Source organism: Anolis carolinensis, chromosome 2 (assembly GCF_035594765.1).
Source record: "Anolis carolinensis isolate JA03-04 chromosome 2, rAnoCar3.1.pri, whole genome shotgun sequence".
NCBI lineage: Eukaryota > Metazoa > Chordata > Lepidosauria > Squamata > Dactyloidae > Anolis > Anolis carolinensis.
This window is the reverse complement of record NC_085842.1, coordinates 219,420,646-219,564,824: the sequence shown is the minus strand read 5'-3', so window position 1 is coordinate 219,564,824 and position 144,179 is coordinate 219,420,646. Positions and strand designations below refer to the sequence as shown.

The following is a 144,179-nucleotide window of genomic DNA, read 5'->3' as shown; positions in this document are numbered from 1 at the left end:
GATTATCTGCTTTGAAATGGAAGACTCAGAGTGTAGACTCAAAGGGCCTTCAGTTTACAAACCTTTTTTTCTTCTGCTGTACACTGAGGTATCTGGTTAACCTTACACTATTGTTTGTCATTGTATCTGAATATTAGTTTTTGCAAGTTAGGATTCCAGAAAAAAAAAATCAAAACATGTGGGGGTGGTTTCCTGGTATGTATAGTTTATGGAAATCGTAGGCAAGATGGGATTTCCTAATTCACCTCTACTCACTGCAGCTCTGCTCACCAATTGAACATTTGATCCAGAGGGACTCCCGGGCATTTTGAACAGGCTCTGAAGGCTCATGGTGGGTGCAGTTTTGTGAACAAAATAGGACTCTATGCATAGTCTAATGCACATCAAATATAATTTGCTACTAAGTAGAAGTGGAAGACTTTAACCATTTCTTGTGATTGAGTTGTGCTAGAAAGGGTTGTGTAAGGCATCTGATTTCTTGTACTGTATATATGTATGGGAAAACCATGATTTACTACTAAATTCCAGTAGTAACTATAACAATATTGGTGCACATACCTGCTGTTGTCCAGATGTTGTTAGGACCACTAGCCACCTACTTTATCCCTTCTCCAGCTCTGAAACGGCCTACCTCACAATCTCTCTATTGCAACATTCTGGCAATGGTGGGTAGGATCTCTTTGGCTGGATCTACGCTGCTCGATATCCCAGGATCTGACTCCAGATTATCCCAGATTATCAGACAACCTAAACTCATATAATCCTATTCAAATCAGATAATTTGGAATCAGATCCTGGGATATGGGGCAGTGTAGATCCAGCCTTTGTGGCACTTTTCTCCCTCTTATACAATGTTGCCTTTCTTTTCTGGTGAGATCACAGAGGGCCACTTCACCTAGCAGCAGACAATCTTTCACCTACCAACAGCCAAGCCAGTGACATCACAAAGGGCCACTTCACCTAGCAACCGCTTTTGTGGTACAGACAGAAAAACATACATACTTTGACTTTTATATAAATAGATGAAAGAAAAGCATGGTTTTTTTTCCCAAGTGAAAATCCAAGCAATAAATGTAACACTGTTAAAATAAACCTTGGTTTGCTATTAAGCTACATTCTGAAAGTAACTGTAACAGTATGAAAAATTGAACCAATATAAAAGAGCTACTATGCCTTCAGTGTTTTGATCTTTGTTTCCTAGGCTTGGAAGTAGCCTTACATTGTAACTCGTTATTAGTAATACCTTTCATTGCAACACATCACTTGTAACACTATAGGTTGTTGGGCGCTGTTCTGAGTTCAAATTGTTGTTTTATATACTAGTGGTTTATATTTTCTATTGTACTGTGTGTTTATTTTATGAGTTGCTTAGGCACTTTGTGCCATATGTAAGCTGTCCTGAGTCCCTTTAGGGAGATGGAGGCGGGAGACAGAAATAAAATTATTATTATTATTATTATTATTATAACACATTCATTTTGGCATGTAATAAACATGAAACATTCTTCCTGTTGTACTGGTAAACAAAATCATAAAACTATTATGTCCCTCATAATAAAAACACAGTTTCAGCCATTACCCACTGCAAAGCATGGCATGTGTTCCCTAAATAACACATCACACCATATCACATCAGGTCAAAGACATATAAAGCCAATACATGTTTAAATCCATCAGTAAATGCTGGAAAAACATACAGTAGAGTCTCACTTATCCAACGTTCTGGATTATCCAACAGAATTTTGTAGTCAATGTTTTCAATATATCATGATATTTTGGTGCTAAAGTCATAAATACAGTAATTACTACGTAGCATTAATGTCTAATGAACTATTTTTTCTATCAAATTTGTTGTATAACATGATGTTTTGGTGCTTAATTTGTAAAATCATAACCTATTTTGATGTTTAATAGGCTTTTTCTTAATCTCTCCTTATTATCCAACATATTCGCTTATCCAACATTCTGCCAGCCCGTTTATGTTGGATAAGTGAGACTCTACTGTAATTCAAAAATAACCTGGACAGGCCTGCCAAAGGGGCTGCCAAAGATCTTCTGGGAGGCCATTCCACAATAAACAGACGGTCAAGTTCTGGATGGTTGAAGTAAATTTCCCCCAAAGGACCTAAGTATATAGGGTGGATTGCAAAATAGAAGATGATCCTGAAAGTAATCTGAACCCAACCCAGGTGGAGTTTTAAAAGTAATAACCAGCACTTTGTACTTTGCTCAAAAAGTAATAGCCAGCCAGTGGAGTTATTTTAATATTGGTGTAATATACTCACTTCTGGATGTCCCAGTAACCAATCTTTTTTATGGGGGACCTGTTGTTAAAATATCTTGTTCTGTTTTTCCTCCTGAAGAAAACTCTGGGGAAAAGAATATGGGATGTAGCAGCTGGGAGAGCCCTGGTGGCGAAGTGTGTTAAAGCACTGAGCTGCTGAACTTGCAGACCAAAAGGTCTCAGGTTCAAATCCCAGGAGCAGAGTGAGCGCCTGCTGTTGCTCCAGCTTCTGCCAACCTTGCAGTTCGAAAACATACAAATGTGAGTAGATCAATAGGTACCACTCTGGCTGGAAGGTAACGGCGCTCCATGCAGTCATGCCGGCCACATGACCTTGGAGGTGTCTATGGACAACGCCGGCTCTTCAGCTTGGAAATGGAGATGAGCACCAACCTCAAGAGTCAGACATGACTGGACTTAACGTCAGGGGAAATCTTGACCTTTACCTCAAAATAAATAACAGGTGACATAAACATGAATTTTAAATCTCAGAGTGTGCTTCAAGATTGTATTGTAGATAAATGTTTCAATACTAATAATACTGCATAATATTACCAAGTGTGTGTCATATTTTCTGGAATTTGTAGCCCATATCCAGCAGAGGGTGCTATGAGATTATGCTATGCACTCGGTAGACACTTTGAATAGGGTCCAGAAACTCATCGGCAGCCAGTGGAGCTGCTTTAATAGAGGCAAGGTCTGCTCCCTATAACCAGGTCCAGTTAATAATCTGGTCATTTACCTTTGCACTAACTTCAGTTTCTGAGCCGTCTTCAAAGGCAGCCTCACGTAGAGTGCATTAAAGTAGTCCATTCTAGATGTAACTAAAGCATGGACCACTGTGGCCAAGTCAGGCTTTTCGAGGCACAGTTGCAGCTGGCGCACAAGTTTTAATTTTGCGAAGGCCCTTCCAGCCACCACCGACACCTGAGCATCAAGCGTCAGCACTGAGTCCAGGAGCACCCCAGACTGTGGACCTGTGTCCTCAGGGGGAGTGTGATCCCGTCAAGCACAGGCTGCCACCCTATACTCCAATCGGCCCCATAGCTGACCAGGAGGAGAGCAAGCTTGTTTTCTGCTGCCCTGCAGACTAGGACACGGAACAATGGCTTCAAACTACAGGAAAGGAGATTCCACCTGAACATCAGGAAGAACTTCCTCACAGTGAGAGCTGTTCGGCAGTGGAACTCTCTTCCCCGGACTGTGGTGGAGGCTCCTTCTTTGGAGGCTTTTAAACAGGGGCTGGATGGCCATCTGTTGGGGGTGCTTTGAATGCAATTTCCTGCTTCTTGGCAGGGCGTTGGACTGGATGGCCCATAAGGTCTCTTCCAACTCTACTATTCTATGATTCTATTATTCTAGGAGGACCTCCAGCTTGTCTGGATTAAGCTTCAGCTTGTTGAACTAAGACTACTGTATTACACAAATCTAATGGGCACCATGGAGCCCCGGTGGTGAAGTGTGTTAAAGCACTGAGCTGCTGAACTTGCAGACCAAAAGGTCTCAGGTTCAAATCCCAGGAGCGGAGTGAGCGCCCGCTGTTGCTCTAGCTTCTGCCAACCTAGCAGTTTGAAAACATGCCAATGTGAGTAGATCAATAGGTACCGCTCCGGTGGGAAGACAACAGCGCTCCATGCAGTCATGCCGGCCACATGACCTTGGAGGTGTCTACGGACAACGCCAGCTCTTCAGCTTAGAAATGGAGATGAGCACCAACCCCCAGAGTCAGACATGACTGGACTTAACGTCAGGGGAAATCTTTACCTTTACCTTTAATGTGCACCATAATTTTCGCAACGCAGTTTAGCAAATAGGGTAAACCTTGTTCTGAGAAAAGTCTGGGAATTATAGTTCTGTGAGGAGGTGGTAGCAGCAGTAGCAATTCAGAAGAAACCATTCTGACCACTCCAAGTGAAACGGCAGACAAAGGCTTTGAGGCAATGAGACCTTTACCTATGCTCACATTCTGCTGTGGTTATATATTTTCTTATTCCTATTTCTAATATGATTACATTCAATATATGTTTTCCGATACAAGTATTACGTTTTCCCAATATACCTTCATCACAAGGATTCTTTGAGAGGAAGCTCCAGTATTTAATACTGTATAAAATCATCAGTTCCTCCAAAGTTTGCAGTGTTTTAAGAAGGACCACATGGTAGAAGCAACCAAATCTTTACTGGCAAGGAGCACATAAATACTTAACATACTGCTATCTGAATGTAGTTTTCTTGTGAAGAAGTAATGGAATAATTGTGCTGATGCAGTTAAGGGAACCAGACGTTATGTAAAGCAGGAAAAATGGGAATATCGATTTGTCATAGAAACAGGCATCAGGTGCATCTACACTGTAGAATGAAAGCAGCTTTGACATCACTTCAACTACCATGGCTCAGTGCTATGTAATCCGAAGATTAGTAGGTTGGGGCCAGTACTTTTTGATAAAGAAGGAGAAAGACCTTGTAAAATGACAACTCCCCTGATTCGATAGCATTGAGCCATGGCAGTTAAAGTGGTGTCGAACCATTCATTCTATAGTGGTTCTCAACTCAAGATGTTTTGGCCATCAACTCCCAGAAATCCTAACAGTTGGTAAATTGGCTGGGATTTCTGGGAGTTGTAGGCCAAAACACCTGGGAACCCACAAGTTGACAACCACTGTTCTAGAGTAGGGGTCCCCAAACTTTTTAAACAGGGGGCCAGTTCACGATCCTTCAGACCATTGGAGGGCCGGACTATAGTTGGCCAATGAGTAATAATAATAATAATAATAATAATAATAATAATAATAATAGGGGTTGGAAGAGACCCCTTGGGCCATTGAGTCCATTCCCCTTCTGTCTTTGTGCACCGAAAGCACAAGCAAAGCACCCCTGACAGATGGCCGCCCAGCCTCAATGTTAATAATAATAATAATAATAATAATAATAATAATAATAATAATAATAATAAAGAGGGTTGGAAGAGACCCCTTGGGCCATTGAGTCCAACCCCCCTGACAGATGGCCACCCAGCCTCAATGATAATAATAATAATAATAATAATAATAATAATGGTTGTAAGAGAAGAAGAGACACCTTGGGTCATTTAGCCCAATCTCCTTCTGCCCTTGTGCCATGGGGGCTGGATAGATAGCTTCGATGGGCCGCATCCGGCCCCCGGGCCTTAGTTTGGGGACCCCTGTTCTAGAGGGTAGAGTAGATAGACCCTAGGTTAGAGTCAGAATCTCTCTGTACAGGCTGCAGGGGACAAACTGTGACTTCATTACTATATTGTAGAAAAGGAATAGCCTTGATGGTATTGATTCAAGTATCCAGAGATCCCACAGTCTTTTGATAAGGCCACAGACCTAGCCAAGATCAGTTAAAGGGGCCAGCAAGTCATGTTGCTTCAGAGCTATTGTCAGGTGAATGGTGAATTCTCTCCTGATTTTGCTTTAGGTTATTCACCAAACAGTAGCTGATCTCCTTTGAGGGCTCTCATGTCCTCATTGGTTACAGATCATCTGGCAAAGGACCAGGTCAGACTCCATTGTGAGAAACAAATATTGACACTCATCAGCCTCTTCTAAGCATGGCAAATGTCACCGAGAAATATACTGTGCAAGGAATAGCTGGGATAGTCACTTGCAACCCAACGAAGCCCAGCACTCTTAACTGATATGATACACTGGGTTTCTGGCAATTTCATTTAAAAAATGCTATAACTGACCATTTTCTTTCAGAAGTGATCTCTTGTAATGGCACACTCTGTTTTTACCAGCTTTAATAAAATATTAGAGAGAACTAAGAAAGCATATAAGGGAGAAAACATTATTTTTTATTCTGGTTTGAGCACTTCCCGGCAAGGAATTCTTCTAAAATTGTATGATATTGCAAGGATAAATGCACATGTAGTGAATTTACCTATCTATGCATTTATATGGATCTGTAATTCTAATGAAACACTCAAACTGCAATGCCACTCTAGCTCCAAGCATCTTTTGTCAAAAATATTTTGCAATTGTTATATAGCAGAAGTGTATTGGACCTATGTTATATTATTTGTTTTTATACTGAGCTTGAAACATCCTACACATGATACTTACTTAGGCGATCCCTCATTGTCCGAGTATGATGGCCTTCCAAGTGTAGCGTCTTGGCAGTGGATACGTAGGTGACTGTAGAGTCCTTTTCTTGACCCGAATGTTATTCCGCAGTGAGGGCATCGGTTTCCAGGTGGAAGGCATTTCAGTTTAGGGTTGACTTGACGCACCCTCCTCTTGGCACATTTCTCCCTTTTGCCCTCCATTCGTGCCTCTTCAAATTCCACAGCATCCTGGTCACAGCTGACCTCCAGTTAGAGCACTCAAGGGCCAGGATTTCCCAGTTCTCAGTGTCTATGTCACAGTTTTTGAGGTTAGATTTAAGACCATCTTTAAATCTCTTTTCCTGTCTACTAACATTCCATTTTCCATTCTTGAGTTGGGAGTATAGTAACTGCTTTGGAAAGCGGTGATCGGGCATTCGGACAGTGTGGCCAGTCCAACGGAGTTGACTTCTTGGACAATAACTCTTCCCATCACCTTTGCTACTTATGCTTCCCCTCCCAGTTCCCACAGCTTAAAAAGTTTAATTTTTATATTACTATTCCCGGATCCTCCATCAGCATGGCCATTGTTGGTTGGTGGATTCTGGAAACTGTAGTCTGAAACACTAATCATTCACCCTTACTCCCTTCCTCATTTCGGGACTGAGAATGCCTCAAACCACCAAAATTTAGCAGCTAAGTTCTTCCTAGTTGATAGTTCTGATATTCTTAACCACTGGTTATAAATTCTGATTGAGGAAGCCACAGTTGAGCTGTAGGGGCGTCCCTCCTCCCCTTTGATGTCTTTCCTGTTGCTTTCAAAACTGTGAGAAGAGTTATTGAGATGTGGTGAACTATAAAGTTAAATAAACATCCCATTTAGCCAATACTAAATGTGCCCAGCAGACTCGTATTTTTTATTAATTACAGTAAAATCAGAGCCTCTGGTGGTGCAGCGGGTTAACCCGCTGCACTGCTGAACTTGATCCAGGGAGCAGGGTGAGCTCCTGCTGTTAGCCCCAACTTCTGCCAACCTGACAGTTCAAAAATATGCAAATGTGAGTATTTATTTTATTTATTTACAGTATTTATATTTTGCCCTTCTCACCCTGAAGGGGGCTCAGGGCGGATCACATTATATACATATAGGGCAAACATTCAATGCCCATATACACATAGAACCGAGACAGAGACAGACAGACACAGAGGCAATTTAACCTTCTTCTGAGGGGATGTTCGATTCTGGCCACAGGGGGGAGCAGCTGCTTCATCATCCACTGTGATGGCACTTCCTCATTCCAACGTCGTAAATTAGTTAAATTTGCCTCTTTACTTTATAAGTGGTACCTTATTTCTTACTTGATAGATGCAACTATCTTTCAGGTTGCTAGGTCAGCAACGAGCAGGGGCTATATATTTTTTAATTTTTAATTGACAGGTGCTCACCCCGCCTGGGCTGGCCTCGAACTCATGACCCCATGGTCAGAGTGATTTATTGCAGCAGGCTGCTCACCAGCCTGCACCACAGCCCGGCCCCAATAGGTACCGCTTCAGCAAGAAGGTAACCACGCTCCATGTAGTCATGCTGGCCACATGACCATGGAGATGTCTATGGACAACGCCGGCTCTTCGGCTTAGAAATGGAGATGAGTATCAACCCCCAGAGTTGGACACAACTAGACTTAATGTCAGACTCTTATCTTTACCTCTTACAGTAAAATCTCAGGGCCTGGTCCCGTGTCTCCAGTTTCCATGGTTCACCTTCAATCAAGAGACAAAGAAGCAAGTTCTCCAGTTTTTGTGGCCTCGGCTCCAAGCAAGAGAAAAGCGCTGTGTGCAAATCTTCCACGCATCTAGTCACAGATCACTAGAACTTCAAAGATTTTAACTGATATTTTTCCTACAATGTGCAAAGCCTTTCCATAGGGCTATCTGTATTCATTTAATTGGCCTCCTTTCATCTCAGTTATTGTAATGTCGGGTCTCACTCTCCACTTTGCATTCATGCAGTGGCTATAAACAAGTAGGTTAAATGCCCCTTGTCTCATCTTCCTAATGAGAAGGAATGATGTCTTAACTTCACTTTAATCCAGGAGCAGCCATTCACCTAGGATTTCTGCTTTAACTTCGCAACCAGAAAGTGTGTTCCTTTTCTCTTTTTGTCTTTGTGTGTATGTTTGAATGACAAGCTGTAGGCTATTGTGGTTAATAATGAATGTGTAGCTTATACGCTGTGAAATGCTGTGAAGGAGACCTTATTGGTGGGAGGGAGAAAGGATACAAAACCGAAGCTTGTCTGACAAAAGACAGATGGGGAAAGATATCCTAGAGATATGGCTAGGATTGCAGGGAGAGGGGGGAAAAGATAGCTTAGAGATAGAGAAAAGCTGTCATAGGACACTCTGCCAGGGGAAGAACTGGTTGGATTTTGGCAAGCTATGAATGACTAAATAATTCAGAGGCTAATGTTTGATCTAATTGTGCATTAATAACATTCTACTTGTTTATTTTTTTTACAGCAGTGTCTGGGTATTTCTGTTAGGTTTTGAGAGAGAGCCTGCCACATCTACAGAACAGACCCACTAAGCCACATAGGGGTCACCTTGAAGTCCAAGTATCCAATCCATGATGTGATCTTGAGGGGAGATGGGAGAAAGTCTCGGATACAGTACATATTTATTTATTTACATTATTTATATTCTGCCCTATACATATACATAGCAAAACATTCAGTGCCATTAGACATACAACATATATAGACAGACATATATAGACAGACACAGAGGCAATTTACCATTCCAGCTTCCGGCTTCATGAGGGTATGCTCGATTCTGGCCCAGAGCTGGCCCTAGGTATTTTTCAAGTGTAGGCGAACAGAATTTTGGCGCCCCCCCCTCAAACCAATCACTGAAAAATAAAAGCGTTGGATAAGCGAAAATGTTGGATAATAAGGAGGAATTAAGGAAAAGCCTATTAAACATCAAATTACATTAAGATTTTACAAATTAAGCACCAAAACATCATGTTTTACAAGAAATCAACAGAAAAAGCAGTCTGAATTGTGCCCCTGTATGTTTTGCGCCCCAAGCGACCGCTTAATTCGCCTCATTGTTGGACCGGCTCTGTTCTGGCCACAGGGGGAGCTGCCGCTTTACTGTCCACTTGTGACACCGATTCTTTGATGGAGTACTTCCACATTCTTCCGCACACTGCTGGAGATTTTATGGTGTCATAAATTAATTAAATTAGCCTCACCGCATAAAACAATACCTAAATTTCCTACTTGACAGATGCAATTGTCTTTTGGCTGCATAGGTCAACAGCAAGCTGGACTATTAATAGTCGGGAGCTTACTCCGTCCCGGGGTGGTTCGAACTCATGACCTCTCAAGCAGTAGTGATTTATTGCACCTGGCTACTAAGCAGCTGCACCACAGCCTGGTCTTGGCGTCAAAGAAATCTTGGCATCTTAATGGATCATAAGTTGAACACGAGCCAACAACGTGATGCAGCAGCTAAAAAAGCCAATGGGATTTTGGCCTTCATCAAAAAGAGTCTAGTGTCTAGATCAGGCATGAGGAAACTTCAGGCCTCCAGGTGTTTTGGACTTCAACTCCCAGTCAGCTTATCGGCTGTTAGGAATTGTGGAAGCTGAAGACCAAAACACCTGGAGGACCAAAGTTTACCCATTCCTGGTGTAGATTAAGGGAAGTCATGGTGCCCCTCTATTCTGCTTTGGTCAGACCTCACCTGGAATACTGGGTGCCACAATTCAAGAGGGATATTGACAACCTGGAATGTGTCCAGAGGAGGCAACTAAAATTATCAAAGGTCTGGAGAACATGCCCTGTGAGGATCGTCGTAAAGTACTGGGCATGTTTATCCTGCAGAAGAGAAGGTTGAGAGGAGACATGATCGCCATGTTTAAATATTTGAAAGGCTGTCATAAGATAGAGGGAGAAAGCTTGTTTTCTGATGCCCTGGAAACTAGGTCTCAGAGAAATGGGTTCAAATTACAGGAGAGAAAATTTCTGATCATAAAAACTGTTCAACAGTGGAACTCTCTGCCTCAGAGTATGGTGGAAGCTCTTTCCTTAGAATCTTTTAAACAGAGGCTGGATGGCCATCTGTTGGGGTTGCTTTGATTCTATATTTCTGCATGGCAGGGGGTTGGACTGGATGGCACTATGTGGTCTCTTCCAACTCGGTGATTCTATGAAAAATGAGTGCCAGGAGTCCAAACCTGAAGCTTCAGGATCTGGAGGAACGATTCATCACACCTTGATCTGAGGTTTTGGCCCAAAGAATCTCAGGATCTAGCACAATCCTGAGCTGGCAATCCCGAAGTACATTTGCACTTTAAAATTAATGCAGTTTGATACCACTTTAACTGTGAAGGTTAATGTTATGTAATCCTGGGAGTTATAGTTTGTTGACGCACCAACACTCATTGGCAGGGAAGACTAAAGACCTCATAAAACTACAGACCCCATGACTCCACAGTACTGAGCCATAGCAGTTAAAGTAGTCTCAAATTGAATTAATTCTACTGTGTAGATGCACTGTTCAATTTCAGGGACATGTTGCAAACGAGGGATGAGATGGGCTTCCAGTTGATATGTGTTTCTTAGCCATAGGCAAGAACCCAAGACAAGGAAACTGCAAAGGACAGCCAAATTGAGGCAGATCCAGTTGGCAATGCATTTGCCACCTGACAAAATATATAACTGTTTTAATGTTGTCGGCACAGTGTGCTTCTAGCCTGCTATTTTACAAGGTAATTTGTAAGGGCTCATTGCCTCATTTAGACGTCTTACTTATCCATGTAGATCTGCCATTCAGACTCTGCTAGAGTGTTAACACGGCCACTTGGACCTTTGACACTTATATCACATGGACACAAGACCATAGCCTTTCTCGGTGGATTAATTAACCTGAAGTCCATTATGTCTGCATGTGTCAATCTACTTGGCTGTGTAGACAGCTCCTCGTCTGGTTTGAAATGCCAATTTACAGCACTTAGCCTATTATTAACATTTATATTCTGGCTTTCTCCTGAAACAGAAATAGGAAATGCTTTTGGACTGTGACTCCTACCTTCATGTTCCCTGTGTTGGCTAAATCTGATGGGAGTGCACTCCAACAACAACCAAAGGGCCATCCCATTACTTTTTCCTGGATTAGATCAAACAATATCATTCAAACTCCGATTTTTTTCTCTGTACTAGCAGCCAGTCAAATGCCATGGAAAAATTATTGGTTGAGGCACGATGCTCTAGGTATGATCTGTTCCTGCTCCAGGATTCATCTGTCACTGAAATATCTTGTTTCTAATAATAGAAACCTAATTTGGTTTGTCAGTGCTAATGTCCATCATTAAACCCTATCCTCCATGAACATCTTTAATGGAGCCATAACAGCCAGCAGACTATGCTGTGTAGAACAGCTTAGAAAATTACACTGCTTTTTATAACTGCCATACATCTGCATTATAGGTTAAAGTGAAGCACAGCTTTGCAACATTCACACTTGCCTCAAGCAGACAAGAGTTCTTTCTCCCACCCTGGACATTCCACAGATACATAAACCCTACTTGCCTAGTTTCCAACAACCTCACAACCTCCTGCCATAGGTGTGGGTGAAACATCAGGAGAGAATACTTCTGGAACATGGCCATACAGCCCGGAAAATTCACAGCCACCCAGTGAAGCACAGTTCTTCAAATGTCGAGAAATTGGCCTTACTCCCAGGAAAAAGTATATAAGATTATAGCCTCCAAAGTGTTTTTTTAAGTCTTGTGGAAAAGCAAACAATAACATGTGCACCAAAGGTTTAATTATATAAATTGTATGCATATTTTGCTTGGTTGCACGTAAAGTAAACACACGTAAGCCCCGTCCCAGGAAATCTCTGAGCACCTAATGTTATTCTAAATCTTTGTGCATTGAAAATCTACATATTCAGTGTGTTGTAATGTTTTGATCATTGGAGTAAGATTCTGGGAGACCAGGGTTCAAATCTCCACTCAGCAATGGAAATTCACTGGATGACCTTGGAGAAATCCCACAAATTTAACCTTAAAGCAGTGGTTCTCAACCTCTGTGTCCCCAGGTCTTTTGGCCTACAACTCCCAGAAATCCCAGCCAGTTTACCAGCTGTTAGGATTTCTGGGAGTTCAACATCTGGGGACCCACGGGTTGAGAACCACTGCCTTAAAGGAAGGTGATGGCAAACCTCCTCAAAATAAACCTGAACAAGAAAACCCTTGGATAAGGTCAGAGTCATCAACAGCTAATAGGAGGCTCTAACCATAGCTATAGTAGTTGCACAGGCCATTTCTTTGACTTGAAACACTGCACGTTATTCCTCTGCCACAAAGCATCTTAGAATATAACATTGCACTTTAGTTTAAGTGGCCCCTCCAGGCCATCCTCTCCTCCATCCCAGTGGTCCTTTTTTTCTGTGATTCATATGTTATTTGAGAGATTATATTGTTTCTGTTTATGTGATTGTTTTAGTCAATTGTTATGTTTCTTTTCTTTTCTTTTTTTGTATTCTTATAGCGTTTTATAGTGTTTCAGTGTTTTATTGTACAATGTTTTATGCTGATTTTATATTGGAAACCGCCCTGAGTCCCTCTTGGGAGAGAGGGCGGTATACAAATAAACTTTTACTTACTTACTCTTGTGAACATGCTATCAATGCTAACAGACTTATTGATAACTGGCAAATTGAGGGAGAAAACATGGAGGCAGTGACAGACTTCGTATTTCTAAGCATAAAGATTACTGCAGATGCAGACTGCAGCCAGGAAATGAGAAGACGTTTACTTCTTGGGAGGAGAGCAATGACCAACCTCGATAAAATAGTGCAAAGTAGAGACATCACACTAGCAACAAAGGTCCACATAGTTAAAGCAATGGTATTCCCCGTAGTATGAATGCGAGAGTTGGACCATAAGAAAGGCTGAGTGAAGGAAGATAAACACTTTTGAACTGTGATGTTGGAGGGAAATTCTGAGAGTGCCTTGGACCGCAAGAAGATCCAACCAGTCCATAGTCCAGGAAATAATGCCCGGCTGCTCACTGGATGGAAGAATATTAGAGGCAAAGATGAAATACTTTGGCCACATAATGAGAAGATAGGAAAGCTTGGAGAAGACAATGCTGCTGGGGAAAATGGATAGAAAAAGGAGGAGGGGCCGACCAAAGGCAAGATGGATAGATGGTATCCTTGAAGTGACTGGCTTGACCTTGAGGGAGCTGGGGGTGGTAACAGCCAACAGGGAGCTCTAGCGTGGGCTGGTCCATGAGATTACAAATAGTCGGAAATGACTGAACAAATAAACAACAAACAGCAATGTTATAATACTGAGCCCAGTATCTATGATCCAGGAAACTCTGTAAATTGACCAGCGGAGTGTGACTGCACAGCCAATGTGGACTTCTGTATTCAGTACATGAACATCTGTAAAACTATGGAATGGCTTGGGACATTTGAAGTGGGATTATGCACCTGCCCATATGCCTGCCTCCACTTTAGCCCTCCTTAAAAGCTGAGAGATGCTTATTTTTATGCACTAGGTGTTATGGTTGAGCCTTCGGGCTCCGGTAATGAAAGAAGGGGTCGTAAGACTCCTCGAGAGTCAGACACTCTCGAGGAGCGTGAAAGGAAACAGCTCCGGGATTTGTTTGCAGAGTCGACAGATGAGGACTCATTTGAGGGTTTTTCTCAGGGTTTGGAGGAAGAGATGGCCAGCTCGGAGGAGGATGATATGGAATGGACTCGTGTGAGGGAGGATTTGGGTGTTGGGGAAACAGGCAATGAAAGCATGGGAGGTGATTGGCGGGTTGCAGGATCAGACCCATGGACTGGTTGGAGGGATGGAGCGGGATCCACAGCTGGGGATGCTGTGGGGCGTAGTCGAAGGTGCTTAAGCTCTGATGAGGATGATGATGTTGGGGCGTCTGGAATTGGGATGGCAGCTGACAGCGATGATGAGCTTGAACTGTGATAAAATGGGGTTTGGGACCAATGTCTAATTGCGTTGGGCAAGGTAATCTGGACGGATGCTTGGGCTCTTGCTGGGGAATTTCCTGAAGACGGGTGTGTTTCATTACTGGATACGTAAGTTTACCAAGGACGGGGCATTGACGGCGGGAGGAACTGTGTGGGGTTTTTCTCTGTGCAACTTGTGTTTAATCTTGATAGCTTGGACCTCCGTCGTCTTTTTGACGGGCAATATCTACTTTCACTGGATTGACGCTGGACTGACTGACTACGATTCCGGATTAACCCTTCTGCTGGCTATCGGTGTGACCTTTGGATTCCTTGACGACTACGCTTGGCTTTTGATCTTCTGGACCGGATTGGGACCCTGCTGACTGCCGTTACCCTAAACCTGAATCTTGACTACAACCACGCTCTCGTTCGCTGCAGGAAGGAGTAAACAAGCCTGGTTTACTCCCCTGCTGTTCCTGAGTAGCAGAGAGGAATCTACCACCAGTCTTTTGTTTACATTCCAACTCCTGTTGATTCTCTTTTGTTTGCATTGTTTGCCAAGCTGAAGTAAGCTCTTTGATTTAATCCGGATTATACTCCTGTTTAACCCGGTTTTTCCCTTTGAACTGTTTAAGCTCAAACTGAGCTGCTTTTTGGTTATTTAGCACACTGAAGTCAAGTGTTTGCCCTGTTCTTTGTTCCTTACGGGCGTTTTTAGTTCTGTAACCTCAATAAACTGAGTTTTGTTTTACTTGCTGGTGTTCTGTCTATGACACTAGGTGGCACCAGATGTAGTAATATGTGAGTGGCATCAGAAATTTAGCCTTGTGGGTGAAAGGCAACTATCTTGCCTTCCTTAGTGTTGTGTTCTCTAATCCAGGAATGAGAAAGGTGTAGCTCCTTCCGTGTCTTGTTGGCTTGCTATTTACATCAACTCTAGCATTCATTACAAATGGACAGGGATGATGGGTGTTACAGTCCAACAACAACTTGAGAGCCAGTTGTCATCCAGCCCTGTTCTGTTCCATTACGATATCCTTCCCTTCAGAAAGGTTGAATTATATTTCAGCACCGCTTTGTATTTCGGAAGCCTCTTGAGGACAAAATCATTGCTCTTTCTCTTCTGCATCAATTTTATGGTAATAATTACCTTCTCCAGCTAAAAGCTATTTATTTCATGCTCGCTTACAGTGTCGGGATTGGCTAATCGAGTAATTTAGCTGGAATCTTTGTAATTCTCCTAGGTTTTTAGCATCACCAGACACAGTGATTACTGGACCAAGGAAATGACTTAACATTAAGCCGTGCCAATTTGAAAATATCACGTTGAAGAGGCCTTGTTAGATTTGCCCTGAGGCCGATGCATATTGACAGCATTCAACTGGTTGCATTAGGGCATCCACAATTAACCTTCTCTTACCTTCACTATCACCAACAATTTCCATGTAGGTACAGATATAGGCAACTGAAAGTAAGGTTTACACTAGACAGTAAAAATATTGGATTTGAAGGAGAACAATCAGAATTTGAAAAAGGTTTGTGTATAATGAAGAACATCTTATTGGAAATATATATAAAGTACTACTGAAGATGGAAACAGAAACAGAAATGGTAAAGGAATGTATGATTAAATGTGCCCAAAATGTCAAGCACAACATAAGTAAAGCTAAAGGTTTCAAGAAAAAAGGGGGGTTGTTTTTATACAAGGCTTCATAATTTAACCTGTTAGAATCTGTGTACGGCATTTATAAATAATAACTATTTGGCCAGAAGGAAGAATGGAATTATATATCAATGTCTCCAATCCAAGGGACGGGAAGTCACCAAAATGGGAGGGGTGGGAGAAGGGGAGGGTATATCCAAATACGAATATTGTATAGGTGTTAGGTAGTATTTATTGTATTGGTTCATGTATATATACATGTACATAAATATGTTGCATTGTTCTTTATGAATATGTAAATTGAAAATAAAAAACATTTAAATGTTGGTAGCACCTTAAGTTTGGGCAAGGGTGGGCAGGAACAGAATTCAGAATTAGTCTTCAGCCCATGTATCCACTCTTTTTGACATTGGGAAGGTGGGAGATGGATTTCTTTTCCCCTTTTGGGTGAAATATGGGTCTGTTTATCAACATCTGTCAACAAAGAGTTTCACAGATCTTGGAATGTTGTATGGGACACTACCATTTGATGGTGATGGGATTTCATGCTCCTGTAAGATGAGAGGGTATGCTGGTGGCAACTATTCTGATTGTAGGGTCTCCAATGTCAGACAAGGTTTTTGCTGAGGAACTAGACTAAATGTGTCAAACAGCCACTGGGTAACAACAGTATGTGTGGGGGTGACATTAACTAAGAAATTTTCAGATACAATGGCAGTGGCACCTTAGCTAACCCTTGTTAAGATTACATAGAAGGAGGCATGGTAAACCTCTTTTGAATGTCTTTTAAAAAACCTATAATGAAACCATCTAAAATTAAACAAGAGATAGTGCCAGAAGATGAAACTCCCCGGTCAGATGATACTCAATGAGCTACAGCAGAGCACAACTATGAGTGGCACTGTGGCTAATAATGCAACTGGACTCAAATTTCAAGGATGTTCACCTGTTAAAATCCTCAGAGGTGAAGGTACAGTCCAAAGGTTGCACAAGACATCTTAGAAACATGGAAGGTCTAAGGAAAGTGAGACATATAAGAAAACAAGAAAGGGAATATATAAGCATTACAGTATTTAAAGTGAACAAACTGAAGTGGACATGAATGGGACATTTTGAATCAAAGAAATACATAGTGTTTTACTCAGGAAATGAGAATAAATATGGTGGTGTGAATAAGGAGAAGAGATGTAGAAATATACATTCCAATCCCCAAGATAGGAGACCCTCAGTATAGCAATAACCACAGAACCACTAATTTTCTATGCAAGCAAAGTGATGCTCAAAATTCTACAAGAAAGATTTTTACTATATATAGAATGAGAAGTGCCAGGTGTCCAAGTTGGCGTTAAGGGAAGGAAGTGGCACTAGGGATCATGTTGCAAACATAAATTTGAAAATGGAGAGCACCAAACAATTTCTGGAGAAAATCAACCTGTGAGTAGAGCAAAGCCTTTGACTGTATAGATCAAGCCTCTTCAAACTGCAGCCCTCCTGCTGTTTGGGTCTTCAACTCCCAGGAGCCCTATCCTGCTTGTTCAATGATCAGGAATTTTGGGAGTTGAAGGCTCAAACAGCTGGAGGGCCACAGTTTGATGATGCCTGGTGTGGATTGTGAGAAACTATGGATTGCCCTTAAAAAATGGGTGTACTGCAACATTTGATTACTCTCATGGGTAGCCTGTATTGAGAACAAGAGGCTATTGTTAGGACAGAAGACACAGTAATTGAATGACTTCCAAGTAGCAAGGAGGGTTGGGCATGGCTGCATTTTACCATCCTATCCATTTAGCTTACATCTTACATACAGCAGGATTAGAAATTGACTAAGGACATATGACAACTGGAGAACACCAATAATTTAAGAAATACAAATAACACTATACCACTAGTAGAAAACAGCAAAGATTTGGAAAGTGCAAAAGTGGATTTATTGGTGCACATCAAGAAAACAAAAATAATGACCACAGATTTGCATCATTTTAAAGTAAACAATGAAGAAAGTGAAATAATTCAGGATTTTCCATAGCCTGGCTGTCATTAATAAGAATAATGGCTGCTCTTGTGAAATTGGAATACATTTTGGAAAGGCAGCTATGAAGAAACTAGACAAGCGTCTGCAGTGTAAAGATAAATTGTATCATTTAATACTAAAGTTAGGATTGTCCCTGCCATTGTATTGCACGTTTTTTTAGCCAAGGGACCAAAAGTTTGCTAAAACATTACTTTCTAAAACACACAGTCTTTACTATCATCTTGCAAATAATAAAGCATATGAAAGTTTCTTTTTTGCACTCCCAGAATCCCCAATCCAATTTAGCAAGATCTCTGGCCTTGCTGGCTGAAGGATTCTCCAAACTGTAGTATAAAACATCGTTTTTCCAAGCTTGGAGATCTGTATCCTGTAGGAACACCTTTTTCAAAAGTGTAGGCTGCATCTCTCTCACAGGGGTTTATTCCAATAACCGATTCAGGTGCGCAGCCAAGCTGCCAAGTTGTTACTATGGTTCCACCAGCCCTTAGGCCAGGCTTTGAAAATGGAAAGTGATCCTGCCTGAAATATAACTGAAACAAAAGTCTGATAATTATTTCTGGGATTGTAGCCTCTTATGATCAGATATAATTGTTTTTATCCATGAATAGTCTAATTTGTTCTGTTGGAAGTAAAGGTGAGTAGAAAGATCTCCCTCTTGAAGAATATGGCCTCCTCTTGTTACATGAAAGAAAGGCTGTTTTCAAATTGGTAGCACTTGAATTTATCTTCAATCCATATTTGAGGGAGAAAGGAAGGGTGGTTGTACTAGGAAGTGGGGATTTCGGCCCAAATTTGTTGACAAATCATGATTTTTAAAAATATATAAATTGTGGTTCCCAACCTTTTTTTGACCAGGGCCCACATTGATCAGGGCCCACTTGACCAGGGACTATTTGACTGGGGACCACTTTGACCAAGGACCACTTGACCAGGGGCCACTTGACCGGGGACCACTTTGACCAGTCCAATGAAATTTTCTGAATCAGCACCCCAAATAACCCCAGGAACAGGCCTAAAAATGAACACACCAAGTCAGCTTTGCAGAAAGGAGCAGAAATAAAATAAAATAAAGAGGAAGGAGGTTCGTGGACTGGATTTTCATTCTCACGGCCCACTCTGGCCGCGGCCCACAGGTTGGAAACCATTGCTTTACATAATGCTGCGGATGCTAACAATGTATGCCGGCATCATAAAGACCAAAAATGTTTACTTGGCATAACTATTTATGGACTATAGCCCATTTCATTGAACAGGTGGTTGCAACCATTGGAAAGCCAACACACATATGTTTTGATGGGTTAAAAAAAAAGGATGGAGAGTTGTGTCAAAAAGAAATGAAATGCAAAATACTTCAAACTGTGGTCATTATATTATCAATAATTGGCAAAACTAGTTGGGTGATAATAGACATTCTTGCATTTATGGGTTACATTATTACCTTAACACATATGTATAGGCCTAAATTTGATTGTGATTACTGACTAGAGTAGACTCACTATTCAACAATGATAGCTGAGACTATGCAACAGGATTGCTTCCAGAGTTCAGCAAAAAGTCCTTGTCTTGCTTTGTGTCATAGAGAATACAAATTGTTCTTTGATGCACTGAAAAGTAGAAAGACTAGACAAAGGCTTTTTTCCTTTTTAAAATGCATGATCATAATAGCAATGATTAATTATGTATGTAATGTTTAGGCAAGATAAAAAATGAAAAGTCAGTTTGCTGGGGGATTTAGCAAGAGCAGGAGTCCTTGTAGATTGACATCCTAACACAACACATTTACTGAACACTGGCAGTGGAAAAGAAAATTGGCGATACACAGCCTTCTTCAGATTTTACCAATAGCTTTGGAAGTTTAGGATGATCTCCTTCCTAGGTGCTTTCAGATCAGTTGGTTCTCAACCTGTGGATCTCCAAATGTTTTGGCCTTCAACTCCCAAATATCCTAACAGCTGGTAAACTGGTTGGGATTTCTGGGAGTTTTAGGCCAAAACACCTGGGGACCCACAGGTTGAGAACCACTGTCTTAGATTATCAAGAGTCTTTCCTAGGCCTGAAAACTAACCAATTGTGATTAATCGAAGTTGATCAGTTCCAGTATTCAATTGATCTTCAGGCAAAACACCAACAGATGAATTACAAAAGGGTAGGGTGTGTGTGTGTCCAGTCTGGAACTCTTTCTCTGCCCTCATTATTATTGAAGGCTAGAGGGTGGGTTATAAACAAATATTATGATCTGCCCAATACTAGAAATAGATAAAATGCAGATTCATTATGGAACCCTATAAAGGAAACGAGTGGAGAGGCTATTCAGGCAGGGGGGAATCTTTTTAATCCTACCGCTGCCACCAATATAAAGGAATTGAGCGGAGAAGACACCAAATATAATAGAAGAGAGCTGACGCCAAATATAATGTACACACTCTCCACTCTACTCACGCACACGCAAGCACACGTATGTGAGAAGCGAGGGTATACCGTTTGATTTTAGATTTTCTTTTAAAATGGTAGCTGCCACCAACCTAAAATGTCTTTAGGATTTTTGTTGTTAAATGTGTCTGAGGCAAACTTCTCCTATTTCCTGCCCACACTGTTTCCACCCCAGGCTCCCAAACTGATGTTCACTATGAGGCTTTTCTGTGGTATTTTATTGTTGTATCACTGGAACTTTTATAAAGGTTTCTTGATGGAAATATACACTGTGGAGGCTCTTGAAAATTGAAAATAGAATAAAAATTTATTTTCTTAAAACAGGCAAATGATTACTTCAGAAAGGTTCATAAGCGCAATCGGTTACAGACGTTCTTCAGCTTAACTTAGTTATATGTTTCAGATTACTTCACTTAGTTTCAAACAGCTCCAACCAACCTATCTATCTATTGGTCACAAAAACCCTTGCTCTATTTGCTGAGAATAGTCACGAGTTCCCCTGGGTTGTTAATTAACTCTAACCTAGAGTCCTTCTATTAACCAGCCCAGTAGTGAGAGTCAATCCCTTGAGTTATCTTCCCCCCAAGAGATCCAAACTGCCTTACCTAGCATGTCAGTTTCCACAGCTTTCAGTTCTCTTTCACACACCCTCCAAACTGCTCTTTCCTCTCCAAACTCCAAAACCAAACTCCTCTCTTCAAACCCTAAAACAGAACTGCCTGGAGCTCTTTTTTTTCTCTGCACTCTAAGACTTGGCTCCTCCCATCTCCTCTGGTTGGCCAATCCTAAGAGTCTCTCTCTAAGCTCCTCCCTCTTTCTAACCACACTCAAGATGGCTGACTGGCATTCCTCTACAAAATGGAGGTCTGCCTCACTCACTGTTACCTGGGCTTCATTCCAGGCCTAAGGTTCACTACAAACCCCCACCCCATTTCCTATAATTTGAATACTTCAAATCAACATCAGGGATGAATACGGCATGGAAGCCAACAATTTTTCAATTGTCTCTATCACCTTGGGAGCTATGTGAAAAGCAAGAAATGTTTTCATTGAAATCTCCATTGCTGAAAGCAGCACATTTCCTATTTAGAATTTTTTATTTAGGGTTTCTGTATTAAGGAAAGGTTATTTGGGTTCATACATGGACTTAGAAGTGTAGTTCCCAAGGTGTGGGTTGATGTTGGACAACAACTCACAGAATACCTAATGGCCATGTTGGTTGGAGTCTCTGGGAATTGAACTTCAACAAAATTTGAGGATCTGACTTTGGGAGTCACTGCCCTAGAACATTTATAGTCTAATTTCCTCCAGTTTTGGCTAATTCTTTTCAAGTGTTGAGTTCAGAGCTTTGGTAAGAGAGATTTCTCCTGTGCCAGCAGTCCACTACATTGAGTGGTAGGCAGAACAGGGAGACAGGTTGCCCTGGTTCAGAACTCAAACTACAGTAGAGTCTCACTTATCCAACATAAACGGGCCGGCAGAACGTTGGATAAGTGAATATGTTGGATAATAAGGAGGGATTAAGGAAAAGCCTATTAAACATCAAATTACATTATGATTTTACAAATTAAGCACCAAAACATGTTTTAGAACAAATTTGACAGAAAAAGCAGTTCAATACACAGCAATGTTATTTAGTAATTACTGTATTTACAAATTTAGCACCAAAACATCACAATGTATTGAAAAGATTGACTACAAAAACATTGACTACTAAAAGGCAGACTGTGTTGGATAATCCAGAATGTTGGATAAGCGAATGTTGGATAAGTGAGACTCTACTGTAGTGACAATCAATTAAGTTAGAGTTTCATATATCCTAAAATAATATATATTTTTGGCTGGAGTTACACTTAAAAATGTACCTTTTCCGACTTACATACAAATTCAACTTAAGGAGCAAACTTACAGAACCTACCTTGTTCATAGCTTGGAGCCTGCCTGTACTGGGAGTATTATCCGTAATTTCCATTATAATTGCAAAGTTCAGGTAAAAGACCTACTAGACAATATTTAAAGACCCTCTGAACAGGATGGCGCATCATTAGGATTATGTGCCGATTTTTTTTGTTTATTTGTGGTTGCGGATATCACAAAAATTATGAATGGAAATTTTATTTCATTAATCAGTTACATTTGGGTATTTTATGTATGGACCAAGACAATTTTTCTTCCTCCAATGTGGCCCAGGGAAGCCAAAATGTTGGACACATAGAATCATAGAATAGTAGAGTTGGAAGAGACCTCATGGGCCATCCAGTCCAACCCCCTGCCAAGAAGCAGGAAATCGCATTCATAGCACCCCCGACAGATGGCCATCCAGCCTCTGTTTAAAAGCCTCCAAAGAAGGAGCCTCCACCACGGCCCGGGGGAGAGAGTTCCACTGCCGAACAGCCCTCACAGTGAGGAAGTTCTTCCTGATGTTCAGGTGGAATCTCCTTTCCTGTAGTTTGAAGCCATTGTTCCGTGTCCTAGTCTGCAGGGCAGCAGAAAACAAGCTTGCTCCCTCCTCCCTATGACTTCACTTCACGTATTTGTACATGGCTATCATGTCTCTTCTCAGCCTTCTCTTCTGCAGGCTAAACATGCCCAGTTCTTTAAGCCTCTCCTCATAGGGCTTGTTCTCCAGACCTTTGATCATTTTAGTTGCCCTCCTCTGGATGCTTTCCAGCTTGTCAACATCTCCCTTCAACTGTGGTGCCCAGAATTGGACACAGTATTCCAGGTGTGGTCTGACCAAGGCAGAATAGAGGGGGAGCATGACTTCCCTGGATCTAGATGCTATACCCCTATTGATGCAGGCCAGAATCCCATTGGCTTTCTTAGCAGCTGCATCACATTGCTGGCTCATGTTTAACTTGTTGTCCACAAGGACTCCAAGATCTTTTTCGCACACACTGCTGTCAAGCCAGGCGTCCCCCATTCTGTATCTTTGCATTCCATTTTTTCTGCCGAAGTGAAGTATCTTGCATTTGTCCCTGTTGAACTTCATTTTGTTAGTTTCGGCCCATCTCTCTAGTCTGTCAAGATCGTTTTGAATTCTGCTCCTTTCTTCTGGAGTGTTGGCTATCCCTCCCAGTTTGGTGTCATCTGCAAACTTGATGATCGTGCCTTCTAACCCTTCGTCTAAATCAGGGGTCCCCAAACTAAGGCCCGGGGGCCGGATGCGGCCCATCGAAGCCATTTATCCGGCCCCCATGGCACAAGGGCAGAAGGGGGTTAGACTAAATGACCCAAGGGGTCTCTTCTTCTCTTACAACCATTATTATTATTATTATTATTATTATTATTATTATATTTTATGACACAGCAAACAAGATAGATATGCTGGATTTCATCACAAAATTACATTATTATTATTATTATTATTATTATTATTATTATTATTAACATTGAGGTTGGGTGACCATCTGTCAGGGGTGCTTTGCTAGTGCTTTTGATGCACAAAGGCAGAAGGGGATTGGACTCAATGGCCCAAAGGGTCTCTTCGAACCCTCTTTATTATTATTATTAACATTGAGGCTGGGTGGCCATCTGTCAGAAGTACTTTGCTTGTGCTTTTGGTGCACAAAGGCAAAAGGGGGTTGGACTTAATGGCCCAAGGGGTCTCTTCCAACCCTATTATTATTATTATTATTATTATTATTATTATTATTATTATTATTATTATTATCATCATCAACATTGAGGCTGGGTGGCCATCTGTCAGGGGTGCTTTGCTTGTGCTTTCGGTGCACAAAGGCAGAAGGGGATTGGACTCAATGGCCAAAAGGGTCTCTTCCAACCCTCTTTTATTGTTGTTGTTGTTGTTGTTATTATTATTTTATTGTATGACACAGCAAACAAGATAGATATGCTGGATTTATTATTATTATTATTATCATTATTATTATTATTATTGCTCGGTGGCCAACTATAGTCCGGCCCTCCAACAGTCCGAAGGATTGTGAACCGGCCCCCTGTTTAAAAAGTTTGGGGACCCCTGGTCTAAGTCATTAATAAAGATGTTGAACAGAACCGGGCCCAGGACAGAACCCTGCGGCACTCCACTCGTGACTTCTTTCCAAGATGAAGACGACGCATTGGTGAGCACCCTTTGGGTTCGTTCGCTTAGCCAATTACAAATCCACCTAACCGTAGTTTTGTCTAGCCCACATTTTACTAGTTTGTTTGCCAGAAGGTTGTGAGGGACTTTGTCGAAGGCCTTACTGAAATCCAGGTACGCTACATCCACAGCATTCCCTGTATCGACCCAACTCGTAACTCTATCGAAAAAAGAGATCAGATTAGTCTGGCATGACTTGTTTTTGGTAAATCCGTGTTGACTATTAGCAATGACTGCATCTGTTTCTAAGTGTTTGCAGACCACTTCCTTAATGATCTTTTCCAGAATCTTGCCTGGTATCGACGTGAGGCTGACCGGATGGTAATTGTTTGGGTTGTTCTTTTTTCCCCTATACTATGCTGAACACACCTAATCTCATCAGTTTTTGGAAGTTATGCCAGGTCAGGACTAGTTAGTAGCTGAATGAGAGAGCACCTGATAAACCAGGGCTCTCCAGTAAAGAATCCCATCTGAAATCCAGGAAAGTTGCCAACAGTCAGAACTGATAATGTCAGCCAGGATAAACCAGTGTTGTGACTTAATATAAGGCAGACTGTTATATTATAACAGAAATATGAAGTATTTAGGCCCCGCCATGTGCATTATGAACCAGGGTTAAAAGTCATGTTTGGGCAAGGAAACCCCTTGGGTGATACTTGGGAAATCATGTTCTCTCAGCCTCAGAGGAAGGCAATGGCAACTCACCCTGAAGACACTTTGTCAAGAAAACTCCAGGACAGGGTTGCCATAAGTCAGAAATGACTTGAAGAGCACTTTCCTAACCTGTCACAGCATGTATTCGTATTGCTTTCACTTTCTATCCCATACAAAGAATATCCATAAGGGAAAAGACACATCCCAACCTGAAGGGCATTAAGAATTGCTTATGAAAATATCCTACTATGCTAGTAATCGAATTCAGAATATTTTGTGCCTCAACATCACCTTCAAATATTATCATCCAGATGAAATAAACTCAGTGCTTGATTCCACAGTATGTGGCCCCAAACATATGTAGGAAGCTTAACTGAATGACTGGTCAATGAAACGATCCATAATTTAGGGAATTTTCAGGACTGCACATCTGTAATACTCCAGGATATCTAACCTACCTTTATGCAAATTGTTACTTACCCAGTTTGTAATAAACAAAGTGGGTAGGAAACAGCTTTGCTTGACAACCAGGGAGAATCAAAAGAAGCAAATAAAATGAATGGACAGAAATGACCCTATAGAGCAGTGCTTCTTAAATTATCTGATGTGGTGGTCTTGTGGGTTTTCTTCTCCAACACCATTTGCTGCAACTGTTTCTCTTTCCTGACTTCACAGCCAATGGTTCATAGCCTGGCACCAGTACCTGAGGTAGAACAAGTAGCTAGCTGCATATCAGGACTAAAAGGATAGGTAAACTTTCTTTAGTTGGCATGGAACTGAGTTATACTTTAAAACCAATGAATTAATCAATTCATTGCTGAATCAACAATGAACAGACCTTAAAACAGACCTTAGGAAAGCAATGTAGATACAGGTTGAGTATCCCATATTTGACATTCTTGATACCAGAAGTGTTTTGGATTTCAGTTTTTTTATCACCTTTACTTTAAAGCTCTCTCATAGATGGATGGACTTTGATGTCCTACATGCAAGTTACCTAGGAAGTTTTCCCTTTCTAATAACTTCAGGAAGACAGAGATGTTGGGAGTTCTGTCACTGTTAACATCAATGATATTAAAAGTAAAGCATAAATCACATCAAAGAGTTGACTTAAAACACAAAAGAAGATAATCTATTCAAAGTCTCCTGTCTCCAAAGCAGATCTGTAGAAATAGACTCTCCAGCACAAAGGCCTGGCGATTTTTATGATCTCAAGAGAAACCATCTGAGGAGAAAGGGTAAAACATTAAAACACATAGCAAAACTGCACAATACTGTAAAATTGCACATGCTCACAGCATCTTTTTCTTCTTTTTAAAATCTGTTTTTTTACAACCCCTTCCAGAAATACACTTTGCTCCCCCAGCCCCAACATAGCATATCAAGAATATAGTAAGTATGCTACATGAGGTAGGATTGAATTTACAATCATACATGTACCACTGGATTGATGGCCTGCTCCAATAATATAATTAAGTCTATTGTATACAATTTACTTAGCTGTATCATTGCAGATGGGAGCTCTTGTTTCTTTGATGTTGGCATTTGAAAATAAGAAGTATTCTGGAGGAAATCAAATCTTGTAAACAGGACAATGCCTGTATGCTTTATTTCTGTGAGTATTTGTCAGGTTGTTGGCATTTAGAATATGACTGTAATATTTTTGGGAAAAAACAGCATTGTCCAAAAGGCATACCCTCTTGAAATCTCTGTAATCCTATGATTTATTGTTCCAACACATTAATACTTGACCAGTTATGTTGACCAGTGACATGCCAACTTTATGCTTTGTAGGGTATCTGAGAAGATTCAAAGTTGCCCTTATTTCTCTGCAATGTACATCCAGTGAGAAGAGTATCTCTGCATGTAGACCATAGGGTCTTCAAACTGTTTAAGCAGAGGGCCGGTTCACGGTACCTCAGACTGTTGGGAGCCAGTCTACAGTTTGACAAAAACATCAACAAATTCCTGTCCACACTGCACATTCTCATTTGTAGGGGAGGAAAGAAAAACAATACAACATTTTGAAACGAACAATTTTAACCAACATATACTTGCCAGTATTTCAATGGGAAGTGTGGGCCTGATGAGATAGTCAAGTTAATTAAGACTGTTATTGTGTGCCTTTGAGTTGTTTCAGAAAAGGGTGACCCTAAGTCTAAAGTTTAGGGCAGGGGGCGGATAAAGGACCTTGGAGAGCTGCATTCGGACCTCGGGCCTTAATTTGGGATCCCCTGATGTAGATGAAAACCTGGGCACACTTTTGTGTACAGTCTCCAACCTGTGCAGAATTCTTTTTTAAAGCCTGAGGGAAATATTAGCCACAGAAAGTTTTAGACACCATGTTAAGAAACCAAATTTATTTGTAAAACAGGACCTGTATATAAAAATGCTGCACAATCAAGGTATACAAAAATACAAAATTTTTGTTTCTGATTACAATTCTAGTTGCAAGTTCAAACCAAAAATCATCTCTCTTCCTAAGGGAAAGCAGGAAACACAAGCTTGTGGAACCTGGCAAAGCAGGAGTTTTGATGATATCGAAGTGAGCCAAATCTGTGCCTCCTGTCTTGAAGGATGATTTCTGAAACTAAGGTTAATGGGAATTAACCTCAGTGGAGCCACAGTAAGTGACCCACCACTTTCCTTGCTTTGGAATCCAGCGTCTGTGGTTTTCAAGCTGTTGAGCCCAGGTTTCTTTCTCTTGTTGCCAAACCCATTGACTTAAGCAGACTCTGTCTGAAGTCCAGTTTCATGGGAGAGCCACCGTACTTCCTTCCCCAAATTAAGGCTCCTCTTAACTCTCCTCCTAAATATTCTTACAGTAACATGTAATATATACATTGAAAGAGATTTAAAGCAGTGCTCTAGTTTAAGCCTAGACTAATGCCTTGGTTCCTGCTAACACACAAGCATTTCAACCAACAGACCTAATGAAGGATCACTATTCAAGCTGGTCATGTCCAACAGGTGACATGAAGGTGCTAGCAGGAACAGAGGCCAATCTAGTTTGCTAGTCTTAAAATGCACTTCCACAATTGGTTTCTGTGACTGATAAAGAAAGGGTTCTGCTTTTTTCTTAACTGTCCTGAATTTTATTGCAAGTAGTCTGAAAAGATTTAGATGTCAGATGATTGATAAAAAATGAAACTGAAGCATTTAGTTAGACAGCAAAGACCACCAATTAATTACAAAATGCTATGTTTTCTTCAGCAGCAATTTTTAAAAATTTGATTCTTTAAAGGAAGCACAGAATCAAAACAGCCATTTGTTAAAAAAAAATCAAAACAGAAAAAAACAAAAAATTGGTGGCCATTCAACTCTAGTGGGTGTCTCTTCACCCATTTTTGCAACCGTTTAGCTAAGCTTATCTAGAACAACAGCTCTCTTTTTCAAAAAGATTTTCTTAAGGAGTGATCCAACTATTGAGGCATTACTTCTCTCTTTTCCACATTTGCATTTAGTGCAATAAAGTTTAAAAATTCTGCTCTGAAATATTTAACTTTACATTAACAAAAATAGTTTTCTTAAAAAAATTGTAACAAAAAGGAATATATAGCATAAACAGATCATGAAATTATTCTCTGCAATTACACTGTAAGCATTTACCATTACAAGAAGCCAAACAATGGAATACTAGCATTCATTATGAATTAAGTTTCAGGAATGAAGAAAGGAATTTAACACACAAAATATGGACAAGGTCTTGTTACTGGATAAAACGAAAGCCAACAGCCAGCAATGAAGCTCTTCAAAAGGCCTCTGGACCATCCATGCTGATAGGAACCAAGCCCTGTCAAACTTTGGAACCTTCTGGAAAGCAATGGTAATTGTGTTTCTGCTGTTATGATTTATCCATACACTGTAGCAAGCCTGCAAAACTTATGGCTCTCTGGGTGTTTTGGACTTCAGCTCCCACAATTCCTGGCCGTTGGACAAGCTGCCCAGGGCTTGTGGGAGTTGAAACTCCAAAACCTGGAGGGCTACAGGCTGTGCTCAATAGCCTTGCCTACACAAATAACAGACGAACTGACCAAAATTGTTCGGTAACTATATTACTTCAGGGCATTGGATGTGGGAACATTACAGTTAAACATTTTCCCCTAAAAGGTCACCCCCTCCCATATTTGTGTGTTTGACTTTTACAGATTTGATTATTCGAGGATTTGATTAATGTACTCTTTCTAGGAGTCCCTATGTCAATTTCCGTTGAATTCTGACCACAAAGTTGCACTAGAGGACCTATAGATTCCTAGGGAGAATGCTTTGCTAGATGTTTGTCCTTCTACAAGATTCTATGACCAACTTCTGAACAGAGTATTGGAGTATCTACAAATGCCTACAATGTTCTTTCAGGTAAAAATTATAGTGTTTTAATAGGGGTTTTAATCCGTTTCTTTGGCGGTCCTCTGTGCCTAACCTCAGTGAATGTGATGGTCTACTGTAGCCTGCATGTAAAATAGTATACCACATCTGAGAGAAGGGTTCCAATAACAATCGACTTAACAAGTCAGCTTTCCATATGTAGTGATTTTTTGGGTGTGTAATCAATGTGTTCCAGTATGAAACTCCTTACATCAACAATCTGCAATTTAATGTTGTACTTTCCTGGAACAGCATTACTACCTCACCTGTTGTTCTATGGTATCTACATAAAGAATCAGCCAGCATCCTGAATTCTTTCCAACCACTCTCTCTAATGGATATAGCTACTGAGGTGCTCCAGAGGGCCCTGACAGTGCAATTCCTATGGATATGGTAGGTGTAGTCTAAAATCTATACAGCCACTTAATCCCATCTCAAATTAATCAGAATGCTTGACTATATGGAAGTTTGGCTATCTAGAGGCTCTCAACTCATCTCATTTCAGAGATAACTGATGGGCACTAAGATTTTCAATGAATGACCACTAGACCAAGTCTTGAAAGCAAACCAGGAGTAGAAAATTGAAAGGCTTCATTTCATTCCATTGTACACAATTAAATTACAACATTCCAGATCAAAAATGAGCACTATCTTACAAGATTAGGGCATTAATCTGCCCATTACCAAGAGAACCACTCACATAAACGTTTCAAGATCACCTACCAGGTGCAACTAGATGAAAATATCTACTATATATCAAATATCATTTTTAAACTCATCACTCATCACATGATAAAAACTTCTATTGCTACTGAACCCCAAAAGTAAGAAATGTTTTCCAGAATGGACATTTAACATGATTGAAGAACTTTAATTCTTTGAATTAAGAGACCTAAATGATATTCCTATGTGTTTTTACAACACAAAGGGGAAATAATAGAAATGGCCTGGGTATATGAATAGGGCTGAATTAAATTTTTAGGCACTAGAAAGGGGGGGGGGGGGCTTAAAGTGCAGCATGCATGGGGACTAGAGATTGCTCAACGCTTTTGTCACCTACACTTTTTCTTCCACCTCTCCTTCCCCTGACAGGATGTAAGCATGGGGAAATATTGTGAGGGCAGGAAGAATCTACAGCCTGACCTGCACCCTTGATGCAGTTTAAATATCTCCCTCCCATACTTAATAGGGATCTGGTATTTCAACACACAATTTGGGCCACTGTAAAATCCACTTTACTCTTAAAATAATTAGATATGCTATTTTTTTCTTTAAACAGTTACACTCTAGAAGTGTGGAAAGACAAGAAAGACACAAATATTGCTTTCTGGAAGCTTCTGAAGTATTCATGTGGCTCTCAGGTACTATGAGCATGAATGTACAGAGGCTCTAAGAACTATGATAGATACTAAGGCAGTGACATTTTAAGAAGATATTTACCTGCTCTTTCCCACTATACTCCATTAATTACAAAACATATAATGAAACATGACCAAGAAATGATGTCAATAGTAAAGAAAAAACAAACAAATGACTTACAGTACTTTTTTGTATAGTTGTACAGCTTCTCTCTTTACTCCTAGCATCTTTCCATGTAGTCATGGATGAATAATAACAGAGCATAGCTAAGGCTGAGCTTTAGATGCCTGTTATTCATCCACTTATTTAAAAGAATTTGCGTAGTCGAAAAGAACAATGGAGTGCAAAGGACAATATTAAATTCAAAGGGAAAACTAAAGTAACACAGGACAAAAGTTGCATATAAAACTTGTCCTCCCTCATATGCCTTTAGTTTGTCCTTCACAGATTCAGGGGCTGTCTCAATATCTAAATACCTGAGGAGTTGGTTAGGTTATTTTTTAATGCATTAGATATAAATTGTCAAATGTGTTAATGAGAAAAAAAACTGAATAGGCTGAACTTTGAGAATCCTATTAGCATCCCACTGCAAAAGAGCAAGCAAAACCTAACATGATTAATGTATTATTCATTTCCGTTCTGAAAAAGAAAAGAAAATTTATGAAGGATTTGTCCCCTCTAAACAGTCATTATCCATTGAGTTTTAAAGAGTTATGCTCATTAAAAATAACTATGAGGGGAAATGATTTGACCCACTTGTTATTTCAAATTTGCATTCTTGCACAATACCTTTCAAATATTATGTTATCTTTCTCTAAATTATGAAATATCTCAATCTTTTTACAATCATAACATTGCACAAACCACAATGATTAGATTTTTAAATGGAGCAATGATAAAAGTTGCTTGTAAAAGCCACCCGTATGAAAAGAGTACATGTTTCACAAAAATAATCATTAAAAAAGTATTAAATCCCTGTTCCTTTTCTCTGATTTTGGCTGCTTTTTAAATAATATATATATATATATAGATATATATAGAGATAGATAGGTAAGATAGATATTGTTTTGGAATGTCAATGGTTTCCATAATGGCTGGCTCGCTTCAAGATGAACTTGCTCCAGAAGCCTAGAAAAAAAAGACAAGAAAGTTCTAGGTAAATGTTTTAGACTGTGAATACGAAATTCATGTTTACATATATAGAAAAACATTAGTACAAAGGAACAGTAGTATTTCTGAAAATGTATCTCCGGACAAAGTTCTAGAAAGCAAATCTAAAACAATATTCAGTTTGCTAAACAATAAGGGGAGTTTCAGACAGAGAATATTGTTTTAATATACATGGTATCAGTGTAAATGTTATGATAGGACAGATCCAGGCCTGACTTTCCATGAACAGAATAAGAGGAGTTGTGCTAGATGAGACCAAAGAGCTATATTGTATAACATTCTGCTTTCACCCATATCTATCCAATACATGGCATTTGCTATACTATATTATACTATCCACACAATTAAGATGGAAGCAAGTCATAAGATGAAAACAATCTGACCACTATTCTTTCTCCTCAGATCTTTGATTTGATATCAATGTCTTAGAAAATATATACTCAAGTAATTTATTACTTGCTGTCTGCCTATGTGGTACAGAAAGTTATAAAAGTATAGGCTCTCAGTTTTAATAGGATGAATTCTCTTAACACAGAGGACTGACTTACCAACCCTATGGGTGCCAAAACATACATTTTCTCTCTCTCTCTCTCTCTCTCTCTCTCTCTCTCTCTCTCTCTCTCTCTCTCTCTCTCTCTCTCTCTCTCTCTCACACACACACACACACACACACACACACACACACACACAGATGTTCAAACTCTGCTTTTCCATAGACAGGAAAATAAAGTCAAACATAGGTTTAAAGCATCCACATTTTCTTGAAATTTCTCCTATTCTAGATGCTGTTTTGTTACTGGAGTTTGAAATTGAATGGCGTTACAATAATGGTTTTGTTCAGATGTAACAGCAAATGATGGTTTAATGTTATGGTGTTAAAGTTTTGAGTCAGTGTGGTCCTCCTCTTTTATCCTCTGATGTTGATGTGACAAAGAGACCGGAAACATCCACATCCCAAACTCAGGACACTTTAAACAGGTTAGTTAAAATTCCATGACCACAAATCATTCCTTAAACATGCTTGTTGGAACTGTAGTTTGGTTCAGATTTAACAACAAATGGTAACCAGTTTAAAACAAGAGTCTGTAAGTAAAAATAACTAAATTGCATGTTGCAAATTTCTGCAGCAATCTCTCTCTGTATTAGCATCTATCTTACTTCCACTTGTACCATCATGATGAACACATTCAAAACTGTTGTGTAAAAAGGGAACAATCTGCCTATTGAAAGAATCAATATATAATCTAACATTTCCAGCATCTTCTATTGCTCCCAATAATTCTTTTCTCACAAAGTCACTACCTGTTCTCAGCTCCCCGTGGGATATAATAAAAGTTGTAGAAGTTTGTAGTTGCAGAAGTTTTATTAGTGCATTATTAGACAATTAGCTTATGTTACTTATGCCAGGTCAGTTTCTATGACTGATTTTATTTGCTCCAAATATAGCATATGAGCTAGCTCCCAAATGTCCCAATTGGATGAAAGAAAATACACAAATAACTCCATTTTGTTTTATTGCTCTTGGACTTTTCCGATTTCTGAGAATTTGATGGCTTACTTTTAAAAAGTGGCTCCCTTTGAAAGTAAAACAAGGAAGAGTTTGAAACTGAGAAAGCCATATTTGTCCATAAGACACAACATCAAAATACAGAAAAAGGAATGACAAGGAGAGAAGGGAAAAGAGAATACAAGAAATATTACTTTAGCAGGTTGAAAGGAGTAACTGCATCCACTTCCTTGGTTGGTGGGGATGATTACCTTAGAAATGAGTGCCAAAACTAAGCTAAATAGAGCTTGTTTGTTTAGATGGAAATAATCAGGGAAGTGAAACAGCTCTCATTCTGAATCACCACTGATCTCCACAACCACAGATACTAGGAATTCAGTTACAACAAGCAGAATGGTAGAAAATACACATATTTACAATTTTTGCTCTTTGAAGTCAAATGATTCACAAATGCGGCCATAATACAATTATCTACTCAGTGTAGGCCCATACAATAAAAGTTTAGCAAACATTATGTCAGGCCCATCAACATATTTGATAGAATTCAGGCACAAAAATGTCATCATAGAAAGGACACACAGGTACTTTGTTGGTTGTGCTTTACACCAGGAGTCCTTCAAAGCAAGGGCTATTTCTCCTGCATGTGTCCAGCCCCTAGGGCACTGTCAGTGCTATTAAACATCTTTACTGCTGGGCTCTGAGGTTACAGAAACATTGCAGAAGAATGAAGATACAGTTCCTTTCAGCTTACTTTTATGGGAGATGGTCTCAGCTGTGACAAAAACTCTGCCATCCAGGTGATAGGCAAGCTCACAAACAGAAAAAGCAAAACATCCTGAGTGACACAAATGACAAAGACTTCTCCTGAAGAAGCACAGTCAGTGAAAATAGAAAGAGACAGGAAGTACAAATGAAACTCTTGGAAGAGAGCCGCCATCTCTTCCCTTGGACCTACCATTGGTTTGAGTTCCCTGCCTTCAGGTCCACCTCCCCTGCCAGCTTCTTTCATTGCTTTTCTGCTGTTCTCCACAAATTCCTAAAGTAACAGTTGGGGAAAAGTACTGTATCATTTTTCCATACTACAAATTCCAGGATAAAAGGGCTAACCTTCTCCAAGGCAATGATTCTTGTGGTTTAAAGACGAATAACTGTCGCTAGTGCTGTTTCGGTTAGTCATTTAAACCAGGGGTTCTTAAACCTTTTCCACTCATGATTCCTTTCTACCTAAGTTTTTATGTGAGTCCAGGGATACAGGTCCAGAAAATAGGTATAAAAATCAAACATTTACTGATAATAAATCAACATTTGAAAGGCTAAGCTAATTATTTTTTGTGGAGTGCAGCTGAAGCATCTTCTGCAGACTCCAGTGCAAACCCTGCACATTGTTGCTAACAGATTTATGTAAATGGTGCCCTTCAGAAACCTTTTACTGCTGCCATTTTTTTCATGAACCCAACATGACCCTGTTAGGGGTCAGGACCCACGGTTTAAGAAATACTGACTTAAATCACAATAAAAATTGAAGACGATATTGAAAAGCTTAATATGACTTTGCATTTGGATTTTATGTTCAAGATACTACATCATTTCTCAGGGCACCTTTTACATTTTAACTGGAAAAATGTCATGTGTTTTCCATAATGCAAATGATTGCTGCATGGGACTCTCCCAGAAACTGCTGGTCTTGATATAGATGCTTTCAAGCATTCCCCCACATGTTGGATGTAAAATGTTCCACCCCCCAAGTCTAAATCAATATCAATATCAATATTCAGTATCAAACTCAAACCCAAATCAAAAAAATCATAAAAGTGGTCCTTAGTATGTGCAAAATTAACACCCACTATAAAGTTTCTACACTTTATAGCTCCTCATATTTAAATACTGGATAGGTACAGAATGTGAAAAGGCACTTACCATAAGAACTTTGTCCATATAAAACTCCTTCCCTGGGCTGCCATCATTATATTTAGTGTCAATGGCAAAACATAAGAAAAGGACATCCACAACCATTTCATAAATCGACAGGAAGCAGTGAGCAACCAAGAATGCAAACAGGCAGACAATGATAAGTGGCAGGACCCATACTGTGTAGTCTCGCTGGTAATTCAGTAGCATGATCCCTGCCAAGCCTGTGCTGCAAACAATTAGGACCTAGAGAGAACAAACACAGGTTCTAGTTGGCCAGAAAAATTATGAATGTCTCAATGCTGCCGAGTTTTCTCTTACTAAGACTGATTTTTAAATGTCACACTAATTTATTCTATTTTTGTAAGTAATGAGAGGTAGGTTTAAATTAGAATTTGACAGAATTTGTCATCACAGTTTGAAAGGTTTCTAATGCTACTCCTGGGCAATATGGGAATAAAAGTATAAAGCATTGGTTATGATCTTTAAAGCTCTACCATGGTTTGGGACCAGGTTACCTATAGGATCAGCTTCTCTTGAATAATCTGCCCCAAACATCTATGGAACATCCAAATGTGAGTTGAGATTTTTAATGCTGACATGAAACAAGTTCTGCTAACAACTGTGGGATCAAGACAGATTGCTGTGGGAGTGATTGCTCAGGGAGGCCAACATTTGCCAATAACTGATGTAAGTCAGGGACTGAAAAAGTGCAGCCCAAGAAATCCATGCCAAGCCCCCTCTGAAGCCCTCAAATTTGTCTGGTTGTTATTCAGTTTAGAACCTGTAGATTCATTAAACAAATCGGCGTCATCAAAGGAAGGTCTTCAATGACTGTCCTAGCAGAAGATGAGAGGTTGGATAAATGAAGCCAAGCATAGCAGCAAATTGCCACCGCATGAGCCAGCATTTTACCACAAGTGTCAGCTGTGTGCTTCAAAAGCTGAACCTGGTGATGCATCAGGAACAGAGCCTCCTGCTGGACAGCGTAGTTTTGACCTTATCATCCAGACAGTCAAAGAAAGGAGCAATAGAGTCCCACAGATGTCTCTGATTTTCCATACAGGCTTTGTAGGTCCAGATGTGGGCCAACAACGCAGCAGCAGAGTAGATCTTCCTTCCAATAGCATTGATCTTATTATCTGCCGGCGTGGAATGAAGACGTAGTTCGAGCGAGACTGAACCTTGTCAATAATGATGGAGTATGGTTTTGGATGATGTGAAAACTAAGGCAAGTCAAAATCATCAACTTGGTACCAAGTTTCTACTTTCCCTGAAGCAGGCAGCAGAGAGAAGGAGTTGGACCAGGATCACTTGCAGCAAGTAAGGCAAGAATGCCTTGGTTCTGACGACTGAGCAGGAAAGCAGTACCCCAATGACAAAGACGAGCCAGCCTCTGACCAAGAAGGTGAATGGGGTTCATAATCTTCATCAATGATGCACAGAATACCCAATTATGTGATTCACAGAGACCACAAAGAATAAGTTATTTTCTGCCAGCACCACTGTCTGTAGAAAATCCATGTTCCTCAGAATTCTCCCTCATTTGTAAAAGGAAGATTAGTTTGACTTTAATATCTTATTTTGCTCTATCTTTAATATATCTTTTAGAAAATCAATGCAAGCATTTTAACATTTCTTTTAGAATTAGTTATCAAAAATCCTAATTTAATGAAAAAATATTTCAGTGCATTTTCAAGTGTGAATCCTGGTTTTTTAAATGAAAGATACCTGTGAAAATGCATTCTACTTGATTTTGAAACCTGGCTTACGCTAAAAAACAAACTGCTTGATAGGGGCAGTAGTATTTAACTAACGGTGAGGGAGAATTCTACAGTGCTATTTTCATTTCATCTTACTGTGTTCTTTTCATCCATTTGAGAAATGTACCCATTTCACCATCTTAAGGATGTTCTCTAGGACCTTGATAGTACATGGCACATCCATTTCAAAGAAACCTCACAGTGCAGTCCAATAAGCTTAAAGCAATTATATCTAATTATTCACTCTCTCCTACTGTGATTTATTGACTTGTTTATTTGTAGGATTACAAATTCTCCTCTCAGAAACTCAATTGGCTCTAGTGTGAATTAGTGTACAATAGGAAAGGATAATTTATAACAGGTACCTCGGTGCCATGGTACAGATTTAAGCATGTTTGATTCCCAAGTCTATTGTTGTGAAGCATTTTTGTTATTGTTGTTACATGCTGTCAAGTTGCTTTAACAGACTGCAATTCTCTGAAGAAAAAACTTCCATGAGCTCCTGTTATTAACCTGACGTGCTTTGGTCTTGCAATCAAGGCCATGGCTCCCTTGATTAAGTCCATCCACACAAATTAGACTATTTCTTCCCATACTGCTTTCATAATAACTTCAATAAGTGACACATGTCATCCTATGATATGCACAAAGTGCAATAGCCACACCTTAGTCATTTTGGCTTCTACTAAAGAATTCAGATTTGATCTGCCCTTACATCCATGTATTTGTCTTTTTGGTAGTCCATAATTCTCACGCAACACTACATTTCAAATGAGTTAATTTTTCTCCCTGTCAGGTTTTTCAATATCCAGCTTTCATAACCATATATTGAAATACGGAATGGATTATCCTGATGTAGGTATTTAATTTCTGCATTTGAGGATTTTATCTAGCTCCATCATAACTACCCTTCAATATGTGTCTTCTTCTCATTTAAGTCTTTGCTATTTTCAGTATTCCTTATATTACCGACCCCCTTATTTTCACATCTCCACCTTCTGAGTACCTGCTTTCTGTATAAATGTTTCTGCAGATAAATTAAACAAGTAGTTAGTAAAATACACTCTTGTCAAACCTCTCCCAACTGGAAACCACTCTGTTTCTGCATGTTTTTTGTCATGAGAGTGCACTCTTGTCCAGAGTAAAAGAAATGTACTTTGAAAAATGTTCAAAAACCTTCCGGGACTGTAGGGGAAAAATCATCAAAATAAGGTCTTCTGTTCACTGTATTTTTAACTCTTTTACTTCCTATCCAGTTTCTCCTCAGTCTATTAATTGAAATGGTCAGACTCAATCACCCTTTGACTTCTCTTCAAAGTGGAAATAAAATCATAAAAATATAAGCTTATTGGGGGCAGGGAGCATTCTTTAGATCCTGCAATCTAATATCATGGCAGGAATTCAGCTTCCTATTAAATCCAGCTTTTAATTAATAGTTCCAATGTACTCATTAAATTAATTATCCTGATAACTAAGGCTATTACATGTCTGTCAGTGAATGGTATTTTACTCTCATCCTGAGAACACTTCTTAAGGACAGGCTTTAATGTCATAGGACTCTGAAAGCCATTCACTAGCAGCAATTGCAATCCAGGGACAATCTCACCAGATGAAAATCATGGCAAAGATAACAAATACTAAGAGGAGACTATAACAGAGGAAGAATAAAGTGAAGAAGTGTGATGAAGTGATATCACATAGAAGCTCAGAAAGGCTCCTAGTCCTACTGTAACTGCAGTTGATGAAAAACGTACTGAAGGAAAGGTGTGAGCCTCACTAGCATAAGATTCCCACTAAAAATGCTTCACTCATTTCTGGAAGTTTCTGAAGTGGCTCTGTGCAGTTGCAGGACAACCACTATATGTGGAGCAACTGGCAGTGAAAAAAAAAGGATTTCCAGTAGTTGATGACCAAGATTAAGTATCTTTCTGTCAATTCTGACCTTGACAACAGAACTAAACTAAATAGTGGAACCTTAATTTTTTAAAAAATCCTCAAAAGAGAAAGGGAATATACAAAAGCATACAAATTATACACATCTCCTCAAAACCATACTTGCACACTTTTATTTATTAATTAAATTATTTCTATTCTATCTCATGTGAAAAAGTCTCAAAATGACATACAGGTAAATGTCCTGCATAATTTATACATGATACATTGAGTACCTCAATATGATTACTGTAATGTACTAAATGTGGGGCTGCCTTCAAAGAGTCTTTGAGAGACTTCAGTTGGCCCAAAATGAACTAGATAGAGTGCTCATATGAAACTGAGATGCTTTTAGAACATTTGTACTAAGTATCAATGTATTTGGGGAACTAGTCAAAGGGATAGTAAAGTACTATATTCCCCCAGGAAAGGCATTTGTTCTGACAATGTGCCTAACCTTGCTTTCCAGAGATCCTGCAAACATGCTATTGTATGAGCTAATGAAGAAACCCTTTTTTGCAACTTCACACCAATCTCCTTTCTCAAAGGTTCATGAAGCTACCTTTTTTTAAAGTCTCTTCTGTCACATAATGACAATTTTATTGGGTTTCTTATTAACTTCGGTATTTTAAGCGAATGTTTTATCTACTATCTATCATGCTGATTATTCTGTTTTAATGGTTTCTTTGAACACTACTTTGAATGTCACTCCGTTAGGGGAAATACAGGAAACGTTAAAACAGAGTAAGTAAATAATCAACTATTTTGGCACAGGATTTATTTTCTTAAAAAAAAACTCTACAAGAACACAATGCTTTGAATACACCCAAATAAAATGTCTGAGATTAATTCACAACATTTTTGGCTCAATCCTACCTTTCCAAGAAAGAGCATGAAGTCTCCCACTGTATTTATGGCAGCCACTCGCAAAGCATTCTCTACTAGTATCACAAAGGCATCCTTTGCTGAGGTGCAGAAGTTGGTGCTGTTGATAGCAGTGGCTGTGTATGCATTCTAGGTAAAGAAACAGGTAGTTTCATTGGTTAGATTATCTTCTGCCCAAACTTCCTCACTTTTAGATACCTTCACAGACATTAATGTGAATTTTGTCAAGAAAATCACTTCATCACTTAGGGACATTTAGTACACATGTGACTACAAAGAAAGGATAAGAAAATATTAGATTGAATTTCTGATTTAATCAAGTCAATGGGACTTGAGATAGCAATGATAACATCATTTCTGATGGCTCTGATGGCTTGGATTGACGTGTCATGGTGTCTATAGAACTTCCATTGTGCAAGCGGTTTCACAATTCTGAAACACACAAAGATAACTTGCAATACTTTGTCACGCAAATGGCATTTATGTTTTTATAACTATGCAAAATAGCACCACCTAAAACAACAACATATGTGGGATTTTTATTCTGTCGAGACGGGTTTAGGCCAATGTGTCTGATTTTTCTCTAAGTCACAAAATCGGGATGCAAATTATTACAGTTAGATTAGAGCAGTGGTTCTCTACCTGTAGGTCCCCAGATGATTTGGCCTTCAACTCCCAGAAATCCTAACAGCTAGTAAATTGGCTGGGATTTCTGGGAGTTGTATGCCAAAACACCTGGGGACCCACAGGTTGAGAACCACTGGATTAGAGTATGTGTATGAGAGGGAGCTTTGTACAATTTTAAATCTCGATCTATTTCAAATAAGACATGATGCCTTAGATTCTCATAAATTGTGTGTGGAAAGTATGTGCCCCCCCCCCCAATGTTTTTTGGACTGTAATTCCCAGAAGCTTTTGCAGGAATAACTACTGGTGAGAGATGATGGGAATTGTAGTCCAACAGCAGCTGGAGGGATATGCAAATCCCAAGTCATTCACTCCAAATCATTCCACGCAAGCTCTCTAAAATTAGAAGTGACACACTGCTAAATGATTACTATTCAGAATGACTTCAAGCTGCTTATGCAAAACAGAGAACACATATTGACATCTAGCTAAACCACAGTGTAATATGACATCTGAATACAGCTATTGGATATTAACTGGGAACTGACCCATAAGGTCAAGTGCAACAAGACTCCTCTTGTTAACAGAACTGCAATGCATGACAGTGAATTACTCAGAGAAATAACAAGAGAAATAGAGGGAAAAAAGAGTATAGAGAGAAGGGGGGGGGGAGAGAGCATATTGCCATTATTTTTGAAGATATAAACTTTCAAATGGATGGAGGGCCTAGGATAACATTCATGTATCCATTTTTCAGGATTTTAACCCACTTAAAACTGATTGGAAAGATGGATGTGAGGGTATAAGGATGTATACCCTCACATCTGGTATACAGATGTGAAAAACAGTACATTAAACTAAACTATTTACACAATAGTGACAGAATGTTGGTAGAGCAAAAGAGGAAAAATGGTAAAACTGCAACACAATATTAAAAGAAAATCCTTACCAAACCGATATGTATTGAATTATTATTAGTCTATTGCAATTCATTGTACTTTTCTTTCGTGGAAATGCAGGATAGGAGGAAATGTTAAGATTGCAATAAATTGCAATAAACACACACTGTGATTTCTCCTGTCAATCACTGCACAGATTTGTTTCAGTACTGATTGCATCACTGTGGCTTCTCATCTAAACTATTAGATTTTCTCTTATATACAGTCAATGACCTTTGAGAGATCACAATGCACCTTAATTTAAACAAAGGCTCTACACATACAGCACAAAGGTGAATTTAAATAGTAACACACCAACTGATTACCCCAGGGAAAATATTTCATCCTCCATTTTAAATTTGGTTTAAAGGCTAAGGTTAAACTTCCCAGACTTTTCTTTTTTAAACGACAAGAGACCATAACATCTTACCTGATTTAAGTAAGTCAGGCACTTTTCTAGACACCAAAGGCAGCAAATGCAGGCTTTCAGAATACATCGAGCACAGGCATTTTCCTAGGATAAGGAGAGCAATAAAACAAAAAAGGAAATTTTAATGGAAGAAAGGAACCATTACATGCTCAGTAATACTACAATGTGGAATGCTTTTTAAATAGCAAGATACTTCAAATACAAAATTTATTTTACCCTGGTATTTTTTTTTGCACCGATAGCTCCAAACCGAGTTTTAATTTGATGCTTCTTGTAGCTAGATGCTAGACAAACGTTTTCTCTCAATGCAACCTCATCAGTTTATTCAGAGAAACCACAGTGTGAATCAGGTGGTAGAAGGAACAAGAAGCAACTACTTTCACAATGGCAACCATATCCAATCAGATTTCTCTATAATACACCTCAGACTACACCAGGCACTTTGGACAAGGTTTTGGGGCCCACACTATTCATTATCCCAACTCCTACAGTGGCGAAAAATTCATTTTTTTTCTGCACCACAACCTGAAACCACAAAGAAATCCTGTTAAACCCCACTGTGCCTGGCATTATTTCCTGGGCCATTTCTCAAAAATATTGTAGTAATGCCAAGAACATTGGAATACTCTCTCTGTATTCATCTCTGAAGTACATCGAAGTACTGTGGTTGCAAAGGATGTACCCATGACAGCAATAACCCATCTTTTTGAAACAGACTACGCTTTAAATCATGAGAGAAATCTAATAATGTCACATACAACTCATACTACATTTGGACACATAAATAGTCCAAAGACAATATGCAATTGAAAGATGTGCAGTCAATAACGACAATTATTCCTTCCTCACTGTTGTTTTCAACATCTTATGGCTCCCTGGAAATAGTTCTTTTTTGAACCCAAGAGGCTAAATAATGGAATTCTCTTATTTACTAGAGAGAAAATATAATTTTTCTTCTAAGTTTTCCTTTACTACTTTGTTTTCTGGGGTGCTGGTTCTATAACAAAATTTGCTGTCTTATAGACTGAAGCAAAATAAGGAGTTATTGGCCACAAGTTCTGTGTGTCTGGTTTTTAGAAGGATCTGGTTTGTCAGCGAGAAACCTAACACTGAACTACTCAGGCCACAGGTGGACAACAATCAGTGGCAGATGGCTATGTATATCCTGGTGAGACCTTGGCGGCCTTGTCTTTACATTGTCTGTTCAATTCTTCCTATCCAGCTCCTCTCCCCAATGTGTAATATAGTCCCCACAAACATCTGTGAGGAAGTCACAAGCAGCTATGTTCTCCCACTTTTGTCTTTCCTTATCTGATTTAACACTGTATGGGGTTTTTTTTTTCAAAACATGAAAAAACTACAAAGAAAACTAAAGCAAGCTAGAGGGGGTAATAACAGGCACAAGATGGCTAATTAAACCTTGAAGGATTCAGGGGGTAAATGAGCCACCCTTTCTTGAGAAAATTGGGGGGATCATAGGGACTCTGGGGCATAAAAATGGCCATGGAGGGGCTGTGTGGAGCTAAAATAAACCTTTGCTTTGACCCACATTATACCTACATTACTGAAAATTTCTTCACTTATTTTCACCAAACAATCCCAACATATGTAACAAACCCCCCTTACTTTTCCTTTGACTTGCGTATGAATATACATTAGTATCATCCGTGGAATCTTCACTAAGGTAATAATGAAAGACCCTTTCGCCACAGTCCCTAGGTGGTAACAGATCAAGCGATTGACAGATGCCAAAATAGGTGTGAATGGCAAATTTCTTTTTTCCCTGTGTGGATGAAAAAGAAAAAGAACCTCGCAATGATATCATATACCAGGAGCAGTCAAAATAGCTATGACTCAGCAGTCAAATGAACAACGAAGGACTTTTAAAGGTTATACATTTGATGGTTGTGAATCCTGTACCAATATAAATTACAATGATAGCTCTGTACACCAGTTTCAAGGATGACTGAGACTTCAACCTGTAAAGGCTTTGCAGAAATATAAAGACTACATGCACATTAAGGAGGCAAAAACAGCCTAGCAATATGTCTTGTTTATGATAGTGGTAACTAGTCTCATACATTTCTTTGCTCTGTCTGCGTCTTCATGTATCTCATCATGTTGGTCCCAATTGGTTTTGCAATCATTCCAAGGCCACGCTTCATTAGCAAAGTAAGACTTTCACTACACACAGAATCCAAGTTTTGTGAGCATTTTGGTAAACAAAACTAAAACACCAATTTACATATATGTAAATAACTTTAAAATTATTAAATTTCCCATGAAAATTTAAATAGAAGCAAGCTCCAAAGATTTTTGAATCCAGCTTTAAGCCCTGTGTGCTGATTCAGACATTAATCTTCACTGTGCATAAGGACCAAGCACTCATCACTTATTCATCATTACTGCAATTTGTATACCCTCAACCTTGGGAGTAGTTCAAATTAGTTTCTCATTGCATCTTAATTTGGACATTGTTTTAATAACTGTTTAAAAATTTAACACTTTGAACAACAACTCTTAGAATTCTCAATTCTGTGAGCTATAGCCCCAAAGAATAATTTTTCCCAACTTCTGGTTTTAATACTGATGCTAGTAAGTGAAATTCGAAAATACAGATGCTCAGCGCTTACAGCATTAAGAAAACATGGTGAAATTGTCCCCACTGCCCAGAGAGAGTTAGGGGACAGTGTTTTTGGACAAAATATAAATCCTTTAAAAATGTTGGGAGTGAGGGATGTTGGAAGTACTGGCCAACAAAAAGCCCATGCACCACATTGTCACTGCTTGTTTAAATAACCCCAAAGACCTCCACACATACAAACACACACAAAGGGAGGATCATGTGCACACGTATCTGCTGGCAGTGTCATGTTTTATTAAGGTGATAGTGTCTGAGCCAACGTCACAGGTGTTTATGATTTTTATTGTTACAGTACAAATGGTAGCAAACTAAAACACAGATCCGTACATCTTATGTAACAGGAAACTGTGGTTTATACTAGAATCAGATAATCATAGAGTTGGAAGAGGCCTCATGGGCCATCCAGTCCAACCCCCTGCCAAGAAGCAGGAAAAACTACCTATAACAAAGTCACCACAAAAAAGGAGAGGAGTGACTAAGGTCCTAATTCTTTATCAGCAGTACCATATTTAGAAAGCTTTTTAGACCCTGCTTATGGGAAGTCTTCTGTTTATTGCAAGTCACTGACTTTCAGATTAAATTCCCACTGGTTTTAGAGGTTACGGTTTAGTTGGTATATCCAGGTTCTAATTCGTAAATGTGGCAGATCTCCCATGGTCATTATTTTTGGTCTTGGCTAATTATCTCTGAGAAACAACTGTTCTTCCTTCTTAATGCTGTTTTTGTAAATATGCTAACATTGCTGGAGTCCTGAAACTTCTTTGGACAGAACTCCATAGCCACAATTGTTACTTGGCAATGATAATTTGAGAATCTAGAGAACTACAGACAAGCAAGTAAATTTTCCAAGTGACAAATTTTTAGGTGATCCCTCAAAACCTATGTTTGTTAATCAGCTTAAGGCAATTTCTTTAAAGATAAGAACATGCAAAAACCATTCATTTTCAGAAGGCTGGAGAGGAAATGGTCAAGTCAAGTCACAGAAGGCTATGGAATATGACAGAAGCTAAGCCATGCCAAGAGGCTAGCACATACCTAGTTCCCTCTGGGGCTTAAGATGTTATTTTAATCCTCTTCATCCATTTGGGAGTGGTCCATCTGCATGAGCAGCCTAAGTCATGACGTGGGAGCTTCAAAGGTTGCAGAAACTCCTTCAGTTGACACATGCTGCTCTCTCAAGTGTCAAAACTCAAATAAACACTCTCTCTAATAATCTCTGAAGATTTAATTTAAGGAGGAACTAGGAAGAGAGTAAAAATCTCTATTTGGGGGGAAAGGACCTTTAATCTACAAAAGGCACTATGTATTACTAATTTAAATTGGTCTATTCAGGCAATCTCCAAGTTACAAACATCCAATTTACATATGACTCCTAGTTATAAACAGGAGTGAGACAACAGGAAAAAAAAGAGGAAATCTAACCCTAGGAAGGGAAATTCACTCCTGTAAGAGTTATCATGGAAGAAAGGTGTCTAAATGAAAGCTTTATCACCCATCCTTGTTTCCATGACAACTCAAAACTGTCAAAAACCAATTGTGAAGGGGACAGAAAGTGAGGTGAAATCTTCTGAACAGGGGCACAGACAGCAAAACAAACATTATCTTTCCCTATGCTATCCAAAACTTTAAAAATATTTTTGGATGGAGTTACACTTAAAAATGTATCTGTTCCAATTTATATATAAAATCAACTTAAGAACATACCCGCAAAACCTATCTTTTTGTAACTCGGGGACTGCCTGTACTCAGAAGAGGTCTTTATATCTGCTTTGTTTTTTTTTCATTCTTAGATTATTAGCTGCATAATGGAGCATTCCTTACCCACCCTTCAACTATAGTCTTACTTCCTGTCAAGTACCGGCCTGTTTTCATTATATAAAATGAGCTCTCAAAGTCAGTCCCCATTAAAGTAGAAGTACGAAATCAACAGAAACTTAGTAAGTAACATCTATATAAGTTCTATTGAGTGATTAGGTTTACTTATACAACAGGACTAGAAACTGAACTTGGGCTTTTGAAAAATCTTTTGTGTGGACTTGAAAAAAAATAGAGAGCAACTACAATGAATGTAAAATAATAATATAATAATAATATATTTTGCACACCAGGTCAATGCTTGGCTCCCCTCCTCTACGTGTAATACACCAGAGTATGGGTTATTGGGGCCATGCTATTTCCAGTCAGTAAGATTGCAGCTGGTATAACTTTGAATGAAAGTTGGATCATGCACACAACATGAACCTATTAATTTAGAGAGGCATTGGCCAGGGGTCAGGAACTGCATTGGTCTCATATGGAACAGTGGAGAGGTGCATCCCTGCATATATTTTTTAAAAAGTGACCCTGACATTATTGGGAACCTTCCTGACTTATTTTAGGACTAAAGGGGATGAGAACATACCATTTTTTACATGCTCCCAAGAAGTATAACAAACATTTTTGCAAAATAATTGCAATAAGAAATGTTTGTGCAAAAAAAATAAAATAAAGAGACCTTAAAATAGCTAATCCTCCCTCATGCCCTCACCCAAAGGACGATATCTCACTGAATTCCATAGGACTTATGGGTGAGAATGCATGGGGTTTACATTATTTGCCCAATCCAAGATACCAAGTCTTTTAATGATTGAATTGTGTCAGAATCTCTCACCTTGTAAAATAATACGTCACAACAGCTCCTGCTACAGTCATCTGCTGACAGGCAAGGATAAATTCACTGATCCAGACTAAACCCACAACATGATACCACCACATATACCTCAGTGGGCCTGCAACTCGGAATTCCACAAAGCCCTGCTCATTTTTGACCGGGCTACCTAGAAGAAGAAATAAGGGAGCGGAAAGGAGGGAAGACATTTGAAAAATTCATTCTACAAGAAAACATCATTTTTTATATTCAAATAAAGATATTACATATACATTGCACTGCATCATTTTATGTGATACTCAAAAATTCTTATTTTAAAAATCCCACTTGTGTCCTTATCTTTAAAAAATTGCCTTAAGCTGGTTAACAAATATCAGTGAAAATATTACAATAAATCAAAACATATTCGGTGTTGTCAAACAAATAAAAACAGTCAGGATATAAACAACTCATCATCACAATATTGTATCCTGCAAGCTCTGTAGAAAACGTCTTTAGTAAAAAGTAGAAGTCAAACATATGAGACCAAATGCACTTTCTTCAGGAAGATATACCTTAATTGTAGTCTCACAACCAGAGATTCCTCTCATGGATAAGCACCCACAGTGTGAAAAATGGCAGGAATGCAAAGAGAGCTCCTGAAACTGATTGAAGGGGTTAGACGAGGACATCTGGATAGAGATGGTTTTTCAGATATCCTGGCTCCAGACTAATCCTAGGGTGCATCTACACTGTAGAATTGATGCAGTTTGACACCACTTAAACTATAATGGTTCAATGCTATGGAATCCTAGGAACTGCAATTTTACAATGTCTTCAGCCTCTTCGCCATAGAGTTCTGATGCCTCACTAAACTACACCTACCATGATTCCGTAGCATTGAGCCAAAGACCGGGCTGTGGCGCAGGCTGGAAAGCAAGCCAGCTGCAACAAATCAACAAATCACTCTGACCAAGAGGTCATGAGTTCAAGGCCAGCCCGGTGCCTGCGTCTTGTCTCTGTCTCTGTTCTGTGTCATGGCATTGAATGTTTGCCTTTATGTGTGCAACGTGATCCACCCTGAGTCCCCTTCGGGGTGAGAAGGGCGGAATATAAATGCTGTAAATAAATAAATAAATAAATAAATGGCACTTAAAGTGCTGTCGAATTTTGTTAATTGTGTAGTATAAATGCATTCCTAGTCTTAAAAGCTAAAACAAGCAATTCAAACCAAGTTTAGAAACCAAACTATGATTGGTGAAGATCTTAAAATACTGTAATATGTATGCCCCTGACAGATCTGGCAATCAATGATTAAAAGGGGACTAAGATGGGACAATTAGTGTTGTGTTTTATTGCAGAATCCACACAGATCTAGACCTAAAATATAGGCATTCTACAACATTGTAGACTTGTAAATAATGTCCCCAAACCTCAATCATCGCCAATACACGTTTGTTTCCTAAAATTAAACATCTGGGACAGTCTAACAAATCTAATGATCTTTGCTATTCAGGTCCTTCTTAGTTCAGTTAACATGAGTATTGAGAATAAAAAACATCCAAGGAAGATTTCAGCAAACTATGATGTGGTAAAGTAGAAATGACATGATCCAGTTGTCACTAGGTTATCTTCATTTAGGGAAAATTGAATTTTTTGAAATAAAACAACTGAATTCATGGGAAGTAGAGAATATACTACAATAAATGAAGTTCATTTTTAAAAAATATATATTTTATGCCCACCTTGTGTTTTCCACCTCTAGGTCAAACACATTTAAGTCTGCACATACAACCCCTCATTTGGGTATAGGAAAGTTTCATATACTGGAATTTTTCACTGGGATGATAACCCCACAATGCATAGAAATTTATTTTTAAAATTTCTATTGTAATTGTGAACAAATGTATGGTCCAGACACCAATTTCATAACCATATGAAGGTATGAGGGCACAATTATGACCTCCTACTAAAAAAATGTAAACTGGCAATGCTCAGGAGTTTGCTTTTCTTTTGGTATAAGCTTTATTCTAAAACAAATACAGGGGCCTGCAATTAATTTAAAAGGAGAACTGCCACTCTGGTAGGTTTCCAGTAGCAACAAAAATAATTCTCTATTTTTGACACACACACACACACACACACACACAATTTTGACAGATGGCAAAATAAAATGTTTTGGTGCGACAAAAATGGCCTTGGATGCATGATTCCCAGCTCTGTCCATAAGAATGAATAATGTGCCTATAATATTCTGCATTGACTGACGTTTTCAAGCACTATTCCTCCAAAAGCTAATAAAAAATGGAGCAATTCTTGTCCATCTGCATTTGTGGTGAAACCACAAATCAATAAATCCACAAAAATATTGCCGATTATGTGCTTATACACACAAAAAACCACAAACCATGCCTTGTTTTGTTTTCTTGTCAGTTGTTTTAAAGTATGTGCTCAATCCCTAAATTTAATTTACTTATAAAATCATAGAATCACAGAGTTGGAAGAGATCTCGTGCCATCCAGTCCAACCCCCTGCCAAGAAGCAGGAAATCGCATAAACAGAATACGATGAAATTGCAGAAAATAGCTTCTAAAACATATAGAACATACCTGTGGTACCTAGGAAGAGCAAGACTGTGATCCAATATACCCAGAAAAGCATGAGGGCAAAAAAAGTCCAAAATGGCTGGAAGACGAGCAGTGGCAGGTGAATGAAGACCTTTCCAGCCACGTGGAACAAGGCAATTGTGAGAGATACTCGTTTACGCATAACTAACATTATCAGCAGTAAAATAACCTGGAGAAGAAAGGAGATTCTACATCATATTTTAGACTATTTTTATGTACTGAAGTCAAATAGCCTTCCTATGCAGAACTCCAAATCCAAACTTCACATATAGTAGACTTGGTCTCTGACAAAATGGAGGACATTATCCTGACATTAACAACCACCAATTAAAAAAGTAGATATTTAGGCCACTGCATAACACACTTGATACAAACCTGGATTTACAACAGAGTATACCTCTGAAGGAAACTTGCACACACTCTTTTCTAATCTATCTGAATGATAAACATCTAATGTTTATATTAATGTGTAAAATGAGAGGATTCTTCTGTATACTTTGTCAAAATTAGTTTTGGTTAAATAGAGCCTAAGATGCTGGATTTAAACCTGTATTTCTAAAGGTTAAAGGGATTCGAACATGATCAACCCTGGAATTCAATTGGTGACCTTAGGGCAATCATTTTCTCTCAAAACTATCTATTATCACAGGATTGCAAAAAAAGGAAAGGAAAGAAAAGAAAGGGAAAATAAATGAAGTCTTGACATACATGTATATCCTGTCTTCTAAAAAGTAACATCTTGTTAAAGAGTACATATAACGTCATGGGAAACTAGTTATTTGTACCATACTATCCATTCAAACAGCAAGAACATTGTATTATTTACCTGCTTTCCAACAATTTTGATTAAATAAAAAATTACTCTTGTCTTGAAGAGGATCACTGTGAGCACACGAACAAACATTTATGATGAAAATTTAAATATACTGTAGCATTTTGGAGACAATCCTCATGCACTTGTCCCCTCACATCACTAGCCAATCCACTCATGGCTCTACAAAACAAAACACCAGCACTGTTGATACACTTTCTCTTACTGTTATGAATCGGCTTGAACACAAGAAAAACACGGAATGTCAGTGAGAGCAGATTCGTCTGTTTCTGTTTCATAACCAGTCAAACTGTTCAGATGGGCCCAAAACTAGGAGATAGCCAGAGTTTGGACTATTCCTCAACACTTAAGGTGGCATTGCCCTGCATTACCCTGCATCAGCTCCCTGCAGTGTTTGGCCACAACTGAGCTAGTTCAGGGCCCACCCAACCTATGTGGTCAGTGCAGATGTTCCCCATGACTAATCAGGGATTCAAAACCTGGTCTCCCAGCATCCTAGCTCAACTCTAAAGCCAATAAACCATGATAGCTCCTATACACAAACAATTGAAAACGAAATAAAAATACACACCCGTATGAATACATTTTCCTACATGGAAAAAACTACATATATTTGTACTGCACTACATGTATTCATTGTATCCAATATAGTTTATTTTTGTGTACAAGAAAGTCACAATTTGGAGATGTGTCATAATGCAAGATAGGATAGCAGCAATTGCTTTCTATTCACCTCTATGCAGTAAATGATGCTTCTTCATATAAGAAGCATATTTAACTGCACACCCATTAAATACTTACTGTGAAGACAGTAGCTGCAATGGCATAGATCAAGAGGGCCTGGCGATTGTCTTTGGCTATTTGAAGTTGATCAACAGTAAGAGTGTCACTGGGAGTCTTCTGCTTAGCATACAGCCACCACAATACTCCTGTGCCACCTGTGTCCATTAAGAAGAAGAAGAAGAAGAAGAAGAAGAAGAAGAAGAAGGAGGAGAAGGAGGAGGAGGAGGAGGAGGAGGAGGAGGAGGAGGAGAAGAAGACAAAGAAAAAGAAAAAGCATACTTGCAGTTGCAGTTGATATGCATGAGGCATTCAAGAAACACAATGGCTATGGCCAATTTCATTTTTTACTATGATAGTCTTAGTTGTACCTGTCATACTGCAACATAAAATGTGAAGATAAAATTGTACTTGTCAACAGGGATTGCCTCTGCAAGACATAGTGAAAATACATTTTCATTACAAATCAGATGGAGGGAAAGAATTCCAAGCAAACCAGCCGACTGACTGAGATATGATGAATAACAGTATTACCAGAATCTGAACTGGTACATAATACTGCTACAGCTACGCTATTCTTACGTTCTCATGGCTTGAGATCAGCAAATTACTCTTTCCATTGTATTCCACTTTTTTTGACAATGGGAACTAGGATGATCATTGATTGCTGCTCTGATGACTGCTGAAACAATAGTTTGTTCTCAATCTCAGACCCATTTTTGCCACATGAAACCATTTCCATTATATTCAATAAATACTGGTTTTCCTATCTTTTTGTAGAGCCCTTCAAGCACAGCTATATATTTTAATTATGATTTGATGGATTTTTGTATGCTTTTTTGAGTATATTCTGTACGGTTGGAAATACAATTCAAAAATTCTGTAAGTTGGATTCTATCATCTACAGTTTCACTTCACTTCACTTTATTTCTTAATTAGTCGCTCTCCACCAGAGTGCTCCGAGCGACTTACAATTTAAAATATCATTTGAATTTTTTTGAATTTTTTTTACATTCTCAAAAACAAACCTTAACTTTGCCATTTTATTTAAGAGACAACATTTTAGTTAAGAGAACCGAACCCCAGTGAATACCAAGGGTTCACTGTACCATCTTCTTTGGTGAGGTCAACCTGCCCAGGCATCCTGATGTGGGAAGATTTTTATTTTATTTGTATTAACACAGGCTAGAAGAAAAGGTCTGTTCGGAGGTGGGAATTGCTGCTCCTCATATTCACCACTGTCGGGTATCTGCCTTTTCTCTGTCACATTTAACAAAGGCCTCATAAAAAATAATTATGCAAGAGAGGCTTTGCTACAATAGCTTCCTACAATGAATTAAGAGTAAGTTCAATCAATATCACTTTCAAAATGTCATCGCCTTTAATGCTGTTTCACTATTATTTTCTTCCCCACAACTTTTGTATTTTTATGCTCTATAAAGTGTTATTCCCTGACTTCATTCATGACAAGCCATTCTATAACATAAGCAATGCCACTGCTTTGATTCTTTATTAGTTTTATCCCTATTTAGCCTAATGAAGCCCTAAACCCTGATAATGACCAGACAGATATTCTTTGTAAGAGCATAACTTTTAATCATTCTCAATATTTCATTGGTTGCAAATCAATTGTTCCTCACATAGAAGGTGAATGTTTCAAAGAGGCAAGAATAATTCAGAGAAGCATCACACTCTTTTAACTGGTACAAAACATAAATTCATACACAAGAGCTATTTTCAACAATGAATCAGAGGGGCAAGTTTTGCCAACAATGGGTCCTCCTTTCTTTTTTAATTCCTAAATTAAAATATAGGATTACCTAGTATAGACTATTTCTTGATCTCAACTCAGACAGATAATCTAGGCTACTCAGTCAATTTTGACCTGCATTTAATTGTTAATTTAAGCTGAATTTTACCTGTGTGCAATTGTTATATGTATTTTAATAGTGCTTTGTTTTGCATCATTGTTTTAACTATGTTGTACCCCGCGCTGAGCCACAAGGAGACACAAGTAATAAATAAATTATTGTTATAGTTATTTTTACATACACAAACAATGGAAAACGCTATCTTAGCATAAAGGAGACAACACTAACAAACTGTGATTAACACTAACAAACTGTGATTAAAAAACCAGGAGCAGGCTGCACAATTACATTCTTCTGCTTCCAATATGCCCTTTCTGAGGCATTTATTTGATCCTTCTGCGATAACTGTGGTTAATCATCACATTGTCATCAATATTAACAGTGATTAGGACCAATCCAGATTCTTCCTTAATGTGAATTTAAGACTTCTTTCAAATCTTCATACATTTTGGCACTAAATTTACCTGTGATAATTTAATGTTTGCCTGTGATAAATGCAGTGTAAATTCTCCTACAGCCCACTTGCTCCTGGTTTATTTAAATAATTCAGAGCACTCTGAAAACAAGGAATGAGAATCAAGTCCTCTGTTACTTAGTTTAATAGTCTTTCCCAAGACTGCAAAACTGACAATGAATTTGACTCTTCTCTTGATGTTTGTTCTTCCCTTTCTTTGGCTATCCATATTTCCTGCTGGATTTCACTCACCAAGGGAGCTTCTAGGTTTACAACTGACCAAACTGTACTGGGCTTTTGAAAGCACTACAGCAAACATAATATTTTATTCGGGAAGCCATGTTACATCTGTGAGCTCTCTGGTGCTCCCGAGGTCATTTATGGCAACAGACGAGACTTGCTCAAGAGTTATACTGCTTCCTTACTACATGAAAAAAAAATCCTCCTTCACTAATTGTAAAACAAACATTAGAGAAGAGGATTTTTAAAGAGAGTTTTATTTTCTCTGTCCAAATGTTTTCAGATGTCTAGGAGAAGTCCTGTAAATATCACTCATACAAATATCCTGTCCAGACAATGGAATAATAGCCTTGTTATACACAGATAACCTGTTTACCAGATTCTCACCTTGCCCTTCCTCACCTTAAATTTAAAAACATAATATGCACTTCAGCACCTGAGAAATGAAGCCCAACACCTACAAATAAACAATACAAAAGGAAAGGGAGAAGTGTTTCCAAAATAACAAGGGATTTGCCAAATTTGAAGAATGACAGAATAGAAGCCTAGTACTGCTCATGAAACATGTAATTAACTTCTGGAATTTAATAATATAACATATTTGCATGACCATCAGCTTCAAAGGCTTTCAAAAGTTATTATGCAAATGGCTGGAAAGCAAGTATACACCAGTTATTAACAATAAAAGCTAAATGCCTCTGCATATCAACTGGAAGGGATTGTTGCTTTTCTATCCTGTTTGTAGGTATATTGACTACATCTGGCTGAGTGCTGCTGGAAACTGGATAATGGGAGTTCTTGGCCTGATCCTGCAGAGCTATTCTTAGTTTCTCAACAGACATGCTACCTGAGAGAAAGAGTGCATTGTTTCTCCCCTTTTCAAATTTTTTACTGCCAGCTGTCAACATGAGACATCCGTTCTATAACATTCAGGAAAGTGAAAAAAAAAATCAGAACAAAAAGACCAGTAAATTATTTTCTTATTAACCTTTAAAACACAACAATTGAAAACTGCTACAGGGATCTTTTTTAGGTTCTATTGTAATGCTATCCATTCTATGTTCAAATGGGGATGGGTTGGAAATTTCTACATGTCCTGCAAAAGTCTAAGAAAACAAGACAGTGATCACCATCTCAGGTGAGATGAAGACACAATGGTACTGTGGTTTGTAAATAGGAAACTAACCACAGGGAAGAACAATTCATTTCTATCTCACGTATACAATAGCAAATGATTCCTGAAATGGGTTGACCACCTAAAGATTACTGGAGAGTGTCAATGCGAACATATTTCTATATCACTATTAACTCTGACACTGTAGAAGGGTTAGGGAGAAATCTACTTTGAAAAAAAGAGAAGTATCCTAGAAACTAGCTACCAATTTGAAAGCCATGGTTTTCTAAGTCAGCACTGAATCTGCATTAAATAAGGTTTTGTTAGGAGACAGAAAAATAAAGTGATATAGCTTTTCCCCTGACAAGTGGGTTGTGAAATTTTGTCAAATAAGCATGACTGCTACAGACTGTGGTAAAAGGCACAATGTGATGACCTTAACTCATACAGCAGGTATTGCCAAAGGCAAACATGCCAGGAGGACACAGTAGACCTGCTTATTACGTGAGCTCATTGAAGGCAATTTCATTCCTACCTAAAGAGTTCTGAATACTATAGAACAGGAGATTTCAAACTTTTTCAGGTGCAGAACCCTTTTTGAAGGAAAAGTTTATTGTGGAGCTCCATGAAATGCATATATATTATATTATATATTACATATAATGTAGATACATCAGGCATGGGCAAACTTTTGGACACAGGGGCCACATTACATTTTAAAATTTGACAGACGGGCTGAGCCAGTGGCAGATGGATGAAGAATTTTGTGTGAACTAATTGAAAAAACATGAATTCCTATGCACACTGCACATATCTCAAGAAAGAATACAATATTTATAATGAAGAACCATTTCAACCAACATAAACTTGGAGGGGGAGGAGGACGGCGGGCGAGGAGGGAAGAATGGAACTCCTGACTGTGCTTCAATGAGCTCTTACGGCTCTGCAGAGCACAGTTTAAGAACCACTGCTATAGAATCACTCTGAAGGATGTAGAAAATAACTAGAGAAGTATTTTTTCTTCATCTCCAGTGTAATGCTATAGTCAACATATAACAAAAGATCTATTGAAAACTGACCAAGACATTGTTCATTTCAGGTAAGAAAAATAGGGTTCCAGTTTACATGAAAATCGTATTACACTAAGGATCCTGGAATGGATCCGGCATTTAATATGAAGGACTACTGTACTGATTTCCATGACACGTGTAACATCTACAATGACTTAGCGCTTTAATAACAGTGCTTTAATAATATTCATTTAAAACTCTCCTTACACTGGCCTCTAAAGGCAAGCCTTTAAACAAGGAAGAATAATAGAATCATAGAGCTTGAAGAGACCTCACGGGCCATCCAGTCCAACCCCCTGCAAGAAGCAAGAAAATCTCATTCAAAGCACCCCCGACAGATGGTCATCCAGCCTCTGCTTAAAAGCCTCCAAAGAAGGAGCCTCCACCACACTCCGGGGCAGAGTGTTCCACTGCCGAAAGGATTATGGTCCTTTCCTTGACTATATTCTCAGGATTAGGAAAGGACCCAATTTTAAAATTCTTAAGCAAAAGGCCTTTGCTGACAAATTTCAGCTTTCATAAAGTAAAAAAGCAGTTACCATGCAAGGTCTTGAGGAAACATAAAACAAGAACAGCATTTCTACAAGAAAAATGGTCAATGGCTTTCAAAGAATGAGGGGGGGAAAGGAAAATAAAGTATTAATCTTACATAAATGCAATCTTAGATGACAGATTAGTTTCTGAAACTTACCTAGTGATCCTAGTACAACAAGTATTGTTAAGATCCAAACAAGTACTCTTGAGATATATCTGATTATCACCATCATAATCATGGAAAGCACTGCAGGGCAATAAAAGAGAATAAGCATGGGAACTATTAGTTCTATCTTAGTTAAGAAATATGACTGCCTGAATATATTTGCACATTACTGATATGATTGTAAACCCCATGAAGTTTTGAACAAAACTATTCAATTTCTGATTTTCCAATTGAACAAAACAACCCTGTATGAACATTTACACACCATGTTTATTTATATATCTATTTAACACAGAGATGTAGACATATACAATGAGAGAATAAATATGACATGACAGAACTGCAAGTTTACTATCATGAGTTGCAAAAATACTGCACAACTCATGGTGAGCACAATCCAAATGGTGCATGCAGACAGGCAGGTTCAACAAGCACTATTATTATGTCAAGTGTGAAATAAGATGATACGATTGTGATCAAAAACCTATATTCTATATGTTATCCAGTTGCAGGTTTTTTTTTTAAATAGAGGTCATTCAAGAAGTTCTTTTTACTGCAATATTCTACTTATTTAGTTTTTCATTTGTTTTAGAGCCAGAAGCTTCCATTTGTTTGGACTCCGTTGGGAGCCATTGTGGCATTATATACAAGATGCTTGATAGACAAGTTACCATGGTTTTTAAAAAGCATGGAAACTAACTGCTTCCAAATTTTAGGCATCAGCTGGGAAACCACTACTCTCAGGAAGAACTTGCTGGTCATGCACACTAGAGAGAAGCAAACTGAGTTAGGAAATGTAGAATAAATTCAAACTATCATATTTAAAGTAGACTCACTAAAATCAATAGGTGAGTCATAATTACTATGAGTCCATCTCTGTATGCAAGTGTATACATACACATATGTAAAAATACAACATGGTGAATGGAGAATGTATCATGAAACAGAGATCCACTAATGAATATTGACAAGTCGTTTAAATGAGGTTTTGAACACACACAAGTGAATATTGATAAGGGAGGGGCAAAGGCCTATCCATTTTTTTGGGAGATTCTCTAATTTTAAGTGGAATTGTCAACATTCACCGTTTTGGAAAGATATTCACTTTCCATTCACCATGACATATATAAAGTAGAAAAATTGGGAGTGGAAGGTTTGTAAGTAAAAGGAATGCAGTTTGAAGTGACTAAACATATGTAATGTTGAAAAGTATTACGAGATTATGAATTTAATTAAACTTAATGGCTAAGTTGATTATATAGGTATTAAAAGTTTTCCATTTGTATAGCTACTTCAAAATGAATGGCATTGAAGTGTTTCTTCAAAATCTTAATTGCCTGTAAAATCTACTGTCTTGGTATTAGAGATAGCTGTGTCAACAATTTTAGCGATATATACAACACAAATTCCAGTGTTTAAGTAGCTTGATTTTTCATTGTTAAACAATGGGGCCATTAGCATTTTCTCTGTGTTGGGATCTGTTTAGTAATCATCTTAATTGAACATTTAAGTCAGCATTGAAAGTTAGAAATGTATATACATTTATAGAATATATTGATAAAAGAGTAAAACAAGGATTAATGATATTAAAATTTACATGTAGTAAAACAGCTAATTCAAGTTTTCCTCCATTAAATTATATTTAAAGCAATGTGCTTTAGCTTCCTTATAAGATATATAGCAATCTAAGAATTCAGATAGACAAATTAGAGTATTTATGCTCTTGCCTCCTATGCTTATTTTGACAACCATTAAAAAAAAGTTAAGAAATCTTAAATTGGACTACAATAATCTATTTAATTGACAGATAAACCACTAATCAATTATAAAGGGCAATTTTATGTGACAGCTAGAATAATTTGAACCCTTCCTCTGTTCTTTTTTCATGTTTGCTATTATTGTTCCTCATTCTATTGCAATGTTGGCACCATTTTTTTTAAGTTCACTTTTTTCTCCTTCCATTATCTAACTTAAACCAGTCAAGGAACAAGATGATGTTAGTAAACACAAACAAAGATGCACTGCTTCACTATGAAACTGTGCCAGAACATTCATTCTAGTGTGCATTCAAGCATACACCTCGAGAACAATATGGCATAGAGGGTTCACTATTGGATGCATTTTGATATGCATGTGGGTCAACCTTCCCTGTTCACTGTAATAACTTTATTTGGATTATTCCATTGAAACAACTGAAAAGGGGGTAACTAAATGGGAGTAGGATTAGGTAAAAAACACCAATCAATCATGGTGTTAAAAACAGAGATACCCATTTATTATTTATTAACAATGCTATTTGGGATTTGTTTCTATAACATGAAATATGAGAAAATAATAAAGACAGCCCCCTCCTGCTAAAAATGAGTAGTAGATTTCTTTATTAAAAATTTAGGATTTTCTACATCTCATGTAATAGAGACAACAGAGCATCTTATTATATATTATGATAGTATATAGCTTTATTACAATATACCAGAGAAATCTATTTATTTGTTTTCTGTACAATATTCCACTATTGCTCCAAAGAGAGCTCAGAACAGCTTATGATGAAGGTGGACTCCTAATCACATAGCATTAAAAGGAAAGGCCTATTTTAGCTCCAGAGGTGGAACTGCATAATGTTCTGTTTTCACCAGTTATAAGCAGATGATTTGTCTACCAAACAAACCCCAACTCAAAATTGGTTTATCAGTCTTACTTTAAATTCAAGTCCCTAACTACATTATGATTTAAATATCTCTGTTCACTTAGCAGCTTGATCCCAAATTAATTAAGAAAGCATATTCAAGAGCCCAACTACAAGCCTTCTGAACTGTGTATATTGCGGAATGGGCAGGGGGAGTTGAAGGTGGCAGAGGATTCAGTGTCAGCAAAAATCCCCACATCAGTTATATATAACTGATATATAACATAAAACATATATTCACCTGGAAAGAAAATCTAATTCAGCTGCTAGGTAGAAATATAATTTAAAATAATCTCTTCTAATATTTAATACTGAACATGCTTGCTTTTCAATATTGTAGGAACAGAGGATGTTCACATTCTCCTGCTGCATACTACAGAAATGGCTAAGAAGGAGAAAAACAATTACCTAGTGATAACAAGCAAAGTCCCAATATAATCTCTCTGCAGGTCATTACTCCACTAATCAGCCTGTGCAAGACACTACTGTCACTGACAAAGGTGATCAGGGCCTCTGCAAACTTGGCATAGCAGGAAATGTTCACAGGAGCACAGCGATGGAAGAATGGAATAGGTGCACTGGTGATACAAGAAAAAAAATCAGAAAAAAAATTACTCCTATGTAATATAAATGCCACATCAACACACAAATGGAAGGTGAATTGATGCAATACACTCCACCCTCATCAACACGCTTAACAAGGAGCTGTGAGATTAATGTAAAGGTGCTACTGTAAATGAGGATGACTGTAATGGGTCGTGATGCACTTCTTAAGAACGAAGATACCCTGAGGGTGGAGTGTACATTCAGATGTTTCCCGACCCGTCATCTTCAAAGGCAAAGCAAAACCCATTTCACCCAAATTAAACTTGTTTTCAGCTGCACTTTTCAAACAGAGTTGCCTATTTAATTGTATTTTAAAAACCCTTGTAAATTAATGTATGTTTCTTTTTTTTAAAAAAAATTCAATCTGTTATGAATACACATAATAGAGAAGCTCTGAGCTACTTCCTGGAAAGAACTCAAGACTGCAGTAGGCTTGCAACTAACAGATTTACATAACTCAAAGATGTAATACTCAAGAGGCTATTTGCCTTAGAGGAAGCATGGACATAAAAGCGTAGGGTTTACTTTACATGTACAAATCAGAATCCAAACAAGCGAAATGGGGTATGGAAAGAATATCTTCTGGCCACAACCAATATATTATACTGAATACTTTTCTGCTGGCCTCTAAATATTCATAAGTAGAAAACCAAGATGAGGTGGGGCTGGAGCTAGAATAGGTCTTGGTGTATGTGTACACTATTCAAACTTGTTTACACACATAATTTCAGTAGTAAAAGTACTAAGACACAACTGTTAAGATGCAAAAACCAATCTGTAATCTAATGTGGTCACCTTCTCACAAAATAATGACAAATGTTGTATTTTACTGGCTTTCATTCTCACATGGTATAGCTAGAAACAAATCTGGTACCTGATTAAAACATGATTTAGTTTATTCCACTGCCCAACTATTCGGCATTAGCCTCACTCCTTTCCCAATGCTATATCCAAAATTAAATGTGGGTATCCAGGTCCCATTCCTATCCAACTTTAAAGCTTCTAGCACCTGTGGCTTGGAGCCATCAATTTTTCCAAATGACTGGATGTCAATTTGCAGTTCTGAACAACGATTGTTTTCAGGACACCAAAAGTCCCACCACCTCTCACAAATTAGAAATGGTCTCTGTGTGTATTCAGCTATGGGAATCTCTCATGGAATGTCCCAGGAGACTGCAATGGGAACTCTTTAGGACCTAAATCCAACATAGTACAACATGGTACAGTGCCACACTGGAAGTTACTTCGTTTCTTTTCTCTCCCCAGGCATGGGTGGTCCGCGAGAATTCTCAGGGTGGTCCATGAGAAAGCCTTACATCTATTATTTAAACTGTTATGTTTATTCATATCATGATCTGATCACCATGCTCAATATATCCCATATGCATGGGGGTATTGGGATAACGATACAAAAGGTTTGCTTGGGCAGATCCTCTCTCACTCAGACTCAGCCCCCCCCCCCCCCCCCACCACCACCACCAAAATCCTGGCTATAGGCCTGTCTCTCCCTAAGAACTGTCTAAAATTAGCATCAAAGATGTTGTCAGCACTCTGAAATAGGTTTTGGGGTACAGTGGGAGGAAGAGACTACCTCTTCCTAGTTTTGTGGATCCAGCAACAAAAGTATAGCTCTGATCCTGCCCTATATAAACCTCCCTTCCCTAAACATGGCTAGGCATATCCAGTCATCAGTATTTTAATATGGTATTAACTCTCACTATTATAACTGCAACTTCCTCTCATTTTAATTATTCTCCACTTTTAATTTAATAGCCAGCTGCATTGCTGCTGCCAAAATTTATAGCAGACTGTGAAGTCTGCCTATTTTTAATTTTCAATTTCATTCACAAGACATTCACATTCTTAATTGGAGACTAGAACCAACTCTTTCATATTTAAATTACAATTTTATTTAACCTCCAAGTCCTTTCTCTGAATTAGTTCTGGTTGCTTTTCCTTGCCAGATTAGGCAACCGTATGGAGTCCTCAACTGGACGTCTTTCAAAAACACTCAGCTTTCACTTCATGCAAGCAAAGCAGAATATGCTATCATCAACTTTCCTTCTCTGTGCTTTGTTTGTTTGTTTCCTGCAAGGAATCATATTAAGATAGTCATTTTCTAACGGTTAATCCCAAACTGAGGAGACATTACTACCTGCTAAGGTAAAGGTAAAGGTTTCCCTTGACATTAAGTCCAGTCATGTCTGATTTTGGGGGTTGGTGCTCATCTCCATTTCTAAGCCGAAGAGCCGGCGTTGTCCGTAGACACCTCCAAGGTCATGTGGCCGGCATGACTGCATGGAGCGCCGTTACCTTCCCGACGAAGCGGTACCTATTGATCTACTCACACTGGCATGTTTTCGAACTGCTAGTTTGGCAGAAGCTGGAGCAACAGCGGGCGCTCACTCCGCTCCCAGGATTTGAACCTGGGACCTTTTGGTCTGCAAGTTCAGCAGCTTAGTGCTTTAACACACTTTGCCACCGGGGCTCCTTTTTACTACCTGCTATATCTAGATAATTTTTCAGAGTCTATACCTCTATATAACAGTTTAGTTTTATTAAATGCTTAGACCGTAAGTCTTTCACATATAAGGTAAACAAATAAACACATGAAAAACAGATTATTAAATGCAATATAAAATATACCATTTAAATTCTATATAAATCATTAAAATGCTACATATATCAATGGCAAGGTATGCCCTTAAAATACTACATATGATACTGCATAGACCAGCACCTGCATAATTAAAAACCAGGTAAAACCAGGTAATCAAAAGGCAGTTCTTCATTATAAAGTCTTATATGAAATAAAGCATTACTCACACAAACAATAGGCTGACTGGTAAACTTAACTAAATTTACAACTTCAGATTCTGCATGGGAACTATATGGCAAGCTGCACATTTAAATGATTCTCTCCACAATAAAGCTAGACTTTCTGTACAAAAAAAATAAACATCCGGGACAAAGTTTAGCCTTCTCCCTACCATACTAGTTTTCTAAAAACAGAGTTGTTGTTACAATTAAGAAACATTCAACCTTATAAGACACCCTCCCTCTTTATTAAAATCCTGATGTCTATAATCACCAGGATGTGTCTTGTTTTCAATGCTCAATGGGTTATGCATCAAATGAGACCTTCCCTGGCTCAGAATATATGCAGATTCTGAGCTTTTAAAAACTGGCAAGGAGCCTAGGACAGGTGGTTTTCCCAAGGCACCTCAATACTCAGGCAGGATATCTCTGAAATGCCTTGAAATAAACCACATTTTTGTCCAAGGCCACCCTGAATGTAGCTGCCAAAAGTTGCTCACTGTTGGTTAGAAGCAGTACTCTTAAGGAACAGTTTTATTACCTCTTCTGCTGTATGTGGGAACCTGGGCTACACTAATATATTTCGCTCACAGTCGTTAAACTTTCTCAGTCATGAAGTTATATCTTTCTCAGAGAATGTTGGGAAAGAAAGAAAAAGATCTGAGTTTAACAGAGACAAAAACAAAACACCCTAAGAAACAAGTTAGGCTAAATTTTACAACAGGTATTTGTATGCAATGAGATGGCAAATCCTGAGTTTAGTTGTTCTCAAAACACCTTAAGAAACAAGTTAGGCTAAATTTTACAACAGGTATTTGTATGCAATGAGATGGCAAATCCTGAGTTTAGTTGTTCTCAGTGTGTACAGTAATTTAACCATGAAGGCAGAATCCAAAAGGGTTTTCAACAGTGGATTTCAGTGAAGCCAAAAATGGAACTGAACTCTGTTCTCATTACAGGTCCCTTATGCAACCCCAAAACCATCTCTTGGACTGGATTTCAGAAGGTCTGGATGCTTTGAGGGAGGAGGGGAGGCAAAGATAGTTTGAACAGGTGGAGAACACCGGGTTTTACCCAAATCTATTACCCAAGGTATGCTTTCCCAGCAAGCATTCAGACCATCTGGAGGGCCACCACAGAGATAGTAGGGGTAGTGATTTCTTTCGCAAAATAATGGTTTGTACAAATATCAAATATGGCCCACTAATCAAGGCCCAGCAAATGCATTCATTTTTAAAAAATTAAAATTGAAAATAAGCTATTTCAAATCAGAATAGGAATAAGTGAGATGCTTATGAAATGTTACTTGGGATGACAACTAATTTTCATGGTTGTTTCAATTGTCATCATAGTCCTTTGGAGAATGAGACTATTCCCTCCCCAAAAAGGCAACACATATGGCCTGGAAAAAAGTATTATCTGTGTTCTCTATCATGTCCCTCTTTTAGTATAGTATAGTTACTCATTATTTCCCTGAACTCCCTTTTGGTGAAGAGACTGATTATCCAGCACATCTGAAATTACCTGGTTTTATGTGTAGGAGACAAAATTTAACTTTGCAATAATGAATAAAAAATGAGGTCAGTGGTTACTACATGATGTCTTGGAATAAATGGGACTCTTGAGAATTTAGCACATGAGACCATTTTCTATTTCAGTAGTTCTGGCTTAGATAGGTGTGACTTCCACTGGCCCTTGTTTAATAAGAAGCAGGATAATACATTTATTCAGAGTGACTGCTATTTTATTAATGGTTGTTGATTATATCAAAAAAATATTCTATGCCTTAATGGAACTGCAGTTTTTCCTAACATTCCTCCTTTAATATTGATCATAACTCAGTAAAGGAGTGGCTGGATATTGTATATAAGATTCCGAAAAGTCAGAAATGCAATTTAATGTTAGCATGAAAACAGAAGCATTTAAGAATGACATTTCTTTGGCCTGTAAAACAGTAAGAAAACCAAGGAATTAAAAGACTCCTCCCCTTGTGACCTTTTAGTCCTTCCACTAAAATGGGGCATGCAAGCATCACAGAATTGGCTGAGCCCTTGTAAAAAGTATTTGAACACAAAAAAGAGCTCCATGGGTGAGCAAGGTTCACCATAATCCTTGGGTATCCTCAGCATGTACGTTTCTATTATTCACTCATAGTGTTGCATGGTCTACAGAAGTTGCACAGCCTAAATATAAAACTTTGCTGATACAGAAACTGTAGGCCTAAGATACAAAAAGAAATTTTATGAAGGAGAACAGAAATTCTATTTAGAGAATTCTCATATGAGCATCACATTTCTCGTTCTCGTCAGAAGTACAGAACGTTAACTTTACTGAAACATCTACATACTTCACTGTATGACAATAGTAACTGTGAAAGATGTATGTTTATCTTCCAACATTATGTCCATAATACTCTCAACTTTGATGAAAGCTCATTTTTCATTTTAAAAGAAAATATTTTAGTCCTCCATTCAACAGAGGTAAGTCTGAGAACCTAGTTTCTACTTAGATACCCAAGACCAAAAGAACTGGAAAGGCAAGAGCTTTTTCACTTTTCACAACTTAGTGTCCTTCTTACACCACGATTTACTATCAATTTCCTCATGAATTCTACTATTTTGCAATTAGTACAGAAAGATACAATACAACCTGTTACTATTCTTATTGATAGAACTGATTTAATCAAATAAGATTAGAAAAAAACAGGCATTAGAATAAATCATGGAATCTGCATAAATGCAATAGGATAATTTAAACTAAATTTTGTGAATTGAAATGAACATTGGATTTGCAAATTTCACTATATGTATAAACTTTGTTTACTTGGCCTATAAGATATTTCTGCACTGAGGATAGATAAAGCCGTGAATGAATATAATCACAAATTTAAGCAGTCTAAAGATTCAAATTAGCAACTGAGACAGTAAAAAAGTAGCTGTTTTTATGTTTGGACTAAACGACCATTTTCAAAGAGTAACATTTAAGGCTATGTGGCTTTATTGTTTTCAACAACCATAATAAATTTAGTAGCTTTCAATTCAGTAGCTTTCAAAGAAACAGCTGTGTTATGACCTCTTCACACGACCCTTTTGTTGCCCCACCGCCCTTTCTGTCATCATATGGCAAAAAGGGGAGAAAATGCCTTTCTGTGCTTCTCCTTTACTTTGGGATGAATGTGGGCGGGGCCTGCCATGCATCATGTGATGGCACACACTAGGCCCCATCCTATCTGAGCTTAAAAGTGGGAAAACGGGGCAAAAATCCTCCGTGTGAAGAGGTCCTTATTCTCTTGCAGCATAAAAAGCAGGAAAGGAAGAAGAGGGAACAAAGAATGCAGAAGCACCTTTAAAACTATCTGGTGTTTATTTTATCATGGAATTTCATATATGCAGTAGAGTCTCGCTTATCCAACCTTCACTCATCCAATGTTCTGTATTATCAAATGCAGTTTGCCTCCCTCCTGGATCCACAGCTGTTTCTCTAGGCAGAAATGCGAAGCGGGCCTCTTCGTGTGCCAGGCGCCCGCCGGGAGGGACAAGATGTGGCCGGAGCAGACTTTTCCCATTGGGCACAGCATCCGGCCTGCTAGGAGGAATTAAGGAAAATAGGCTTTTCCTTAATCCCTCCTTATTATCCAACATTTTTGCTTATGCATCATTCTGCCACCCCGTTTATGTTGGATAAGCGAGACTCTACTCTGTGTGTGTGTGTATGTGTCTGTGTATAAACCCACTTCTTCCAATGCAATTTCTTCCTCCCCCCCCTCCTTTTTTCTCACAATAAACCAATGTAGCATATTATTTATGAGAAAATATTACAGGCAAGCAGCTCAAAAGATTAAGTGCATGTAGTACAAGTCTCTATACGTATAAAGGGGAACAGGTAATTTTGACTCCAGTTTTCACATTCTATATTGGGACACTCAGGTACAAAATTTTAGAATAGACAAAAAAAAAAACCCCAAGACCCATAACCAAACCACTATCACTTGAGTGAAATATAAAAAAAGAAAAATATCACAACTTACAACAAAAACAACAAAACTTTTCATGCACATGCACCAAACACTCTCTTCCCCCCACCAGCTACTTCCTAGAATTCAAACTTAACAGTGCCTGTCTCCTTCAAGCGACAGGCTGGTTGGTAGCAATAAAATCAACATAGCACACTTTTAATGTATTTTTACTTTTAAAGAAGTGCATTTGTTAGAAGGGACGCTTATCAAGATACCCCATGGTGTCGTGCTCAACTCTCAATATGACAATGGAGGCATTTAACATATTTACAAAAATTGAGATTGGACACAAGAACAAGTCATAAAGGAGTATGTTTACCTCTCTGGAACTGGGAGCTTGGGGCAAAGCTTATCAGCCCTTGGATCTGTAGTGTATTCAGATGGCTTTAGTTCATAGCTACATAAAGTAGAACCTGTTTAAAGAACAAAAAATAAAATTGAGAAATTACTTGATGAGAAATGAGACTGATATTGAGATGAGAAGCAAGAACATCAGTTGCAACACTCCACTCAGTAATAATAGATGCAGTTCAACACAACTCTATGAGATGCTAAAGGAGGTATGGGAAAAACATGGTTCTCTCAAGGCAGTTTTCACAACCCTTAACACAAAATTCCTTTGTCCATCTGCACCTCTTCCTGTGACTTACCTCTTCTAGAGGTCTCATGACACTGTTCCAACTTTTTAAATATAAAAAATAACATTTTATCCAAAACTAGCTGACCTCTATTTCTGGTTTTGTTTCTTTTTCTTTTGGAAATTTTAGCAGTCCACATAATTCCAGAGGACCCCAGAGTGGAAAACTGGCCTCAGAATCCCTCTGAATTGCTCATGTAAGGAAAATTTTATTTTCATTTCCAGAAACACTTCAGATAAAGATAGGTTTGAGACCATTCTATTTGGGTTTTTTTAAAATAAATAAATAAAATCCTGGAATCTACCTGAAGGAACCCAGTGTTCTCACTGCATGCACTGATCTTATCAGACGCTAAAGGTTCTCATTATCTGTAGTGTGGAAGTTTTGATAATCCAACATACCCATCTTCCACAGGACTGAGCACTGCACCTCCTTTTTCAGAGGCTGTTACAAACAGCCTCCATATGGTGAATATAATAAATTCCTTTAGACCAGTGAGAGAATAAGATAAAATATACAATTTCTTCCATGGAATAGTGTGTTTCAAAACCCATGAAATTGAAGTGAAAAATTTAAAACATCTACATGTTTATTGATAGGTTTCAAGAAATTTAAAGACAAAAGGAAAAATTAGGGCTGCTTAGGTGGATCTGAAGAGCTCAGGTGAGGACTTTCAGGTGAGTGGTCGGCAGAAACAGACTGGCCTTTGGGGGGTTGGCCCTCCCACATGGTGACCAGAAAATCTTTCGTTTTATAATTCCTGCTTATAAAACGAAGTGGGAGGACCAACCCAACAAACAGGATGTTAGATTCATCTCTGCTGGAAAATGTGTGAAATACCCACTTCTTGAAAGTATCTATAAAGGAATGAATATATTGTTCACTCCTACAATAAGCACACAATAGATCACAACAGATCATGGGATTGGATAATTACAGCTATAGAACATTTCATTCTGATAGCTGCGTTTGGGCAAGTCACACTCAGTCTCAAAGGAAGGTTATTTATTTATTTATTCGTGTCAGGAGCAACTTGAGTTGCTTCTGGAGTGAGAGAATTGGCCGTCTGCAAGGATGTTGCCCAGGGGACGCCCGAATGTTTTGATGTTTTTACCATCCTTGTGGGAGGCTTCTCTCATGTCCCCGCATGGAGCTGGAGCTGATAGAGGAAACTCATCCGCACTCTCCCCAGGTGGGATTCGAACCTGGCAGCTTTCAAGTCAGCAACCCAACCTTCAAGTCACTTAGTCCACTACGCCTTCTGGGGGCTCCTAAAGGAAGGTTAGGCAAACCTCCCTTAAACAAATCTTGAAAAAAATCTTGTGATAGGGTCGTTTTAGGCTTGCTGTAAGTTGGAAACAAACTTAAAGGCACACAGCAAAAAGCTGTGTTTAAGCCCCTGACCATACAGAGATAAATGAGCATTGTTCTCCTAAATCATAATATCATCTATAAAGTTGTTTAAAACCATAACTATAACTTGATACCAACAGGAAGCAAGCCTGCTAAAAGTATACTTAACATTTATGCCACTGAGTTCACATTGCCTTGGATCATTTATTGCCCCTCTATATCTTAGCAGCACTCTTTTTTATCACTGTAAAATCTCAAGGTCTACTGTGCCCATCTGAAAACAGCTCTGTTTCTGATTGCAAAGAAACTACTGAAAAGGCTCTGACATCTCTATGAATAACAATATAATCTTTAGAATTTACCATTTCTCCAATGTCTGTTTCAACTGAGGAGAAAAAAGATCCCCCACAAACATCTGTAATTCACAAGCCACTAAGAACAACAGATTTCAAACATCCTGTACATTGAGGATCATTTCTATATTTATATGTGGTGCCTAACACAAATACTCTGAATGGATTTTGGGTGCATGCACTGTAGTGATTCTGAGGTATATTTTGATTTGTATGTGGTATCAGAATCATTTCGGATTATATAAACCAAGAATACTGTCCATAACAGGTTAATAATCAGACCATGGGACCCTGAATTTCTGTGGACACTTGGTAACATTTTTCCATTACTGATTTTCAACTGATAAACTTGTTTGGGGTGAGATAGATTGGGGTAAAATATAGTAAAAAAACAAGGGGGATCAAGGAGCTCTCAAATATATTTTGAAGTCCCTAATTCAGAATGAAATTAAATCTGACATATGGCATAGAGACTAACAACATAGGGATTTAAATCAGGATAATCATCACATGGGGTGGGATGCAAAACAGATCAAGCAAGTCAGAGTAGTACCTCAAAATATAATCTACTAAAAACACATCCTAAAGGCAAATAAAAAAAATACTATGAGTTCTCACTTCCGATACCCAGTTAAAATCAGTTGAATTTATAATCCATTATCTAACATTTTAGAAAAAAAAATCACTCTCACAGGCCCTGGTAGGTAAGGTGCAACTTGTTACAACACCAACTTACCTAAAATAGATGCTCACCAGCAGACCAAGGTGCCAATTTTGATTCTATATCTATTCTGGCAATGCTAATGCAGATTCTAACAATACCGCCCACAACATTAGGGATTATACACTTGTTCATCTTTTAATATGATGTACATCATAATTTGCCACCAAAGCCCTACAGCATTCTAGAGGTCAGGAGTGGGGCGCAGACTTCCAAATGTTTTTACACTGCATCACTCATAAAGAGAACCAATGCGAGCGCTGATGAGAACCAAAACAGATCAGTGGGCCAGAATTGTCTACCTCAGCTCTGTGTCAAAAAAAGAAATGGACAAAAATTAGAAATGGCAATAAAGAAGGAGTGGGAAATCATTTCAGCCTCCCAAGGAATTCTGCCACTATACTTAAAAGAAAATTGAAGAGACATCATGATACTAAAAAGCTAAAGTGCATCATATTCTTTGGAATATATACTTGTACTATATACTGGCAGTCCCCAAGATAGGTTCTGTAGGTTTGTTGTTGTTGTTGTTGTTGTTGTTGTTGTTGTTGTTGTTGTTCTTCTTCTTCTTCTTCTTCTTCTTCTTCTTCTTCTTCTTAAGTTGAATTTGTTTGTAAGTCGAAACAACTACATTTTTAAGAGTAACTCCAGCCAAATATACAATATATCTATATATATATTAGCTTTGGATAGTGCAGAAAAGGGTTAACACCTCATGAGGTGTTTGTTTTACTGTCTATGCCCCTGTTCAGAAGATTTCGACTCACACTGTTTCTGTGATAATAGGCTTTTGAAAATTTGGCTTGTTGTGGAAACAAACATTGGAAAGAAAGCTTCAGTGGAGACACTTTTCCCCATGATAACTCTTTCAGGAGTGGATTTCCCATTCTAGTCATAGATTTCTCTCCCTGTTGTCTCACCCCCATTCTTAACTATGAGTTGTTTGTGAGTCGGATGCTTGTAACTTGGGGACTGCCTGTATTTCATGAATATGACAAAGAATGTCGTATTCCTCTAAATTATATGCCATAATACATTCATCAGTTTTTAAGATGGCATGGCACTTTTGTTTTTGTAGCAACAGACTAACAGTTAATTTATTGCACTCAATTATCAAATGACAGCTTCTCTCAATCATCCTTCCATTGTGAAGCTGATTTCCAACTAAACTCGTAGCCATGTGTATATTTTCAGCATCATCTATACATATGTGGTTATTTAAAGTTCTCTTCAGATAGTAATCACTCAGACCCAACCTACCTGGAATGTATTCAAAACAAAGATTTCTCATGAAAGAATAATTAGCTATTGTCACAACATTTTGTTCTTTATATAAGATCGTATAAATGTATTCCTTCAATTTCAGATAAATGGCAGTTTCATTACCACAATTGCCAAGCTGACCACTAATTCAAGATACAAGTCTTTAAAATGGAATAGCAGACGGAAAATACCATCAGTTCAAACCTAAAGGACAAAGAAATTATTTTCGATTTGCTGAAATCCTAAATCCTAGCTCTCAAGAAACAAAAAACCAGGAGGAAATTTAAAAAACCAGGAGAAAATCAAACTGTTTGGAAGATGGTGGGCAAATCTTTGCAAGGTTTATGGTCATTCAAAGTATCATAATGTATTATATTGTGAACCTTTGGGTAGAAAACACTCCCATTTCTCTCACTTCTTGATAGTCCTTCAGCACACTTCTAATGGGCCCCAAAATGCTCAAAAGCATGCTTTTGTTCACTTTCAAATAGACAGTCACTGATGCAAACACAATCTATGAACAAAGGTACTCCCTACTCTCAGCAGCTGAGGTCGTTCAAAACACATTGTTTCAGATTTCTTTTTCTACTAAGTCTTTTTATATCGTCTATATAAATGTACATGACAACACTGACAGATACAGACAATTCTAGGCTATTAGGAGGAAGGACTCTGCCAAGGACCCCCACACAACACTGTTGAACCGTGAAATATCAAACCAAAACATCTTATGTATCCATTACAGCTTCTCAAAATTGCATTTCTGTTGAAATAACAATTTTGGGTCACCTGCCATCTGGCAGAAATCTAAGGGTTGCAAGAAACCATTTTCCCATACCACTTTAACTACCAATCCTGAACCGCAATATGATTCACATGCTTGAAAAAATACTGCTGAAAACGATGAGACTTGTTTCAAACAAACATGCACAGAATTGGACCAATAACAACAAAATCAGCATCATCAAAAATGATTTCATGGCTTTGCTAGCCAGTTTCCATTTGTTTCCCTTTGGATAGTCATTTAAACAATGACTAAAACAGATGACATTGTAATAATTTTCTAGATGCAAATAATACTTCAATTCTAAACACAGCAGTAAGTGTATGCAGTATAAGTAACAGATTCAATTAGAGGTGTGGGGTTTTCAGACATCCCATGACACTGACACTATTTATTTAAAAAGGTTTCTAATCATCGTCTTAAAAGGAAATCTTAAATGTTTCTACAGTTCCAAGTTACTCTACTGAAGGTTAAAACAATTTAAGCTGAATGTCAGACTAGAACTCTATTAACCACTGTGATCATTTATATCAAAATACTAAAATTCGCAACATTATTCTGTGATCATTTATACAAATATAAAAATTATCTGGAAACAAAATATGTTTTAGGAGATAATGTAACTAGGAATGTTTACACTGCGATAATAAAAGACAGAATCCTTCTCCCACAATTGCTAGGGAGGCAAGAAATTGTGACTTAAGGGATTGTCCACTTTATACAATGGGTCAGTCGGTATCCTTTGGGGTTTGATTCCAGGATCACCACCCACCGCCGTGGATACTGAAATCCTATTATATATAATGCTCTAGTAAAATGGCATCCCTTAGATAAAATGACACAATCAAGATTTGCATTCTAGATTTTTTAAGGGTGTATGTGATTTTTTTTCAAGTCTTGGAGAGCCGAACCCATGGATGCAGAAACTGTGGATAAGAACGGCTGACTGTATTTACTAAATATGGAAGACAAAGGACTACCCAAGATTTTTTGATACACTGTATTTAATAGCCCGTTTTTAAGCTCCAATTAAGTGCATCTATCACAATGCTTGGCATCATATACATTGACAGTATAGTCTTCTACTTTCTGTCCCCGTGAACTTGTGATTTCTGCACTGGCTTCCTGGTTCTTGACAACTCATTGTTTATCCCTTTTTTCAGATCACAAAACAAAATTGGAACCTGGCTTCCAATCCTGATTTGCAGACAAGCTATGTTTTGAGAAAATCAGTCGTTAATTCCTATATGTAAAACAAATTAAATCAGAACTGGAATTTCCAAATGTTTTTATGCACAATATTTTTGGCTTCCACTAGTTTGATGAATACTGAGACTAGTCTCCCTGACCTACTATTGTCCTGGCCATAACGATCACATCTAGGCTTTACAGTTATTTAGGGTCAATGTATATACATTCATTATTGATTGCAAACAAGCAAGAAACAAAAAGTGGCAGGAAATTAAAGCTGGACATTCAATGTCTCATAACCTCATCATCAACAATTTAAACATATTTAAGGGTGCTGGGCTGCATTTTTCGGCCATTAATTCTGGTATCCCTTACATATTCAGCCAAGCACATCCTTCAATTCCTTTGTGTGTTGCACTTCTTGCCATTTCAATACAGCCAGGGCTTTGGCATTTCAAGCAAGGAACTCTACATGGACATTTAATTCACCAAAACTCCTACAATTAGGCATTTAATTCCTCAATCGAGTAAGCAGACAGCCTCATTCTTCCGGAGCACAAATAACACAGCACTTCTAATGATACTGACAGGAGCAGATACAAACTCAACAATTGCCAGGAGTCTATGTTTTAATCAGTTTCAAAAAACATTTTAAAAATAACCTTAGAGTAATTCCATACTATGAAACTAGCTTTTGGAAAGTTGTGGTTAATGAGAAGTACAGTAGAGTCTCACTAATCCAAGCCTCGCTTATCCAAGCCTCTGGATAATCCAAGCCATTTTTGTAGTCAATGTTTCCAATATATCATGATATTTTGGTGCTAAATTCATAAATACAGTAATTACAACATAACATTACTGCCTATTGAACTACTTTTTCTGTCAAATTTGTTGTATAACATGAAGTTTTGGTGCTTAATTTGTAAAATCATAACCTAATTTGATGTTTAATAGGCTTTTCCTTGATCAGTCCTTATAATCCAAGATATTCGCTTATCCAAGCTTCTGCCGGCCCGTTTAGCTTGGATTAGTGAGACTCTACTGTATCATTTTTGTAACACTGGATGCTTTAGCTTTGGATTTCCTCCTTTAGCAATTTTACAGCTCTATAAATGGTAATATTAAGTTTTTTTCTCAATTTGATCATGGAACACAATCTTGGTCCCCTACTTAAATGTACCCAGAGTACACAGATGTCTAAAGAGAGCAAGGCTAATACTAAGCCGTTCTCATTCATAATCTTTGTAACACAGTAGAAAAGGGTTAAGAGCCAGCATGATGTCACAGTTTGAATGTTGGACAACAATTCTGAAGATCAGGGTTTGATTTATCACACAATCAAGAAACACATTCCATGACCTTGGGCAAATAACATACTATAGGGCTCGGAAATCCCCATGATATGGATGCCATAATTCAGAAATGACTTCAAGGCACACAGCAACCAGAAGAAGGAAAGAATTGGGGAATAACACAGGATCCCTAGATTCTTATGATTGAGTTTTCCTATTCATGAACTGAGAGAGACTTTATGTGTTTCCTTTTATCATGGAGTGGAGGTAACAAATGAAGTGGGCTTTACTACTCTGCCCTGAATTTTAGACTGCCCTGATTTGGATCAAAAGATTCACCCAACCATGTCTAATAAATGAGACATGTTTTAGTTTACTCATTATTTGTTCATATACCAGATCTGCAGTTTAATTCAAACCAAGGCCCCACAGTTCTAGTTGATGGGCAAGCAATGTTTTGATACTTAGAGCCACAATGGTTTAACGAGTGAGGGAACAGGGTGCTAAAGAGAGTACAGGCAGTCCCCAAGTTACAAATATCTGACTTACAAATGACTCATAGTTAAGAACAAGGGTGAGACAACAGGAAATGAGAAAAATCTACTTCTAGGAAGGGAAATTCTTTCTTGAAAGAGTTATCATGAGGAAAAGATGTCTCCATTAAAACTTTCTCACCAATCCTTGTTTCTACAACAAGTCTTTTTTTTTCAAAATCCAATTATCACAGAGACAGAAATTGAGGTGAAATCTAGTAAACAGGGGCACAGAGCGCAAAACAAACCACAGTGGTGTCAACCCTTTCCTATGCCATCCAAAACATATACACATATACATGACTGGAGTTACACTGAAAAATGTAGCTGTTTTAACTTACAAACATATTCAACTTAAGAACAAACCTACAGAACCTACAGTATGTTGTCCGTAACTTAGGGACTGCCTGTATAAGAACTTGAATAGATCTGTCACAGAGCAAATAACCATTATGTCGAAAGCAATCCACTATTTATCATAACTATTCTTGCAGCAGCTATAAAACTACCATTCGAGCCTTCATTTTTAATTTCCAGAAGGCAAGCAAAATGTTTCCAGTTAAATAAATCAGATACCAAATTATCTTAATTATGAAAATGGAACTACCAGGAAGTCACCCCTTGCAATAATGTCCACCAAAGAAAATTACTTTTTCTCATTCCTTTATCTACAGTTTCAATCCAACTGTTAGTTGGTCCTGATGGTCAGCATTTACATCTATTGTCTAATACGCTTACTTCAAGCACAAGCAGCTGCCCCCAAGGTCACACAAAGTGAAGAGAGATTACAGTGTCTTTTCTGATAAAATCCAATGCCTTGGTTTAGTATTAGCACATTAATGCTAATTTAAAAACCTGGACAAGTTGGCATAGTAGATGAGGAAGGGGGAGAAAAGAAAAGGTGGTAAGGGAGAGAAAGCAAGCTTTTAAAATAGAAAGGGATTAATTTATCCTTTCAAACTTTACTATCAGAGATTTCAGTTGCTGCTGGTACTGCAGATATTACTGAGTCATAAAGTGTTAGAACCACAGTATTATACATGACAGAATACTTTTATTTATTTATTTATTTATTTACAGCATTTATATTCCGCCCTTCTCACCCCGAAGGGGACTCAGGGCGGATCACATTACACATATAGGCAAACATTCAATGCCTTTTAACATAGAACAAAGACAAGACAAACATAGGCTCCGAGCGGGCCTCGAACTCATGACCTCCTGGTCAGAGTGATTCATTGCAGCTGGTTACAGCTGGCTTGCTCTCCAGCCTGCGCCATAGCCCGAGCAGTTACTAATGGGAACAAACACCCTCTTCTTCTATTAGATAGTTTTCCATGCCACCTCCTTGTTGCTATATGCAAACTTATCAAGAAGGAAGTATCACTGAAACACTGGAACTTATTTCTAAGGCTTGCACTGTGAATGATCAATGCCTTGGACATGGGTAGATTTATGCTGCCATGCCTCCCAAGTGTACATTTCAAAGTGATATTTAGCATAAATCTAGTCAAACGTTTTGATAAAGGTCACTCTGAAATTAGCAGAACATAACTTGAATGTATAGGTTATAGGAGCGACAAATCCACAGCCTTTTGCTTGGATCCCTTGTGTATGCAACCCAGTTACATATTATGCTGACCAGATCAAACAAAAACCATTTTAATGTAAAAAGATTAAATTTCTTTATTGTAATTATGTGATTCTGCTACCTGTTATGGAACTGTTGTCTTCTTTAAACAAGCGTGAGTGAGGGCTCTAAATAATCTTATTTCACTCACATATATGCCTTTGCTACCTCAATCGGCTTATGCTAACCTGTAGGGGAGCTGCATTTTACCTTTAATTTTACTTGACATTTATAACTTGTTTGAGCTCAATCCAAGGCGCCCAAATAAATAAACATACAAAACAGAAGCATTAATACAATCTTGACCTAACTCAGTTCTTAGTCCTAAGTAGAGTAAGCCTACTGAATTAGATGCAAAATTTAAATTGATAAATCACCTATGTAAGTTCCAATGATTCAATGGGTCTACTCCCATTAATTTAACATCTCTTAAATATTTTTAAACAGTAAAACCTGTGCATGGTAGTGATTTGAGTGTTGGCCTAGGACTCTGGAAGGATTTGAATCCCTAGTTGGTTCTGGGAACCCACTGGGTGATCCTGGGCAAGTCACACTGTTTCAGTCTCAGAAGAAGATAAAGGCATACTTCCTGTGAATAAATCTTGCCAAGAACACTCCATTATAGGCTTGCACGGTTTGTAAATTACTTGAAGTCACACAATAACAAAATATAATGCAGACATTATCCCCACCCCCACCCCCAAAATGCACAGCTACAGTAATAAAAAAGAAGCAGCTTCATCATAAGAAAGAATATCAATTAAACTCAGGTACGTTTTTACAAGACAACGCGAGTGAGAAATTGGAAGCTCAAAAACTTTTACTTAGCACCTGAGTCACTGCTCTGCCTTTGACAGCATCAGTACTTGACCATTTCAATAATGATAGTGACTGGTTTGCATAGACAAATGTTTTAGATATCAATATTTATATCACTATTGTGTATTTACATCTCCATCATCAATGAACATGGACAACAGATATTTCTATGAAATATTTGCTGTTATTTCCAATACAAATCAATTTAACTACTCATTTAAAAATAGAAATTAAAGAGAATTACGTAAAGGCTTATGAATTTCCAAATGTTTCTATATTACTGGCTCTGCACTGAAATGGCCTTTTATTTGAAGTGCTTTGGGATCTCTCTGCACTAATATTCCAGCAGGCCCTTAAGGATATGACTACAAAACTATCACAAATAGCACAGAGCTTCTGGAACTAAAACTCAGATACTCCCTTTCCTATTTTGGATGCACTTCAACATTTAAAACAACTCCTTAGGAAGCAAAATATGGCAGGGAAAATAATGTGCTCTGGTACTGAATAGCTCTACATCTGAAAGGGCACAATCACAGCAAACACTCCATGCAAGAAATTTCCATGCTAGGCTCTCTTAGGACGGAACTAACTATGTATTATCACAGCAAAATGCATATTCATTCTCAAGTGAGGAAAGCTGAATAGAAATAGAAAACAGACAGGCGAGCCAAAAAAGACCAAAATCTCTTTCCCATGCCTACCCAATACTTCCCAGCAAATGCCCCTGCAAGGCCATTCTCCCTTCAGCTAAGCTTATATCTGGTTTCAGAGCCTGGAGAGAGGGAAAAAATAAAAAACAACTCACAATTAGATTTATAGGGGATAAATGGGGGGAAATGTTAATGCCAACAATTCCCTTCATAAAACCCCATATATTGATGTGACTATACATGTTAGAAACTACATGTCTGTCCCATGATGTGCACTTTTGCCCTCCTTGTGATTATGAGAAAAATGTACAAATATGTCCTATAATTGACAGAAAAGGGGGGATACAACAGTCTTTTGCAAAAAAAAAAATCCAATTATGTACTAAAAAGAAATTACATCAGTTGACACAATAGGATGTTAACCTGCGTTCACACACATTTGGTCTATACATGTTCAAAGCCTTACATTGGAATATTCCTGAGTGAAAGGTTTTTACAGTAGTCCCACCCCTCGTTTTATGTGCAGGATCAGTTGAACTACAATTCAGTGCTATGTCAGCCAGTGCAGTAACCAATAGGTAATTGCATGTTTTGTAAGTACAGAGATGGCAACTGAAAGAACCTATTTACAGGTAAGTATCAATGTTCTTCATTGTAGCTTCTGCTCAGCACAATTAGAAATCCGTAAGTTTATCTGATCCTGGCAAGCTAGGAGGTACATCACTGTAGTACCGAAGAAAGTATCAGCCCCCCAAATGCCATATCCACTTTCAACTACCAGATAATGCTGCCAAATGAACATTAATGCCATCAGATTACGGCTCTCTATAATTCCATCAGGAAAAGCACCTATACCTGTCCTTGTTCTATTCAAAAGACTTCCCTGTTGTGGTAATTAATAACAGCTTCACTATCTAATATGACATGGTATTTCACTGATCTCCTATCTGCCCATACTTATGACTACAGAATCTTCCTTTCTTTGTTCTCAAATGACAAACAGTCATTGAGTGTTAAGTAAAAGGGGTGTTATGTTCGAGTAAAAGACCCATATGACATCCAGAGAATGCAGAAGAATCAGTAGGTTTGGACAAAAAAATAGCTATAATTATATTCAGGACAGTTGAAAATGAATTACCTTGAACGGACAAAAGTGAGATTTAGTCTAAGAACCATTTCTTTTTCTTTCTAAAACAGGCCAGGAGCCAAAATTACTTTTAAGTAGAAGACAAAGCCCCCTGTTCTTTCTGCAGCTACATTTTTCCATTGTGGTGGTATGAAGTTTTTCTTGTTGTTTGAGGTGTTATAAGAAACAGGGGAACTGAAATAGGTCTAGTGCAGTGGTCCCAACCTTTGATCTTCCGCGTGTTTTGGACTTCAACTCCTAAAATTCCTAACAGCTGGTAAGCTGGCTAGGATTTCTGGAAGTTGTGGAGGACTAAAGGTTGGGAACCAGTGCTCTAATGTAATCCCTGTGCTGCTCTCTGTCAACATTTTCAGCAAAAGTGCAGCCAAGTGTCTACCCTCCACTCAAGGCATGGTCATTTTTGTTCTTAAAATGGCTGAGAATGTAGATGAATCTGAAATACCGTTCTGCTAGTTAAGTGTCATATTCTATTCAATAGCTGCCCTTGTACAATGTTAGTGGTTTATGGTTTTACTTCCCTAGATATTTGAACTGAGGTTAAAAGAAGGTTCCAAATATGGTATATTGAATACTTTCAGGAACAAAAGTATATGACATTATGAAAAGAGTCTAAATTCCCATTGGAATCTGATTACTGAGTAGAAGATATGAAGCCTTCATGTTATGATAGACAGTTGCTCGGTTTCATAGATAGTACACACTTGTCACGCTGGCAGGAACAACAGCTTCACCACAGCAAACAGGAGGGAGTAGATGATTGGATAATATCCCTATCAATCTAGTTCAGTGGTTTCCAATCCTTTTTTGACCAGGGGCACTTGACCAGGGACCACTCTCCAACATTAGTACCAAAAGGGTTACGAATCAGTGTTTGGTCATCATTAGATTCAGTTTGGTTATTTGGGGTGCTGATTCAGAAAACTGCATTGGATAGACTACATAAGCTCTAGTTTCTCATACAGAACATGTGCCATCCAGTAGTCACCATCTGCTTGCCCACAGGAAACCATATTTAATAATCTAAAGCTGATGTGGTCTATCAAATGCAATTTTCTGAATTAGCACCCCAAATAAGCCACACGAACAGGCCTAAAAACTAAGACACCTGAGGCTGTTAGGAATTTTGGGAGGTCAAGTCCAAAAACCTAGAAGGAGGGCAATAGTTTGCCCATGCCTGAGCCAGAGTCTGGAGGAAGCAGGGCCTTCTTCTCCTTCTTTGAATGTTGGAGCATCCCTCTCCCAGCTTGTTTGGGCGGATAAGACAGAATTGCATGATAGCTAGCTTGAACCTAGGAATAAGAAAGGAGAGACAAAGATGCTCCCAAAAACTCTTACTCTAGGATGTGACAGGCAACTGTGGGAAGGTACAAAAGAGGGCTACAAAACTTAAGATCCACGAGCCGTACTTTCTCCATTTTGCTCTTTGTTGCGGGGTTCTACATAAATGATGACAACAATCATACTACAAAAATTCTTCTAAAAGCATGGTGTACAGCAGCAAGTTGATTAATATTTTCTAATGTTTTCTATCAAGTAGATGATTTTATGATGCTTGTCTTTCTGACATTTAATTTTACCATGACATTAATATTACAATGCTATTAAGTTTGACCAGCTCTTCAAGTACATTCCAGTCAAGTAATATTATGAGTTTTAATTGCTATAAATATAACTGGGAATTGTTTTTAAAAAATTAGGAACACTCATTTGATTCAGTTTGGTTGATGGTACACATACGTTACAGTAAGAAGCAACTTAGAAAAATCCTGTGTGAAAGAAACTGGAAATCTTAGTTTAAGTGCACACTGACTATTTTGTTGGAACACATATTTACATTTCTATATTTTTAATCTGCTGCCTGATAGATGCACAAAACAGTGACCCTATATCATACTGGGAAAAGTAGCAAACAGGACTGTTCTTTGCCTTACCATTCATATCTGCGAATTTCTGAACATCAGCCAAAGTTTTCAGTTCGCTCTGTGGACATGCTGACACGCAGAGAGCTATAGATTTGATCTTCCGTTTTACCAGGTCTACGTTGCAGGGTTCCAAAAAGAACACATACCTGCAATAAAAACAGATACATAAAAATGCTATGAGCTCAACAAAAGAACAACACAAAGTTTTAGTCACGAAATATTCCACTTGTAAAGAAATTATTAATTCATTTTATCATATTATTTCTTAATCCAAAATGTAATCTCTTTTCCTATAATAGGCTATTATTTACACTTAAAAAATTTTAGGACACTTTCAGAGTTCAAAATGACATCTCTTATCATACAATTGTGTTATGTCCCTTAAAGTAATTTCCAACCTATGGCAATCCTAAGGCAAATCCATTACAGGCTTTTCTTGGCAAGATTTTTTCAGAATCAAAGAATTATAGAATCATAAAGTTGGAAGAGACTAACTACATGGGCCATCCAGTTCAACCCTTTGCCATTCAGGAAAAGCACAAAGCACCACTGAAAGATGGTCATCCAGCCTCATAGAATCATAGAATAGTAGAGTTGGAAGAGACCTCATGGGCCATCTAGTCCAACCCCCCGCTAAGAAGCAGGAAATCGCATTCAAAGCACCCCCGACAGATGGCCATCCAGCCTTTGCTTAAAAGCCTCCAAAGAAGGAGCCTCCACCACAGTCCGGGGGAGAGAGTTCCACTGTCGAACAGCCCTCACAGTGAGGAAGTTCTTCCTGATGTTCAGGTGGAATCTCCTTTCCTGTAGTTTGAAGCCATTGTTCCGCGTCCTAGTCTCCAGGGCAGCAGAAAATAAGCTTGCTCCTTCCTCCCTATGACTTCCCTTCACGTATTTGTACATGGCTATCATGTCTCCTCTCAGCCTTCTCTTCTGCAGGCTAAACATGCCCAGCTCTTTAAGCCGCTCCTCATAGGGCTTGTTCTCCAGACCCTTAATCATTTTAGTCGTCCTCCTCTGGACGCTTTCCAGCTTGTCAACATCTCCCTTCAACTGCGGTGCCCAAAATTGGACACAGTATTCCAGGTGTGGTCTGACCAAGGCAGAATAGAGGGGTAGCATGACTTCCCTGGATCTAGACGCTATACCCCTATTGATGCAGGCCAGAATTCCGTTGGCTTTTTTAGTTGCCGCATCACATTGTTGGCTCATGTTTAACTTGTTGTCCACGAGGACTCCAAGGTCTTTTTCGCACACACTGCTGTCAAGCCAGGCGTCCCCCATTCTGTATCTTTGATTTCCATTTTTTCTGCCGAAGTGAAGTATCTTGCATTTGTCCCTGTTGAACTTCATTTTGTTAGTTTCGGCCCATCTCTCTAGTCTGTCAAGATCGTTTTGAATTCTGATCCTGTCTTCTGGAGTGTTAGCTATCCCTCCCAGTTTGGTGTCGTCTGCAAACTTGATGATTGTGCCTTCTAACCCTTCGTCTAAGTCATTAATAAAGATGTTGAACAGAACCAGGTCCAGGACGGAGCCCTGCGGCACTCCACTTGTCACTTCTTTCCATGATGAAGAGAACGCATTGGCGAGTACCCTTTGGGTTCGTTCGCTTAGCCAATTACAGATCCACCTAACCGTAGTTTTGTCTAGCCCACATTTTACTAGTTTGTTTGCCAGAAGGTCGTGGGGGACTTTGTCGAAGGCCTTACTGAAATCCAGGTAGGCTACATCCACAGCATTCCCTGTATCGACCGAACTCGTAACTCTATCGAAAAAAGAGTTTAAAAGCCTCCAAAAAGGAGGTTTAAAAGCCTCCAAAAAGGAGGTATGTCATTGCTTTCCTCTAAGGCTAAGAGAGTGCGACTTTCACAAGGTCACCCAATGGGTTTCTGGACAAGCAGGGATTCAAATCCTGGTCTCTAGCGTTGTAGCCCAATATTCCAAACCTCTACACCACACTGGTTCATAGTGGAGATACGCTTGGCTGTCCCATTAAGGATTGAAACCATTTAGTTCCAACTGGAATACACTGACTCAATTGTTGATTGGTGAGCAAATGTCAACAGGACACAAAGACAGAAACTATGAAAACAAGAAAGATTTGAATGCCAAGGAATGGGGGACCATGGAGAATAAAGAAGTGCTAGCAACCTCACAACACATCTTCCAAGTACAGCATTATCTCTCATTTCTCCGTGATTTTTTTCCTGGAACATTCAGTTTTTTTTCTGATTATATCTGGAAGAACAGCTGATTTAAAAGTATGTTTGAGTATTTCATAATTATATATAGCAACTAAATTTGGTATCCATACACTCTCAAGGGTGGCCACACTATTTATAAATGCCCTTCATTTTAGTGACAATGAGCACAATAAATGCTGAATTTACAGAATGATTAACAAAAGAAACACTGCAGAAAATGCTGGTGGTTATTTTAACATATCTGATGCAGAAAAGTAGCAACTTACTTTAATCAATTGTTCACAGTTAGAGATTGATCTCCAGCACGTTAATGAACTACAGTTCATACATTTCAACATTTCCACTATAAAATGAATTTTATAACCACTACATAAAAACTGAGCTATTACTTCAAACTGGAACATGCAAGATGATTATTACCATCTCAGCCTCACACTAACATACCAAGTAACAATCACTTAGTAAAATTATATTGGTAGTTTGAATTAAAGCAGTATCTTTGATACATAACTATTATGAAAGTAAATTAGTATTTCCCAATTATTAGTGTGGTTGTAGTTTTTTTTATGCATTCAAGTAATTTCTGACTTATGTCACAGGGTTGTTTTGGGGTTTTTTTGGCAAGGTTTGTTCAGAAGCAGTTTGCCATTGCCTTCCTATTATGCCGAGACAGTGTGGCTTGTTGCCATGGCTGAGCACACATTCGATCCCCACTCCCACGGACTCTTATTCTAATATGCAAACCAATGTACCACAAATACATCAGTTTTGTTCCTAATAATGTTAAACAGCTTATACAACTGGGTCATATCCCCTGTTCAAAGAGTTTGGGGATAGCAGCAGCATCCATTGTAAGATGGAATTCAGGACAGTTGTATTTTGAACTTGTAAGAAGTTACATACTGTATATTTTCTCCTAAAAATAAATATGCAGAGTTAGAGGAGTTCACACACACACACACACACTCTGAAAGACAATTGTCTTGAAGAAGAAAAATTGCCAATAAAATAAAGATAAAATTATACAGATGTACAAAAACAGTGAAAGACAACAAGGCAAGTATTTCTCGAAGTTGTTGATTATACATTATTATAAGATTCTACTAGACACATTTTATGATCTAGGGCAAAAAAAGACTTAAAAATTTTGTGAATTGTAGGAAGAAAACTGGGGATTTTGTACAATGAATATGGAGTTCCACCACTTTCCAGAGGGGTAAACAAACCTCATACTATTTTTGTAACTTCCAATAAATAAAAGAGGGGTGGCTCTCCCCATAAAACAATGGCAAACACTACTTCCTGAAGCTTTTGACTATTTCTATAATGGCCTTTCTTTAAATCTATGAGTGACCATCTTCAAAAGCCCCTATGGGCCAAAAACAGCTCTGTGTGCAAAACCTGTCCAAAATGGTCAACCAACCATGCTCACAGGGGGTCTTGCAGCCATTATTGGTCATTTTAGTGGATGAGACAAAAAGATCTGTGTATTTTTTTTTATAACATGTTTTTTTCAAGGCTTCATCTGTTTTTAATAATAATCTGAGCTTGTTTGAGTCCTGCTACTGGGAGAAAGGAAAGCTATCAACAAACTAATAAATAAATGTATCTTATTGAAATAGTTTCAAGTAATAGATCCAGGCAGTACCTTTCATACATACTCATGTATACTAAATGTCTCCTTTGTTGATTTCTTTAGTAAAAGCATTTATATTCACTCTTCATAAAACATCCCACAATAATGTACATGAAGGAAACATGAAAGGAAATTATAATTTAAATAATGTAAAAACAAAAGATTAAAATACTTCTGTAGTCCAGGACAGGTAAATAAAATCACACCAATGATTGTGATCGAGGTGACCACCCTCCCCCCCAGGACTTTGTAAAAGATAGTTCAAAAATCAAGACTTTATGTTCTATATTCCATATATTTATAGTAGAAGGTGATTGAGACTTTTTACTGGAGTTTACTGTGGTTTACTAAAACTCTCTGTACAAAAGGTGTTTGACCTTTTAGCCTGAGGCAAGAGATAACAACTTCATGAATTGTAAAATCATGCTGCTAAAACTCCACTTTTATGGATTTCCACGCTGGGTTCTCCAGATGTTATGAACTTCGTTCTTATCAAGTATTTTCAATTGTTTATATCATTCATGATTCCCCTTTATGCAATGTAACTCACTTTTATGAATTCTCCCTTATTTCCATGAAATCTATCTATCTGCCTATATGTATCTGTACTCTTTGGGATCCCCGGAAAATATGTATTTTTCCCAGCATGGTTTATATTCCAACTTTATTTTATTTTTCATTTTATTTCGTATAATTGTCAAAGCATGAAATCAAATAGGAAATATTTTGGACTCCACATGAACCCCAGGACTTATCCCATCTCCTATGACCCAGGCTTCCTTTCCCAAAAACAAAGGGATAATCTGCCACCGCTAAATCCAATCAAATTCAAATTGCATGGACAATATAGGGCTTGAGTCACCGAATTCGGAGTTTGCTGACCTAAAGGTGATTCGCCCCAAGGCAAACATTGTCATATCTCACCCAAAGGAAAAACCAGGACACCTCAGGAAGGCGCCCTGCAGAGCCTGTCAATATGGCTCATCCCCACCCATCTTTGCTTCCATCTCTGACACCCCAAGGCATATCTAAAATCTGTATACGTGACAGAAACCCGGACACCCTTGATTGCTGCCATTAATAAATTAAGCACCCTTTAGAAATCGGTCTAGCAGGACTTAATCCGCTAGTTCCTGTCCCGTCACCTCATTGTTTCGATAACTCCCGCCTTCTCTTTCCTGATTGGACCGAGTAGAGACATAAGGCAGCTTCCTATTGGGCCAACGAAACGAGGCGGGAAGCGAAAGCCCGCCTCGTTCAACCTTCTAGCCTATCAACGATCAGATAGGCGGGGGAGCAGGGCGGGAAATTCAAAGGGCTGTCAGACTGAAATTTTGTATAAATATGGCTTTATTTTGATTTTATGGTACCCTAGTAGACCGAATGATCGCTACTAGAGTCCTCTTCAGCTGAATTGCTCAATAAAGACTCCTTGGCGGATTTTCCTTCAACTTTGGCGGACCTTCTTCATTTCGGCTTCAGGTTGTATTGCGGCTCGTAATTCTCCTTTTGGCTTCGCCAAGGTCCGTTCTCTCAGGACCGGATCGGGTCTCTCCTTAAGGGCCCGATCCCCTAAAACGCGGTCGACAACATGATTGGCATTAAAAGTCAACAAAGGCCTGTGTACATAAGGAGTGTTAAAAGATAAGGGTTTGACCTCTGTCTCAATTCAAGAGAAAAATTACGTATTCCAACATATCAATTTCACATAAATATCCATGAAGAGGGTATCTGAAAAGATGGGAAAGGAAACCATGATCGGTCAGGGTCTAAGCAGCATTGTACTTAAGATTAAACATGCAACCAGAAAGTTACATGGAAAGAAAACATTTTCTGTATTATTTATGTTCAAGAAGGATACTTGGATATTTTTCACATTTTGCTTAATATGGTTAAAAGAGTAGACTTTTTTGAATAAATTAGATTTTTTATAAACTTTTGTACAAGAAAGTGAGTATGAAATAATTCTGTGTACTAAATGCAGTCTTGCACTGAAACCATCTGCTAAGTCAGCTGCTGAGCAGATGGAAAACTTTCTGTAGCAGTCTCAAGGAAATGACAGTAATACATACACGCAAAAGGTATTAAATGGTTGTAATACATTATAACAGTACTGCTTAGAGGGTGCCTGGTTTGTTGTTCAAAACATGATAGGTTAATGTATAATGTTTCAAGAAACTCTAGAAAAAAATCATTAAAATAAGCCATGATATTTCAAAAACAATCAGTAATACAGTAATACATTTTGCAGATATTCTGCATGTATAAATCAGTTCAAGTCGTGAGGGTATTTAATAGATTCCAGCAATCCAGATTATAAATGTCGAGGTATAGGGTGGCAACCTGTGCTCGATGGGGTTATACTCCCCCTAAGGACACGGGTCCGCAGTCTGGGGGTCCTCCTGGACTCAGCGCTGACGCCTGATGCTCAGGTGTTGGTGGTGGCCAGGAGGGCCTTTGCACAGTTAAAACTTGTTTGCCAGCTGCGACCATACCTCGAGACGTCTGACTTGGCCATGGTGGTCCATGCCTTAGTTACCTCCAGATTGGATTACTGTAATTTGCTCTGGTCACATCATGAGAAGACAGGAAAGCTTGGAAAAGATCATGATGCTGGGGAAAATGGAAGGAAAAAGGAAGAGAGGCCGACCAAGGGCAAGATGAATGGACAGTATCCTTGAAGTGACTGGCATGAACTTGAAGGAACTGGGGGGGTGGCGATGGCCGACAGGGAGCTCTGGCGCGGACTGGTCCATGAGGTCACAAAGAGTCGGAAACGACTATGTGAATGAAGAAGAAGAATTTGCTCTATGTGGGGCTGCTTTTGAAGATGGCCTAGAAATTGCAGTTAGTACAAAGGTCGGCAGACAGGTTGCTAACCGGAGCAAAATGGTTTCGGGGCCACATGTAGTCCACGGGCCGTAGTTTGGGGGCCCCTGCTCTACCTTGTTAAAATAGCTCCACTGGCTGTTGATAAGTTTCCAGTCCCAATTCAAGGTGCAGGTTATTACCTACAAAGCCTTAAACGGTTTGGGTCCTGCCTATCTTCACAATTGCATCTTCCCCTATGAACCTTGCATCTTCCCCTATGAACCTCACTCTTGCCCCTGTCACAAGTGCAGTTGATGGGGACGAGGGAAAGGGCTTTCTTGGTGGTGACCACTTGACTCTGGAACTCTCTCCCCAGGGAGATTACATTAGCGCCCACCCTGTCCGCTTTCCATAAAGAATTAAGCTCTTGATTAAGCAGTTCACGAGAAAATTGTGGTCCTTCTATCCATAACTCAGCATCTTGCTCTTGCACTTGCACTTTACCATTGTCCCTGCCCTATAGCTGTTTTGCTAAAAATGTCTTGGCCCTTCTAGCCCATATTTATCAGCTGGCTTTTGCACTTTCCCACCAGCCCTGTCCTTGCAACTATTTTGCACAAGCTCGTGCCTTGCCCTTTAGTTGAGTAAATGGCCACTATGTTAGGCTACTGATTGTTATGTTTTTATGTTTGTTATTTGTAAATTTTACTCTGTTATATTTTAACCTGTGTTGTCTGGGCTTGCTCCCATGTTAGCCGCCCCGAGTCCCTCCAGGGAGATGTTGGCAGGATACAAAAATAATGTTGTTGTTGTTACTATTATTATTAAATGTCACATCAAGGTTTTGCTATCTTAGCATGGATACAATTCCAAAATCCATGATTAACTTTGTTTTATGTTTGATATAGCAGGTTGCTGTTTTTTATTATTTCGTTTTAGCTGCTAAGTCATAATTTGCTTTTATATGTGAGGTCATCAATTTTCGTTATTACGGGTGTACTGTTGCTGTGTTTGGGCATTGAATGTTTGCCTTTTATGACTGTAATCCACCCTGAGTCCCTCCAGAGAGATAAGGCGGAATATAAATAAAGTTTTTAAAATTATTATTATTACTATTATTATTATGACAAATTGTAGCATCTCAAATTGTTGTTTTATATACTAGTTGTTTTATTTTGTATTGTACTGTGTGTTTATTTTATGCGTTGTTTTAGGCATCTTGTGCTATATGTAAGCCGCCCCGATTCCCTTTGGGGAGATGGAGGCAGGGTACAAAAATAAAGTTGTTGTGGTTGTCATTATTATCATCATCATCATCATCATCATCATCATCATCTACTTATTCTCATAGTGTCATCACTATACATAGTACTTTACAAGCAAAATAACAATTCCCTGCCCTCAGATTGGCAATCTAAAGACAGGACACGAAAAGGGAATGCCAGTGTAGGACAGGATTAAGTCCAGCAGATCCTGCATTTTCTTCTCTCCCTTCAAGGCCAGGGCAGTGGCAAATGGAATGTAGGAAGAGCCTTTTATCTGCTTCCAGGTCTAGGCATGATGGCGTATCTGCAGCTTTTAAGATCCAGCAGTAGAAGCTACAACACTTAGCCTGAGCTGGTGACATTTGCTATTTCATCATGTTGTGCATTTCTTGGTTGACTTATCCATGGGTCGATGTAAGCACTGTGCCTTCTCTGTTATCAAAAAAAGGAACTATCCCCTCCTTGGAGCAGAGTGGCGAAAGGTGAGAGCCTAGTCCACCCAGAAGGACATAAAAAGAACCAATCCCCTCTACTCTCTCTGCCTTTTAGATGCCTGGGTGGGGAAATAGGTGCAATAGCGGTTAGGAGCAGCTAACCACTGAGGTTGTATTGGTACTTTTCTCTCTTGATTTATCCACAGGCCATATGAAAATCCATAATTTTGGCCCCAAACCTGCCCTTGATTTATACATGAGATTGGGTTACACACAAACATATACAGTAGTTCTAAAAGTTATGTAGGAAGTAGACTTTTATGTAAGACTATGACAGCACACTACTACTCAAAGTGGTGAATTGTAGATCAGTTATGTTGTGCAAACCATCCGTTGCCAGTCTGCATTGAGTGTCTAGGAAAGAAAGAAAAATCTGTGCCCAGAGAGCACAAATATGGTACTGGTCCCTGGCCAATTCCTCTACATTAGACAGGATGAGAGGCACTGATTTGAAGTATCAGGTCATTGTAATTACAGGCCCTAGTTTCCTTTTATCAGTTCTTTTTATAAGAATAAATATTCCATGTCTGTTAGATAGTATGGAAATCATTTTCTCTGTTTTATGATAGTTGATGGTTTCTTCTGTTCTTACCATTTTTTAAAAAAATAATTCTCATACACTGGCAAGAACAAAGAGGTTCCTTGCAGTTCATGATCTTAACCAAGTTAAGACTGCAGCAAAGAAGTGAAACTTCCTCTCCACATCTATTACAATTTAAATAATAACAATTGGTATTACCATTTAATTGTGGGTTCTTTGTGAATTAGTTGCTAGGGAACACAAGACTGAAGGTTCAGCTGTATTTCAGTCCTGAAACAGGCTATGAATGGAATGTATGACTATTCAAACTTTCGTTCTAATTTAGCATTGCTATATTTAATATTAGCCTCTTGATTATTTGATATGCTACAAGTTCAGTGAGTTTTGACATACAGGAATAATATAACTTGTAACTGATGTTAGGACAGGTGACGTTATTAGAACATGAATCTGGAGTTATTTGATCTGTTATGTACCATTACATTCTATCTAGGGATCAAAAGGTTGAGTACCCTCAAGAAGCTTCTTTGTTTGACTTTGTAATATTATGGCATAAATAATTCAGAAAGAAATAGCTAATGTTTCTTCTTCTTTTTTTGAGACGGTTCTACTGAACAGAAATGAAACTAGTTTCATTGTGGGCCATACCACTTTATCTATCTGTATGCCTGACTGTATTTGTATGCATCCTTTCATCAGAGAGAAATTCTGAAAAGATTAAGGTCAAAAGGACAAGTACCTGAGACCATGAGAAATAAACATTAAGATAGATCGAGAGTCAAGCTCCTTGTGTCTTTTACAGCAATAGTAGCTTTTCTGCATAGTTGTCTCACTTTCAATATCTGAAAGAAGCCAATGTAGCTGTACTGTTATTAAACTCTAACTTGACTGAAGGAAAAGGTTTAGTCATTCCATCTTCATGACTTAAAATACAATGCAGTCCAAATACAAATTTCACCTTTTAAGGCAATTTTCATCTCTTCCCTTTAAAAGTGTCATTGTATCTATTAGCAGTTTCCCCAATATATCAAAAGTGATGCCCACAGCTTCGATTCCATTCCATTTCCCATTTTAGTCTGCTAGATCAATATGGATAATTTGTTTAACATATTGTTGAAATGAAAGCAAAGCAAAATGACATAAATCAGGAAGATAAGGAACGTAGTTAAAATTCAATTTAATTGTAGTCTATATTGATTATATATTAGATCTACACATTTGTTCGCCTCCCAAACTTGCAGTTTTGAAGTTATCTGTACTTTTCATTGTAAGCAAATTCCAAATTAATTGCTGAGTAGTATCTAAAATGTCGAAGAACGAAAGAGAAAATATCAATAGTATGCTTCTCTTTGACTTCGATTTGTACTTCTCCAAGAGCCTAAAAATATTTTTGCTGTTCATTTCATTTCCAAGAATCAGTTTCAGTGGCAGAACCTAAAGTCAAATTGAATTATTGTTTCCTAAAGCCCAGTTAAACTCAAGACTACTTTAAATGTTCAGAAAATGAATATTTTCCCCAGATATCACACATATATGAAATTCTGTTTCCTAAAGCCTATACTTTCAAACCCATCAAAGTACCAAGCATCTCTAATGGCTATAGATTTTTGAATTAAATTGTGGCTGTGCAAGTAACAGAAAATTCTCAGCACTTTCTCAAACAACAACTGTGTTTCTTTGTGGATACTTGACAGTTAAGTTTGTATAATACTAATACAAGCATGTAGAACGAATATGTTTTAACGGGGCATTTTCCTAAACTGAAGTGACAGCGCCTTGTAAGTAATATAAGAATCTCCAGAGAGATACCAGGCATTGTACATATTGCTACACCGATCAATTTCTGCCAAAAGACAAGATGCACTAGCAACAGCATTAAAGTGCAGAGATCCTGATTCACAAGAATACCGTTAGGTCACACATGATCCTCACAATAATCCAGGTACAAGAATAATTCAGTAGAGATATAATATATAAAATGTTTGATATAAATTACTAAATGGATATGCCTCTCAAGCTTGCAATACACTGCCAATTCCATCTGTTTTTGAAACAGCCATCGTAGTAGTTAGCTGGTGTACTCACTTTTTTTCTGTGAGGTCTAAGCCACTGTTTTCTATTCCTTCTACTTTTACATTCTTCTGTCCACAGATATTTCCATAACTGTCATATCCTGAAACCAATCTTGCAGCTGCTCCAGTTGCTATTGAAAAGCCACAAATAAGACCCTGGGAAGAAATAAAATGAGAAGTGGCAAACTGCATTAAAAATAGGGGTTTTTTTAAACATCCACCTGATAGGTCTCTGTCAGAGATGTTTAAGAGAGAAATGACTGTTCCAATTTCATTCCCTTTTCTCTGAAATACTGAAAGGATTTATATGGTTCTTTTAAAAAGATAAACCCTGTATGATCAAAAAGATATCTATTGCACCATGTATAATGTGACTTTGTTGTGTGCCTTCAAGTCATATGCCAACCAGAAGGCAAATCTATTCTGGGGTTTTCTTGGCAGAGTTTTTTAAGAAGGTTTTTATCTTTTGTCTTCCCCTGAGGCTGAAAGAGTGAGACTTGCCTAAGGTCACTCAGTTTCCATGAGTGAACGGGAATTTGAATCCAAGTCTCCCAGTGACTTAATCCAACACTCAAACCACTCCATACTGGCTCTACACGCCAACTAACTTCATGAATATTCAAAAAATATTAATCGAGTTAGCTGATATGTAAAAATAGGGCACCTGATTAAGGGGGTTAGAATTCCAAAAGACCACTGCAACTCTGCCTCCCTGTCCTTCTGGTCTCACCTGCTATTTCACAGAGAACCCCCTGTGGGCAAATTGAAGATAAATTAATGCTCCATTTTCTACCCAAATCAATCTCATTGGTTAACTGTTTGCTGATCTGCAATGGAGCAGTAGCATTTTCAACCTAGGAAGAATGTTTCCATAGGTATCCAAACTATTTTAACTAGGAGATAGCTTGGTGGTTGGCAACATCCTCACAGCATCAGAAATTGGGTGCTGTAGTCGGCTACTGGCATTCATGGGCAAGTATTAATCAATTGCAGTGGCCCATCCCTAACATGAATACACTTTCTGAAAATTATATTTTAAACTTCGTCCAATGATCGAAAAAAGGTTTTGCTGAAACCTCGAGCTGTTTCTTTGTTACTTACCATGCCAATGCAAAAGAGAATGAATAGTAGCAGCCATGGGATATCTGTGCAGCTTCGATCCTCCAGGGGCTTCCACTCTCGCTTGGAACTCTAGCATATTATAATTGAGGAGGGGAGAAAGGGAAGGATGGGAAAAGATCGTGGTTAATCAAGAGTAATCACACAAATTCTGTTCTCTATACAGAAGGCATAAAACAAGGAACTCACTAGGGCAAGAAAAAACTACCAATATACTGAGTTACAGTTGCCATATTTCCAAATCACTTGCCAATCCAGCTAAGTTTTTGGGAAAAAATAGTTCAAGCAGCTGGAGGACAACAAAATTGGAGGGCACTAGTAATGCAATTGCAATTCCATTATACCAGAGGAAGATAGAGGGCCACATTATCCTTGTTAATGTGGGATTTGTGTATTGATAGTGTTTAAATGAAATTTGTGTCTTGCCTGTATTGCATACTGATTGCATCATCCAGAGTGTACTATAGTCTGGAAATAGTTAAATTACTAAGAAGCTGCATTGACCTTGATGTGTGGCTGGAACCAGGGAGTGTCCAGACACAAGTGTTTGTTGCATTGCTGATTGCGTCTGGTTGAGTTTAGTCAAGTTCTGTCTGCCTGGAGTGAGAGTCAAGTCCTGTGTTCGTCTATTGTTTGCAAGTCCATTTGTGTTGTTTATTACTGCTTACAGTAAAATTTGTATATAGTTTTACCAAAGTCTCTGGTTGTCTCTTCGTTCTGCGTTCCACTGATTCCATCCAACTACTGCTGCACTGCAATTATTCTGACAATCCTCTCGATGTGCGTTTGCACAAATTGACAGTGTCCTTTCACCTTCACCTATACCCAGCTATTGCACTTTATTCTGGTCCAGCTCAGAGGTTGCAAGATACTGCCCATAAATAAATTCTACTGCCTTACCTCCAATCCTGGTTATGCTCACTGCGACTAGAAGGCTATTGGTTATTATGAGTATATTTTTATTGTATTTTATATGCCTTTGAGTTTATATGTTTATATGTTTTAAATGTACCTTGTTGTTGTATTTTGTGGTGTATTTTGGGCTTGGGCCACATATGAGCTGGCCCGGGTCCCTTTGGGGAGATGGGGCGGGATACAATAATAAAGTTGTTGTTGTTGTTATTGTTGTTGTTAGGAAAACTAGGAGGACCACATCCTTTTAAAAACTCAATGTCTTTGCCCAAATAACCACTAGGAAATGTGGGCATTTTACCCATGTTTGGGGGGAGGGGGGGCTCATGTGCATTTTAGGCTCAGGAGATGCCTTTTAAAAAAACTACAGGAAAGATTGTCCTATGAAATTTATTTCAAAATAACCAAACACGCCTTTCCTGGGCCAAAAATACTGAGGTGGGAAGACAAAACATGCCAATATTCTTCCAACTTGGGGGCATTTTAGGAGAAATGTTTTTGGAAAATAAAACTCAGGTGCCCTGTGGGCCATTAAAATGGCTCTGTGGGGCCTGCATGGAACATGAATTTGTACTTTGTCCATTTCTATGTTACAGAGTTTCAATTCAGATAGTTTCAGCTCTGCTGTAACACAGGATCACCTGGAAATTAATTTCAATGCCTTTCTAGCACTGTCAAGAGTAGCAATAAAATCTGCCCATGTAAAGAGTTCAATAAACAAAAACCAATCCAAATATATCCATTTACCAATTGAATGCATTAACAGTACTCAGCCACAAAATTTTTGCATCTGAGCCACTGTGAAACATGGGTGGTGATTTGCTGTGGTTAATTTGTACATGGCAGACTATACATGTGTTAATTGCATCTGAAGGATTAGTTTTATCTACAGTGATCAATAGGAAGAAAGTTTTGAGTAGTGGGACTATCAAGTAATTATTCTGTTAAAAAGATTACAAGCAAATAGAGCCATGGTATCGCATGATAACATACATTTAAAAGGCATGTACTTATAGTTAGTTATTACATTCTTATACCTGAAAACTAAATATCCAGATAAAACCGCTATCAAATGGATAACTTTAAAACTTTGGACCTTGGCCTTTAAAAGTTAATTTTAATTAGTATGTTCTTTTTTGTCATTCCGATGAATTATTTATTATTTATTTATTTACAGTATTTATATTCCGCCCTTCTCACCCCGAAGGGGACTCAGGGCGGATCACATTGCACACATATAAGGCAAACATTCAATGCCCTAACATAGAACAGAGACAGAGATAGAGGCAGCACGGGCTGGCCTCGAACTCATGACCTCTTGGTCAGAGTGATTTGTTGCAGCTGGCTGCTAACCAGCCTGCGCCACAGCCCGGCCTGAATGGTAATCAAGGAAGTCAAACCTTAAAGGGCTGAGATTCAAGAGTTACTTGGCACTGTGGTGAATAAGAACATTGTTTACTGTATGTACTAAAGAATTCAGACATGATTATTTTAATTTACCTTTTTCCAAAAAAAAGATACAAATGAATAAACAATATAACATTTAAAAATGGTTGCCTTGTACTTTAAAAGACTCTCACCTACTCCTAAAGGGAAGAGAAAGAATAGACTATCTAGCAGACTCTCAGTAATTTGGTACCCATAGTTTTAGGTTGCTTGGGAGTTACTATTAATAACAAGCCTAATACTATACCCCATACTATACATACTAAAAACTGTGTATTGACTTGATATTACAATTGAAACACAGTAATTAAAATCAAATAAAGACAAACTTAATGTAATACACTCTTGCTGTCTTATACACGTATTTTAATTTGTATTTAAAGCATTTTTTATTTGACTTTTGCTAGTTGCTTAAGAGTTCTGGTTGCTTGTGTTCTGGTTAACTGAGAGTACTGTAATATGAGATAAGTGTGTAAATGAATGACTAGCCAGAGTGCCCTTAAAACCATCTGAATGTGACTAACCTCATGGAAAGAACATTTAAAAAAATGAGTGAATTCCTAAAACAATGTACCAAAGTTCCCAGTCTAGGCAAAAAAAAGTTTTCATTGTAGGAAAAAAAAAGGAATTTCGCAGGTTGACGCTACATATAGGGCTCTGAAACATTTGCCATATCAGCATTTCAAGTTCATAACACTATCACAGACCATTCTGATTTATAGCCCATTGTATTCATAATACAAGAGGAACTAAACAACACTTTTCATCATTGTGTGCAATGCTTTGAGAGGTGGGCAGAAAGTTAATAATGACCATTGTACTAGCAAAAGCAGACACTCTTCACCTCTTTTTGATTAACAAAGCTTCCAATTCAGCATTTCTCATATTAAACATCTTAACTGCTTTTTAAAACATGTTTTAGGCGACATAATTTAAAGGATCCACTTCAAGGGGACCCCAAATGGTAGACATGTTAAATATTTGTACCAACACCATCACAGCCACTTGGCAAATGGCTAGTCTCCAAGTCTGAACTTAAATTTCCTTTCAAGTCAATCACAAGCATTTGCTTCTCTTGCTCAGAAAAAATACTCTTGCAGAACTTTTAGCTGCAAGCACCTTAAGAGGTTTTCAGTCTCGTGACCACCTGTTTTCTATTATTCATGTGCACACACAGCAAATTCCTTTGCCAAGATAATTAGAGAACCACATGCTAGATATAAGCTACACAAAAATTATGCACACAGCCTGCAGTTGTAAAATGTCAAGAAATTTTATTAAAAATTGACATCCTTTATTCCATATATTTCCTCTACATCACACAAGAACCTCCAACGAGCAGGTAGTGACAGAACGGGAGCAAGGGAAGAAAGTTTTTTTTCCCATCATTGAGGCGACCAACAATGTTGTTTAATCCAGAATTAATTTCTTTTTCAGTGTTGCTCAACTAGTAATTTTCCAAAAACTAAGAAACATACAAAACCTATCAGAAAAGGGTGAATTCCTCACAAGAACTCATCATCTTTTGGTTCCCATATGGAGAGGTAGACAAGATACAAATCAAATAAATAAATAAACAGAATAAATGCAATATCTCTAACAAAAGAGGCCCAAACATGAACATCAGAAAAAAATTATTACCAGATATAGACTGAAATAGTTTCAACTTGCTATGCTGACCACGGAAATAAAGCGGTTTTCAAATGGTCTTCAATATCTCAAAAGGATACATTTAAGAATGGGGCATCCTATGTTTGACATGTTTCTGCGCAGGGCTTTTCTGAAGAAGCCAGCCACAGATTCAGGTGAAATGTCAGGAGAAAATGTTGCTAGATCGTGGCCATACAGCCTGGAATTAACAAGTACCCACTAATGTGAAAATAACAATGTATTAGATGTCATTAAACATTGTATTATGTACAATAAACGAATATAAATATCAGATAAATTGTTACAAATTAAAAACTGTTGCATTCACAGTATGATGAATGGTAGTTGCATTCATAATGGAATAAATTTTCTTGTTTAATTTTCTTAGTTTGTTAGTTTAAGCCCTTGGGAACCCATTCTTTCTTATCACACAGCCTGGAAACCACACAACACATCCATCATCTTCTTGATTGCCAATTCTGATACATCAACCTAAAATCAATACCTAATCCTAATCACCTTTCTACTTTTGATTAAATAATCACATATCCTAGCTCTGATCCCTTCCACTTCCTGTTGTTTTTCTTTGTGTATATTTTAGGAATATACATTCCCAACGAAAAGGACCTTTCATATTTACCAGTATTCTATGAAAGAATGGAAGATGATGTAATGACACTATTGTACTTGTAGGAGTAATACCTTTAATATAAGTTGTTCCAGTTCAAACCTTTCTATATATTCCAGAATGACACATGTCTTGCAGAAGAGATATGTTTGTGTATACAAGACAGAAGTCCAAAGTCATGGCCATAAATTACACAAAAACAATTATATAACTATGGCTGATGACATTTTCCATGTCCACACAAAGGAATGGCCTATAGAAGGAAGAAGTTCCTTTTTGGCAAACATTTGTTATTCATATACATTGCCACTTTTGGAAAACTTGAGTCCTGACATTTACCCAAGTGGACAATGAAGAGTGTTAATTATGGGGTTAAAATTCTACTTTTCCAATTTCCCTTTCAGACAGGAATAAGTTTGGCAGATCACTTCTCATTATGGAATTTATATCCCACTGAAAAGCTTTGAGCAACATACCACAACCATGTGTGTTGTGCATTTGTATATAACACATGTAGAACATGGGACATATATCTATTGTATAACCAATGGGCTTAAATAGAATAAAAGTTCTATTTCCCCCCCCCCCCCCCCAGTGAGTATGTGTTTTAATACATTGGCTCTAGCCACCATAAAGGGTTCCTTGAAACGCCTTTGCTGTTTTTCTCATGCATAGAGAAGGCTCAGCATCCTTGCAAAGAAAGAAAACATCTTTGAGGTAAAAGGAATACATGTGTTTCATTTGAGTTTCCTGCAGGTGAGATAAAGCGGGGTATAAATATAACAATAATAATAATAATAATAATAATAATAATAATAATAATAATAATAATAATAATAATAGTTTACTGAAAATATCCAGAGAAAAGCAACTAAAATGATCAAAGATTTGGAAGCCAAGTCCTATGAGAGATTGCTTAAGGAGCTGGGCATGTTTAACCTGGAGAAAAGAAGGATGAGAGGATAGTCATATTTAAATATTTGAAATGAAGTCACACTGAGGACGTGGAAAGCTTGTTTTCTGCTGTTTTTGGAGACTAGGACACAGAACAATGGATTCCATTTGCAGGAAAAGAGATTACACCTAAACATTAGGAAGAATTTGATAAGAACTATTCAGTAGTGCAGGGATCCCCAAACTTTTTAAACAGGGGGCCAGTTCATGGTTCCTCAGACCGGTGGAGGGCTGGACCATAGTTTTTTTTAAAAAAACTATGAACAAATTTCTATGCACACTGCACATACCTTATTTTGAAGTAAAAAAAAACAAACAAAACGGGAACAAATACAGAACAAATATGTTAATAATAATCATAATCATAATAAAAATATTAAAGAGGGTTAGAAGAGACCCTTTGGGCCATTTAGACTGTGCAAGGAAGCTGACGAAACCATTGATCATATCCTCAGCTGCTGTAAGAAAATCTCACAGACAGACTACAAACAGAGGCTCAACTATGTGGCTCAAATGATTCACTGGAACTTATGCCTCAAGTACCACCTCTCAGCAGTAAAGAACTGGTGGGATCACAAACCTGCAAAAGTATTGGAAAATGAGCACGCAAAGATACTGTGGGACTTCCGAATCCAGACTGACAACGTTCTGGAACACAACACACCAGACATCACAGTTGTGGAAAAGAAAAAGGTTTGGATCATTGATGTTGCCATCCCAGGTGACAGTCGCATTGACAAAAAACAACAGGAAAAACTCAGCCGCTATCAGGACCTCAAGATTGAACTTCAAAGACTCTGACAGAAACCAGTGCAGGTGGTCCCGGTGGTGATCGGCACACTGGGTGCCGTGCCAAAAGATCTCAGCCGGCATTTGGAAACAATAGACATTGACAAAATTACGATCTGCTAACGGCAAAAGGCCATCCTACTGGGATCTGCGCGCATCATCCGAAAATACATCACACAGTCCTAAACGCTTGGGAAGTGTTCGACTTGTGATTTTGTGATATGAAATCCAGCATATCTATCTTGTTTGCTGTGTCATAATAAAATAATAATAATAATAATAATAATAATAATAATAAAGAGGGTTGGAAGAGATCCCTTGGGCCATTTAACCCAACCCCCTTCTGCCTTTGTGCACCAAAAGTACTAGCAAAGCACCCCTTAATAATTAATTATTAATTAAATAATAATTAAAATACCATTATATACATGCAAAGCTTTGGAAGCCATGCACCAGGTGAGGGAGGAGGCGGGAAAGGCGTGTGCCTTTCCCTCCTCCCTCGAATTGCATGCACCTTCCTCAACGGAGGAGGAGGGAGCCGCCGCCACGGGGGCTGGATAAATGGCTTCGATGGGCTGCATGTGGCCCCCAGGATCTGCTGTCTCAGAGCATAGTAAAGTCTTCTTTGGAGGTTTTTCAGAAGAGGCTAGATGGCCACCTGTCAAGAGTGTTTTGATTGTGTGTTCCTGCATAGCAGGGAGTTGGACTGGATGGCCCTATGTAGTCTATTCCAACTCTATAATTCTACACTGTTGGTCAGATTTCCTCAGTGTAAGGTATGTAGTACTTCTTTGCAAGATAAGATCCCTCTGCTATGAGTCAGCCAAGAAAGAAAAAAGAATTACTGTATATGATAGCATTAACTCCCTTACAATTATGGTTTATGGCAGCTTTCTGTATCCCACTATAGATATGAATGGCAGATGTTGCAATTTTTCATCTTTTTTGCTACCTTTTATTATGCTTAATTCACTGGTGCTAACTTTTCAATTTTTTGAAAGTCTGGCATTTCTTCTCATGCTTTTTACCTTACTACATAACGGAGGGATGCAATTATAGGATGGAAGTTGTGCTTTTTCAACCCTTAACCTACCCCAACCCTGCTAAAGTAGAAACTGCTTTTGTTAGAAAGTTTCTAATTGTGGAAGTAGTTTCCCAAGGGAAAGCTCAAGGAAAGTTCATGTGTTTTTTTTTCCTGAGATTGGCTTACATGACAATAGCAATTCCCATTCCTTTGGGACTCATTTCCTCAGAGACTCTAATATAACGAATGGGGAAAAATCAGTTTGTTTTGTATAGTGAATTCATGTGATTATTTTGTGATGTTCATCTATACCATCTATAGTATTAAGAGTGACAGTCTCCCCTATAGCTCCATGAGCATGAAAACGAAGCACCCGCAACTTGAAATTAATGGGACCTTGAGATAATGCTTATGGGGCTATATCAGCAACGTGTGTAAATAAATAAAAACAAATAGAAATCTTCTTGGTTTCTTTTTTTAGCAGTTTTTTTATTGGTAGTACTTATCTTTCCAATAAACACAGGATTAGAAATGTCCCACAGTGTAATTCCCCCCACCCCAGGAAATGACTCACTAAAGGAGCACCCATTTTACTTCTCCGTTTAAAAAAAGGAATGTTAGCTACATTGATTCTCATGCGATTTCAAAAACTCAAACAGACATTACACAGCACTCTGACAGGTGCACTTGACCCTTGAGACATCATCTCTCTGGCTGGTTGATCTACTACAGATATACTTTGAAAAGGAAAAAAATGTAGATTATCTGGATCAGAAAAGATATGTCTTAACATTTTATAGCTTTGGCATCTCTGCAACCCAGTGCAAATGTCAAATAAATTATAACAGCAAAACAACTAGATCGCTCAAAATATGAATGAGAAACTTTTTTCTAATATAAGAAACAATAGAATAGGCATCATTATAACAAACAGCAAGAGTCTCTTTTCCCAGTCTTTTCCACACTATTCCTGGATACCCTGAAGTCTATTTTGATAGACTCCATGTATGCCTGAAATTGGACTAAAGTCTAACTCTGCTCTTGGATTGTCCCTGACAGACATATTTACTCTCTGGATAGACTTTGCTTTTTTGAATCCTGAAATGCCTTTGAATCACTCTGACCATTCTCCAATAGGACCCTATAGCCAAAGATTGCACTTTCAACTGCCTTTTGACCTTAACTTCAGAATCTTCACTATAAAGACATAGCTCATATAACAAAGCCTCCGATAGTAAATCTCCTTCTTACCAAATCTTTGAATGTTCCCACAGTCCCTCCTTTTTCTTCTTGTTTCCTCCGTTTTTAGCAGCATTAATATTGGGAAGAAGGTGAAGCAGGGATGAATTTTTTATTTATCATGTCAGAAGCGAAGTAAGGGTACAGTTGTAATGTATTTAAAAACACAAAGTTAAAAAAACTTGGCATTATATTAAATGTCCTTTGACCAGTAGCTGTCCACTTGGGAGTGCCTCTGCTGTTACTGTAAGAAGATCCTACATTGTGCATGTGGCAGGGCTCAGGCTGCATTGTAATTGGGGGTCTGTGGTTTGCTCTTCTCCACACTCGCATGTCGTGGACTCCACTTTGTGGCCCATTTCTTAAGGTTGGCTCTGCATCTCGTGGTGTCAGAGCGTAGTTTGTTCAGCACCTTCCAAGTCACCCTGTCTTCTGTGTACCCAGGAGAGAGTCTCCCATTCAGTATCAGCTATGGCTTGAGGTTCTGGGTTTTAGTCTGCCACTTTTGGACTCTCACTTACTGAGGTGTTCCTGCGAGTATCACTGTAGGTCTTAGAAGACTATTTCTTGATTTAAAGCGTTAGCATGCTGGTTGATATCTGAACAGGGGACGGACTGGAGATATCACTGCCTTTCATTATTGGCTGCTATTTCCCGGCGGATGTCAGGTGGTACAATGCCGGCTAAATAGTGTAATTTCTACAGTAGTGTGGGGCATAGACATCATGTGATAATGCGGCATGTTCCATTAAGAGCCACATCCACTGTTTTAACATGGTGAAATGTGTTCCACACTGGGCATGCGTATTCAGAAGAAGAGTAGCAAAGCTCAAGGGCAGATGTCTTCACTCTGTCTGGTTGTGATCCCCAGGTTGTGCAAGTCAGCTTTTATATGATATTGTTTATGGCACCCACCTTTTGCTTGATAGTCAAGCAGTATTTCTTGTAAGCCAGAGCATGGTCCAGGATGACTCCTAAGTATTTTAGTGTGCTGCAATGCTCTAGTGGGATTCCTTCCTAGGTAATCCTCAAAGTTCAAGATGCTTGTCTGTTCTTAAGGTGAAAAGCACATGTCTGTATTTTAGATGGATTAGGAATCAGCTGATTTTTCCTGTAATAGGCAGTAAGAGCACCTAAAGCTTTGGAGAATTTCTGTTCAACCATTTTAAAGCTCCCTGCTTGGGCGGTGATGGCACAATCGCCAGCAGAGATGAAACTCACTGTCCCTTCTGGCAATGGCTGATCACTTGTGTAGAAGTTAAACACTGATGAAGCAAGCACGCTCTGCTGAGCCAGGCCGTTCTGTTTTCATCATCTGTTTCTCTGGTCCTGGAATTCAACAAAAAAGCTCCTGTTTTGGAGCTATTGCCTATGAAGCGAGTGAGGTGGTAGTCCTTTGTGATATTATAAGTTTTGTGATATTATAAGGATGAAGAAACACAGACTTTCAGTGTGGGATTGCAGCAGAATCTCTGCAGTAAACAATGCAATAAAGCTTCAGTCTGAAAAGAATGGAATTCCATTCTAGCTGACTCTACATTAGCTGTGTGTGCCTGTATACAAGCAAGGTAGATAACAACTGCCTCCATGAAACCTTTTCTGAACACCAAAAATGAGAGATTAGACCAGATAAACCTACCTCACTGGTTATCCCCATCTATTTAGCCAGATTTTTCTAAATTTAAGATCACTACGGCACATGTTAATTGAAAACAAGGAACATTAACGTCCACTCAAGGTAACCACTCCATGTAAACCCCCTGAGCCAACACATTTCCTCCACTGTAAATCATTGACAACATTGAAGAGCTGAAATGAAGCACAGGAATGAATGATGCAAACATCTACACACAGATAATGTTCACTGATCAGTCCTTCTGATCTGTATTTGATGAAAGGCAGTTTCATTGTGTTTTGGTGTATCGGTTCAAGTAAGCCAGATATACAGGATTCCCCTTAACATAATGTAACCTAGAGACATGTAAAGGTTTCCTATGTTGTCTATTCTACATGTTTCTAAGTGTAAAATGTTTCCTTTCACATCCTTCCATACCCAAATCGCTCAAAAATGAGGAATGGTGTTTTAAAAGGTTGGCTAAATAATTTGGAAAGTAAATAAGCACACTTACTCAGGATTTGAAACAACAGTTTGTGTGGTCTACAATATCAGAAACTGGGCTGTACCTCTTATATTTTCCCTTGGTGTGGAAGAAGGGCTTATCAATGCACCCATATTTGGAGCAGGGGACACATTTGTGACATGAATTTCCTTTCTTTTGGAATCTACAACCACAGCTTTTGGGTTGAAACAAATATTTTCTCTAATTTTGAAAGACAGGAAGAGATAAACATAGTGATGGGAAATACTGTATACCATGACATCCACCCTGGATAACCACTACGGCATAATCTCACTAATCACTCCACTGTCTACATACCACATGTCTAGTGACATGAAAGAGCTGGAATGAAGTATAATCTTTTAGAAATATAGCTTAAAATGGGTTTCCCCCTTTAAACCAAACTGGGGACATGGCTATGTGAGACAACACAGAAAGAGCTAGGAAAAAAGAGAAGGCAGAGGGGATGCTAGCTAAAGAGTGCAGTTAACTTTCCTGTGACTCCAATGTCTATTGCTTCTACTACAATAGTTCTCTTCACCTATCATGGCACAGTGAGAAGAGAACAAGCAGCTGGACCACCGAGCTGTTGATTTGAGTCCAATGACATTCAACCATAGACAACTTGTCGTATTTCACACTGTTGGAGTGCTTTACAGTCAAAATAGTGCCACCCCATGCACAAGAAAAAAGTATCAGCAGGCAAGAGTACAAACACACTGTCATGCACACATGCAAGCATGCTTTGTTTGCTGTTTCATTTATATCTTGCCTTTCTCTCAGAATGGGATTAAAGTACATGAAGACTAAATCTGCACAGCAGCCAAGGAATGATTATGGGAATAAAATGGGGAAACAGAACAGAGTATCCTGACGAAAGACAGGTCTGACTTCATGGAACAATGAACAAAAACCTTCTACAAAACTGCACTTTGTTACAGGTTACACCATAGCCCTCGTTTTTAAAAAGAAGTACTATCTTAATTTAACAAAAGCATGACAGTTTTAGCAATTTCTAATAGGTCTATGCTATTCCTTATATTGAACACATGTTACAGATTCTAATATTAATTTCTATGCTAATGTCTGTGACTACTTTTACTAAATCTCGCAACATTCCCACTGTGGGAAGCAGCAATAAAAAGGATAAGAGTAGAATTTCAGAATTTGCAATGTGATGCCTCCAAGGAAGAATATATATATATACACACACAAACACATATATCCTTTTCATTCTCTTGTGCATTCCACCTGCAAATGCAATCATGTAATAGGATTTTCAGAAGCCAATGGAACGGATGAAAGGGGATTTGGGAGTCTAAATGATCACTCATGGTTACCACAGTAATCTGCTTCGTTTTGCTTGCTCCACAGACAACAGCTCACTTTTGGGGGAGAGGGAGCGGAGGGAGAGCAGAATTAAAAGGCATGTTTTAAATAAGTAGTTAAAAGGTCACATGGATGAATTAAATCCATACCCATGCTGACATAGATTTTCAACACAGCATCACATTAAGCTTTGTCACCAGGCACACCTGGAAAGGCATATGTATGAGTAAAGCTGTAGATAACATTGCTAATCCAAGCTATTTTACCAGATATTCCCTTTACCCACCAAGACATCAAGAAGGCTCAAATGAAATCATGTAAGAATAAATGTGCAAATAACTCCCAGTTTAAAACAATGCTCACCCAAGCATCTTTAATATTTCATTTATGAGCAACACATTGTTATAATCCCAGTATTATTATTACTCGTTCTGCAGCCTGGCAGCAGCTCAAGTTACCCCCTTGTTACTCAAGTGTCAGAAAAGCTGAAGCTGAAAAGCCTGGCCTGCAGCCCAATGTGATTTCAGCCTTTGCTCTTTGCATAAAGACAGAAAGAGACATTATAGTTTGCCCTGTCAGTTGTCATAGTGCAAATGTTTCCCATGAACAGTAGTGTTCTTGTTCAGATAGGCAAAACACTACACAGTCTATCTTCACAATAATGATGTGGTACAGAGGCTGCTTTTATCACCATTCTAAAACATGTTTATTATCTTAAGATAATATGCTAACACATACGTAAATATTGTTCACTTCATCTTAGCTTCATTCTGTTGTGGTAGGGTTGGGAAATCTTTTTCAATCTGCACCATAGCTGAGGTTGAACAATATTTGGTCTCTTCCTTTTTCTCCCCCTCCCCCCCCCCCCCCCCCCAATTTCTTCTTTGAGCCCCTTCACTGTAGAGGACCAAAACTACATTCTTTCCCCTATCTCTTGGGGCTGTAAAAAGGGCAATGTGAACTGAGAATGATCACATGCTGCATTACCAACTCACTGCATTAAGAAACTCTGTATACTGAGAATGGGAGTTATTTTTTCAGCCCACAGAAGGGATTCGTGCAAGCTCTTTCCACACCCCATTTAATGAGTTTCAGTGTTTCTGTGCATTTTCCACAAAGGACCAAGGTAGAAAATAACAATGGGCCAGGGCTGTTAGGACAGATGAGGACAGCGACATTTTAAGAAATGTTTTTCTCAGTCTATTTCTTTCACTAAATGACAAACTTTCCTTGTATTTGTATTTACACTTGCCAATAAAAATATCTGATTCTCTGGTTTTAACAGTGCAAAAATAATAAAGAGAGAAACAATGAAAATATAGTTCTGCAAAAATTGTTTCTGTCCAAGAGTTGTGCATACTCAGTTAAATAACAGTCCTTCAAAAAACAGAGTCAGTGTGTGCTATCACACCGGAGACCAGAGTTTAAATCACAACTCAGTAATGGAAATTCTCTTGAGTGATCCTGGACAGGAGAAGGCAAAGGCAAACCCCTCCCAAACAAATCTTGCCATGAAAACCTCATAACAGGGTAGCCAGGTCAGAAATGACTTAAAGGGTCACAAGAACCTTGAAAAGAGAAAATTATCAGTGTAATCATCAAATCAAATGACTGCTATCACAAAAACCAGAAAATTGCTGTATATACTTGAGTATAAGCCAACTCGAATATAAGCCAAGGCACCTACTTTTACCACAAAAAACTGGGAAAACTTATTGACTCAAGTATAAGCCGAGGGTGGGAAATGCGGCAGCTACTGGTAAATTTCAAAAATAAAAATAGATACCAATAACCTAGCTCTGTAAGTGGAAAATGAGGGTAAACAAAAACAATATGGTATCAACACTAACTTTATAATAATGGGGACTCAGGGCGGCTTCCAATATAGTAACAAGCAAACATTCAATACCTATATAAACAAAAAGCCACAAACATTTTAAACAAAAAACAATACTAAACATTGTACAATAAGTTAAAATAAACAGTTGCATTAAATAATTATCATTAAAAGCAATTAAAAAACCAACTGTGGTAAAGTGTCATATCAGTTCCCTTTTGCCTTCTCTCAGGCTTCTCCTATTGATGCAGCCTAGAATGGCATTAGCCTTTTCAGCTGCAGCATCACACTGCTGGCTCATGTTCAGATCATGGTCGAACAAGACTCCTTTCATAGAATCCTAGAGTTGGAAGGGATCTCTAAAGGCCATCTAGTCCAACCCCATCATTCTGCCTTCCTGCAGGAAAGAACAATCAAAACACCCCCATCTGGCATTATTAATATTAATAGTAATAGAGTTGGAAGGGACCTCTAAAGACTGTCTTGTCCAAGGACCTTCTGCCTTTATGCAGCAAAAGCACAATCAAAGCACCCCTGACAGATGGCCACCCAGCCACAATAACAACAACAATAGTAATACTAATAAAGAGAGTTGGAAGAGACCCCTTGGGCCATCTAGTCCAACCCCCTTCTGCCTTCATGCAGCAAAAGCACAATCAAAGCACCCCTAACAGACAACCACCCAGTCTCAATAATAATAATAATAATAATAATAATAATAATAATAATAATGGTAGTAATACTAATAAAGAGAGTTGGAAGAGACCCCTTGGGCCATCTAGTCCAACCCTCTTCTGCCTCCATGTAGGCAGTTGTCAAATAACAACTAGCAGTACTAATTATTATTATGTACGCCAGAACTTAATCGACAGACCCAGTCTTTTGAACTTGAACACGCCCATCTGTATTTTAGAATGTGTTTATGAATGTTGATGTAAGCTAATAATTTTTAATCTGATTTTTAATGCACTGTACAGTTTTTATATGTGTTTTATTGTAAGCCGCCCTGAGTCCCCTGTTGGGTGAGAAGGGCAGGATATAAATGTTGTAATAAATAAATAAGAGCACAATCAAAGCACTCCTAACAGATGGCCATCTGGCCTTAATAACATTAATATTAATAATAATAGTAATAGTACCAGTTTCGGTTACCCTTCTTCAAGTAAGTGATGATATATTTCTCAATTCTTTATATTATGTCGATATATATTGGAGGCTCTGCTTCAGGTATTGTGTCCGTAGCAAGTTTCTGTGCACTTTTGTTGGTCTTGTGTCGCGATTTGAATACAAATTAGCTAAGAACAAAATTCCACTCATGAAAGGAATATCCCTGCTAGAACAAGTGTTGCTTTTTTGTTTTTTGTTTATTTTGTTTTTTTTTGCTGATTCCCCTGTAGCTAGTGACTAGTGCCTATTCCCCCTTTTTTCAAATGTATGAGAAAAGGAACTGAGACCAACTTATAAAATCCCGCCTCCCCCATTTTCCTCTAACACAGGCAAACTTCGGCCCTCCAGGTGTTTTGGACTTCAACTCCCACAATTTCTAACAGCAGACTGGCTGTTAGGAATTGTGGGAGTCGAAGTCCAAAACACTGGAGGGCTGAAGTTTGCCTGTGCCTGCTCTAACAAGTAGCCTCTGCTGTGACATAGTCCCTTCTATTCACAGAAGGACAATACCACTCCCTCTGTGTGCGCACACACACTCTACAGTGGTGTAGCAGTAAATTTTGAAATACAGAAGCCAGCGCAATGGGAAACCAGCTCAACTGTGTTAATCCATATCAGCAAACCAAATCCAGTGGTTTTTATCCCCATCAGGAGCCAATGGATATTAATTGCCAACTCAAGACTAGGCTATCTACCTTGCTGGGGATATATATTCCCACTAGCTACTGTGAGGATTGCAGCTTAAACATTCAGAGGGAGCAGGGAAGTTTGGGGGAAGGTGATAGATAGTATCACCTTCCAGTGCTTCTACTATGAGCTCTGGCTACAGCACACCGTTATTCCATTGTCTTCATAAAGGATACACTGGCAAACAAAAATATAAAAGAAAAACCCAGAACAGTTAAAAATCAATCACGAAACAAAACAGTAAAACACAATATTCAAAAAGTATGAAACCAAAACAAGACAGAATTAAATATGCACTATCACAAAGAAAGATACAACCAAAAACCTGTTCAAAAATAAATTGTTAGGCTCCAGTATAAAACACAAAACGGTAGATGTTATAACCTACCTAGGGCAGGAATTCCACATGGGGAAGATACTACAGAAAACATCTCTGAATATTGCTATCAGACATGCCTCATAAGGTACAAGAAGCTTTTTGCCAGGAGATTTAAGAATGGGCTGATTCACACAATGCGGGTGTCGCCCCTTATTGACACTCATGTATTGTAATAGGAGATGTAACTAGATTAATTCAAAGGTTTTATGTGCAGTCACCTACAGCTAAGAAGCAGATGTCATGGGGAGCTATGTAGAAGCCATGGGAATAAGGAAGATCACTGAAAATGTCTCAGTGCCAATGCATAACACTAGCAGATGAATGGGAAGGGGATAGAAAAACAACTGATATGCCCCATTTGACACACTGAAACTTGTTTTATGTGTGGCACGCATACTGAAGGAGCAACAAGAGATATCAGCAAAACTCCTGGTAAGGGAGGTCTATTTTACGATGCAAATCCTACATGCACCATCCAGAAATTCAACAGTATTACAAACATAAGGGGATTACAGTGAAAATCTTCTAGACAACATTCCCCCCTCATAGTGTCTTTCAAATTTTAACTGCAACGGAAATGCTACTGGGCAGGATTTTGACAGATCTATAGTTCAAGTCCCACCTCATTCAAAATTTCACTGGTGACCAGTAACACACTGTGAGAAAAAAAATAGTGCCCTGAACCAAAAGGAATGTAAGCAAGGCATAAATGTAGTAAATAGTAAATAAATATATGACACATCTCCACTAGAAAAAATAAAATTAATTTATTCTATTTTACATATATACATATTTTTGAGGCAGAAGAAAACAAGCAGAAATTATTAAAACATAAATGAATTCTGGAACTGGAACTCCACGTCTAACTGGATTCTATTCTATTTTATGTCTCTCCAGGCAACTCTCTAATAGGTAAGCACCAAAATCCTATGAATGCTACACATAAAGCAAAGACAATATCCTTTTAGTATTTTCTTGAAAGCCTAGCATACCAAGTCTCTTTTATTCCAAACACACATTTATGAGTGATATACTCCACATTCTTGAGTGCTATAAGAGAAAGCAGTGTGAACTGCTAGCAATTTCAGTGACTGGGTTTACCATATGATTACCATCTTTTCTTCTCAGCAAATGTACCAGAAATAGAAGAGAATCCTATATATAAAATAAATAGCAACATATTTTGTGGCACAGGTGCTTGCTCTCGTAGTTATCACTTGAATATTTAGCCCATAGAATGTAAACATGTTTATAGTTTTCCTATTCAGTATTTTCCTCTAACAAATACCTATGGTTTTAACTCAGAAGAATAGAGAGCTCTTAAAGACACTCCTTTTAGGATACCTATTCTAACAAATACCCTAAAGGCACCAGATACCATCTGATCTTGGAAATTAAGCAGGGCCAGGCTTGGATAGTACTTATATGGTAGAACACCAACAGGTATCAGGTTCTGTGGGCTATATTTCACAGGAAGGAATTGGCAAAGCCACCCCTGAGTATTCTTTGTCTAAGAAAACCCTATAAAGCTAACAAGGTCAACATAAGTTGACAGAACTTGGAGGCAACATACTGAATGGGATTCTCAGCTATATAAGTAGTATTTAAAATGTTTCTCGTCTTATTAATAAGCCAAATAGTTATTGGTCTAAACATGTAAATGCATGCAAATCACACCAATAAAGAACACTGACAATGAAGTTACTGATAATTTTGTGGAAACAGAAAAATTGACACAAAAAGGTGCTTTTTCCTTTTCTTCCTCACAAAGCCAAAAACATGAAGAACTAAAGCAGTTGCAAAAACCAAAGGAATTAGTGAGCCAAAAGTAAAAGACAAATTGTTATGAAAGCAAAAGTACTAGAATTGACAATTTTCTATGGCAAATCAATAGTTCCTTATCTAGGGCTCCCAATGTTTCCTAAGCAATATTACAATCGGCTCTCCAGATCCACTGAATCTGCTGCATCCAGAGATTGCACCATCCACATCTTTAAAATATCCCAAATTGGAAAAAAATCCAAAAAGCAAACCTTGATTTTACCATTTTATACAAGGGACAGCATTTTACTATACTATTATATATAATTTGACTAGAGGATTCAAGGATTTTGCTATCCACGGAAAGGGGGAGGGGGAAGGGCAGGGCACAGGGGTGTCCTGGATGCAAACTCAAGCAGATATCAAGAGCCTACTGTACTGAGAAAAGGCAGACTAAATTGACAAGCATGTTTCATTGTACTCTCAACTCAAGCAGCTTGAAGTGACATGTTCCCATTAAAAAAAATCATGACATTTCAGAATGTGAAATATACATTCAGAGAACTGATATCATCTCAAGTGTTGAAAGCTGGACTAAAAGTATCTGTTAACAACTTACAATGAAGATTCAAAAAAACCTCAGGCAGTTTGATAAATTTCAGATTGCACAGCACTGTTGTTGGTACATATAAGGTAAAAATGTCAAGAAGATAGTAGCAAAGAGTATAAGCTTTTTTCAGAATCAAAACAAGGAAGTATTGAGTTTGCATAGCAACATGTCAGGTTTATCCATGTAAAAAAAAATGTTACTTATAACACAACTTATGAAGGGACCAACTTATGAAGTGACACACTAAGGCAAAGCTTTCCAAAATATGTGTTGCAACATGTTAGTGTGTTAGCTACAGTGTGTAGGTGTGTCACCGGAATGTAACAAGAAAACTCTGAGTTTATGTGAAATAAGCAAATCATATTTTTTAAAATATAAATGAAAGGTTTTCATGAGATACGTTGTGTACCCACACTTGTCATTATTACAACTCATGTATGTGTCCTTATCTCTCACAGAGGGTTGGTTTAATCCCGAATTTGCTTATAAAACTGAATTACTGTGTTACAAAATAATGCATGTCCAAAAAGTGTGTTGCCAATATAAAGCTGCGTAGGTGATAGTGAGGGGCTCTGTGGTAACATGTTGCTTCCCACCTTCTCCTCTTTTCTCCCTCTGAAAAAATGCAGGGAAATTCAAATATGGAGCTGTTGAAACAGCAGTATTATCCTCCCAGAGCACAGACCCTTTCTCCCACCTCCCTCACTGCCCACTATTTTCCTCACCAACCACACTCCCCCCCCCCCCCCCCACTTTCTTTGCTTCTAAAACCCTATTTCCCTCCCACAACTCAGGGGGTGCTTTGTGTTTTTTCTGCATGGCAGAAGGGGACTGGACTGAATGGCCTCTGGGGTTTCTGCTATTATTATTATTGTTATTATTATTATTATTATTATTATTACTACTACTACTACTACTACAAAGGCTGGATGGCCATCTGTTGGGGTGCTTTGATTGTGTTTTTCCTGCATGGCAGAAGGGGGTTGCACTGGATGACCCCGGGGGTCTTCCACTGAAAGACTGTTATGTTTATGTTAGTTAAAATTCTTCATTTTATATACTGTATTGTTATTTCTCTCCCTTTTTTGGCACTGTGTGAAGTAGTTCACAAACATTCTCCATCCATCTACCACTACCCCGGCCCATGCCTGATAGACACACACACATACACACACACACACGATACATAATATATAATATAAACATTTCTTGGAGCTCCATGAGAAACTTTTACTTCAAAAACGGCTCTGTAGCTGTAAACATTTGAGAACCCCTGGTGTAGAGATATCTTGCAATTTTGTATTCTAACTTTACTCCAGTTCACCCTGGCACCCTATCTAATAAGCGCTACTGATCTCACAATCAGCTTGACCTTTATGCAATTTGTAGTTCACCACTGTGTGTTTTCTCCTCTTACTATGCTCCAGCATACAAAGTCTGGGAACACTGGATACATGCAAATACTTTTCTAACTATGAATTATCATTCTAAATAACTCATAGGAACATCTTTGAACTGGCTGATTTAGAACTCTTATGAAAAACACAAGTCAACATAAAGTGTCTTCAGCTCAAGCCCTTAAACAGGGCAAGTGTGACGCGGTCAGTGCCTCTTTTTTCTCTATAAATCTATGCGCTTTTCAGAAGTGAGACTTTTGCAATGCGTAATCAGCTAGTTTTAATTCAGTCAAGCAGAAAGGTCTCATTTCACTGCCATTAATTCTGCCCCATCTTCAATCTATCTAAAGCCATTGTTGATTACAATGGCATTTTTCATTTGGTACAAAATCCTGCAACCAGACTGTTAGTTGAGATTGGTTATAGGGACCATAAGAACCCCTTTGCTATAATAGCTCCACTAACTGGTAGTCTGTTGACAAATGCAATTCAAAGTGCTGATTATGAAAAAAAAAAAGCCCTATGAAACTTAGATCCAGGTTTTCTTACAGATTGTATTAAAATATAATTAATCTTTGGTATATTTTAACTGCATTTTAATATATAATTTGCTTTGAGATCTGATTTTAGAGAAAAGACGGAATGTATATGACTTTATGTTGGTTGTGATAATGATCACAATATATTCCCACCATTGCCAAAAGGCAATAGTGGATCCCACTGTTGACAATAGCAGCCAAATTGTCTCATTTTGAATTTATTACCAAAAGATGACTAAGCAAAGAGAAGTTTCTATCATTTTTTTAGAGACCATTATTAAACAGGAAGTGAGGTCCTTTGAAACAGGGCATACTCCTAAATATGATCAATATACCCGCTTTGACCCTTTCCTTCCTCCTGAATTCACAATGAATTATCAATTCTATCTTGTGGTCCATACCATATCAAGAAAATTCATTGTATATTTCTTTGTAAATCTTGACTTGCTATTTTCCTTGCACTTACCTGTTATTGCTATTAGGGTCTATTAATTAGGGAATGATATATTAACCTAAACTTTGTATAACATATCTGATAAAACAGATATATGCACTTTCTTCACAGCCTTATAATGAGCTAATTTCCCCAATGAGCATATCATGCTACAGGGGGAAAAATCCTTGAGCTTCCAAGTTCATCAAATACATGTGTAGTGTACTCATGATTTATGAGAACTTCAAGACCACATATGAGTTCACAAGGCATATAAACAATTTATTGGTAATATTTTGGAGGGAAATGAAAATAACCTCTAAGTATTTATCTGTATCAATAAGGGGGGAAATTAAGTGCTTGAACTTTCAAACTGCTTGGATCCTTCCACTGCTGACCAAAAACTTCAATATTTACAAGTTTCTGCTAAGATTTACAACACAAATACCCCCTCCCAAGTTATACCTCAGAAGAATTAGAAATTATTAGGTGACAAATTTGAAAAAGTATATAATTCATATTATGAAAATACTGTAATGCTAAGCAGCCTCCAGTCTTTCAAACAGCTCTAGAGAATACTGCATTACAAGAAGGCAACTAAAAAGGCATGTTATTTCCCCTTAGCACAAATGACTTGAATACCTTATTACCATACAGCACTGAACCTATATTACTTTTGGAAATCCTTGGCATCTTTAAAATGAATTTTGAGCATATAACTTACCACTTAAAGAATATATTATTAATGATTGTAATCAGACAGAGAAAGCAAGTTTATAAAGTAGGCTTCTTTATTCATCCATCACTGTCATGATCATCATGTGCTTCCTTATGCCACCCACATCTCTGCCTGCCCTTTAAGGCAATCACGTTATTTTGTTCTCACCAGGCTAGAGTTACAAACTAAAGAGGTTTTGTAGGTTTGTTTTTAATTGAATTTGTCGGAACATGAATCAATTACAAAACCTTTCATTTCAATATGAGGGATAACAGGCTTCTGTACATGCAACTTGATAGGTCTTGATGAATTACAATTCCCAGCATTTTTCGCCACTGGTTAAACTGGCTAGAACTGGCGAGGATTGAAATACTACAGCATCTGGAGCACTGCATTATTTTGATGTCTACAGATCAGAGATAAGCATGCACAGTTGGCTTCTTGGCTTAAACCAATAGTTTTTTCACTTCCTACCTTTTCACCTCTATTAATATATTGAGAAACATCCTGGGTGCTGCAGCAAATGGTGGTATGCACTTTAGATTGCACCTATTTATTTATTTATTTATTTATTTTATTTACCATATTTATATCCTGCATTTCTCAACTCAGGAAGAAACTCAAGGCTCACTTGTAGTTCTTCAGCCATCAAGCAGGTAATAAAAGCTTGGCTTTACTCCCTGCCAGTTAGAGGTGGTTAATAAAACCGGGATAAGGAGATTTCAGGCTTACAGAATGGTGCCTTTGTAAAAATGTCTAGACCTATCAACTATTAGACACACAATTGGAATACCGTATCTAGACAGTATCCTTCTGGGTCATCTTGCTGGGATGTGACTAGGAGGCACTGGAAGGCCGTACCCAGAAGTGGTGCTGGGATACTCCTGTTCAAACCCCTGGCCGTTGACCAGGGAGATACCTCAGGGTTCCATTTTGTCCCCCGTGCTGTGTAACATATACATGAAACCGCTGGGAGAGGTAATCCGAAGTTTGGGTAGGTATCACCCAACTCTACTACTCCTTTCAACCTAAAGCCAAGGAAGCTGTCTTAATCCTAAACCAGTGTAGCATCAGTAATGGACTGGATGAGGGCAAACAATTTAAAAATTCATCCATACAAGACAGAGGGACTCTTAGTCAGTCGGAAGGCAGATCAAGGAATAGGGATGAGGTCACACTCCCCCTGAAGACACAGGTCCACAGTTTGGGTGTCCTCTTGGACCCAGCACTAATCCTGGAGGCCAGGTATCAACAGTGGCCAGGAGGGCCTTTGCACAATTAAAACTTGCATGCCAACTGTGCCTGTTTTTTGAGAAGCCAGATCTGACCACGGTGGTACATGCCTTAGTTACATCCTGTCTGGATTACTGTAATGCGCTCTACATGGGGTTGCCTCTGAAGAGTGCTCAGAAACTTCAGCTGGTCCAAAGAGCTTCAGACAGGTTGCTAACCGGAGCTAGCTACAGGAAGCAGACAACCCCACTGTTACAGCAGCTCCACTGACTGCCAGTCTGTTTTCGGGTATAATTCAAAGTGCTTGTTATGACCTATAAAGCCCCAGATGGTTCAGGTTCAGGCTATTTGGCTGACCTCATCCTCTTGTATGAATCTGCCCAGGCCTTGATATCTTCAGAAGAGGCCCTTCTCTCGGTGCCACCTCCATCTCTAGCTCGGTTGGTGGGAATGAGAGAAAGGGCTTTCTCTCCCGGTGGATGTCCCTCAACTCTGGAACTCCCTGCCCAGGGAAGCAGGGAGTTCCCTGCTATCCTACCAGTGGCAGGCTAAAACCTTTTTATTCAGCCAGGATTTTAAAGAAGAAGGTTTTTAAGATCAAATAATGGGGTGCTGTAGTTTTTAGCTCTGAATATGTTTTAATGGGTTTTAACTTTGAATTTTAATACTGTTACAGTAGAGTCTCACTTATCCAAGATAAACGGGCCGGCAGAACCTTGGATAAGCGAAAATCTTGGATAATAAGGAGGGATTAAGAAAAAAGCCTATTAAACATAAAATTACGTTATGATTTTACAAATTAAGCACCAAAACATCATGTTTTACAGGAAATTGACAGAAAAAGCAGTTCAATACACAGTAAGGTTATGCAGTAATTACTGTATTTATGAATTTACCACCAAAACATTGCAACATTTATTACAAAAACAATGACTTCTAAAAGGCAGACTGCCTTGGATAATACAGAACCTTGGATAAGTGAAACTTGGATAAGTGAGGCTCTACTGTATGTTTAATTCTGTTTAATGCTTTCATATTTGTATATTTTAAATTATGTGGTCATACTTTTAATGTAAGCCACTTTGAGTCTTCCTCAGGAGAGATAAAGCGAGTACAAATGATGATGATGATGATGATAAGGTAAGTGGAGTACCTGCATTTCCTCCTCTTCCCCTGAGACAATGATGGGTAGAGTCCCTGAGAATACAGTGGTAGCACCTCATTCCTCCTCAAATATTTTTGCAGTTTTTCCACTTTCACAGGGAGACTATGGCCCTAACCCACACAAAAGTAGAAGACAAGTGCACATCTAACTGTGGAGAAGCCTTTGTACACAGTTCACAAATGCACCAATGCTCCTGGATATAGAAGCACCAAGCAAAACAGGCCAGCTCTCTTTACAGAAAGGAGCAATGAGGAGGGACCACATTCTGTAACACTACCAAAGAGGTAGAAAGGATGCTATTTATTTTAATTTCTCTTTTTGCTAAAATAAAACCAAAAACAAACAAAAACAAAGTGTGCTAGACCCACAGTACTTTGCCAGAAATTGGCTGCCGCGGCTGCCCAATCATGTTCTAGCAATAACAACAGTCCTAAAGAAAATCTAGCAACAGGAGAAGGAAGGGGTTTGGAGCTTATTAAAGGTATGCCTACAAGTGCTGATTTTATACAGGTGAAAAGCAGGAGTACAATATTAATTCTATAGTTCTGGGGAAAAATACTGCCATCCATATAAAAAGTGAATATGAAAAAACTCACCTGGAAACAATGGTGCACAAGTCTAATTCTTGAATTTGACTATTCAAACCTGAGATGGGATTAATCTGATTCTAAAGTGAAAACAACCATGACTCTAACATTTGGTGAACTGAAGCTTATCAGCTCAATTTATGTCAAGACTTGATGTGGCAGAGGATGGAATCCCCTTTGAATCCCACCGCTGCCACCAATTTATGTAGGGAGCTGAGGTGGCGGAGAATGGGGTCCCTTTTAGAATCCCCTCAGCTTTGCCACCAATATTGTACAGAGGTGAGGTGTCTGACAGGAATGTGAGGCCGGGATGGAACCCTTTTGATCCCACACACGCACACACACAGATACCACCACTTAATAAAGATGTTTTATAAGAGATGATGCTAATTAATTATTTCTTTGATTATCTTCTTCTTCGCTGCCACCAATGGAGACGTCAGGCAGATGGTACTGGTTCCTTTAAGCTTTTTCTATTTGTTCCACTTCAGATGTTGATGTTACTTAACTTAATATGAGAGTATGACAGAGGCTTGATTTGAATAAAATCAAAACAAGTTTATTGCAGGTACAGAGCTTGATGGTTTCAGATAACTTGGTAAAGGCACTTCGCTTAATGGTTACAAACGGTTATGAGGTGGTTAAACTTTCAAAATACTTCTTTCTTTAAGTTACACTAAACCCTGATCCTACTGGATCCCCTGGTATTAATTTCTCTAATCCACAGACTCTACAACTGACCCTAGACAAATCACCTAACTTGCCTAGTCTGGTCTAACCTAAATCTGACTCAAATCTTTCTATTTAAGCCAGTCTGATTCTCCACACAAGAATCAGATCCACCACTGTGACTGGAAAATCACAGACTCCTAAAATAAATCCTTTTATTTTAGGCCTGACCCAAATTCTTCTGAGTCACACTGATTCTCTACCTGAGAATCAGTTCCTTCACTGTGGATGGAAATCACAGACTGCTGGGTTTTAAAACATTCCCCTTTTCCTTTCCAAGAGGCGGTTGGCTCCGCCCCTGTTGCTATGGTAACCTGTTCTAGCATTCTAAGATGGCTACCTTCCCCCATACATATGGTCAACTGAAATACTCACCATTTTAAACTTAGCCAAACCTGGCTGTTCAAACAAAATCAAATATACATATAATCTATAAACAAAATATAATCATACACTTCTTTACACCTCCCAACCCATAAAGATTATTTTTGACTTTTCTACATCCCAGAATTGTCAAAAATAATATGGATTGTATCTAAACATATACCACAATACATGTTAACATACATTTAACATATAATCTTATCTTTTTATCATGCAACACATAAACCATAAATACAAACCTCCAATGTTGCATATACACATAGCATATTCATATCTTATCATCTTTTCTGCTGTTAAGATTCACAACCTTAAATCAAAAGACATTTTAAAATACATTTTCCATAAATCATATTTCTAACAGTTTAATTTTTATTCTGGGTTATCCCCCAAGTCTTTATTTATACACTGGACCAAAACATCTTCCAGACACTTTGTCCAACTCATAGCAATCTTCCTCTCCAGCCCAGTTGGTACAGTTCTTCGACGTTTCACTCTGCGGAGCATTCCAGAGGTTAACGTGTTGTTGGGGACAATTACACTCATCTTTCCCAGCAACACAATGAACTCTCTCTGTCCCAAAAAGTCTTTTGCGAAACTTCCAAGAGTCATTCAAGAAGTCCTGGGAAACATAGTTCATGTACTTTCGTAGAACATCGAAAGTAAACTGATGATAGTTAAAACTACCAATCTCTGACGCATAGAAATCCTCAAAACTCTCTCCATCGAAACACAATCTTTGCTTGCTTCCTGATTTGCTGCGATCAGCAACAACTCTTGGGCTCAAGATGTCCATCTTCTTTTCCTCTTTCACTGAGATATTCTTTGGGGTACCGGTCACTACTCTGTTCTCCTTCCAAGTGTCCATCAGTTCCTCAGGCTCTCCCGCACACAGCAATTCAAATGGTCCAAATCCGGTGTTTTTCTGAGGTAAATCTTCCTCTGGCCACAACTGTTGACCGTGTTCTGTATTTGCGGTGACTGAAGAGGCAACCACTGAGTTGATAGAATCAGTTGTAATCTGTGAAGAGGCATTCAGACCTCTCCCCTTTGTAGTACTAGACTTTATCTGCAAAGTCTGTCCTGACCAACTGCCATCTTCCTTTTTATCTTTACTGGGAACCACATTGTTTTTTCTGTTAGCACCAAGCAACTTCATGTTACCATCTTTCTCTGGCAAATCTTTTGTAAAGGCACAGTCACTTTTTAAACCATTACTCTTTATAACAGTATTAATTTCTCCACGGTGTTCAAACAAATCATTTTCATAAATGACTGGCACTTCTAAATCCCCAATTACCTCAGCTTGCTCCACTCCTGTGTCACCACGGCACTGAATAGGGACCTCAGCCACTGGTGACACATTTACCTCAGCCACGCAATGAATCTCAAGCTGTGACTCAGATAATTTCTTTTGGAGATTTACGATTCCTCCATCTTCAGCAGAATCTTCTACTGGTTTAAATTGAGATCTTACAAGATTAACAGAGTCGTTGTTTTGAGATGGCTTCGACTCTGAAGGATAAACTTCTACTTTACAGTATTTGAAATATTTGCCATACTCCACAACCGTCCTCTCAATTGGTCTCTGTCTTTCTATACAGCCATACCAATTGACTAACTTATTCCAGGCTTCAATAGGAATCACCTCATAGTCCACTCCTTCAATGGAATATCTCTTTAAAGTCTGGGTTTCTGAATCTGCAACAAGTTTTGAGTTGTCAATGGGTCCTGGGTAGTAATCATGCTTTCCTGCATAATACAGGTCCCAGCTTTCAAAACCCACATATCTCTGCCACTTTTTGAACCACTTATAATCAATCAGGCACCAAGAATCCCCTGGGCACAATGGCATTTTCAAAAGTGATGTGAGCTCAATCCGCTGCATCTCCACATCCTCCTTAGTGTATTTAGGAAACCTCTTTAAGGCTGAATCAACAGGATTAAGGATGGGAGTCCCTGGTTGTGCCTCCACAGAAGGCTGAGACAGTGTCAGCTTCTGTCTTTCCCATTCAATCTCCATCTTTCTCATCTCTATCTCTTTTTCCAATTTCATCTTTTCCATCTGTACCTGTCTCTCTTTATCCTGTGCTTCTGCCTGTCTCTGTTTCTCTTTATCCTGTGCTTCTGCCTGTCTCTGTTTCTCTTTTTCCTGTGCTTCTAATTCTAATTTCCTCAACTCTAATTGATATCTCATCATTGCTTCTGACATGGTGGTCTGTTGTTCAGAATCTGAACTCTCTTCCCCTTGGTACACCTCTACCTCTCCTGCTCCTCTTTTCTGCTTTCTGGTGGCCATTCTTTATAACTTTTATCTCAGAAATTTTAATGAGCGATCTCAGGCACCAAATTAGGGATGTTATACGTATCCCGCCGCTTGCCGCCAAATAATGTGGAGAACCGAGGTGGCAGAGGATGGAATCCCCTTGAATCCCACCGCTGCCACCAAATTGTACAGAACTGAGGGTGACAGGAATGTGTGTCAGAGATTTATGTAAAGACTAAAACAACAACAAACATTATTCATATACACCTTCCTTGCTTTCTTAAATTGCAGATTGATGTAACAGCAGAAACCTCAAACTCACCTTCCTCCTCTCTCCTTCTTGCTTCTAGATAAATTACATTACTTCAAGTGCCCTATCACAGTACTTAAAGAGAAAATTCCTAAGTCTTGTCAGAGTGCTTTAGGATTGCAGAGTGGGTGTGTCATATCCTTTTTCTAATTAATGGCTCAACCCGTAAAGCTCTTAGTATTTATTCCATTCCTTTTATATAAGATGAGAGCTTGATAAGAACATAACTATTTCATCTGGCTTTTACTAGTTTCTGAGTCAAATAAATTAAAGATTGGTCATAGAATCATAGAATCATAGAATAGTAGAGTTGGAAGAGACCACATGGGCCATTTAGTCCAACCCCCTGCTAAGAAGCAGGAAATCGCATTCAAAGCACCCCCGACAGATGGCCATCCAGCCTCTGCTTAAAAGCCTCCAAGGAAGGAGCCTCCACCACAGCCCCGGGGAGAGAGTTCCACTGTCGAACAGCTCTCACAGTGAGGAAGTTCTTCCTGATGTTCAGGTGGAATCTCCTTTCCTGTAGTTTGAAGCCATTGTTCCGTGTCCTAGTCTGCAGGGCAGCAGAAAACAAGCTTGCTCCCTCTTCCCTATGACTTCCCTTCACGTATTTGTACATGGCTATCATGTCTCCTCTCAGCCTTCTCTTCTGCAGGCTAAACATGCCCAGCTCTTTAAGCCGCTCCTCATAGGGCTTGTTCTCCAGACCCTTAATCATTTTAGTCGCCCTCCTCTGGACGCTTTCCAGCTTGTCAACATCTCCCTTCAACTGTGGTGCCCAAAATTGGACACAGTATTCCAGGTGTGGTCTGACCAAGGCAGAATAGAGGGGGAGCATAACTTCCCTGGATCTAGACGCTATTCCCCTATTGATGCAGGCCAGAATCCCATTGGCTTTTTTAGCAGCCACATCACATTGTTGGCTCATGTTTAACTTGTTGTCCACGAGGACTCCAAGGTCTTTTTCGCACACACTGCTGTCAAGCCAGGCGTCCCCCATTCTGTATCTTTGATTTCCATTTTTTCTGCCGAAGTGAAGTATCTTGCATTTGTCCCTGTTGAACTTCATTTTGTTAGTTTTGGCCCATCTCTCTAGTCTGTCAAGATCGTTTTGAATTCTGCTCCTGTCTTCTGGACTGTTAGCTATCCCTCCCAGTTTTGTGTCGTCTGCAAACTTGATGATCGTGCCTTCTAACCCTTTGTCTAAGTCGTTAATAAAGATGTTGAACAGAACCGGGCCCAGGACGGAGCCCTGCGGCACTCCACTTGTCACTTCCTTCCATGATGAAGACGACGCATTGGTGAGCACCCTTTGGGTTCGTTCGCTTAGCCAATTACAGATCCACCTACCCGTAGTTTTGTCTAGCCCACATTTTACTAGTTTGTTTGCCAGAAGGTCGTGGGGGACTTTGTCGAAGGCCTTACTGAAATCCAGGTACATCCACAGCATTCCCTGTATCGACCCAACTCGTAACTCTATCGAAAAAAGAGATCAGATTAGTCTGGCATGACTTGTTTTTGGTAAATCCGTGTTGACTATTAGCAATGACCGCATTTGTTTCTAAGTGTTCGCAGACCACTTCCTTAATGATCTTTTCCAGAATTTTGCCTGGTATCGATGTGAGGCTGACCGGTCCTGTCTATTGTTCTGATCCCCAATATCCTTTGCTGCATAACAAGAAAAAAGACAAACCCTATACACTCCCATTGCTGTGGGAGAGAGGATGGGGCCCTTTGCTTACTTAGATCAGTTTAACTTCACATCAGATAAATGGTGCAGCCAATCACAATTTTGTTTAGCCTAGCTACTGTGACAGAAAAATCAGCGGAGGAGGGAATGATGGAGGGGGGATACAAAACCAAAATGATGGGTTAGTGAGTAGGATGAGAAAGAGTTGAGTTCGAAGATAACCTGAACAAGACGTTATTTAGAACAGAGAGGGTGTGCTAGCTTATTATAAATATTTACAATTGTCCATTTACATTTGCAGTTTTAATGTATTCACTTAATTGATTTAAAATGTACTTTCTGGGGATTTCTATGTTCTCCAGTGTAATTCTATGGCCAACTTCATTTAGTCATGATGGACAAATCTTTAAATTCTTCAATGCACTTCTATTGTCAGCTTTCAGTTGAAGTTGGCCAAACAGCTGTTCTGGACACATAGATATTCCTTGAAAGGTCTACTCTCAGGTAAACAGAAAATAGCAATTTTTAATTTGTGATTATTTTTTACTTTCACGGGAATTCTGAAACTCAGTCTAACCCCAGAAAAGTGGAGGACTGATGCTTTGTTCGGGATACTGGCATGTAACATTCTGATATCACTGAAACTAAGGTGTAATATTTTAAACGCATTCTAGTGTGTTAGTTTGGGTGGACCCAAAGGTTGCCATTCTCTTATTCTATGGGCCAAGTTTGAGGTACACTACAAAAGACATCATAATTCCTTTTAAACTATGCAGCTGCTTTTAGACTATGAAGAGTTCAAAAAAGTCAGAATTTGATGACTTCTGGGGGCCAGAACCCTCTAGGAAATGTCTACATATGTCACTAGTACAGGGCAGAACATTTGTTTTGCAGACTGTAAATAATATATTAGGGTTCTGATAAATATGATGGCAGTATACCATCATATTATGTAATTTTTTAAACTCAAGGTCATGGAAAACAATTAATTCTGCGGGAAAAGAGATGCAGGGAGTGAGAATGCTGCAAATATCCAAGAAATTCCATCAAATGCATAGAAATAATGTACATTTTTTAAATAGCTTACTTGGGAGCAATGCCCACAAACTAATGGCATAGTAATCCTGCAGTAATATGAGAAAGCTGGCAATTCCATTCACTCCCAGGTGCTGTAGGCTATATTTCTGAGAAAGGAACTGGCAAAATCACTTCTGAGTATTCCTTGACTAAGAAAGCCCTATGAAATGAATGGGGTCACCATAAGTCAATAGACAACTTGACAGTATTTATGCACAAGGTTAAAGGATAAATCGTAATGGCTGCCATCCGGTTGGATAATTCCAAGAACAGGAGATCTAGTCAATTGCTGAATCATGAATTACACATAGATAAATCACATTGATTCAATAACTGTCTGCTCTAGTCAGGAATAACAATGGAATATAGGCCAATGAGTGTAGATAACCATCACCAACACCACAGCGCTAACATTCACAAATATTTATACTCTTCAGCCCTCTACCCTTTTGTCTGATTTAGTATGCTAAAATATCTCAGTACAGTACAGAAATAGTGAAGTTATTGTATAAGTTAAAGTAATTAGTGTTGTGATACACTATTTAATATTTATTACAATACAGGAAACAGCCTAGCTGAAATAAAAGGACCTTATTTCAAGACCAGATTTTCAATCTGAGAAATATGACAAAGCAAAACTTAAAAACAATTCTATCTTTCACATCCTATTAACATTACACATCTAACATTATTTTCAGTATTTGAAATTGTGAACTTATTACTAGCTAAAACATTCCTAGTTTTTTCAGTTCTCATCAGTCTCTTTTATCACTCCATTTTCCACCTTAATGGAATATGTCCAATACAATCAAATCCTGCATGAGTTTAAGCAATAAAATAAGATTATTTTACTTCAGCACCTGCAGTTTAGCATCTACTTGTTCACTGCTCACAAGCAGCAATGTTATGCAAGAAAGTAATTGGGAAGGTATTTCCTTTGACCATGGATAGAGTATAGCAGTACATACTATTCCTTATACCAGTGATTCTCAACCTGTAGGTCCCCAAATGTTTTGGTAGTCAACTCCCAGAAATCCTAACAGCTGGTAAACTGGCTGGGATTTCTGGGAGTTGCAGGCCAAAACACATGGGATCCCACAGTTTGAGAACCACTGCCTTATACAAAATGCCTGAGACCACAAGTATTTGGGATTTTTGATTTTTTCTTCAGACTGTAGAATATCTGTAATTGCATATATCTATCCTTAGTCTGATATCTTGGAATTGGGACCCAAGTCTAAACATAAAATTCATTTACGTTTCATATACACGTTATACAAATAGTCTGAAGGTAATTTCAAACAATATTTAAAATAATTGTATGCGTCTTTGTGTACACCAAACCATCAGAAAGCAAAAGTGTCACTATCTCAGCCATTCATGACAACTTCAAATTTTGGAGCATTTGCCACATAAAGCATTTGCTCAACCTTTGCCACATAAAGCAGAAATAGTACTGTTGCAGCTCTGAGGCAAAGAGTGAATAGCATAACAGCAGCCTGCTCTTAAATAGCCATCTGTGACTAGTTTATTTCTCAGGTAAGGATGACTATATTGCTCCAATTCTGTAGTAGTCATTTGGGACTATTCAAATCAGCAGCAATATTCCTTTGAGTCAACCACTGATTTTAATTAAGAATGTACACATAGTGAAGACTGAGTAGCTATTACTCAATTGATTAGTGCACCTGTAAGATATTGCTTTAAAACACACTTGACTGATATTGTAAATATTATCACTATGATTCTTTTAATGCCCTCTTATCTAAGTACAGTACAGGCCCCAGATCCACATGGGACGTTCCTGGACTTAACAATCAAAACATGAAACATCAGTTTGTGGCAAACCTTATTGCAATGAATGACTTTCACTAGAAGCATAGCATAAAATCAAGATAGGGGAACAAGAAAATGCTCAGAGAGAAGATCACTCTAGCATCTGTAGGTCTTCCAAGATGGCTCTATGGGCAATGTTCGGCAGAATCGTATCACAGAATCATGCTGGAGGGCCTAGAAAATGTCTAAAGGGAACGTATTTTTCAGACCCTAAGTGAAATCATGGGTACGGGTCCTGGTGAAACGAGGGTTGTACTGTGATATACACAATTGATTCCATTTGGACTAATTACTATTTTATCACACCAGCCTTTTTATTTAGCAGGATAACTTTGGGCTTTAATTACTTTTTATGTCTATAGAAAACTAAAATCCAGGACAGGTCACAAATGGGGAAACACAGCTTGCACTTTAATTAAAATGCTTTCTTTAAATTAAAATAAATATAATTGTAAACTACTTTGCTATTTAAAAAAAAATCAAAGCAGTGACCAATGGATCAAAAACTCAGCCACCAGAAATGTAACTTTCAGTCACATATGTTTCCACTAATCAACATTTTATTATAATAGAATTTTTAAAATGCTGTATTTTTTAATCCAAGAGAACACCTCTGTAGGAATTTCTACGTTCTCAGCAACACTCTATGATCAACTTTTACTGGAACTCTCACCATAAAATCACACTGGAGTCCTAGAGATTCCAAGAGAGGTGTTTCCTCTAGGAATCTCTAGGTCCTCCAGGGTGACTCTATAGTCAACTTCCATAGTAAGTGATTACATAGTTGCACTGCAGGACCTAGAGATTATTAGATAAGCTTTTAATCAAATCTATGAATAATCAATAATCAAATGCAAAAATGCCTACAGTTATGGAGGGACAACTATATGTGTTTTTGTGGCCTAAAGCTTACTCACTAGTTGCACCTGATGAAGTGGTCTAAAGCCTTTTTTGTTACCACACTTTCAGTCTTCAAGACCCAACTACATCTTCCAAAGTCTTTCATCTGATTTCAATATCATGTTACCTACAGAAAATTCAACAGCTAAAATTCTGTTTTACTTTATGTATGCTTTCTTTAAATTAAAACTGAGGCCTCTACTTTAAGAAAAAGGAGTTGCTTTTAAAGGCTGCCTGTGCTATCTCTTGGTCATCTTAGACAAAACCAAGTACAGGTAATTTTCTCTCAAATGACAACCAATTATCTCACATATCTCTAGCACTGCAATTCTTGTGAAGACTCACATAGTTAACAAAATGCTCTGGATAGAATCAGAATGAAGGGATTATAAAATATTTTCAAAATCTAAAATTACATTCCAGCACAGATTATTGCATATGAATATATCTGGCTGATTGCTGTGAAATTCTATCTTTCAGGAAATCAAGGAAACAGTCTGCTGATGTAAACTTGCCATGAATACAGAAGGTGGCCTGAAGCTATCATGAGTAGCATACTATTTACTGTCTAGAAAATACTGTCTGGAGTATATTAAGCTATTAACATCTTCTTCAATTATCTTCTATCGCACCTTCTTTCATTACACAGGAAAGTGTTTTAGAACCAAGCTGGACTTAAAGGGCAAATCCAACCACAACTTCGCTATTTACATACAAAGTGGGATGTGCTTGAGCCTGGGAAGGAGTATATACAGTAGGGAGGTTAAAATAAGATTCTATCCCTGACTATGCTTTGGTTATCTACTTCAAGTTCACTTCTCCTCCTCTCTGGCACACTTCCAGAATCAGACATGAGCTAGGGGGAAAGTACGGTACTTAGAGGCATGAAAAGAAAGTTAAAGCTTTGATCCCTATTCTAATCCTGTTCTTTTCAGACAAAAATATATACATATCTTGCTGTACATACAAATAGGCCCAGCATCTATGTGAAACAAATACTTTATTATTACATTATTATCATGTATATGCTACTCTAATGCTGCATGTAGACTAATTTATAGAATTGTGATTCTGAAAATGCAATCACAGTAAAGGCAAAGATTTTCCCCTGATATTAAGTCTAGTCATGTTTAACTCTGGGGGTTGGTGATCAACTCCATTTCTAAGCAGAAGAGTCAGTTTTCTCCATAGACACCTCCAAGGTCATGTGGCTGGCATGACTGCATGGAGTGCCGTTACCTTCCTGCCAGAGTGGTACCTATTGATCTACTCACATTTGCATGTTTTCGAACTGCTAGGTTGGCAGAGGCTAACAGTGGGAGTTCACCCGGCTCCCCGGATTCGAACTGCCAAACTTTCGGTCAGCAAGTTCAGCAGCTCAGTGGTTTAGCCCACTGTGCAACCGGGGCTCAAAATAAAATAAACATAAGTTTTGTTTATAAACAAATGTAGGTTTTGTTTGTAAGAACAAAGTAGCAAGGCTATTATATGTCACATCTCCAAAATTCTTGGGACCAGGAATATTTTGGATTTCTGATTTTTTTGGATTTTGTAATACCTATATTTGGATATTCATATTTAATAAAGTATCTTAGAGATAGGATACAAGTCTAAAGATTTGATTCATACACATTTTATATACCTAGTCTGTAGGTAATTTTATACAATATTGTTAATAAATTTGTGCACAAAACAAAGTTTGTGTATACTAAATCATGAGAAAGCAAAGGTGTCACTATCTCTTTTTTAATTTTATTTTTAAGGTGTCAGTATCTCAGCCACCCATGTGGACATTTTTGGATTGTTGAGTTATGGTTAAGGGGTGCTTAATCTGTAGCTATACAACTATAGGATATCATGACTTAAAAGCTCATTGACATTGATTTTTCAGTTTTTAAAAGAAAAGTTTCAGAGTGGATCCTGATTAATGTTGATGGCTTCCCATTATAAACAGTTCAGCCCCCAGTTCTACTTTTCGACTACGACCTTACAAGATGTAGTACTGAAGCATTTACAGGTGTCAAATAAACACCATCAATAACATTCACATGCAAACTAAAATTTAACTTTGCTATAAGAAGCACACACATTCATGGTTTGCCAAACACTCCCTTCTATCATCAAATATAATGGGTTATTCCAAGGTTTTGCAACTTGGTACCCCTCTGGCTCTTCAACATTCTGACTAGAAATTATTGAAGCTTGTAAAAATTTAAATATGCTTTCTACAGCAGATATTCCAGTTCAGGACACTAGATAGACTTACTGGTCCTCAAAATTACCCTAGATATTGAAAACTATTACAGTTCATGCCCAACAGTGGCCTGTGACAATATGTATTAAAAGCAAAAATAAATGTGAAAATTGTCATTCTGGAAGACTTGTGTTCCAATCCTGATATTTTCATTGAGTAACTACAGGGTTTCTAGAAACAGGGATATCTGTGCTAGATCATATCAGCTAACTTCAATACACAGCTTTGGACTTGATGCACTGAGAACCAAGACCAGCAATAAAATAGAAAAGAATAGCAGTTATACCAAACTTCTACAGTGCTGAATAAATAATAAAAAGTATTTAATACATACTACAGTATCTTACCTCTGGCATGGATGTTATATCACTAGGGTACTTTTATTTTTATCAATTTCTTTCAATCAAAACACTCTACACCATGAGACTAATCTACAAAGCATCTGGGAAACCAACAAAAAAGGATCCAGTCCCACTGAATATTTTGCTGATTCATGTGATAACATGATTTTAAATTAACAAGCAAACGTGAGCAAAACACCTTTATTCCTATGTTGCTATTGCAATTACATGATTACATACAGTAACAGGAAAAACAGTGTGTACTTTTATGGATACTATCAAAGGTGCACATATATTATGTATGCCTTAGCCGGATATGGATTCTTACTTTGTAATGTATTGTTGAGCAACAGGGTTCAAATTCAAAAGATACAAGTCAAACTGAGAAAATATATTTCTTACTGCTTTGGCCCAAATAAATTTTCTCCTGAAAAATGCATCTGTTCATTCTGCAAGAAGATGATTTGCATCCAGGCTTTACACCCTTTACACCCAGTAAGTGTCCTAGTTACGCCATGATTTAATTTACATAGTCATACATCACACATATTTCTTACCAATGAATTTTTACATATGTTAAACCCTGTGCACTCTACACAGATTTTATTTATCTATATATATAAAAGAGTGATGGCATCACGGCAATTCACAAAACAACAAAAGTACAGGCCCCCCAACCTCAAAATTTCACAACACAACCCATCATCCACGCCTCAAGGTTGATACAACAAAAAGAAAAGAAAAATAAAGTCCTAATTAGAGGGAGAGCAATAATTTTTTTTATCCAATTGCTGCCAGTTTAGAGGGCTAATCTCTGCCCACTTGGTTGCCTAGCAACCAAGGGACAGCCAGGTTTCAGTTAGGGGACAGGCAGATTTAGGCCTCACTTAGACTTCTTCCACAGATTATCTAATTTGCACTAGATTATATGGCAGTGTAGACTCAAGGCCCTTCCACACAGCTATATAACCCATTTATAATCTTATATTATCTGCTTTGCACTGGATTATCTTGACTCCACACTGCCATATAATCCACTTCAGTGTGCATTTTATACAGCTGTGAAGAAGGGGCCTCATATAATCCAGTTCTAAGCAGATAATTTAAGATTCTCAATATACAGTAGAGTCTCACTTATCCAACGTAAACAGGCCGGCAGGATAAGTGAATATGTTGGATAATAAGAAGGGATTCAGGAAAAGCCAATTAAACATCAATTTAGGTAATCGTTATACAAATTAAGCACCAAAACATCATATTATACAACAAATTTGACAGAAAAAGTAGTTCCATGCGCAGTAATGCTATGTAGTATTTACAGTAGAGTCTCACTTATCCAACACTCGCTTATCCAACGTTCTGGATTATCCAACGCATTTTTGTAGTCAATGCTTTCAATATATCGTGATATTTTGGTGCTAAATTCATAAATACAGTAATTACTATATAGCATTACTGTGTACTGAACTACTTTTCTGACAAATTTGTTGTCTAACATGATGTTTTGGTGCTTAATTTGTAAAATCATAACTTAATTTGATGTTTAATAGGGTTATCCTTAATTCCTCATTATCCAACATATTCGCTTATCCAACGTTCTGCCGGCCCGTTTATGTTGGATAAGTGAGACTCTACTGTACTGTATTTACAAATTTACCACTAAAATATCACAATGAATTTAAAACACTGACTACAAAAACATTGATTATGAAAAGGCAGACTGCGTTGGATAATCCAGAACATTGTATAAGCGAATGTTGGATAAGTGAGATTGTTCTTTAATATGAAATAATTACTGGGATAGAATAATGCAGAACAATATAATCTCTAAAACCAGGACAGTAAATAAACAGGGGAATTCCACACAGGAAACAATCGGGGCCAGCTAACACCTCCCAACAAAGTATTCCCATCATCAAAGTCTGGAAAATCCTCTGTTTTCTCAGGGCCACAGACAGTAGAAGCACATAAAATATCGCAAACAACACCACTCTGAAAACAAGGGAATTCCAGACAGGAAACAATCAGGGCCAGCTAACACCTCCCAACAAAAAATTCACTCAGGGAGGAAACAGCCAGGCTTTAAAGCTGCAAGGCCATTACATCCTAATCATTTTTCCTAATTGAAGCATTCATACTTGCCTCCAACAAACAAAAAAACCCAATCAGAAATATTGTATATTCACAACCTTTAGGAAATAATATCCCCTGATGGTGCAGCGTGTTAAAGCGCTGAGCTGCTGAACTTCTGGACTGAAAGGCCACAGGTTTGAATTGGGGGAGCGGAGAGAGCCCCCACTGTTAGCCCCAGCTTCTGCCAACCCAGAAGTTCAAAAACATGCAAATGTGAGTGCATCAATAGGTACTGCTCCGGCGGGAAGGTAACGCCGCTCCATGCAGTCATCCCACATGACTTTGGAGGAGTCTACGGACAACGCCGGCTCTTCGGCTTAGAAATGGAGATGAGCACCAACCCCCAGAGTCAGACACGACTGGACTTAATGTCTGGGGAAAACCTTTACCCTTGACCTTAACTACCACCAATTCCTCAATACTTTATTTCCCATACCACCAGACTTCGCCACAGCAACGCGTGGCCAGGCACAGCTAGTCATTATATAAATTACATCTTTTTAAGGAAAGATAGAAGATTACTCAGTTGATGTAGAGATGAAAAAATATTTCTACAAATTTACGAAATATGTGAATAACACATTCAAGGAAATCTCCAGAGTAAAAGTCAGCTGGAAAGGATAAGGAATGATAAAAATTCCAGAGAAGCAACTTTTTAAAAATTGAATTACTGAATAAGATTATTAAGACATCAGGCTGAAGACTTGCAATGGATGATCCAGACAAGCCTGATCCCTTATTAAAATGCATTTCAGATCACAAAAATGGCAATTTAAATCTCTAGAAGCATTCTCACATGACGTCAGCTGAATCACAGTGCCAGCATGTGGCGTAAGGTATGACAACAAAAAATTAGTAGAAAGCAGACAATTTTTAAAATATTTTAAAAAAACAAAAATATCCAAAGCATGAAAACAAAATAAAGCAGGAGTGCAAAAAATAGGTTTAAGCATAAAGAAGATCAGAAAGCCATATGGCTCTGAAATAAGACATTATAAACTAAAGAAATACCACATCACACTCACAAAATCCTATGGCACTTTAAAAACTGAGATAAAGGATTTGCAGATATTGTCCACTGCTTGAGGTGCATAAAGTGTTATGTTAAGATAACAAATTAGCTTAGCAAAAATCAGTTAAATACTGACATTAACTTGAGTAATAGTTCTTGTTGTTTCTGAACTCCTGAAATACCAGAAAGAAAAAAGGCATAAAGAATTTAAGCAAAATATGAAAAAAATGTAAAAAAAATTAAAACCTCTATTTTTATTTTTTTAATCTAAAAAACAAAACTGGAAAATTTGGAAAAACACTACAAGTGAATTGAAAGAATGCTTATGTGATAGTGAGCACTCCAATGCTCCAAATCATAACAATGGGTATAGAAGGGATGGAGGTAAACAGGCCGAAAGGCACATTGTTACTACAACCTGAAGAGAAAGCAATGCAGGAAAAACAAATCCAAGTTGCTGGTAAGCTACTCACAATGGTGATCTGTAGACTAGTGCTGGTCCACAACCTAGCTACCTGATGTATTGGGAAAACAGTGTGTTAAGGACCAGTGCCATATTTATGCCCATTTACTATAATTTGTTTTTTCAATTTCCTGGAAGCTTGCTGTGCACTGGGAGCTACTAGATAGCTAGGAACACTGGAGGAAGAAAATGTAAGAATGATAAATGATGGAAAACAAATAATTTGCAATATTGGTTTTAAGTCCGGTGTCTTTATTACTGTCAATTTGTTATAAATGATTACACTAATCTATAATTGTTTTCCAACCATGTGATTCAAGATATGGAATTGGAAAAATTATTGGAACCTAAAAGGTTTAATTCTGCTCCCAAAAGAGTCCATCATCAATCTACAGAAGAAATATACAAAGTAAGGGCCCATCTACATGAGTAAATTAGTTGGGATAGGGGTGAATGGACTCCATGGTGTCCACATGATGGATTAGGTTCATTCACCCTAATGTGGCTTTTCAATAAGTTTTTGAAAGTTGTAGGATGCTCTGGAGGAGTTTGTGGTGGTGTGAACAGTATTCAGAAACAGCCAGACCTGTTCACTGTTTTTCCCCAGGCTCTGGCTCAGGGACTTCCTCCTCTCATCCTAAGATTACCAGTGACCACATGGCTTGAAACTGCCAGTGACCTTTGCTTACTAATGCTGGCTGAAGCGCCAGAGCAATCACAGAAGGGAAGAGAAAAGGAGGAGGCAATTCAGTGAATGCAACTGGGTTTTTTTCCGTGTCAAGTCGTTTCTGGTGTGAGAGAATTGGCTATTTGCAAGGACATTGCCCAGGGGACGTTCGGATGTTTAATGTTTTACCATCCTTATGGGAGGCTTCTCTCATGTCCCCGCATGGGGAGCTGGAGCTGACAGAGGAAACTCACCTGCTCTCCCCATATTTGAAACGCCAACTTGTTGGTCAGCAGTCCTGCTGGGACAATGGTTTAACTCACTGCACCACCAGGGGCTCCAATGCAACGAGTGAAGGAGCAGATTTGTGCCATAGCTAAGGCGAGAACAATAGGAAGAATGTAAGGATGGCAATCCAGCAATACTGTGTTGACTCCATCCGGCCGCTGGGGCAGCTCTGTGCTACACAGTGCAGACACCCACCTGCTGTCAAACTGGCTTGGTGACTGGCACTGTGGATCCCCACTACCTTGATCCAGAATACCCCCACTCCAAATCAGCACTGACATATATGGCCCAGATAGAAGGGCCCCAAGTTACATGACATGCAGTATGATTTCAACCAAGCAAACGAATTCAGAAATGACCAGGGAAAGGTAAAATATGCTGGCACAATGAAGATGGGGGCAATTAAAGGGAAGAAGCCATAGCTGTGTCTGGGGCTATGACGAAGATGATAGAAATGGCGAAGCAGTTCTAACGTGGGCCGACATTAGTAGAATGAGCCTCCTCCATGACAGCAAATTACCACCATCTTTCAATAGCGTGGTTATAACCCTGATCTGATTTTTGTAAAAGAAAGCATAAGCCACCAATGCGTCAAAAGGGTATTAAACCCGATACCTAACACACAACACAGACCAATATGCTGCGTAGCATATGCAGCTGTAAGATCAAAAAGTGTCCCATTCCGCAGAAGATATAACTTCAATAAAGCTAACTGGACAAAGTTTACAGAGACCATGGAAGCTGCTATTTCTGATATAGAACCTTCTATAGAAAATTATGACCTGTTTGTAGAAGCTGTGAAAAGATCCTCAAGGCTCTCAATCCCCAGAGGCTGTCGTACAAGCTACCTACCAGGCCTAAACGAAGAATCGCTAAATCAGCTACAGGAATATCTCAGACTATTTCAAGAGAATCCATACAGTGATGGGACTATAGCAGCAGGTCAAAAACTATCTACAGCCTTAGCTAATGCTAAGAAAGACCGTTGGGTAGAGCTGCTTGAGAACCTTGACATGTCCAAGAGTAGCCGAAAAGCCTGGCAACTGCTGAGACGCCTGGATAGTGACCCTCTGGTCAACCATGGACACGCAAACATGACACCAGACCAGATAGCTCACCAGCTAATTCAGAATGGGAAAACCAACCACAGTAGAATAAAGATGAAAATCAACAGGGTGCCAGAACTTGAAACCCACCAGTTTTCTTCTCCTCTAAACCTGAAAGAACTCAGAGAAGCCATCAAGCGATGTAAGACTGGTAAAGCACCTGGCCTAGATGACCTGATGATGGAGCAAATCAAACACTTGGGCCCCAAAGCTGAAAACTGGCTTTTGAAATTCTACAATCAATGCTTGGCATACAAACAGATTCCCAGAGCATGGAGGAAAACTAAGATCATTGCCATTTTAAAACCTGGTAAAGATGCCTCCAATGCCAGGAACTATCGACCAATCTCCCTCTTATGTCATCTATATAAAGTCTATGAGAGGATGCTATTAAATCGACTAGGACCTGTTATCGAACCCAAGCCTATTCCACAACAAGCAGGTTTCAGACCAGGGAAAAAACTGTATAGGTCAAATTCTTCATCTGACTGAGCATATCGAGGAAGGCTATGAGAAAGGCTGCATTACGGGAACAGTTTTTGTGGACCTTACGGCAGCCTATGACATGGTGCAACATAGAAAAATGCTGCATAAAGTCTACCATATTACCCGGGACTTTGATTTTACAAAAACTGTCCAGACCCTCCTAGAAAACCGCAGCTTCTATGTGGAGTTTCAGGGCCAGAAAAGCAGATGGAGGAGGCAAAAGAATGGTTTACCCCAAGGCAGCGTTCTTGCACCGACCTTATTTAACATCTTCACGAACGACCAGCCACAACCACCACTCACAAAGAGCTTTATATATGCTGATGACCTTGGCCTCACAACACAAGCGAAAGATTTTGAAACAGTTGAAAAGCAACTCACTAATGCCTTGAAAGATCTCTCCAGCTACTACAAAGAGAACCACCTGAAGCCTAACCCTGCCAAGACACAAGTGTGTGCTTTCCATCTACGTAACCGTGAAGCCAACAGGAAACTGAAAGTTACTTGGGAACGCCAATAGCTCGAACACTGTTTCCATCCTAAATATCTTGGTGTCATCTTAGATCGAACACTAACATATAGGAAACACTGCATGAACACCAAGCACACAACATCCTGCAGAAACTGACTGGCAGTACATGGGGTGCAGACCCACAAGTGATAAGAACATCAGCCCTGGCCTTGTCTTTCTCAACTGCTGAGTATGCCTGTCCTGTCTGGCAAAAGTCTGCCCATGCGAAGCAGGTGGACATAGCACTAAATGAAACATGCAGAATAATCACAGGATGCCTTAAACCTACACCTGTTGATAAACTCTACAAGTTAGCTGGCATTGCCCCTCTTGACGTGCGACGGGAAGTTGCTGCTAACTGTGAGAGAAATAAGGTTGAACACTGTGAAAGCCACCCACTGCATGACTATCAGCCTCCTCCCACCAGACTCAAATCAAGGAAGGGCTTCATGAGAACCACCACTCCTCTTGATGTTCCTCCAGCAGCAGCAAGGGTGTCCCTCTGGGCAGCTAAACCTGGCAATTCTAACTGGATGGCCCCCCGTGAGGGTCTTCCTCCTGGGGCAAACCAAGAATGGGCAACTTGGAAGTCCCTGAACAGACTCAGAAGCAGAGTGGGCAGATCTAAAGACAACTTGGCAAGGTGGCACTACCTGGAGGAATCCTCCACCTTGTGTGACTGTGGAGCAGAACAAACAACTCCGCATATGTATGCTTGCCCACAATGTCCTGCCTCATGCACGGAGGAGGAGTTGTTTAAAGCTACGGACAATGTGGTTGCTGTTGCCCGTTTTTGGTCTAAAACTATTTAGTTGCTTGTGATTTCCTTTTTTTTTCATCATTTTAAAATGTATTTGTTATGCAATGCTTTTGACACGAAATAAATAAATAAGGGAAGAGTTCTGTAAACTATTCTCAAACACTATAGATGTCCATGATAATGAGAGGCTGAGAACAGAGAAGTATTACTTCTTCATATTGTGCATAACTAAATTATAAATTCACTGATTTAGAGATTGGCTCTAACCTGAATAGCTTTTAAAAGGGCTTAAGAGAAATTCATAGAGGGCACACTATTCATGACTACTAGTCATGATGGCTATACACTACCTCCAATATCAGAGGTGATCTACCTCTGAATACAGTTGCTAGGGAACAGGAACAGGAGGGTGCTATTGTATTCATTCCTGCCCATCGACTTTCCATAGCCATTTAGTTGGCCAGTGTGGAAACAGAATGATAGCCCTGAGAAGCCTTTTTCAAATGGATACACAGGCTTTTGTCCAGTTAAAAACTGAAGTTTTTTGTGAATATAGCCATTATGAGTTTATGTATTGTATGTATAGAAATTGAAGCTATTTAATTTTTCAAATCTTTATACTGTGTAGTATAAATTGAAATTCTGAATAAGTAAAACTTGTAAGACATTTATATTTTTCCCAAAAGAAACAGTATTTCATCACACATTTTTCTACTGTCTCCAAAAAATTCCATTTTTTCTGCAATGAAAAAAGAAAAAAAAACACCTTGGCGAAAAAAAAGGAGCCCCTCCAGTTTTTTAGATGTTCAAATTTCCAGCCAGAAAAAGAAGGAAAAGGCTAAACACGAATCAGAAGCAAATTAATACAATCATAAGAGAACCTTTCTAAATTCAGTAGTCAGAATACTGTTTCACCATATACCCATATACCCAAACCCCCAACTTTTGGCACATAAAAGAAAATGCTGTCAATATACAGCACATATCAGTTCCATCTATGGCTACTGAAATGTATTGCTACAGTGTCACGTAATATGCTATTCTGCAGCAGGGACAGATGATCCTGTAGAATGGGAAAGATAATGCACAAAACACTGACGAATTGCCTTTTACACACACAAAAGACAGAAAGCAGTCTGAGCACAACTGTAACAAATTAGCCATGTCCATCATTGGACAATGAAAACTTCACATCCATCCTGCAAGAATACAGCAGTCTGACAGGAAACAGTCATCAGCACACAGTTATGGGGTTCAGAAAACGTATCTAAAAATTTAGGGGTTTTCCCCCCATATGTTTAAGCCAACAGAAAAGGTTGCTAGTGCCTCTTTAATAGTTTCTTTCATCAGAATTACTACCAGTAATCATCTCTGCAGTATTAAACACAAAGTGAAACAATGTCTTTGCCCATCACTACTACAATTATGGTTGCAAAATATTTTGAAACGGTCTTAAGAGAATACTGATCCATTTTAAGAGATCTCATGTGTATTACTCTATGGAAACAGAGAACGGTAGAAAATGTTCTAATGTTCAAGAAGAAAGATGTATAGTATAGTAAGTGAAGCATTTTGTCGGATGTGGAGTATTCAGGCTGGCCTTGGGCACATCACTACATCTAAGCTAAGCTACTTCACGGGCTGTTACAAAGATGAAATGGATTAACACTACTCAGACAAGAAGAGTAGAATATGTATGTATGTATGTGTGTGTAGGTAGGCAGGTCGGGATACATCAGAGCTGTGGGTCCGTTTGCTTTTTAACTTTGCACACCTAAAATGACCTAAGACAACATGAGATAGTGTTGGACAACATCTCTGGAGTCCAAGGTGCAAATCCTGGTGACCTTGATAGAGTGACCCTCTCAGTTGCAAATGAAAACTGACTCTGAACAAATTTTAACAAGAATATCCTAAAACAGGTTCATCTTGCAGTCACCGAAAGTTAGAAATTACTTGAAGCCACCAACTACAACAGATCCGATTTTAGTAAAATAAAGCTTCCTGAGTCTGGAGAGCAGATAAACAAATTATAAAGACAACTAGGTGTGGTGGAGTATATCAAAGCACAAGATGTAGAAAGTCAAACAACAGGAATACTAAAGGACTGTATATACTCATATTTAAATCTAGACATTTTAATCAAAAAGCCAACCCAAAAAACCTGGGTTGACTTATCCAAGGGTCAATGTAAATACTGTACCTTAACTCTCCAAAAAGTGAACCATCCTTGCCTAAAAGGAAAGAGCTTAGTCCATCCCAGGTGAACATAAAAGGAGAACCCACCCCCTTGACCAAGAATGGGCAAACTTCAGTCCTCCAGGTGTTTTTATTTATTTATTTCAGAGATTTCTATGCTGCCTTTCTCCAGAGTGGACTCAAGGCGGCTCCCAACATCCCAACAAGTGCATAGAACATAAAACCATAGCTAAAAATAGATAATCCGTATTATAAACAATAAAACTTTATAACCGTATAAAATGCCCCATCTGACCGGAAAACGCTTGGCTTCAATTAAAAGCTGCTTTAAAAAGGAAGGTCTTCACACCTTTCCTAAATGACATCAGTGTGGGATTCGATCTAACTTCCTCCAGCAGCAAATTCCATACCCTTGTGCTTTCTCTGGTGGTTTTTAAATGCATGTTGGTCCTGGACTGTATGGAGAGCAGTTTGCTTACTAGACTTTAAAGGTCTGCCCAGACGGTAACCGAGGACATAGTGTCTCAAGTAACATGAATAGTGTGCAGGGCTTTATAGGTTAAAACCAGCACCTTGGATTGGGACCAGAAACAAATCGGAAGCCAATGGAGCTGTTTCAACAAGGGGGTGGTGCGTTCCCTGGAGTCAGCTCTGGTAAGTAATCTGGCCACTGTTCTCTGGATAAATTGGCGTTTCCTGACACTTTTCAAGGGCAGTCCTACTTAGACCGCATTACAGTAGTCCAAATGGGATGTAACCAGTGCGTGTACCACTATGACCAATTCAGATTTCTCCAGGAACTGGCTCAGTCGGCGCACAAGTTTTAATTGTGCAAAGGCAGTCCTAGTCACTGCCGTCACCTAGGCTTCCAGATTTAAGGCAGAGTACAGAACTACCCCCAAACTGGGATTTCGGGGGGAGTGTAACCCCGTCCAGCTCAAGTTGCAACCCTTTTCCCAGATCAACCTTATGTGAAACCAGCAGTTCCTCCGTTTTATCTGGATGAAGCTTCAATTTGTTTACCCTCATCCAGTCAATTACTGACCTCAGGCTCAGGAGCGGAATGGCTTCCTTGGCATCAGATGGAAGGGAGGAGTAGTTTTGAAGTTCAACTCCCAGAAATCCCAGCTAGCTTACTGGCTGTTAGGAATTGTGGAAGTTGAAGTTGAAAACACCTGGAGGGCCAAAGTTTGCCCATGCCTACCCTTGACTCTTTCCATTGTGGAGCCACTGCTGCCCTTTTGCATGCCTAGTGGGGGAATGGGAATACCTGCAGTGGCTCTTCCTTTCAAATGAGCACCAAGAGAGCAAAGAACCTGCTCCCTTGATTATAAATGTGAGTTATGAGTTGTTAACTATGGGGAAAAGAATGTTGCAACTGGCCAGCTTGATTAGTATTAAATACCCTTGCAGCTTCAAAATGTGCCTGCTTCCACCTGGGGAGAATCCTTTGTTGGGAGGTGTTAGCTGGCCTTGATTGTTTCCTGCCCGGAATTCCCGTTTGAAGAGTGTTACTCTTTACGTATTTGCTGTCCGAATTTTAGAATTTTTAAGTAATGGTTTTAGAGTTTTTAAATATACTCAGGAAACAGGGGAATTCTAGACAGGAAACAATCAAGGCCAGCTAACACCTCCCAGCAAAGGATTCCCCCAGGCAGGAAGCAGCCAGGCTTTGAACCTGCAAGGCTATTCAACACTAATCACGCTGGCCATTGTAATTGCAACATTCACACTTGCCTTAAACAGACAAAGAGTTTTTTCTCCCACCCTGGACATTTCACAGATACATAAACTCCACTTGCCTAGTTTCCAACACCTCCCAACCTCTGAGGATGCCTGTCATAGATGTGGGCGAAATGTCAGCAGAGAATGCTTCTGGAACATGGCCATACAATCCAGAAAACTTACAGTAACCAAATGATTCATATAATCATAGAGTTGGAAGAGACCTTGTAGGCCATGCAGTCCAACACCCTGCCAAGAATCAGGAAATTCGCATTCAAAGCTCCCCTGACAAATGGTCATCCAGCCTCTGCTTTAAAGCTTCCAAAGAAAAAGCCTCCACCACACTCCGGTGCAGAGAGTTCCACTGCTGAACAGCTCTCACAGTTAGGGAGTTCTTCCTAACGTTCAGGTGGAATCTCCTTTCATATAATTTGAAGCCGTTGTTCCACATCCTAGGGCTTCATCACACTAGAGTTTAGATCCAGTTTAAATACATTTTAATCCACTTTAGGGATGGGGCTTTAAACAGCTCAGCCAGAAAGGTCCTGGGCCTCACCAAACTACAAACCCCAGAATTCTGCAGGAGGTGGAAACCCTGATTTAAAGTGGATAATTGCTCAAGTGTGGTGATGCCTCTAGTCTCCAGGGCAGCAGAAAACAAGTTTGCTCCCTCCTCCCTATGACACCCCCTCACGTATTTATACATGGCCCTCATCATGTCTCCTCTCAGGCTTCTCTTCTGCAGGCTAAACATGCCCAGGTCTTTAAGCCACTCCTCATAGAGCTTGTTCTCTAGACCCGTGATCATTTTAGTCGCCCTCCTCTGGACACATTCCAGCTATGAAAGCTTTCAAGCAGAGCTTGGCTGGACATCTGCCGGGGGTGCTTTGATTGTGCTGTTCCTGCATGACAGAAAGGGGGGTTGGACAGGATGGCCCTTGTGGGGTCTCTTCCAACTCTGAACCAATTAAATAAAGCCCACTCAAGCGAGAAGTGCAGAGGACTGGGGACAATGCTGAAATTGAATACCGAGGAGGGACTAGTTGTGCCCCTTTGCCTTCCTTGACAAGAGAGTGCACCTATTTCTGTGCACTTGGGATGCCACCGCAGCAGCAGATATACATCCATAACCCGAGCGGGAGGCTGGCTGGGGATTGGCGGAGGAGGCCCGTGGCAACCAGGGAGCCAGCTCACAGCGCGTGGGTGGGATGAGGAGGAGGAAGGAAAGGAGGATGGGGTCTGGGGTTTGGGCCCGACCCTCAACATGGATCCTATGGGCTCTTCCACACAGCCATATAACCCAGAATATCAAGGCAGAAAATCCCACAATATCTGCTTTGAACTGGAATATATGGCAGTTTGGACTCAGATAACCCGGTTCAAAGCAGATATTGTGGGATTTCCTGCCTTGATATTCTGGGGGCCCTTCCACACAGCCATATAACCCCAGAATATCAAGGCAGAAAATCCCACAATATCTGCTTTGAACTGGATTACCTGAGTCCACACTGTCATATATTCCAGTTCAAATCAGATATTGTGGGATTTCTGGGTTATATGGCTGTGTGGAAGGGCCCTATAAGTCGGGTTGCATAAGTTCTGGCTCGTGAGCCTCCAGGAAGAAGCAAGAGGAATATTCTAAAAATATGCCCTTCTGATGTTATGAAAATAGGGGTGCATTGGCGCCAGAAGACAGTAAGAAGATGGGACAGTAACATATACAGGGCTTTCCCCCCCCCCCCTCCTTTATTATTATTATTCTCTCCTCCTCCTCGCCCCCCCCCCCCTTCTATGATGGTTGTTGTTGTGCTTCTGGTTCTCACCTGCGAGGCGGCGCTCCCGCAGCAGCCCATGGCGGGCTCGGAGGGGCTGGCTCTCTGCCGCGGGCTCCAGGCATCCAAGCGCCGCCGCCAGGCCCCGCTCGCCCGCCCGGCCCCAGGGCGGCGGCGGCGGGAGGCTGAGGAGGAAGGGAAGGACGGCAGGGAAGGAAGGAAAGGAGGAAGTAGCGAAGGAAAGAAGGAAGGAAGGGGGCTGCTGTCGAGAGTATCCCCTGCCCAGTCAGTCAGTCAGTCAGCCAGCCTTTCTCTCCCACACGCGCGCGCGCTCGCTCTCCCTCTGTCTCTCGCGCCCGCAGAAGCTGTGGACTGACTGACTGCTGAGGCGGCGTCCGCTCCTCCCGCCTCCTAACGGCAGCGTCGCGCGGCGCCCCTGAGGGGCGGGGCTTGGCGCGAGGAGGAGGAGGAGGGAAGAGTGGAGGAACACAACGGCTTACTGTAAATCCAAACCACAGCCTGACCCAGAAAACCAAACTCGGAAGGAACCCTCCCCTCCCGGGATGCCAAAGCGAGCCGAGCCCAGTTGCCGGGAGCACCCTGTACGGACGCACGCGGCTCCTTTCCCCCACCACCCCGTTGGAAATCACTGCGGATGCGTTGAGTACTGGCGCGCGCCGCAATGGAACGCTGGCACAGAGGCCCCTGTGGGGCGCTGTCCGGCACGTTGAACAGGCCCGGCTCGCTTCCGGTTTCTCTCGCGCGTCTTCTTGCCAGGTTGAGCATGGATGCCTTATCCGAAATGCGGAAGGCTTGGGGGCAAGAAGTGACTTGGGGCTCTTCCACACAGCTGAATAAAATCCCACATTATCTGCTTTAAATAAAACCCCACATTATCCGTGAATCAAAGCCCACATTTTCTGCGTTGAACTGGAATATATGGCAATGTGGACTCAGATAAGCTAATTCAGCCTTCATATTCTGGATTATATAGCTGTGTGGAAGGGCCCTCACATATCATGGCA

General features: G+C 38.8%; 1 protein-coding gene across 3 annotated transcripts; it reads right to left on the bottom strand.

The window, feature by feature from the left end:
• Positions 1-27,582: 27,582 nt before the first annotated feature.
• slc44a1 (solute carrier family 44 member 1) lies at positions 27,583-143,811 on the bottom strand. Of its 3 annotated transcripts, XM_008115281.3 has the most exons (16): positions 143,206-143,684; positions 93,627-93,716; positions 92,539-92,681; positions 81,512-81,648; positions 67,523-67,616; positions 60,174-60,343; positions 57,071-57,160; positions 51,652-51,788; positions 50,001-50,187; positions 47,416-47,581; positions 43,748-43,904; positions 42,122-42,205; positions 40,118-40,255; positions 35,556-35,792; positions 34,594-34,674; positions 27,583-32,089 (listed from the first exon to the last, which is right to left on the bottom strand). In XM_008115281.3, exons 1-16 carry the CDS (start codon positions 143,233-143,235, stop codon positions 32,066-32,068), a joined length of 1,965 nt encoding a protein of 654 aa, XP_008113488.1. In that variant the 5' UTR covers positions 143,236-143,684; the 3' UTR covers positions 27,583-32,065. The 3 variants fall into 3 exon arrangements, with proteins under 3 accessions (XP_008113488.1, XP_008113487.1, XP_062827878.1); XM_008115280.3 differs by lacking the exon at positions 27,583-32,089 and having other exon boundaries at positions 34,381-34,674; positions 143,206-143,691; XM_062971808.1 differs by lacking the exons at positions 27,583-32,089; positions 34,594-34,674; positions 35,556-35,792; ... (10 more) ...; positions 92,539-92,681; positions 93,627-93,716 and adding an exon at positions 118,786-123,410 and having other exon boundaries at positions 143,206-143,811.
• Between the last annotated feature and the right edge of the window lie 368 nt (positions 143,812-144,179).

What these genes read in the sequence shown, in the direction of transcription:
- slc44a1 (XM_008115280.3), bottom strand. Translation starts at nt 143,235, where the DNA reads ATGGGCTGCTGCGGGAGCGCCGCCTCGCAG. An exon ending in ACTTTGCTTGTTATCACTAG is followed by an intron (nt 57,161 to 60,173) that starts GTAATTGTTTTT and finishes ATTGCCCTGCAG; the next exon opens with TGCTTTCCATGATTATGATG. An exon ending in ATATGGACAAAGTTCTTATG is followed by an intron (nt 34,675 to 35,555) that starts GTAAGTGCCTTT and finishes CTGTTACTTTAG; the next exon opens with GAATTTGTGGAGAACAGCAG.